The sequence below is a fragment of the Schistocerca piceifrons genome, chromosome 4, assembly GCF_021461385.2.
Source record: "Schistocerca piceifrons isolate TAMUIC-IGC-003096 chromosome 4, iqSchPice1.1, whole genome shotgun sequence".
NCBI classification, from domain to species: domain Eukaryota; kingdom Metazoa; phylum Arthropoda; class Insecta; order Orthoptera; family Acrididae; genus Schistocerca; species Schistocerca piceifrons.
This window is the reverse complement of record NC_060141.1, coordinates 758,335,616-758,479,794: the sequence shown is the minus strand read 5'-3', so window position 1 is coordinate 758,479,794 and position 144,179 is coordinate 758,335,616. Positions and strand designations below refer to the sequence as shown.

Here is a 144,179-nt window from a genome sequence, read left to right as displayed (position 1 = left end):
CGTATTACGACTCAAACTGTGAGCAATAGGCTGCATTATTCGCAACTTCACTCCCGACATCCATGGCGAGGTCCATCTTTGCAACCATGATACCTTGCAGCGCAGTACAGACTGGCCTAACAACATGCCGAATGGATCACTCAGGACTGGCATCACGTTCTCTTCACTGAGGAGTGTCGAATATGCCTTCAACCAGACAATCGTCGGAGACGTGTTTGGAGGCAACCTGGTCAGGCCGAACGCCTTAGACACACTGTCCAGCGAGGGCAGCAAAGTGGAGGGTCAATGCTGTATTGAGGTGACATTATGTGGGGCCGACGTACGTCGCTGGTGGTCATGGAAGGCTAAGTAATGGCTGTACGATACATGAAGGCCATCCTCTGACCAATAGTGTAACCATATGAGCAGCATAATGACGAGACATTTATCTTCATGAAGTGGGACAATCTGGACCAACAGTGCCTTGATGAACTTGTGGATAATATGCCACGATGAATACAGGCATGCGTCAATGCAACAGGACATGCTACAGGGTATTAAAGGTACCGGTTTGTTCGCAATCTGGACCATCACCTCAGAAGGTCTCACTGTATGGTGGTGCGACATGCAATGTATGGTTTTCATGAGCAATAAAAAGGACGGAAATGATATTTATGTTGATCTCTATTCCAATTTTCTGTACAGGTTGCGGAACTCTTGGAACCCAGGTGATGCAAAACTTTTTTTGATGTGTGTATGTAATATGAGAGATATGTTTAACTAATTTGTGTTATCTTTCTTTGATTCTATATTTCGTACAAAGGGCTCTTACCAGCATAAGTCACAGGTATGTGTGAAGGATGTCGGGTTAGTCGAATCATACTCCACATTCCTTGCAACTCTGCGTGAGTGTATGGTTAACATACTCCACATGGTGCTCCATGTGGTGACTGGACTGATGATCCCAAAGAGTACAGCAGCACACCCACGGTGCTCGATGTGGAGACTGGACTGATGACCCCAAAGAGTACAGCAGCACAATCAATAAGCCATGCTCGAAACACTTGTAGCACAGCAGTTGTATGGTTTGGCAGTGCGAACTACACCAAGGTCCGCCAGATGCCACAGCTGCGAACCGATGGGCATCACGTGTGTGGATAGCTATTGGTCGATGCCTGATTAAATACCGGAGCGCTGAGCTACGGCGGACATTTCTCTTCAGTGCGCCGAGTTGTGTACCGTATCCCAGTTACCGCCGAGTCCACAAGCTGCAGTGTTCGTCCGTGTCTCCAAGACTCAGGCTCGGTAGATATAATATGCGTGTTCTGGACTCTATGTAGGCAACACTCAGAGGCACAGTGACAGGACTGTAACATTTTAGAGAACTTGTAATAATTTCAAACGTCTAATTGTGCTGGACATTTCACAAGAAGAAGCATCATTTTAGTTGAGTATTTCTTCATATTTAATAAATATCATTTTATTGCTAATTGTTGGGAATCTTTCTGATGGAAGATAACCTTTACCGACCTCCTGCATTGCCACCACTCCATACTGGCACAGAAATATTGGCTCCCTGTTTCTTTATTAAGACGCAGCAAATAAAGTCCAAAGATAGTCGATTCACTAACAAGCAGTATTAGCGCAGTTTCAGCGTTTATGCAGCGTAAATATGAAGTAATGGTCAATGCAGACTCCTCAGGGTAAAATATTCGATAAATTTGGAATTTAAAGAAGGAGATCTAGTGAGTCTCTTCGATACACAAGTGACAGATTAAATTATTCACAATTACAACACAATCGTACAATATGTTATTGTAATTTTAGCGTTTCATGTAGATATATAACACCTCCACATGACTCCTTATGCATAACAAGTATATTTCTCAGCTCTGTTGCATATTTTAATGATGACACACCATCAGTTATAACCCAGATATTTGCAAGAACAAAGGTTTTACAACTATTGTTTAAGTTATCTATATTTTAAGGTATCAGCTATTGATCTTGAAGCACACACTCTGTATAGTTAACTTTACTTCTTGTTCAGCTTTTTGAATCTGGATTTCTAGTTGAGCTTTTAAGATTACACTGTGCAACAACGAAAATGTAAATCGAGTGAAAATAGCCAATTCCTACCAGTTCTAATGTGCTGGTCGCGAATATCACACAGACAGTTCAAAATTAGCTCTAGTTTTCATTTAAAACTGTTTTATTACAGTGAGATAATTATATACAGATTTTTATGTAAGTTTAAAATAAAATATTATAATGGTTTGTCAAAGTCATAATAACTAGTAACAATGGATTATGTTATTGTCCCTGTCTTGCTTGTGTGCAATATTTTGGATATAAACATTTTGATACCAATTTTAGTGATCTTTTTGTCTCCCTCCTTTTCAACATCAGTGACTTTATTAATGCATGTCATAATTTTTGCACATTTGTTTCCAGATTAACTACCAATTGTTCAAGTTGACTGCTACTGAAGTGAACAAAAATGCCACAAGTTTGTGTTAACAGTGCTGACACATTTTGCTATGTGTGTGGAGAAGTGACATTTGCTTCACATGGGAAAGTGCCTATGACCTGCTGTGAGCCATCTAACCATGCCAGTGACTGCTACTTTTGTATAGTTCCTCCTATCAAGAAGGGAATATCTAAAAAGAAGAAACGGACAGTGGTCTATCCTAACATTCCATCTGGCATACGTCCATTTCTACATGGGGAAGGATTGCCAATATCTGAACCACTGGCAGAGCATGAGATTACTTCTGATGGGGATTCTGAATGTCCTGAACCATGTACATCACAAGATCCAGAGTTTCTTCAAAATATATCATCAACTGATGATCCACAAAAATTGTCTCAAAACGAGTTAAGTGATCTCATTAGAAATTTGGAGCTCTCTAAAGCTAAGGCTGAGATTTTAGCATCAAGATTGCAGCTGCACAATTTTCTGAAAAGCAACGTAAATGTTTCATTCTACCGCAGGAGAGAGCAACAATTCACTCCTTTTTTTAACATGCAAGATAACCTTGTGGCATGTGTAGACATAAATGGTCTAATGAAGGCTCTCAGAATTCATTACAACTCTGATGAGTGGAGACTCTTTATCGATTCGTCGAAGTTGAGCTTAAAAGCAGTGCTTTTACATATTGGTAATGAGATTCCTTCTATTCCAGTTGGGCATACTGTGCATATGAAAGAGCCATACTAAAACATGAAAATTTTGCTATAAGCCATCAAGTATAATGACTCTCAATGGCAGATTTGTGGTTACTTGAAAGTGGTTGCATTGCTTTTAGGTATGCAGTTAGGGTATACTAAATATTGCTGCTTTCTCTGTGAATAGCTCATGCATCTCATTACAGTAAATATGAATGTCCCACCAGAAAATCTCTTCAACAAGGAATTAAAGAACATTAAGAGTGAACCTCTAGTACATCCTAAAAAGATTCTGCTCCCGCCCTTGCACATCAAGTTGGTCTCATGAAAAAATTTGTTAAGGGAATGAACAAAGATGGTGACGCATTTAAGTACTTAAGGCAAACATTCCCTTACTTAAGTGATGCCAAAGTAAAGGAGGGCATCTATGTAGGATCACAGATTCTAGAGCTTTTTGGAGACCATACTTTTGATGGAGTCATAAAAGATGATGAGAAGTATGCATGGAAATGTTTTAAGAAAGTCTGCTTACAAACGAGCAATAAATTACAAGTAGATTTTAGATAACATGTTGTCATCTTATGAAAAACTTGGTTGCAACATGTCATTAAAAACGCGTTTCTTACATAGTCATCTTGACTTCTTCCCCAAATATTGTGGTGCAGTAAGTGATGAACTTGGGGAGCGATTTCATCAAGATATTGCCACATTTAAGAAGAGGTATGCCGGAAAGTGGAGCCCTACTATTTCACCATATTACTGCTGGACTGTCATAAGGGATGTTCCCGAGTATGTGTATAAACGTCAAACCAAGCCAAAACAGTCATTTTCTAAATTTTTCTCTGAACAAAATATGCAATTTGTGTATGCTGTACATATGGACATTTAACAGTTGTAATCCTTTTGTATACATTTGTGACCAGTTAATTTGTATATTTTCTTTTGTGCTTTACATAGTTCTGATACAAAGTATTTTCATTCATGTAATATTATCTTCATTTTTTCTTAATATTTTACTTTTGTACTTCCAGAAAGTCACTGAAATTTATCAGTGCACAACACATAACATAACTCAAGTAATTCTTCATTTAAAATTTGTTATGCTGAATCTTGGAACATGAATGCATATTTAGTGAGTGAGTTATTTGTACAAGAATGTAGATTACTTTTTTAAAGAAACTAGAGCTAAATATTTATTAAGATGATGATTTTGTATCATTTTATACTGAAATAAATATAACTAACTCAAAATCCTGCAATTTACACACTTTCACTTCAAATTTATTGTTCAGTGTTATCTGATCAGAGTGGAGTTTCTCTAATTCTGACAATATCTCAATTACAGCTGGCCCCTTACGTAAATTCTGATCTTTCAAGTCTTCTGTGTGTTGGCTTAGCTATCCCTTAGTTTCTTCTATAATATTTTCCTTTCCTTTCTCCAATTTCTCAGTCTGACTCACCAATATTCCTTCAACGTTTCCTGCTGCTTTCAAAACAGCAGATTTTAACTGATTAGCCTGTCGTTGCTACTGTTCAGACATCTTTTGTTTCAAGCAAAGATTGTGTAGCGCCTAACTCATCTATAATTCCTTCATTTACTCCACGTGTCTGGGTTTCTAGATTGGATTTAAAACGTATTGTTGCGACTCAAGTTGTACTGGTTTTCTCTTATTCGATTCTACCTTATTTCGTAGTTTGTGATTATCTATCTTTAAATTCTGAATACTAAATTTCAAGTTTTGAGTCTAGTAACTTAACGTTAGACTCAAACTTGGAAGTCAATTCAACTTTAAATTTGTTAAATTTGGTATCTGTAGTAGTTATTCTAGATTCCATCCTTTGAATATTAATTTGAGTGTCTGATTTTAATCTAGACTCCATTTGTTTATTATCTCCTTTTAAGTCCTTATAAACATTTAATAGCAAACCATGTAAACCAATTTCCTCTTCATCGTCAGTATCCATTCTCCGCCTTCTACTTCCCCCTCCGGAATTTACTGACATTTTGCTACTAGGATGCTTATCGTTCTTAAGTGCCCAAAATTTTAGTTCCGGTCCTAAAACTGCCAATATTTAAATGACACCGCCAGTCGATACACTGAGTCTTGTTCCTCACTTGAAGGCACTGACACGTTATACCAAGAGTTTATGTTCTCGATATTCTCTTCGATTACATTATCAAGCTTAACACTTCCTGCCTCAGCTTCTCATGGCATCAAGTAATTGTCCTCTACACCTACCTTAGCCATGTCGTTATAGGTTATATGTTTGTAAATAGACTTATAAATATTCTAACACAAGTTAAACGCCGTGACACCGCCGATGGATCCACAGCGTGCTGACTGGAACCAGCGTCCGGCAACCAGCAACCCACATAGTCTCGGACGCCGTTGGAGCTGCTGTTGAGTGCTGCGCTCCCTGACACCTCCCCTGGTTGATGGCGTCGGCTGCTCTCACCTACGAGTTAACTTGTTAAATTTGAGGAGACGGGGCCACCGAAGATAAGTGAGTGAGCAACTTACTCAAATCCGCTTCGTCGAGGCAGCAGCCGCCCGACCGCGTCTCGTCCGTTCACTGCCGTCGTACCTTCAACTGCCTTGTGGCTCCCCGGCACCCACGTTGGTTGCACAACGCTGCAGGCGCGTCTATGCGAATTTTGCTGCAAGCTATGGATGGGAAAAACCGACCAGTTAAAACCGATACCGGTATTTTAGTTATGAATAACCGTATATTTCGGTATTTGTCTGATCAGGGTTGTAACAGATTGTTTTTTAGTTTCTTACTAATAACCGATTAAAAGCCTGATTAGTCAGATAGCCATAGCAGCAGTGCTAAAATTTTTCGACTTTAAATGCACTACTGGCCATTAAAATTGCTACACCACGAAGATGACGAGCTACCGACGCGAAATTTAACCGACAGGAAGAAGATGCTGTGATATGCAAATGATTAGCTTTTCGGAGCATTCACACAAGGTTGGCGTCGGTGGCGACACCTACAACGTGCTGACATGAGGAAAGTTTCCAACCGATTTCTCATACATAAACAGCAGTTGACCGGCGTTGCCTGGTGAAACGTTGTTGTGATGCCTCTAGTAAGGAGGAGAAATGCGTACCATCACGTTTCCGACTTTGACAAACGTCGGATCGTAGCCTATCACGATTGCAGTTAATCGTATCGCGACATTGCTGCTCGCGTTGGTCGAGATCCAATGATTGTTAGCAGAATATGGAATCGGTGGGTTCAGGAGAGTAATACGGAACGCCGTGCTGGATCCCAATGGCCTCGTATCACTAGCAGTCGAGATGACAGGCATCTTATCCACATGGCTGTAACGGATCGTGCAGCCACGTCTCGATCCCTGAGTCAACAGACGGGGACGTTTGCAAAACAACAACCATCTACACTAACAGTTCGACGACGTTTGCAGCAGCATGGACTATCAGCTCGGAGACCGTGGCTGCGGTTACCCTTGACGCTGCATCAAAGACAGGAGCGCCTGCGATGGTGTACTCAACGACGAACCTGGGTGCTCGAATGGCAAAACGTCATTTTTTTGGATGAATCCAGGTTCTGTTTACAGCATCATGTTGGTCGCATCTGTGTTTGGCGACATCGCGGTGAATGCACATTAGAAGCGTGTATTTGTCATCGCCATACTGGCGTATCACCCGGCATGATGGTATGGTGTGCCATTGGTTACACGTCTCGGTCACCTCTTGTTCGCATTGACGGCACTATGAACAGTGGACGTTAAATTTCAGATGTGTTACGACCCGTGGCTCTACCCTTCATTCGATCCCTGCGAAACCCTACATTTCAGCAGGATAATGCACGACCGCTTGTTGCAGGTCCTGTAAGGCCTTTCTGGATACAGAAAATGTTCGACTGCTGCCCTGGTCAGCACATTCTTCAGACCTCTCACCACCTGAAAACGTCTGGTCAATGGTAGCCGAGCAACTGTCTCGTCACAATACGACAGTCACTACTCTTGATGAACTGTGGTATCGTGTTGAAGCTGCATGGACAGCTGTACCTGTACACGCCATTCAAGTTCTGTTTGACTCAATGTCCAGGCGTATCAAGGCTGTTATTACGGCCAGAGGTGGTTGTTCTGGGTACTGATTTCTCAGGATCTATGCACCCAAATTGCGTGAAAATGTAATCACATGTCAGTTCTAGTATAATATATTTATCCAATGAATACCCGTTTATCATCTGCATTTCTTCTTGGTGTAGCAATTTTAATGTCAAGTAGTGTAGTTCTTTTTTTATTCATAATTTCACATTGGTTTGAATTATTGCGTTATTATAGAAAATGAGAAAATCGACCAGCACTATTTTAATAACAATGCTGACAGAAACGAGCAACAAACAAATGGGGTAAAGATTGGTACAGCATTGCTGAGACAATAATATCCCTCTTGCCGTGTGTCGTGACTTGAAGTACTCGTGTACGTGCACAGTGAAAGCCTTACCTCCACCAGCTTCGTACGGTAGTTTTTCACTTTCGTCGGACAGCTTTTGTATCGCAGAATGGCACCAACCCTAATCCGAAAATATTTGTGTGAGGTGATGCAGCAATCAAGTAAAATGCTTCATTTGCTTTAAAAAATTAAACATTTGTCTGGCATTTCTGTGAAGTAAGAGGATGGAAATTATGGTAACAGTAATAAATTAAAAACTTAACAACAGTTCAGGCATAGTATACAACAAAAGCAGAAGGAAGCTTATCTGCTGCCTTTGTCTTGATATACTGAAGCGCCAAAGAAACTGGTGTAGGCGTGCGTATTGAAATACAGAGATACGTAAACAGGCAGAATACGGCGCTGCGGTCGGCAACAAGGGTCTGGCGTAGTTGTTAGATATGTTACTGCTGCTACAATGGCAGGTTATCAAGATTTAAGTGAGTCTGAAGTGGCGTTACAGTCGGTGCACGAGCGATGGGACACAGCACCTCCGAGGTAGCGGTGAAGTGGGGTTTCCTGTACGACCATTACACGAGTGTACCGTGAATATTACGAATCCGGTAAAACATCAAATCTCCGATATCGCTACAGCAGGGAAAAGATCCTACAAGAAAGGGACCAAAGATGGCTGAAGAGAATCGTTCAGCGTCACAGAAGTGGAATCCTTCCGCAAATTGCTGCATATTTCAATGCTGGACCATCAACAAGTAAGCATCCTGTCTGATCACCTGCATCCATTCATGTCCACTGCGCACTCCGACGGACTTGGGCAATTCCAACAGGATAATGCGACACTCCACACGTTCAGAATTGCTACAGAGTAGCTCCAGGAACACTCTTCTAAGTTTAAACACTTCTGCTGGCCACCAGACTCCCCAGACCTAACAATATTGAGCACATCTGGGATGCCTTGCAACGTGCTATTCAGAAGACATCTCCATCCCTTCGTACTCTTACGGATTTATCGACAGCCCTGCAGAAATGATGGTGTCAATTCCCCGCAGCACTACTTCAAACTTTAGTCGAGTCCATACTACGTCGTATTGCGTGCTCACTGGGGCCCTACACGATAATAGGCAGGTAGACCAGATTCTTTGGCTCTTCAGAGTAATATACCTTTATCTGTTTGCAGGCCTTGAAAATAGAAGAATTATCATGAAAAATAGAGATCTTCAACGTCAGTTTTAACCATGTAGCACCGACTATTCGTAATGCCCAAATACGTGTATGATCCCCGATTACAGCATGACTTTTGAGCAGAGTTTCAAAAAACGCTGATGATTTTTTTTGAAGTATTCCACCACTCATCACTTTTCGAGAAAAGCAGCGAACAGTGGACAGACTAACTTGTCTTTTATTTGCGTAGTTAATCCAGTTTAGACAAGAAGAGAACAGAGGCTTTTGAAATGTGGTGCTACAGAAGAATGCTGAAGATTGGATGGGTATATCACGTAACTTACGAGGAGGTAATGAATAGCATTGGGGAGAAGAGAAATTTGTGGTACAACATGACTAAAAGAAGCGTTCGGTTGGTAGGACACATTCTGAGGCATCAAGGGATTGCCATTTAGTACTGGAGCGAAGCGTGAGGGCTAAAAATCGTAGAGGGAGACCATGAGATGAATACAGTAAGCAAGTTCAGAGGGGTGTAGGTTGCAATAGTTTCTCGGAGATGAAGAGGCTTGCACAGGATAGAGTAGCATGGAGACCTAAATCAAACCAGTCTTTCGACTGAAGATCACAACAACAATCAGACATTTGGATTAGGATGTGTGCTGGAAATTATTGAGTCAAAATTTTAAATCTTTGTTCGATTTCTACGTTTATTACAGCAAATGATAGGAATAAAATAAACGAAAATCAGTTATTTCAGGAACAGGTTATTTTGAGCTGTTTTAACAGACGGGTTAAATTGGTGTGTGGAATAATCGATGTAACCGAAAAATGACGTAACGTTTGCAGAAAGTCTTATTCTCCCCATATTGCCGGCTCCCTACTGCTATTGACCAGCTGGTCGGTTCACTGGTTGTTCACTAGCATCGGCGCCCCATAACTTACTGTAGCCTTTCTGCAACAATTTTCAGCTTCTATTAACAACATGAAAGCCACAATTAATAAAATATTCCTGGCTGTTATGCCGTGGTCGAAGAGATTTCACTTTGAAACGCGACGTTTCGTCCCCATCTGCGGAGAACATTTTAATCGGGGATCGTAGTTTCCTTGAATGTCCGATTCACACCCTGGCTCTTAACCGACTACAGCAAAATTCCGTTTCCGTAATCTTCTGCGCAGTGGCGTGACGTCACATGTTTTGAATACGCGAGCGCAATTGGCCGCTGTACTACATCCCATGGTGGAAGACAGGTACACTTCTTCTTCAGCACTGGAATCCAAATTTCATTCAATTCCATGCCCTCCTCCTTCCTACTGAAATTGCTGGGATGTTTCACTATTTCTATGGGCTCTCTGTATAACCTCTCGTGGTATCAGCTTGTGGCTGCAGAACTTGATTCCTATCAAAATGAAAGTGGTGGTCTCCTGGTTGTGAAGCATGCTCCGCAACAGCTGATCTGTCAATCTCCCCTCTTCTGCAATTGCCCTTGTGTTCTTCGAATCGTTTTTTGACAGTTCTTTTAGTAGTACCCACGTGCACCTCCCCACAACTACACGGAATCGTCGCGTTTTAAACGTCGGGTTTTAATGTGAAATGTCTTCGAACACGGCATAATAGTCTGGAATATTTATTAATTGTGACAATTCCGGCCGTGGAAGTTTACATTTTATAAGATGAACCCCCCCCCCCCCCTGTCTGGACAATGATTGCTCTTCTCAGCTGTCAATGTAACTTCCCATTCTGACATATCTACACCGTAGTAATTTAGACGGCCGATGTAAGTGGACCGTCAAAAGCGTGAAAGAAAATAAAATACTACAGACTGCGAGCCTGCTAAGGCGCCAGTCGCTCATAACACTTAACAAATAGTCAATAGAACTCTATCATCACTACAGTCACAGGCATTTATCTAAATCATTCACTCTGTAGAGGAAGTTCACACTCTAGTCGTGCCTGACATTCATTAATCAACTTGTTGTACGAATGTGAGATGTGGCGTATCCAGAAAGGAAACTTTAGTGACGCTCAATTTTGAAGGAAAAGTCTTAAGGAGAATCCTCGGACGAGTACCAAATAAGGACACTGAACAATGGCGAATCTGGTACAGTTGCCAGTTGGAAGAATTATGCAACATTCTAAGCATTGTAGGTCTAATGGAAAGCAAACGCTTAGCGTGGACAGATCATGTCATTCTCTCTGACGCCCGCCATGTGCCAATAAAGTTTCTTGATTTTGTTCCAAACTGAAGAAGATTATCGATCACACTGAGAAAAGGCCGGAAAGATGGAATCTGCGACGGCTGACAGGAATACTGACAGCAGACAGCAAAAGAGCGAACGCAATGGAGAAGAAGCAGTTCCTTGATCGTGAAAATGCTAAATAAAAATGTGCCCTTTTCCTTATTTCTATAAGAACAATTTAATTGAAAACAAAAGACAGCAGGTGAACTTGGAAACTTGTAACAACAACAGTAAGCTTGCTACTACATGCATTGTCATTACATGTTATATTTTTACATATGAGCGGCTCAGAGACACAGACGCTGTGCCTAGGCCAGTCAACTGCAGTGGGTGACTAACAATGGCAAAGATCTTCATTTACCTAAAAGCTGTCGATGTGTCAGCATATTATCTGAACTGTCGATGGTCTTGGAGAGGCTATATCACATGTGCTTTCCACGCTAGGTGGAAAACGGACGCCTGAAATTTACTTCATAAAATGACGCGTCACAGTTGTTCAGATACTTGTAGCGATGGGAATAATTAAACATCTTCAATACTTTGGGAGATTCTGAAGGGTTTAATGCACATTCTGCTCCGTGTTACAGGTAGGTCTGTTGTACAAACTCTTTATGCAGGTGTATCCAATGAAGTACAGGAAATTCCAAAAGACCTATCTGAAAAGCAAAGTCCTGTATGCTAGGGCCGGGATGACCTGTTCTCTGAGTGCTGCCTTCCAGCTAGAAACCTACAAGGTTCACTGCTTCGTCCTCTTCTGTACACTTCGAAGAACTGAAGACCAAATCGAAGGAGAAGTTGCGCGAGCTGCACCGCACAGCGAAACTCAGTTTCCACACCCCCGTAAGGCATGTAGATTCTCTCTACAAGAGGCTCCTGTTCTCAGTTCTGTAATATGTAGCAGTAGTTTGGCGAAAACGTATCTGTTACCCACATCGGGCAGCCATACAGGGTGTAAAATCGATGTGCAGATACCTCGGAATACTCTGGCTGCGGAATTTCAGTCTGGTATCCAGACCATGTAAACTCCGTGAGAGATCTACAAGAAACGGAGTACATCAAAGAGCTGACAATCTCAGTCTAGACACAAGGATGCTTCACCATAACGCCCTCGTGGCCACGTCTGCTGGTATCATCTCGCCTTATTCTCAAGAGTAAGCGTCGTTTATCCAGCGTGCACTGATTTCATACTGCAAGTCTACACACTTGTGCCTTCAGCATTATTACTTCCAAGCACCGTATGCAGCGATGTGCTCTCAGCGACTAAAATGCAATCTAGTTAGTTACAGCTGTTTCTTTTCCACACAAGAACTGTACACTATCTGATCAAAAATATCCATAAATCCTAGGCAATCAGAAATTGACCATTAGACGTAACGAGGGGCGAGCCCTCCACTATAAAATGAGGCGGGGAGTATTGTGTTTGTTAGTGTAGAAGCAACAACAGCAGAATGAATCCGTCAGAAGAGCCCAGTGACTTCGGACGTGGACCAGTCATTGGATGTTCCCCGAGTAACAAATCCCTCAGGGACATTTCAACCCTCTAAGCTGCCCAAGTAGACCGTTAGTGATGCGGCTGTGGAGTGGAAACGGCTAAACCAACACCGGCAGAGTTCTTGTACTGACCAACAGAGACCATCGAAAACAGCGGAGAGCGGTTGTAAGCAGTCGCATCAAATCAGTTGTGAGTTCCAGAACCCCATCAGAAGCGCAGCTAGCACAATGACAGTGCTTAGGGCGTTAAAAGTAATGTGGTACGACGGTCGAAGAGCTCCTCATAAACCACACACTGCTGTAGACAGTGATAAGCCACACTTGAAGTGGTGTAAAGGGCGACGCTGTAGTGAAACGAGTGATTTAGAGCAATGAAGCACGCTATACCCCTTAGCAATCGGATGGAAGGGTTTACGTGCGGCGAACGTCTCGTGTTGACTCAGGGATCGAGACGTGGCTGCACGATCCGTTACAGCCACGCGGATAAGATGCCTGTCATCTCGACTGCTAGTGATACGAGGCCATTGGGATCCAGCACGGCGTTCCGTATTACTCTCCTGAACCCACCGATTCCATATTCTGCTAACAATCATTGGATCTCGACCAAAGCGAGCAGCAATGTCGCGATACGATAAACCGCAATCCCGATAGGCTACAAACCGACCTTTATCAAAGTCGGAAACGTGATGGTACGCATTTCTCCTCCTTACACGAGGCATCACAACTACGTTTCACCAGGCAACGCCGGTTAACTGCTGTTTGTGAATGAGGAATCGGTTGGAAACTTTCCTCATGTCAGCACGTTGTAGGTGTCGCCACCGACGCCAACCTTGTGTGAATGCTCTGAAAAGCTAATCATTTGCATATCACATCATCTTCTTCCTGTCGGTTAAATTTCGCGTCTGTAGCACGTCACCTTCGTAGTGTAGCAATTTTAATGGCCAGTAGTGTATATATCAGCATGAAAATCCATCCTGTCATAAAGGAGCGTCTCTGAAGCAATGGCTTGTCGACAATAACATTGCTGAAATGGACTGGACTGCCCAGAGCCCCGAACTTTAGGTTGAGTTAGAATGTCGACCTCGCTCCATACCCAGTATCCAATATCATTACCTTCTCCGGTTTCGGCTCTTGAGTAGTAATGCGCTCCTCAGATATTCAGACGCCTCACTGAAAATGTCATCAGCAGAGCTCAAGCCGCCATAGAGACAAAGAGTGGACACATCCCATATTAATGTTCACTAGTAGGTGTTCGGATATTTTTGGTCAGATAGTATACGTGTATTAGGATAACTAGTTTTACCTGACTCTCTACCGATAGTACTGCGCCTTAGTTGCCACGTCGGCACGTGTGCATCCTAGGTCGAGGCGTGGTCAAGTTCACATTAAGGTGCCAAATTCATTCTCATAAATTAACGAGACTACGCAGTGTAACCAAGCAGCTGTTAAAGGCGGGCTTGTGACGCACGTGAGAAACAAAGCAGCGTAAACACACCAGACTACAAAAGAGGTAACGTCTCTACCAGGAAGGCGCCGAAGGCTTGCTGGAAGAGACTTACTTCTCTATTAACTTGATTCATAGTTCTCTATTCGATTACTGTTTCGCAGTGTCACCATCATTTCTTATCACTACACATTAGTTATTATTTGGGCTACGTTATCTTTTGATCATCCTGCAATATCATCATGCAATCCATAATGCGTTTGCTGTCGTTCGTCATCCACACCGTCTTTTACAGACAATGGTATGGAACAAGATTCTATAAAAAACAGTTACTCGTGATTATCAACTCTAAACTTGCATCTATATCTTTGAACCAACCCAGATTTCATCGGAAATACGTTTTCCTATTCGTTAACTAGCTCTTCGAAGTCATTTTGTTCCACATTCGTATTTTTATTTATTTATATTTTTATTTTATATGTCTAGTTCTGTACTACCAAATTGAGGAGAAAATCTCGAAGGTCATGAAACCTGTCAGTACAAGAAATTACAACACAAAAGTAATAACAGATAAAATAAAATTTTTATGAACCCAAAAAAAGCCATAAGTTTATGTAAACGCAATCAACAGTACAACAATAATCGGCTTAATTTTTCAAGAAACTTCTCGACAGAAGAGCAGGAGTGGCCCACGAGGAAACTTTTCAGTTTCGATTTGAAAGCGCGTGGATGACTGTTAAGTTTTTCGATTTCTTGTGGCAGTTTACTGAAAATTGGTGCAGCAGGATACTGCACACTTTTCTGCTCAAGAATCAAGGAAGGGCGATAGAAATGCACACTGGGTTTGTGCCTAGTATTAACTGAATAAAAGCTACTAATTCGTGGGAATAAGCTGATATTGCTAACAAGAAACAACAGTAAAGAATACATGTATATACTGGGAGGCTAATATCAGAAAACGCAGACTAACGAACAGGAGTCGACAAGAGGTTCGTGAACTTAACACCAGTTATTGCCCGAAACGCTCGTTTCTGAACCAAAACTGGTTCAAATGGTTCTGAGCACTATGGGACTTAACTGTTGAGGTCATCAGTCCCCTAGAACTTAGAACTACTTAAAACTAACTAACCTAAGGACATCACACACATCCATGCCCGAGGCAGGATTCGAACCTGCGACCGTAGCGGAACCAAAAATATCCTTTGAGAGTGGGAAGAGTTACCGCAAAATATAATAGCGACATAAGGGAATGAAAATAAACAAAGCAGACTACTTACTGTGTCGAACTATCACTTACTTCTGATAGCGTTCGAATAGTAAAAATGGCAGCATTAAGGCTTTCAACAAGATTCTGAACGTGGGCTTTCCATGACAGTTGACTATCTATCTGAACATCTAGAAATCTGAACTGTTCTGTTTCACTAATCATATGCCCATTAAAGCATTAGGCTTTGTTGAATTCTGCGTTAGGAAGTGTAAAAACTGAATGTTACTGTGATTTAACGTTACTTTATTTTCTACAAGTCATGAACTTATGACATGAACTGCACTATTTGAAACAGTGCCACTGTTGCACACAACGTCCTTTACTACCAAGTTAGTGTCGTCAACAAACAGATATATTTTAGAATCACCTGTAATAACTTCTTGTACCTCGTCTTTTTATTTTCTCCCAGTTTTGAATCTTTCCTCTTAGAGATCTCTCTTGCCGTTTCTAAATTTTCTGTTTTTCTAGTTTTCATTCTCAACTTCCAATTAGTTATCTCGGGAATTTGTGTTTACCTTACAGATACCGATTCTTATCAATTTGTGTGTACCCAAAGGTATACACAATTTCAGTTGGGATGCTATTAATAACATTTCTACTAATTCACTTCATTTTATAGCTAATGTTAGGACGATTTCTTCTTTCATGACCTCACCTCTATAATCGGTAATATCTACTATACTTATATCTACAAAATACAGCGAGGGAAAATACTATTTGCTACAATTCTTCTTAATTTATTCATGTGAAATGACACGACCCTCACTGTCCAAATTTAGAATCATTCTTACCTCCTCCTCGATGTCTTCTCTTATGACTTCTTGCTTTACCGAGATATGCGACATTATTACGGTATTTCTCCGAAACAGTACTTCACTCAACATAATAGCATGTAATCATATCCATTATGAAATGCCTGGGCTATAACTGTCGTAGTCCCAGGATATGTCTCGGACAACACTTTTGTGTCTCAAATGAGCCGTTTTCAACAACTTCCCTATCTTCTGGAACTAATCTAGGGTTGTTGCTCGTTTAATCAAAACTTAAATTACTGCATTGTTCCTGCATGCCTCTGTTAATGCGAGATTTTCTGCTGTATTTCCCATGTTTTATTACTATTCGTTTTTATCATGTCTGCTAATATCTTTCGAAAATTAGCATCCTAAAGAGCGCAACTCGAATTATATCTAGGGCAAATCGGAGGTATGCTAGTACGCTGCCATCGTGAACTCAAGACCATAGTACAGCTTTAATGATGTCATGATTTGAGACAACATTGAGGTTGTAGATTCGTATGCAGACGTAAATCAAATTTGACTTATCCGGCTGTATTTTCTGATACAATACCTACATCAAAAAAAGTTTTGCATCACCTCGGTTCCAAGAGTTTGGGAACCTGTACAGAAAATTGGAACAGAAATCAACAAAAACATCATTCTCGTCCTTTTTATTGCTCATGAAAACCACATGTTGCTTGTTGTACCACCATACAGCGAGCTTGCATTGATGCATGCCTGTATTCGTAATGGCATACTATCCACAAGTTCATCAAGGCACTGGTGGTCCAGACTGTCCCACTCCTCAATGGCGATTCGGCGTAGATCCCTCAGAGAGGTTGGTGGGTCACGTCGCCCATAAACAGCCCTTTTCAATCCATCACAGGCATGTTCGATAGGGTTCATGTCTTGAGAGCGTAATGGCCACTCTAGTCGAGCGATGTCGTTATCCTGAAGGAAGTCATTCACAAGATGTGCACGATGGGAGCGCGAATTGTTGTCCATGAACACGAATGCCTCGCCACTATGCTGCCGATATTGTTGCACTATCAGTCAGAGGATGGCATTCGCGTATCGTACAGCCGTTACAGCGCCTTCCATGACCACGAGCGGTGAACGTCGGCCCCAGATAGTGCCACCCCAGAACAGCAGGGAACCCCCACCTTGTTGCCCTCACTGCACAGTGTGTCTAAGGCGTTCAGCCTGACCGGGTTGCCTCCAAACACGTCTCCGATGATTGTTGGTTCAAGGCATATCCGACACTCATCGTTGAAGAGATCGTGATGCCAATCCTGAGCGGTCCATTCGGCATTTTGTTGGGCCCATTTGTACCGCGCTGCATGGCGTCGTGGTTGGAAAGATGGACCTCGTCATGAACGTCGGGAGTAAAGTTGCCAATCATGCAGCCTATTGCACACAGTTTGAGTCGTTACACGACGTCCTGTGGCTGCAAGAAAAGTATTATTCAACATGGTGGCGTTACTGTCATGGTTCCCCGGGCCCTAATCCTAAGGTAGCAGTCATCCACTGCAGTAGTAGCCCTTGGGCGGCCTGAGAGAGGCATGTTATCGACGGTTCCTGTCTCTATCTCCTCCATGTCCGAACAACATCGCTTTGGTTCACTCTGAGACACCTGGAGATTCCCTTGTCGAGAACCCTGCCTGGCACAAAGTAACAACGCTGACGTGAACGAACCGCGGAATTGACCGTCTAGGCATGGTGTACCTCCTTCCTGGTGGAATGACTGGAAGTCTGTCTAATAGGCGCTGTTCATGAATGATTGTTTACATCTTTGGGTGGGTTTAGTGACGTCTCTGTACAGTCAAAAGGACTGTGTCTGTGATACAATATCCACAGTCAAAGTCCATCTCCAGGAGTTCTGGGATCTGGGGGGACGCAAAACTTTTTTTGATGTGTGTATAAAATTAGCCAAAACTTATATGATTTTGTATTCAGAAAGTTTTAAATACTGTTAAATGATTTACATTGTAAATTGTCATTATAAACATACAGTAACAGACATTATATGACACTCTGGTCATCATACCTAGGACACATGTATATTACACTAAACTACTTTTTATTTAATTTTTGTGTTAGTAAATGATTTAATATTGCATATATACATAAATAAATATGTTACTGTCAAACTGTGAACTCTGGCATTTTATGGAATACCTAGGTAGTACGCAGAATACCAAAAATCATTAGGAAGGGTATGAGGTGCAGCTTATTTAATAAATTCCCAAGTCACTTAATAAATGTTGGTTATGTTTAAAGCGAAGTATGAAACAAAGATAATGTAAATATTTTGACAACTAAAGATCCAGAGACTTCATTGTTGTAACAGTTTCAGTCCATTTCGATCAGAGTTAAGTTGTGTTACAGTGTCTCTTTCCTTAAATTGAGGTTGCACGATATGACTGTGAAAAAGTTGTGGTCGATGATCGCGTAAATGTAATGAAACAAAGATTAATAGCTCTCAGGTCACTTGAGAAATCTACTGGCACTGGACAAAGATTTGTGAAGTGCATTCGAAAAATAAATGCAACTTCAGGCGTTTGTTTGCAAAAATAAAAGTTTTCTACAATTGAAAATGTCATTACAATTCTGTCTGTTGCAATAAATAAAGCATGAAAGAAGTACAGCTTTGAAGTATGAAGGCGTGCTGAAAACCAATACCTCTGAATTATTTTGCTGACAATTCTTAAGGCTTTTCTAAATAAAACAAACACAAGTAACATTCTACATCTCTATTCTTCATGTCTACATATTTACAGCCCTCTGCCACTTATTGTAATGTGCAACACGGTGGTGTGTCATGTAACTATCTCGATGTGTGAGAAACAGCATGGTGTAACCAGAGGCTGCTCAAAACTATCCTACAGCTACCCCTCCTGTGTCCAAAGACTCACATCCGCCCCCCCCCCACCCAACTCCACCCCCCCCCACCCGCCCCACCTGTCCCCTTATGAATTATTGGGAAAAAGGCTCAAGGAAGCTGCTGTCTTTATTTTGATGGGAAAATGTGTTCAATTGGCGAGATGTGGGTGTTGGCTCAAATGCCTCTGAGCACTATGGGACTTAATGTTGTGGACTGGCAAGACAGCCAATCCACAGTGACGGGTAACCGAAAGGCACGTGCTTAAACTCACGCAGGCTGGCGTGAGGTCTGAAACAGGATACGTAATGAATGCTATAAAGAAAAGTACGTAGCTGCTGGAATACTTAACTTTAATCCACAATTGGTGAACATTGGTCTTGTTGATACAGTGTATGCGTCATTAGATACATAGCAAAGGATAATTGGCGCCTTGCTAGGTCGTAGCAATTGACGTAGCTGAAGGCTATGCTAACTATCGTCTCGGCAATTGAGAGCGTAGTTCTCAGTGAACCATGGCTAGCAACGTCGGCTGTACAACTGGGGCGAGTGCTAGTAAGTCTCTCTAGACCTGCCGTGTGGCGGCGCTCGGTCTGCAATCACTGATAGTGGCGACACGCGGGTCCGACGTATACTAGCGGACCGCGGCCGATTTAAAAGCTACCACCTAGCAAGTGTGGTGTCTGGCGGTGACACCACATTCCTCCCCCGCAAATCGGCGGACGGTTGTGTTATAAGGCTTCCGCCCGCCGTGGAGAGGACCCCATGTTGGCGTATGCGACGAGGTGAGGAGCCTAACAACAGGCGAGGGTGTGCCACCCGCACCCGGCCATTCGGTCCGAGGGGAGCTAGGAAACGCCTGAAAACCTAGTCCAGGGTGCACGTCAACATGCGGTGTATGCGCCCGGGTAGTCAGGAGGGGCCGACGGGTCGACCTCCATCGAGTCGGAGCACCCGACGGGCGAAGATGACATCTGGTCCGGAGCGGGCAAGAGTTCCATGTCGGAGGACAGCTGGTCACGGGAAGCGATCGGCGGCGCGTGACCCAGGGAGGCGCCTGGCGGTTGCAGCGACGCGTCCACTGCGGGCGGCGCCGGCGGGAGAACAGGCGGCGGTGGCGGCGCGTCGCCATGGGGCAAAATGGAAGGCAGCGTCGTTAAGACCTGGGGATGAGGCGAGCCAGTAGATGGGTCCCCAGGGCGCTGACCGGACGGCACCGTCGCTGAAAGCAGACGGGGAGCGGCAGAGCCCGTGCGACGACAGAGGCGCAGCTGATTGAGATGCCGACGCACCTCACCAGTGGCCCCCAAAACCAGATACGTAGTGCGGCCGAGGCAGCGAAGAATGCGCCCTGCGAGCCAACGCCGTGAACCTCGATAGTTATGATAGTAGACAACGTCGCCTGGAGCAAAAGCAGGTGTCTGCCGCTGCACAGGAACCTGATACGGCGGATGCAGCAAAGACATCAAGGTCCGATGAGGGCGACCATGGAGCAACTCAGCCGGCGAGCGACCATCTCGGGGCTGAGAGCGATACGAGGACAAAAAGAGCATTAACGCGCCCTCCCGAGAATGCGACTCTTTTAACTTCAACATCTGTGACTTGAAAGTCCGGACCAATCGTTCAGCGGCACCGTTTGACTGAGGCGAAAACGGCGCGGACGTCAGATGTTGAATACCATTGGCCTTGCAGAATGACTGAAATTCTGCGGTCATGAATTGTGGGCCATTGTCGGAAACAATAGTCTGTGGAAGACCTTCAATGCAAAAGATAGCGGATAACGCTTGGATGGTAGCAGAAGACGTCGTGGAAGACATCCGGACTTTTGTGGCGGTGTTTGTAGCGACAAGCAATTCGCTGTAGAAACAGCTTACGAAGTCACCGCCACACTTTTAATAGCGGGCCGACCGGTCCGCTGGAACAGTGAACAGAAAGATGAAAACCCAAACACTCTGATTAAATAAAAGTCGGTACTTATCTTTATTAACGAAGATACAGAAGCACAGTAGTGAACTCCGTGTCTACAGAAATCTGTCTAGTTCGAGTCGGAGTGGCTAGGTCAGCGTCGGCTGACGACAAACAACAACTCTGCTGCGATGAACACACAACTGACTAGCAAGTACACAATTCGGTGGCGAGTATACAACTGAGCGGCGAATACAGAACTGTCCTAGCGCTCGCGACTCCAGCGCTTAAGAAACCAGAAGCCAGCGGTGGCGCGCGCAGACTTGCGGCGATTTCCTGTCTCGCTGGCGCTGCTTATGCGGACGGCGTCCGGACTTTGATGCTGCCAACCTTTTGGCAGCGGGCTCGGGTGGCATTACTGGCTAGGATATAACACTCCTCCCCCCCAAATCGCCGCACCGTCGTTGAATAATGACGTGGCGAGCGTCGACGGCGGGGGAGGGGTCTGGTCGCAGGCGTAGCGGACGAGACCGGGGCGGAGACTGTTGTCGGTGGCAGTACCCGGTCCGCACCCCAGCATTGGCTGCGCGGGGCCCCGGGAAACACCGACGGAAAACCAAGGTCAGGGTGCACGCCTGTGACCACGGGCGCAGCTTCTGGTACCGGACGCGACGGGGCGTCGGGACCCACGAAGAGAGGCAGCGTCTCCTGACGCTGCGTCGACGGCTGCTGAGTGGGCGCCGGACAAGGCGCTGCGGTGTCAGACTCCTTGGGGGTGCCCAAGGAAAGCGGCTGCAGGACAGGCTGCACAGCCACCGCTTGGGAAGGCGGCCCGGCTGAGGGGTCGACGTCCATCAGCTCCGAAGGCGGTGGCGACTGAAGAGGGACCGCAGGCGCCGGAGCGACCACCTGGGGCGCTCCCGGATGAAGCTGCGCGGGAGGCATCAACGGGACGGGCTGTCGGCGTGGTAGCGGCGACGGCTGCTGCTGCTGCCCTGGGGGCGGCAGCGAAGTCGGAAAGCGCGGCTGGAACCCGCCGCGGACCAAATCTGTGGATAAAGAACGAGCGGCAGAATCCGGGTGCAAGGTGCACCCCAGTAGCACCTTGAACAGTATAGAAACCGCGACCCTGGACACTTATCACGGTACCACGTTCCCAACGACGGCGACCGTGATAAACTCTGAAAAAAACGGCGTCGCTGCGCTGAAAACGCGTGCGATGCTCAGAAGCGGCGGGTCGATCCGGGGGGTGCAACAACCGTAGTAGGGTGCGATGACGACGGCCGTGGAGAAGCTCCGCAGGCGAAGGGCCGTCGCGTGGCGTGGTCCGGTACGACGACAGGAACGTGATGAGGGCCTGCTGACGAGAGTGCGTAGCACGAAGGTGGTCCATATGATCCTTGAATGTGCGTACAAAACGTTCCACTGCACCATTCGATTGAGGGTGGAACGGCGGAGTAAGAACATGGCGAATGCCATTGGCAGAGCAAAAACTTTCAAATTCAGCAGAGGTAAATTGTGGACCATTGTCAGACACTAAAACTTCTGGAAGACCCTCAATACAAAAAACTGAAGTCAACGCCTGTATAGTTTGGGCAGACGTTGTAGACTGCATGGGCACAACAAACGGAAAATTACTAAATGCATCTATCACGATGAGCCAACGAGAATTCCAATATGGACCAGCGAAATCAATATGTACTCGCTGCCAGGGACCGGCAGGGCGTGCCCACTCAAAATAGCGTTGAGGCGGAGCAGCTTGGTGTTCGGCACACGTCGAACAATCTGTAGACATCTGCGTAATCTGCTTATCAATTCCGATCCATGTACAATGACGGCGGGCAAGCTGCTTGGTGCGGACCACTCCCCAATGACCTTGATGCAACAAGTCGAGGACCTTGGATTGGAGCACTTGGGGAACCACTACACGAAGCTGGTCATTCTCGGTGCGTAACAGCAAAACTCCGTGCGAAACAGACAACAGATGACGTTGCGGATAATAGCGACGAACCACAGGATCCGATATGTCCTTTGCCTTGGATGGCCAACCACGTTGAACAAAACGTAATAGCAAACTCAGATGAGGATCCGTAGCTGTCTCACGTGCCACCTGACGATAATCAATCGGAAAATCCCGGAGGGATTGATGCTCATCGGCGTCAATCTGATGGCAAGAGTCGTCAGAGGAATCGAAGACATCATCCGCAGCAATCGGCAATCTAGAAAGCGCGTCAGCGTTTGCATGCTGAGCTGTAGGGCGATACAGTATCTCATACTGGTATTGTGATAACAAAAGAGCCCAACGTTGTAGTCTCTGAGCTGTCCGCTGAGGAACTGGTTTAGACGGATGAAACAGTGACGTCAGGGGCTTGTGATCTGTTACTAAATAGAATGGTCTACCATAGAGGTAGTGATGGAATTTTGTGACACCGAACACAATAGCCAACGCTTCCTTGTCCAATTGGCTATAATTACACTGAGCTTTGTTTAGCAATTTAGATGCGAACGCAATAGGACGTTCGGTGTTACCGACTCGGTGAGACAACACAGCACCGAGGCCGAAAGAAGAGGCATCACAAGCTAACACCAAAGGCTTGTTAGGGTCGTAATGGACCAGAAAACGATCATTCAATAAAGCCTCTTTAAGCTGCTGAAAGGCTGATTGGCAATCAGCTGACCACACAAACGGAACATTCTTACGGCGGAGACGATGCAACGGTGCAGCAATCTGTGATGCATTAGGTATAAACCTAATATGATATGTCAATTTGCCAAGAACTGCTTGCAATTCCTGCAGATTGCGAGGGGCGGGCAAATCACGAATAGCTGCTAAATGTGACTGGGAGGGATGAATGCCTTGACCATTAATAACATGTCCCAGATACTCCATCTCCGTAAGGAAAAATGAACATTTATCGATGTTGCAACGTAGGCCTGCCTGAGACAACACTGTAAACAAACACTCCAAATTACGGAAATGTTCAGCAGGCGTCCGACCGGACACAACAATATCGTCTAAATAGTTGCAACACGATGGCACATTAGCCAGAAGTTGTGACAAAAAACGCTGAAAAACAGCTGGAGCTGACGCACAACCAAAAGGCAAACGCAGAAAACGGAACAACCCCAACGACGTGTTTATGACAAAATACTGTTGTGATTGCTCGTCGAGGGGCAATTGCAAGTATGCTTCACGGAGATCAATTTTGGAAAAGAAACGAGCTTCCCCTAACTTATCCATCAGCTCGTCCGGTCTAGGCAAAGGAAAAGAATCAATGACAGTCTGAGGATTAACTGTCGACTTAAAATCAGCACACAAACGTAACTTGCCAGACGGTTTCTTTATAATAACTAAGGGAGAAGCCCACTGGCTCGCTGAAACGGGTTGAATAACACCGTTGTTTTGCCAACGACGAAGTTCGTCTGCTACAGGTGCCCGGAGGGCGTGAGGCACTGGACGAGTACGAAAAAATCGAGGCTGAGCATTATCTTTTAACGTAATATGAGCGGCAAAGTTCGCAGCACAACCTAGTTCGTCTTTAAATATGTCACTGTATCGTTTACACAAATCGGTTATGCTGTCTTGAGGAACAACAACAGAATTAATTTGCAACACATTGTCTTGGATAGACAGGCCAAAAAAGTCAAAACAGTCTAATCCGAAAATGTTTACACTGTCTGTAGCGCGGAGCACTGTGAATGAAACTGTTTTTGTATTGCCACGGAATGTGGCTGGCACGCTACATACACCTAACACAGGAATTTGTTCTCCACTATAAGTAGCCAAAGAATGTTTTGCCACTGAAAGTTTAGGGCGGCCGATAGCCGCATACGTAGCACTATTTATGAGAGTCACAGACGCACCAGTGTCTAATTGAAAATTGAAGGTCTTATCCTGGATGCGTAGCTTCACAAATAGTTTATTACACTGTCTCTGGATCGGTGCAGTGGAGGCGGAAGACACAAAATCAGCGCGTTTAGCGCGTGTTCGCTGCTTACGACAACTCGTGGGTTGGGCGGGTGGAACAACAACTCCCGCTTCACTTGCAGTCTGTACATTACTTTTTACAGCGTTTGAATTACGCTTGGGTCGCATAGCAGAGGGCTGGGTGGGTGGCTTATTGCGAACAAGTTTATTACCCATACGAACCGTGGAAGAGTCTTTAAACGCGACCTTCTGGGCGGGCTGGCTTTGAAGAACATGAATATCCATGGGCTGGGCAGCACTAGAATTGTTCTTGCGTTTACGCAAACAAACAGTCTGGATGTGTCCTTTCCTTTGACGAAAGTGACAAACCGCGTTTCTTAACGGGCAACGTTCACGAGGATGAGCAAGAACACACTTAGGGCAAGACTTAACTCTATCATTTTGCACACGCAGCTGACGAATGTGTTTAACATGACGCGGCCGGCTAGTGTTTACAGTCTGACTCTGCCCGTGGGGCCGCGGGCGTGACATAACTTGCTTAGCACAGGCAATTTGAGAAATACATGGCTGATCTAACTCACACTCAGCATAGTCAAAAGTATCTTGGGCTTCAATGATGTTCATCACAGTCTCTAATGACGGGTCAGGCAACTTTAAGATAGCAGCACGAATACGAGAATCTGCAATGTTTTGAGTAATAGCGTCTCGTAACATGACATCACTGTAGGAAGCTCCACACACACAATTAAATCGGCACTGACGGGTGAGGCCCCGTAAATCTGTTAACCACTGCTTATTAGATTGATGTGGCAGTTTCTTCAATCTGAAGAACTTGAATCTGGCTGCTGCCACATGAACTCGCGACTCGAAATACTCAGCAAGCTTGTTAACAACAACGTCATAGTCTAAAGCTTCTGGCTTGGATTCCGGGAACAACTTACAAAGTAGTCGATAGACTTCCACGCCTGCAGTGGAAATTAAATAAAGCTGCCGCTCAGTACCCGTGATTTTGTAGACTGTCATGTGCGCCTGCAACTGCGCGAAATATTCTCGCCATTCTTCTCTTGATGCATCAAAAGCACGGAAAGGTGGTGCTGCCTGTGCTTGTTCCTTTTGTGTTGGAGGATTAGCCGCTTGTTTGGCGATGGCTTCCACCAGACTTTGTATTTGCTGACTCTGTAACAAGATCAACTGTTGTAATTCGGCAGACATAGTGAACACAAATTAATCCAGCCCCCAAAATTTTATCGCTATAATTAGTATAACCAGAAACAAGTTGAACCAGCCCTGCACACGAGTTCGGAAGCCCTCGTCGCCAGTTTTGTGGCGGTGTTCGTAGCGACAAGCAATTCGCTGTAGAAACGGCTTACGAAGTCACCGCCACACTTTTAATAGCGGGCCGACCGGTCCGCTGGAACAGTGAACAGAAAGATGAAAACCCAAACACTCTGATTAAATAAAAGTCGGTACTTGTCTTTATTAACGAAGATACAGAAGCACAGTAGTGAACTCCGTGTCTACAGAAATCTGTCTAGTTCGAGTCGGAGCGGCTAGGTCAGCGTCGGCTGACGACAAACAACAACTCTGCTGCGATGAACACACAACTGACTAGCAAGTACACAATTCGGTGGCGAGTATACAACTGAGCGGCGAATACAGAACCGTCCTAGCGCTCGCGACTCCAGCGCTTAAGAAACCAGAAGCCAGCGGTGGCGCGCGCAGACTTGCGGCGATTTCCTGTCTCGCTGGCGCTGCTTATGCGGACGGCGTCCGGACTTTGATGCTGCCAACCTTTTGGCAGCGGGCTCGGGTGGCATTACTGGCTAGGATATAACACGGACAACAAAAGGAAAATTACTGAATGAATCGACCACAACCAACCATCGAGCATTCCAGAATGGACCAGCAAAATCGATGTGCAAGCGTTGCCAAGGGGAAGTGGCTTTTGGCCATGCAAAGAATGTCCGCGGTGGTGCGGATTGTTGTGCGGCACACGCCATGCAAGAAGAGCACATTTTCGTAATCGCAGCATCGATTCCGAGCCAAGTACAGCGCTGACGAGCAAGTTGTTTCATTCACACTATACCCCAATGTCCTTGGTGGAGAAGCCGTAAGACAGAGGACTGTAACAAACGTGGGACCACGACCCTGGACTGATCATTATCAGAACGCAACAGCAAAACACCACGTCGAACAAAAAGTCTCTCCTTGTGAGCAAAAAATCGGCGAACCAACGGATCCTCGATCTGTGACTTTGACAAGGGCCATTGCGTAGCAACAAAACGCAAAACGGTAGCAAGGACAGGGTCAGCAGCTGTGGCTGTAGCTACACGACGAAAATCAATCGGAAACGATGCGACCACGTCATCGGTTTCCGAATCAATGAACATGCAAGCAAGTTCGGAATAATCGAATGCTCTATCCTCAGCAACAGGCAAGCGGGACAACGCATCGGCGTTTCCGTGCTTAGCAGTGGACCGATACAAGATATCGTAGCGGTACTGCGAGAGGAAAATAGACCAGCGAATGAATTTCTGCGCTGTACGTGCAGGTACAGGCTTGTTCGGATGAAAAAGCGATGTCAAAGGTTTGTGGTCTGTGATGGTAAAGTGACGACCATACAAGAAATCGTGAAACTTTGTAACACCAAATACGAGAGCCAAAGCTTCTTTCTCGATCTGTGAATAATTTCTTTGCGCTGACGAGAGCAATTTGGACGCAAAGGCAATAGGGCGATCATGCGAGCCATCTTTGTGCGCAAGCACAGCTCCGATCCCGAAATCCGATGCATCTACCATCAACAAAAGGGGTTTCTGGGGATCGAATGGCGTAAGGCAAGTATTAGAAAGCAACGCCGATTTCAACTGGCGAAAGGCGCGTTCGCATTCCGTCGCCCAGACGAACGGAACGCCTTTACGGCGTAAGCGATGAAGCGGAGCTGAAATGGAAGAGGCATGCGGGATATATTTATGATAATAGTTAATTTTTCCAAGCACACTCTGTAGCTGCTTCAAATTCTGCGGCGAAGGCAAGTCTTGTATGGCACGGAGGTGCTCTGGACCGGGATGTATGCCTTGGGCATTGAGTACATGGCCCAGATATGGCAAGTCACGAGCAAAAAACACACATTTGTCCTTCCGCAAGCGAAGACCATTTTGTCGCAAGACCTGAAATAATGTTCGGAGATGGGCTAAATGTTCTTCTTCTGTCTTTCCAGAGATCACAATATCGTCCAGATAGTTTGCTGCAGTAGGGACCGACGCACAAACAGTTTGTAGATACTGCTGAAACAATGCAGGGGCGGATGCACACCCAAATGGCAGTCTTTTGAAGCGATACAAACCAAGATGCGTGTTAACCTCCAATACACGCTGGGATTCTTCGTCCACCGGTAGTTGCAAGTACGCATCTGCTAGGTCCAACGTCGAAAAATATTTACCCGGGCACAGTTTGTCAAAAAGATCTTCCGGGCGGGGTAAAGGATAAGTTGCAATCACTAGTTGTGGATTCACTGTTGCCTTGAAGTCCACACAAAGTCTCAATTTTCCAGAAGGTTTTGGCAAAATTACTAAGGGTGAGACCCAGAGAGAAGCCTGCACACGTTCAATTACACCTTGTGATTCTAAATTGTGTAATGTTCTTGCGACCTCATCACGCAATGCGTGGGGAACATTGGGCGCTCTGAAAAATTTCGGTTGCGCGTTGACTTTCAGTTCCAAATGTGCTGTATAGTTCTTAGTGCAACCAAGGCCCGGTGCAAAAATGTCTGCAAACTCTTCACATAGACGAGAAACACTGGCTGAAGGCACAGTCTGGTTCACTGATAGGACCTAATTGACTATAGACAAGTTAAACAACTGAAATAAATCGAAACCAAACAAGTTCACTGCAGAAGAAAAACGAAGTACGTAAAATGACACAATTTCTGTTTGTCCTTTGTATGTTGCAAGAAGGCTGCACTGTCGTAACACAGGGATTGCTTGTCCTGAATAACTATTTAACGTAACATTTGCGGCACGCAACGAAGGTGTGCCCAGTTGTTGGTACGTGTCTTCATTGATCAATGAAACTGCAGCTCCGGTATCGAGCTGGAATGGGATCACGTTGCCATTAATGTCCAAGCCTACAAAAAGTTTATTGTCCTGCTGACGACAACAGCGACTGTTTTGTGCAACGTGAACAGACACTGGTACAGAATCACGTGCGACTTGACGTGATTTCCGTCGATGTCGACACACACAATTTGTGGGACGAACACGGTCACTGTTAGAAAGAGCGGCACTGGGCGGAGTGGAATGAATTACATGAATTTCCATGGGGGAAGGTTCACGAGCCTGAGTATTCTTGGTTCGATTCCGGCGTGAAGCAAAGGGCCTGGAATGGTTTTTAGTGTCCGATCTGAGCTTTTTCTGGCAAACACTCTGAACATGTCCTTTTTTATTACAGAAAAAGCAAATAGCTTGGCGTGACGGGCAATTCTCACGCGGATGTCTAGTAGCACACCGCAGGCATGATTTCACTGCATTTGCGTGCTTGCGCGGGACACGTAGCTGCGCGGACGTGCGCGAGGGCTGTTTACAGTTCTGTGCAGCTCGCCCGGCGGGCCGGTTAATGTGACACACAGCTGGCGAAGTTGCAAATGATTCCTGAGCAAAGTCAAGTGTGTCTTGCCTATCCAATACGTCAATCACTTGTTGAAGGGAGGGATTGACGAGTTTCAAAATTTGCTCCCGGTTACGAACATCAGAAACGTTCTGTGCAATTGCGTCACGTACCATTGTATCTGAATAAGGGAGTCCACATTCACACTCAAAAGCACAATACCTTGTAAGGCCTTGCAAAGTTGCAACCCACTCCCGATTAGTTTGACCGGCCGTACGTTTTGTATGAAAGAACGTATACCGTTTTGCAACTACATTGACTGATTCCTTGAAATATGCATCTAAAGCAGACAAAATTTCGACGTAGGACAGAGTTGCTACGTCGCGTCGGGGAAATAATTTCACTATCACACGGTACGTTTGCACCCCTACACACGCCAATAAATGAGGCTGCCGCTCGTTACCTTGAATTCTGTAGGTGGCGAGATGAAATCCAAATTGGCGTGACCACTCCGTCCAGCTTTCCAGTGCCGGATCGAACTGACGAAAAGGTGGTGCAACTGCATGTTGTGGCTGCTGTAGCGGTGGAGCGGCGGCTGCCGCATCGTTTTGCATCGCACGTTGACCCTGGACTAGCTGTCCAAGGGCATCCAATAAGGCCTGTGTCTGCTGATTCTGCAAGCGATAAAATTCGGACAGTACATCTGGCGAAGCCATGACACAAGTAAATTAGAGCAATACGACCGTTAAATCGTCGTCGCCAAAAATGTTGTGGACTGGCAAGACAGCCAATCCACAGTGACGGGTGACCGAAAGGCACGCGCTTAAACTCACGCAGGCTGGCGTGAGGTCTGAAACAGGATACGTAATGAATGCTATAAAGAAAAGTATGTAGCTGCTGGAATACTTAACTTTAATCCACAATTGGCGAACATTGGTCTTGTTGATACAGTATATGCGTCATTAGATACATAGCAAAGGATAATTGGCGCCTTGCTAGGTCGTAGCAAGGCTAGCTGAAGGCTATGCTAACTATCGTCTCGGCAATTGAGAGCGTAGTTCTCAGTGAACCATGGCTAGCAAACGTCGGCTGTACAACTGGGGAGAGTGCTAGTAAGTCTCTCTAGACCTGCCGTGTGGCGGCGCTCGGTCTGCAATCACTGATAGTGGCGACACGCGGGTCTGACGTATACTAGCGGACCGCGGCCGATTTAAAAGCTACCACCTAGCAAGTGTGGTGTCTGGCGGTGACACCACACTTAACATCTGAGGTCGTCAGTACCCTAGAACTTAGAACTATTTAAACCTAAATAACCTAAGGACATCACACACATCCATGCTCGATGCAGGATTCGAACCTGCGACCGTAACGGTCGCGCGGTTCCAGACTGAAGCGCCTAGAACCGCTTGGCCACACCGACTGGCTGTTGGTGTTGGAGAGAGAGGACTTTAATAAGTGTGTTACCTCTAGGTGTATAGTTGAGGACTGCATCCGTAGCCTCCTATATGAGGAATGGACCCGAAATTGATTATGCTAGCCGGCCGAAGTGGCCGTGCGGTTAAAGGCGCTGCAGTCTGGAACCGCAAGACCGCTACGGTTGCAGGTTCGAATCCTGCCTTGGGCACGGATGTTTGTGATGTCCTTAGGTTAGTTCGGTTTAACTAGTTCTAAGTTCTAGGGGACTAATGACCTCAGCAGTTGAGTCCCATAGTGCTCAGAGCCATTTGAACCATTTGATTATGCTAGAGGTGCTCGCCTTGGTGTATACGGCTCAACTGAGAATTCTTGAAACGGGTTTTGTTCCCCATTCCGATCGCGTGTATGTATATGTTCACCTTCCTGTGTACTTTAGTACATAATACCACTCGAAATTGGCGGGGAAATGTCCTACAGCCACTCCTAGAAGAATTACCTCCTACCAGTCCAGAAGTGAAATATTTGCTAAGGAAACGGCACACACATATACACTGAACAGCCAAAGAAACTGGAACATCTATCTAACATCATGTAGGGCCCCCACGAGCATGCGGAAGTACCGCAACACGACGAGGCATGGTTTCGACTAAAGTCTGATTTAGTGCTGAAGGGAACTGACACCATGAATTCTTCAGGGCTGTCCCTAAGAGTACGAGGGGGTGGAGATCTCTTCTGAACAGCATGTTGCAAGCCATTCCAGATATGCTCAATAATGTTCATGTCTGGGGAGTTTGGAGGCCAGCAAAAATGTTTAAACTCAGAGTCTCCACCAGCTTGAACAGTCCCCTGCTGACATACAAGGTCCATGAATTCATGAGGTTGTCTCCAACCTGTACACGTCCATCTAAAAATGGGTCAAATGGCTCTGAGCACTATGGGACTTAACAACTATGGTCATCAGTCCCCTAGAACTTAGAACTACTTAAACCTAACTAACCTAAGGACGTCACACAACACCCATACACGTCCATCTGATCGATGCAATTTGAAACGAGACTCATCTGACCAAGCAACATGTTTCCAGTCATCAGCCGTGCGGGATTAGCTCAGCGGTCTGAGGCGCTGCAGTCATGGACTGTGCGGCTGCTCCCAGTGGAGGTTCGAATCCTCCCTCAGGCATGGGTGTGTGTGTTTGTCCTTAGGATAATTTAGATTAAGTAGTGTGTAAGATTAGGGACTGATGATCTTAGCAGTTAAGTACCATAAGACTTCACACACATTTGAACTTTTTTTTCCAGTCATCAACAGTCCAACGTCGGTGTTGATGGGCCCAGGCGAGGCGTAAAGCTTTGTTTTGTGCAGTCATCAAGGGTACACGAGTGGACCTTCGGCTCCAAAAGCCCATATCAATGATGTTTCATTGAATGTTTCACACACTTACACTTGTTTATGGCCCAGCATTGAAATCTGCATCAATTTGCTGAAAGGTAGCACTTCTGTCACGCTGAACGATTCTCTTAAGTCGTCGTTGGTTCCGTTCTTGCAGGATCTTTTTCTAGCCGCAGCGATGTCAGAGATTTGATGTTTCACTGGGTTCCTGACATTCACGGTACACTCGTGGAATGGCCGTACAAGAGAATCCCACTTCATCGCTACCTCGGAGATGCTGTATTCCATCGCTAATGTGCTGACTATAACACTACGTTCAAACTGACTTAAATCATGATAACTTGCCATTGTAGCAGCGGTAATTAATCTAACAACTGCTGCAGACACTTGTTGTCTTATTTAGGCGTTGCCGACCGCAGCGTCGTATTCTGCCTGTTTAGATATGTCTGTATTTGAACACGTATGCCTACACCAATTTCTTTGGCGCTTCAGTGTACATACAAGGCAAGAGGGGACATGTCAGCGAACTATCACTGAGGTGTGAGTTGTCTCCTACCGATCTCCAAATGAAATAACTGCTGAGGAACTTGTACACAGATACATGATAAGAAGGGACAGGAGAGCAAACTGTCACTGAAGTGTAAGAAGAGTTGCCTCCAACTGATCTACAAGTGTTTAGCTGCTGAGGAAATTGTACAAACACACATACATACATGGTAAGAAGGGATAGGGCAGCAACTATCACTGAAGTGTAAGAAGGTCAATATACAGTACCACAACTCAAGGAAAATGCTTCACTGCTCTAATTACACATCGAAATTGTCGTGAAAAACCACGACTCGTAAACAATGGGTCATAATGCAACACACGCATTGGGAATTTAGAAAAATCAGAGAAATAACACATCTAGCGCGAAAACCGACCCCAAAAGATCTTGCCAGGCGAGAGTGGCTGTAGCTGCGTGTATGTTGAACTCAGTGTGTGGATACAGACAAGCCGGCCGGAGTGGCCGAGCGGTTCTAGACGCTACAGTCTGGAACCGGGCGACCGCTACGGTCGCAGGTTCGAATCCTGCCTCGGGCATGGATGTGTGTGTTGTCCTTAGGTTAGTTAGGTTTAAGTAGTTCAAAGTTCTATGGGACTGATGACCTGAGCAGTTAAGTCGCATAGTGCTCAGAGCCATTTGAACCATTTTGATACAGACAAAACAGCTTAGAGCAAGTCTTACCTCCCCTTCTACCTACTCTCCTCCCTCCGTCTCCTTCCCCCATCGATAGGGTTACCAGCTTTCCAGGTCTGTTCTACCATGTTGCTGATGGTACGCAAAGAGATCCATCTGCCGACAGTGATGTAATGTTTCCAGTTTGCAGAAATCAGTCACAGAGGGAAAAAAGATTCAAGAACAGGATGCAAGCTTTTAATCATATTTCTCGGAAAGACTATGGCCCTGGAACAATTTCTCGTTGGAACAAGAGCGATATACCAGACTATTGGTCACGGATGAAGAACTGAATGGTCAACATCTATGTACTTTCAAACGTTCCAGATGTGGTGTTCTGTCTGAAAGTGATCCTCAGCTAAGTAAGATCAGTCTCATGTAGGAAAAACATTGAAATAATACATCCCACGATAAATGTGATACACATCGATCTCTCACTGTGTACCGATCTACCACCTCTGCTCCCGACAGGTGGGGTACAGAGCCCCAAACTTGTTAGCCTCCGCCGCTGCATGTCGCTATAACTCATCATCATTCTCATTTATTCTAATTCATCAGGTAAACTGTCCCAAAGCTGTCTAGTAGAGGTTTCAGATGCTCCACTGTACTGAATAACAGCCATGTCAGTGTGTGTGTGTATGTGTGAGTGTGTGTGTTTGTTCAGGGTCTACAGGCAATAGCAGAATGTTCTGAGCATATAGGTATTGCGCACTGATAACATGTAATTTGACTTTTTCTTTCTTCTCTACACATTATGTACATCTTCTCCTTTTAATAAATAGCTGGTGGTTTCACTGCCCATTCCTGGATCTGGTGCTACTGATCAATTCATTGACTTCTTTACCTCTGCTACTTGCCTGCACAAACTGGTGATGAAAGTCTGACGTATCATTTTTTTACTATTATCCGAATTACGCGTGCATTCATTACACTTATATTGATAATGTTGAAGAAAACCACCAATGGCCGGCACACTGGTTTTCTCTTCACACTGTAGCATCACATCTTCTAGTCCATGGTGTCAACACCGCCATTTGTGGCATTGTATTTCATTATAACTTCAGGCTTCTTTACTTGTAATGATGACACCATTGGTTGGTTACGAAGAGAGCTAAGGACGGTAACAGCTTTGCTTTTCTCACGAACATAAGAAGCTGTCATCACATCTGGTTGGAAACCAAATAATACACAGTTTCATCACGTCCTTTGCGTGTAATGAAATCGTCAGGCCGTTCACCTTTGTTTTTTCGGATAGTACCGACTAGGGTCAGATCTTTTGACAGTAAATAATGAGCTTAATCGAGAGATGTAAAAAAATTACCATAGGTGATATTATGTCCAGACTTTTCATGTTGAATCACCAGGGTTTTCACATTCTCTCCAGGTTTCACAGCTCTGGTTTCTTGCTCATTCCACAAATAAACTTTCATATTCCAGCAGTAGCTTGTTGCACTGTCTCAAATTGTCCAGAACTTTCTTCTGTATCTACCAGGATTTGATGGATGTATTGTTGGATTGGACAGAGACCTTGAAATGTGAACAACTGTTCATCCATAGTCATGCGCCATCCTGGAACGTAGGCGTCCCTAAGGGTAATTTCCCGCATATCAATAATTTCTGTGATTGGTTCCAGTTTGTCGCTTGGCCCATGTTCACGTCGGACTGCCACACTGTCAAAGCGCAACACCCTAGCGTGGCAGCGGTTGCAAAACATAATTTCACTGAACAGTGGTCAGCCATTCTCAGCACTCCAAAGTCGACTGATATCTTCATTTCTTGACTAACAAACTCCAGTCAGGATCAGAATAAAAGAAGCTTTTTCATTTCATGTATATCTATGTCCACCCAGTCCTTGTAAACGATTCGACCTTTCTTGTTGGTCAATTAGGGGCACAGGAAGAACAACATAAAGCAAGATTCTTCATTATCACAGTTCTTAATCGAATAACTTTCAAGTCCTTGGTTTTCTTCAAATACATCATTTCCGCTCCACCTACTAGAAATACCACCTTGAGGAGTTGTAGGCCATATTTGTTTCCCATTACGAGAAAGAATAAGTCAGACTCAACAGAATTTGCACTAAATTGTCCTTCTCCATCTTTGTAAAGGGATTCTTCATGATCATCATCTTCGTGTAGTTCTAGTTTTCAGCGCCATGTACCTCATTAACTTCATAACTAGAATATTCACATTCACTAGGTGGGTTTTCAGAATCAGAGGACTGCTCCAGCAATTCCCTTATCTCCTCATCTGATAGTCCTCTTCTCCGTAAAATTTACAGTTTGTAGAACAGACAACCGTTACGAAATACTGTACCAAAATAACAAGTGCTAATCGCAAGGAGGACTGTTGAACACTGAAAGAATAACAGTTCGAGTCAACAATGGCGAATGACGTAACAGACGCTGAGCAGATATAACGTTTGCCGAAAAATTGCTTCTAACAGCACGGGAGGAAACGTGCACCAACACTTTAACACAAAGGTAAATTTTTATACTTTTTTCAAAATTATAACTAACTTGACAAATTATGGAAAGTCATAAAATTTCATTAAAATAAAATGTATAGTAACGAATAGAGAAGATATTAAAGATCACGCACAGGGCTCTGGGGCCCGATGGTAGGTAAGTGGTTAAAAAACGAATATGTGACAGTGCAAATAGTGGATATGGTGCTAAAATCAATGAAATTTCCAGCTAAAAAAGTGTACATTCACTCTCCAGGTGTATTTTTATGCCTGCCACAACGCATAGTGTGCTGACAGACCTCACCTCACATCATGTAAACGTGGTCTTATGCTTTTAAAACGAACACAGCGACAGTGCAAACAATGAATATAGTAAAGAACCAATGAAATCTCCAGCTAAATAAGTGTAAACTCACACTTGTGGTATGCACTTATTCTTGCTACGATGAACACTGAACACTGAATACTGCGTTGAATATACTACGAGATAACTGTTTAACACCCTCCAACTGTCCTTAAACATACATTCACCTAGCAAGTTCCTCACACTATGATGATCAGAAGACTTCACCAATAACGTAATGCTGATAGGACCAAACAACAACACGATAACCAATATTGAGTGAACATTGAGGGCTTGATAGACATGTTTTCCTAGCGAGTGGTACGATTGTGTCTCAGGGGCAGAGAGACGAAAGCCTCTTATAAGCGAGTAACTACTAAAAAAAAGAGCACAATAGCAACGACTACGTTACGCTGCAAGTGCATCCCAGCCTTGTTTTTACAGGGAGACAAAACCTTGTAATAACACCACATAACTATTGCAGAAGAAACCGTCCACCAGAACAGTGCATGTGTTTTCACCTCGATGTGTGATACACATCTTATCTCCCCTATTCCCTCATTCTCCTCCCCAACTGCATGGAGATACTGGTTTTCCAGGCTCTTTTCTATCCTGTCGCTGATGGTACACAAAGAGATCCATCTGCTTTGGTCGGTGTCAGTCTGACGGTGATGTACTGTTTCAGGTCTGTGTGAATCAAATGTATTTCTAGGAAACGCCGACCCCTGGAACAACAGCGAAATAATTGCCTATTTTCCATGGAATGGCCAACAGCATGCTCTAGCCCGCATCTAATTTCATGGTGGGAAGAGCCAGCACTAATCAGAGGTAAGGACGCAGTGACCAGGCGGACGTAGTGACTGGCGGCCGTTGAGCTCGCTTGCAAGCGATTGGTATTCAGTACACTGGCGCCAGGCCAGCCACAGCGCTGTCGCCGGCCGCTTCCAGCAGCCATCCATGGTCTGAGCACTCAGAATTAGTGTCTGTGGAAGTCTTGTAAATAAACTGACATGCACGTGGGTATTACATATAATTCAGATACACAAATGTCAATACAGCTGCCTCCATGCAAGCTGTTCACACATTGGGGGAAAAAAATTGTCTTTTTACACCCAACAGCAAGGTACAGTTCGCATCCCTCCAACTTCAGTTTTTCGTAACATCCACCTGAATGAAACTACGAACTCGATCTATGAAACTGTTGTCGATGAAAGATAAGGTGACATATTATCCTCAGTTTTATGTATTTTGCATCAGTTTTCGCTATTTTACCACGTTTTTCCATATTTCAACACATTTGTCCCAGTTAGTCGAATTCCAGACTACCGGCATCTGAAAATTTCCGCTTCTGGAGAATTTCCTCACAATAATGTCCCATACTGCAGATGATATTGCTAGTACTAGTAACAATAGACAAGTTATGCCATCTAATGGTTTTCGTGGACCCTGTCAAGAGTTTCAGCAAAATTTTCATATCAGGTGCCACACCAACGGTAATAATCACAATCACAACACATTTATGGCAACTACGACAGGCAGAGAAGGAAAGACAGGAGATATAATTCAGATTATGTGCCTCAAAATAGCAGTACTAATCATACAGGTATTTTGCAGAACTATAACCAACAGTATGCAGAGAAGAACCAAGACTGGAGGAAATGGACACCCATAATTGAGGAATTAGCTGAAGACAATAATCGATAGTCAACTAATAGGCTGGAAAACTAATTACAGCCACATCTAACCCTGAAGCATTGGTTGTGGTGCAGAATAGGGTTTGTGATAATGATGCAAAGCTATTAAGATTTAATGATGGAGTTGATTCAGACACATGCTTTTCAACAAAACTAACAATAACAAACAAGGCTCAACTGTTGTACAATCAGCAATTAGTGCACAGACAGCTGAGATACCAGTGACTGGTACTATCAACACAGCTTCATCTTTGAATGTTGTGTCATCTGATCTCTTTCAAAGAAAATGTGGCTGAGTCGGAGTTTCAGCTTTACCAGTCGAGAACCTTAAAATTTTGGGAGCAGTTGGCACCGATTCAAGAAATATTAGCATACAGATTAGACTCGATGTAATAGTAGAAAATGGAGCGAGTAGTTGCTCGTTTCTTTCATTTAATGGATTGGTCGTAAAATGCATGATAGGCTTTGATTCACCGTGGGCAATGGATGCAAAAATTGAATTTCCTTAGGAAAATGTTATTTTTCTTTAAACAGGGTGATTACTTTGGTCAATCAGTTGAGGACTGAAATTATCAGAAGCAAACTCTCACGTGAATTGAAAGAAGAGCAGATAGATCTGATGACAGTTGAATCTGGTGTGCATCAGTCTGAATACAAAATATTCATGTGCACTAAAGAGTGCAAAGAAGCGGAAGTTGCACAATCAAGGTGTTTAACTATTTTCTGAGCTTGTTCACCTATTAAATAACCATCGTAAACTGTTCAAGCAGAAATCAGGTGTAATCTGTGCATGTCAATGTCACATAAATGTACAAGCACATAAAATCTTTTGACACAGTTCCTATCTCTGCCATGGTCAAAAGACTTGCAGAGATTAGAAGGACGTTAAGGTTGGTGCTCTCAGAATTGTCTGACAGTCCTCATAGCAGTCAGCAAGGCTGATGAAAGTATTCGTTTAGTGCTAGACACCAAAGAAATTAATAGAATTATTATACTTTTCAGGACTGGAAAATAATGATCAGTTAATTCAAAATTTTCATGACATGAAGTACTTAACAACTATTAATTTAAGGACTTCTATGCAGCAGGTTTCTCTTCACGAAGAGTTGCCAAAATACACAGCCTTTATTCATGCAGGAAGAAGATACCAACTTAGAATTCCGCCTTTTGGTCTAAACGTCAGCTTGGGAGTTTTCATCACCACAGCGGCCATAACGTGGGCTGATCATCTAGAATTAATTCATATAATCTTACACAAGTAATCACAGGCTAGTGTCACTGCTCGAAAAATCTAAATTTTTTCATGAGCAGATCAAGTTCCTGGTTCTTTTCATTACAATTCAGGGAATACTTCTAACCAGGCTAGGTTATCTGCGTTGATTAATGTCCCTGCTCCTTATACAAATAAACGATTGAAAGAGTTTAAAGATCTCACATTCCTTTATCGAAGATTTGTGCCAGATCAGTTGCTTAGTTCTGAAACTCCAGTGCATTTATTGACGAATAATGTTCAGTGTCATTGGTCTAAAGATTGCCAAAGGGAATTCGATCGTATGAAACAGGCATTGCTAAATTAAAAATTGCTTTGACATCCTGACAAGAGGACTCGCTTTTGTTTTTTGACAGTTGCATCATGCATTGGACTGGGCTCTTGCTTACTTAAAATAAGAGAAATAGATGAAAAACCCACATTCTGTACCACTGAATTCGCAAATAGGGTCTTGTCTCACGCGAAAGATCATATTTGACCGTTGGTTTCGAAGCTCTTGCTGTTGGTTGCTTGGTTTGAGCGATAAAGGGACCGAACTACAGGGTCATCACTCCCTTGCTCTTGCTGTGGTATGGGCATTCTGTAAATTTCATCACTATTTAGCCGGGACTCATAGGACAGTATATTGTGTTCATCATGCCTTGAGTTTCTTAATGACTTGCAAACTTTATCATGCATGATGAGCTAGCCCTTCAAAAGTATGACTTCGAGATAATCCATTATATGGGACAGATAACATAATAGGAGACCCTTCAAGATTGCAGTAAATGATCAGCTGATTGATCTAAAAGTGTTATTGACGAAGGATTTACCCCACCATACATACTACTTAGACCTATGTAATAACATGACCAGTTTACAGAGTGCTGATCGGCGGTGAAGTGTAGTAAGAAAACAGACATTGTAAGAAACGAATCAAAATTTATTTGAGCATTATACCATCGTCAATGACATTCTGTTATACTATAACAATCAACAACTGCGTCATTGGCGTGTTGCCGTTATGACAGATTGTGAAGATAATTTAATATGGTACATCTACTATGCATGGGGATCTATGGTGTCATGAAACGTGCACATAAAATAGTCACATACTGCTACTTTCCTAATACATGCAGGAAGGTACAGACTTTGCTAAAATCTTGTGCCACTTATCAGAAGTCTAAGCTTCTGAACTGTTGTTGCAAGTGTGAATTGCACCTAATGTTACCCACAAAACCATTAGAACTCATCACAGCCAATACGTGTGGAGCCCTGCCGAAGGTATGGTTAGAGTTTGAATATGTAGCAGCATTTTATGTTTTATTTTCAATATACCTAATAGTGTATGCCATCAAATGTGCTATCAGTTCCACCATAATTCAAAAGCTAATGAACAGTTATGTTCCAACAGTGAGGAAACCATTTGCCATACTGTACAGACAACGCCCCAGACTTTACCTGCTATTGTTGGCGAAACTGCTTAGCAAACCATCAGATGAGGCAAATTCTGGTTTCAAAATACCATCCAGAGGTGATCCCCATAAGCCATATGTTTAGAGAATTCAACAGATTTGTTGGTCTTATTGTCAGAACAAGTAGACTACTTGGGTTGATTATTTAAAACCATTTGAAGAAACTGTGAATCAGTAACCTCATTCTTCCACAGACTGTATCCCAATGGAACCAGAGTTGCACAAACCAGAGAGAAACGAGTGGTTAACTCCACTGCCTCAAGTTCCAAGGGCAATGTAAATGGTTGCGACGAAATCGTTTGAGTCTCGGTCCGGCACACAGTTTTAAATCTGCCAGAAGTTTCATATCAGCGCATGCTCCGCTGCAGAATGAAAATCTCATTCTGGAAACATCTCTCAGGCTGTGGCTAAGCCATGTCTCAACAATATCCTTTTTTCCACAAGCACTAGTTCTGCAAGGTTTGCAGAAGAGCTTCTGTAAAGTTTGGACGGTAGGAGACGAGGTACCGGCAGAACTGAATCTGTGGGGATGGATCTGAGTCTTGCGTAGGTAGCTCAGATCGATAGAGCACTTGCCCGCAAAAGGCAAAGGTGGTGAGTTTGAGTCTCCGTCCAGCACACTGTTTTAATCTGCCAGGAAGTTTCAGGTAACGAGTCTGTTTGTCCGAAAATCGTGGAGAAATTACCACTCGTCCCAGCCAGACATCCGAGAGTTCTACAGATTAAATACCCATGTATTTACGATCATAGCTGTGCTGAATAAAGCAAAAGGAGCGGTCGAGATAGGGGAATGCAGAAGGATTGCAAGTAGAATATCGGAAATGTATCTATGAAATTAATTTAACGAATTTGTGGAAAAGATATAAATGTAGAACTCAACAGAAATATATACTGTTGTTTTCTGTAAAACACGTCTGTAAGTATTTTTACTGATTGGCCCAATGAAATTTAGGTCCTTTTGTACGTGGCTACTTGCATATTTTCTTCTGCCAAAACAGTACCCCAGTCGGGTTAAGGAAAAAACTACAGAGCCAGTTTCTCAACTCGATAGCATCGTTTGTATGTCTGCCGCTTTCCATGGTATTAGTGTGAGAAATCAATAGGGTGGTTTCGATCATTATGGAAACGTGGTAGTGCCTACACTAGGGTGACAAAACGTCCCGTATTTTGCAGGACCGTCCCTTGTGTAGATTAAGTGTCCCGTTGTCTCGACGAAATACGCACGGGACATGTATTATCCCGTTTTGCATTTACCGTCTCAAATATTATGAAATAGCCTACTTCTAAGCAGCTTGTAGCATACTGAAATGGGGAATAAATGTAATCATACGCAAAAATAAACATGATACACTCTTTGATTACACTTAACTGAACGTGGCACGATTTTTGAAGTCCATGGATTGGTCCTATGTAATGATTTCCCATGGCGAGAAGTTTTTCACTTCCGCTTTCTTTGTGCATTGCCTACTGCTTCAGGTCGCTGCGTTTGGAAGTGTGGTTTTAGACCGTTAGAATCACAGATTACGTTACTTGACCTCATGTACTGCAAACTTTTCACAGAAATGCCAAAAGAAAGTGTGTATTTGCTGACTAAAATAGATCTGAGTTTCTATTTCTGAAGTTACAACAGCAAAGCGATAAACTATTTTGCACGTATGTAAACATACTTTTTCAATCGACCATGGAGGTCGATCTGACGTGCATCACATGAATGTGAAGAAACACAAGGTAGCTATTTCAAACAAACCTTCTTCGCATATTATGATGAGAATAGTGCCATTATAAATCGTGAAAAAAAGTCTTACTGATGACAAAAGTCAGCTAGCTTTCCATGAAATCGGCATAACAATCCCTTGAGATCGATGGACTGCGCTATTGCGGTCAGCAGGAATAGATTTAGTGTGGAAACAACTAAGGAAATAATTATAACTAAGATTCTATTTCAGGGCACTTCACATGTTGATTCTTATGAAATTCTGTTCGAAAATATAAGACCGAAATCACAAACATTCTTCTGCAAAATCTAACAAAAAAAGGTTTTTTTTCGGAGACTACCCACAGCGGAACTTCCAGCCTCGTCGTGAGTGAGAAATACGTAATCTATGTAAGTAGTAGTCATCGTCTATGCTTCTTAAAGACCTTGTTATATTAAAGTGATGTACTGTGTTTACATTGACAACAAGAAAACAATAAAATATTTACTCAGTTAGTAATGCAAGTAATTCTGATGTTTTTTTAGTACGAGTTTCAACAATGATCTATGTAGTTGTAGCACAAACCAAGTATTTTAACACAAATCAAGCATGTAGATCGGCTGTCACCCATCCCTGTTTTAGCCAAGTCAGTTGTTGGCCTTGCTTGACCTCAGTTGTTGTTTTGTTAATCAGTCCAGTTCTTAGTTGCAGTTCAATTTAATGCAAGTGCTACCATTTAATGTTTTTGTGCTGTGTGCTGTTGTGACAATTTCTAATTACAGGTAAGTTTGTAACAATAAAGAAGAGAAAACTGATTTTGTTTCACCTGCTAGCGTTATGGTAAGTTAAAAATACGTACACACTATTTCAAGATCTTAATTACCTTCATATTCTATCTGTCTCCTTATAGAAGAGCTGGAGTCGTTATTTGGCGCTGTAAGACATTTGGGGACTGCAATATTTCGGTATATCATTACAAGTGCCATTAAATTAAAATCAGGGTATAAAAATACACTTGGATTTGTCTATGTGGCCTACAAATCACGCTGATCACCAAAAATATAGCCCAAATAGCGATGGTTTCAATTCTTTAAAACATTTGCTGTCATTAGCAGCGCAAATGACAAAATATCGCCCAATCTGGTCATCATCCGGGCAGTACTCAATTATGAAATCATTTCCGATACAGAAAATGTGAACAGGCTTGTGTGCACGGGGATGATATGCATGTAAATAGCTGATAATGTATTTTCTGCACGCAAATAAATAGCTGAATAAGTGTTTAAGAGGTAGATTTAAATGATTTTTAACTGATGGGCAACGTTACACATTTCCAGTAAACCGAAAAGCAAACAGTCGCTAAAATTTGGCGAGATTCCTTTTTTCCTCCAAGGGAACTTTTACGCTCAATTTTGTTTCCCAACGACACATCATCATAGTTACTTATATATTAGTTGCATCTGGAACAACATAAACCAGAGTAATACATTGCTTAACTGTCAAAGATGAAAAGACAAAATTAGTCTATTTAGTGCATAATTAAATGAATATGTATTCTAGTTATTTTAACTTTGGCGTACTCCCTGACATGTCTTCACATAGTACCAGATGGGGGGGGGGGGGGGGGGGCTCTACACATCTGCCTTAATTCAACTCATAAGAGTACACATTAAAGACACGAAATTTGTATACGAGCGCGCGATCGTGGTGGACACTTTATTTATAAATTTCCGTCTAGATCATATATGTCATCAAACTCCCGTTACTGGTTTTGGCTTACTGCCGTCATCGGATCCTTAAACCAGACACAAATATCATCTTGGAATAATCTGCACTCATCTGTAATGAAAGTAGTAAAGACTGGTTTCACTCAGAAGAATGAATGCTCAGTCAAATAAAACAGTTTCAGCTGAAAGAAGGAAAACGTGTTCCAGATGAGAGAAAGGTTTCACTTGAAGAAGGAATGAATAATTCAGTCAATATGCAAAACTGCAACGGGCTGTGTCGATGGTTTCATTGAGTTGCTGTGACAGACTAGTTTCAGTCGAAAGAATAAATGATTGATTCAACCTATTTGTAAAACTACAACCGAATGAGTCCATTGGGTTCTAACAACCGACTGAATCGATTTTCGTTCGGTTATTGCAGGCCCACGGCTCGTACGGGCCAGGCGCCAAAACGGGCCGGGCGGGCTCGAAAAACCAGCACCGGGCGTAACTCTAACCGACACGCATTGCCTTTGGTGAAAAAAAAAAAACAAAAAAAAAACGAACTTACCGAATATCGGACCAGATTTGCCACTGTATTCAAGACACCTTGCAGACAGAACTCAACACGTTGCTCTTAACGGAACCAAATGGACAGATGGAAGTGTAATTTCCTGGGGAACCGGAAGGAAGTGTGATAAAACCGTAGAAAGCGTCGGATGCTCTCTAAGGATGTTCTCAAATGATACGGTTGTCTACAACAAAGTAGCAATGCCAGAGGATAGTAACGACTTGCAGAATGACCTCCAGAGAATTGATGAATGTTGCAGGCTCTGGCAGTTGCCCCTGTAATTAAATATAACATACTGCACATACACGGGAAAAGAAATCCACTACTGAACAACTACACTGCTGATGACAAATTGCGTGAATGGTATCTACAGTAAAATATCTAAGAGTAACTATCCCACGAGATCTTAGGTGGGATGACCACATAAAACAAACATGCCGTCATGCTAAGATTCATAGGAAGAATCTTAAGAAAATGTAGCTCATCTGGGAAGCAACTGGCTTACGAGGCGCTTGTACATCCGATTCTTGACTATTGTTCATCAGTCTCGGAGGACTGATAGAAGAGATAGGGAAGATCCAACGAAGAGCTGCTCGTTTTTTCACCGGTTCGTTTAGTCAGCGCGAGAGGGTTACAGAGATGCATCTAAAAACTCCAGCGGCAGACACTGCAAGAGTGGAAATGTGCATCACAGAGAGGCTTACTACTGAAATTTCGAGAGAGCATTTTCCGGGAAGAGACGAACAACATGTTACTTCCTCCCACATACATCCCGCGAAAAGACCACGACGAGAAAACCAGAGAGCTTAGAGCTAATACAGAGGCTTATCGACGAGCACTCTTCCCACACGCCATTAGCGAATGGAACAGGTGGGGGGAATCAGTGGTGTTGTGTTGGAAATACCCTCTGCTACACACTGTTAGATGGCTTGCGTTGCATGAAGTAGATGTTGATAAATGCTGTTTATCAGTATCTCAGTTGCTTGCATCTGACATGATAAATGACCTGCCATGGTATCAATTGTGAAGTGAGAGCTGAAGCCATAAATAAGAGAATGTATACAGTGTGAAGAAAAAAAGGCTGTCAATCAATACAGAAGAGTATCTAGCAGAAACTAGTTCCACCAACAGGTTTAATAGAAATGCAATAAAAAAAAGAACAAGGCTCTGGCAATGCTGTAACCAATTGCAGAATGGCTAAAACAGGTAGCATGCTGTGCATTCTGTTAAAGCTGTCCCATTAGGTCAGTGAAAGAAGGCAGGTGATGGCGAGGGTGGCTTGTGGGGGGGGGGGGGGGGGGGGGGGAGAAACGCATATGCAGCCTTGCTGATGTTGTTCGAGTTGCGTTCGTACCAAACTTTTTTTTTCAGTTAATGCATCTAATGTACACCTCGGCAATCCAGTGTCTTCTGTATTTCTTTCTATTGCTGTAACTTTCATTTAAATGTTAAGACATAACATGAAATTCTTACTAACATAAACGACCACTTTGTTTCGTCCAAGTCACAAATAAAGCCAATGGAAAATAATATTGGATACAGTAACATCGTCTGTATAACGTCCATTGTTATTTTCACAGAGGAGATACCTTCATACACAAACAACATTCACTTTCGAGAAGATGTTCAAAGCGACCACCTTGCAATTGGAAACACTTCTCCAGTCGATGGATCGTACTATGCTGGACGCTGCGCAACACACCTGCACCCACCATTGCTGAAGCAGCGTGCACGCATGCTGTTAGATCGTGTTCATCCATGGGCAGAGTACTACAAACTTCTTGTTCCTTTAAGTGTCCTCACAAATAAAAATCTAGTGGATTAAGGACCGGAGAACACTGGACCTCCACGACCAATCCATTTCCCCAGGAACGTTTTAATTAAATATCTACGGATATTCATTTCAAAGCATGACGTTGCACGATCTTGCTGAAACCACAGCTGTCGCCAAACACCAAGTGGAACGTCTTCCAACGCGTCAGGCAAAGTACTGCGAAGGAAAAGGGCAGATTCAACTTGTCTGGCAATAGGTAAGGGCATAACAGCACTCCTCCCACGGTTCCAGACCACAGGTTCATGCCGAAGTATGCCTGAAAGCCACATTCACAGGTGACATGTGGGTTGTGTTCCTACCAATAACGGTTGTTGTGGGGGTTGAAAATAACTTCATGAGTGAAACTGGATTCATCGGTCGATATCACGTTATTTATGAAATGTTCGTTATATTCCACTTGGCGCAAAAGCCATTCACAACACTGTACTCATTGAATGCGGTCTTCCCGCCGCTGGTGTTGAGATAACATTTAATGATATGGGTGTAGTTCTTCATCATGCAGCACTTCAATAACCGTTCTTTGAGATACCTGGGACTGCCTTGGAATATCACTGGTACTTCACTAAATGGATTGGTGAACGGTTTCAAGAATCGCGTCCTCTCTTTGTGGAGTACATCCAGGCGTTGGACGATCTGTCCATTACCTATGGACAAAGATTACCGGTTTCCCATAGGCGTTGCTCTAGGCGAGAATAATATTGTTATCAAAAAATGTTCAAATGTGTGTGAAATCTTATGGGACTTAACTGCTAAGGTCATCAGTCCCTAAGCTTACACACTACTTAACCTAAATTAACCTAAGGACAAACACAAACACCCATGTCCGAGGGAGGACTCGAACCTCCGCCGGGACCAGCTGCAACATTGTTATCGGGTATGTATACTCTATTGGGAAGCTGCCCTGCATGAACTTGACAGGACCAGTTATAGTTGTGTACTGTGCAGTTATTATAAACATGGATGCAGTTTTATGGACCCACTATCACATGACACAATTACGTCCTGCTTATAAGCGACGAGAACTAGGGAATGACAGTGTAAAAAATTAAAAAAAGACCGTTCCTAGGATTCGAACCATAGGTCCATGGTGGATGTTGGTTTAACGTCCGAGCGGTCTATTCAGGGAGTTGCAACAGCTGGTGATGCACGTTCCTCTGAACATTCTGATGCATTGTATAACGTGGCTGTGTTGCCAGTTTCTAGTATTCATACAACTCTTTTCAAAATGCACCCTATCTGATTTTGCTAGATAAACTTTTGTCTTGACTCTGGATGAGGAATCACATGCCGACCTCCGACTGTGGAATGTTTTCTTCACCTTTTGTAAGCCTCGTGAAGGATGCAAAACAAAGGCTGATTATCAAAATAAGCTGAATGTGGTGGAATGAAGAGGAAGCGAGAGGCTTATCATTCCTATGAAATACATGTACTAGATTGCAAGAAGTTCGTGGTAAGTTATCATTTACAGGTAAATTACGATGGCAGTCGAACAGTCTTTAAAGAGAGAGAGACTACGGTGTTGCAGAAGGATGCTTAAGATGTGTTTCTGCAAGCAATGTAAATTTGCTCATGGATCCTCCTCCATCGCCTTCAGAGGCTAATAAATCTGTCCATGTATACAATCAGAATTGCTACTGGCTCAGTTTTCAGAATGATGTCAGTTGAAATAAATTATATTGGCATAAATGTAGCTGTGCAGTTTGACTCAACAGCTTAAGGAAATGTAACTGATAAGAAAATAGTCCCATCAATATAGAGTAATAAAACAATTATTCATAGAAATTATTTGGCAGCATCGGATTATTGTCAGGGACGAAGTGTCGATCGAAAATCATTTTCGAGTGAGTGGAACACTCAGTGAAATACTTTTGAACTGTATTTCTCCCTTTCATGCACAGTATAAATAATACAAATGCAGGAGTTATGTAATTCCTTGGGATGAACTAGCTTTAACATTTACAGATTTATACAGACTTCTCGAAATGGAAACTCTTACAACTGGATACCAAACTAAAGTGTTCCACTCATAACCGCTCTTTTAATCAAGAACAATATTATCAGGTTTATTTTCATATACAGGAGAGGTGACTGATGATGTCCATAATAATTAATAGCATTGAAAAAGTTTTAATTAAAATTATCGATATATATAATCTCTCAACAGAATAACGCCTGCAGTAAAGTAGCGCCTCAGGGAAATCAAAGAGGGTTTAATGCAGCTATTTTTGTTTCTAAATTATACTATACAAATCATGCACGGGTATTGTTAGTTCTATTGTCTTGTTTTCTGCGCTCTCAATAAGTCTACTTAACAGCAGTGTGCGGTACAGCGGGTATTTCCTTGTGATATGCTACAGAAGAGATCAGGGCATTTTTTGTTAAACTGCAAGAAAACTGATTATAGTTAATTTATATGGGACATACTTTTGCCAGAGTGTCGCAGACTAAGAACATCTGACGAATTGTGGGCACGAGAAAAGTAGTGCTTAGTATTAAATTCTACTACATGTCGAATAAGTGATAATAGGATCTGTGGACTATATGAAGGGATGTTAAATTGAATATAAGAATGGAGCTGGGCACGTAGCTTTGTGAAAATGAAAGTGTACGAAGATTGAATGGCTGTGTCAGAGTATAGTAATGGACCATAGTCCTTGCTATAATATCACTGAGTGACGAATTATAAAAGTCACAGAGATTTTAGTGTTGTAATTGCTGAGAGCAAGTATAGGATCCACCCTCCTTTTCCCTCTATACAAAACGCAATCATTCATGATCATTTAATTATTATTGAATGTTGTGAATAAAAAATTAAAGTCATACCATAATTGTGTGTGTAACAGTAAATAATACCTAACATCCAAAGACGGTAGTAACTGCCTTGTCTTCGGTAATGCAGCAAAAAATAACTGATGATCGACTGAGCAAAAAGTTAACATCAGTAACTGTTATGAAAACCCGAAATTTAGTCGCCATTACAGTGAAGGTGCTTGAGGTTGCTCTATCTGATGTATAGATATAACGAACAGTTGGGCATATAAAGTAGATAACAACATAAACATCTTACGTCAGAGAAGTCGACGACAGCAGATCGATAGAGGGTGGCTGCGCATTCTATGGAAACTTGTAGCCTATTCGTACAGCAGAAATTTCAGCCATAGAGAAGACAGTTGCTTATGGAAAACTCAGGATGCTGAAATATTAATTCTGGCAGATTCAAAATGTACTTTACAAAATCTAGAACATCAAATACGGAGTCTACGAATCTACATCTACATCTACATGGATACTCAGCAAATCACATTTAAGTGCTTGGCAGAGGGTTAGTCGAACCACCTTCACGATTCTCTATTATTTCAATCTCGTATAGCGTGTGGAAAGAATGAACACCTATATCTCTCCGTACGAGCTCTGATTTCCCATATTTTATCGTGGTGATCATTCCTCCCTATGTAGGTCGGTGTCAACAAAATATATTTGCATTAGGAGGAGAAAGTTTGTGATTAGAAGATTCCGTCGCAACGAAAATCGCCTTTCTTTTAATTATGTCCAGAGCAAATCCTGTATCATTTCTGTGACACTCTCTCCCATATTTCGCGATAATATAAAACGTGCTGCCTTTCTATGAAGTTTTTCAATGTACTCCAAAAGTCCTATCTGGTAAGGATCCCACACCATGCAGCAGTATTCTGAAAGAGGACAAACAATTATAGTGTGGGCAGTCACCTTAGAAGGTCTGTGCATTTTCTAAGTGTCCTGACAATAAAACGCAGTCTTTGGTTAGCCTTCCCCACAACATTTACTATGTGCTCCTTACAAATTTAAGTTGTTAGTAATTGTAATACGTAGGTATTTAGTTGAATTTATGGCTTTTAGATTAGAGTGATTTATCGTGTTTAACGAGTTCCTTTTAGCACTCATGTAGATGACCACACAATTTTCGTTATTTAGGGTAAACTGCCACTTTTTGCACCATTCTAACATCTTTTCTAAATCGTTTTGCAGTTTGTTTTGATCTTCTGATGACTTTATTAGTCGATAAACGACAGTGTCATCTGCAAACAACCGAAAACGGCTGCTCAGATTGTCTCTCAAATCGCTTATATAGATAAGAAACAGCAAAGAGCCTATAACATTACCTTGGGGAACGCTTGAAATCACTTCTGTTTTACTCGATGACTTTCCGTCAGTTACTACGAACTGTGACCTCTCTGACAAGAAATCACAATTACAGTCACATAACTGAGACGATATTCCATAAGCACGCAATTTCACTACGAGCCGCTTGTATGGTAAAGTGTCAAAAGCCTTCTGGAAATTCAGAAATACGCAATCGATCTGAAATCACTTGTCAATAGCACTCAACACTTCATGTGAATAAAGAGCTAATTGTGTTTCATGGGAACGATGTTTTCTAAGCCCATGTTGACTGTGTGTCCATAGACCGATTTTTTTTCGAGGTAATTCATAATGTTTGAACACAGTATATGTCCCAAAACCCTGCTGCGTATCAACGTTAACGACATGGGCTTGTAATTTAGTGGATTACTCCTGCTACCTTGTTTGAATATTGGTGTGCAACTTCGTCGAGCGAGCGGTTATATATGATTGTTAAGTATGGAGCTAATACATCAGAATACTCCGAAAGGAGCCTAATTGGTATACAGTCTGGACCAGAAGGCTTGCTTTTATTAAGTGATTTAAAATGCTTCGCGACTCCAAGGATATTTACTTCTATGTTACTCATGTTGGCAGCTGTTCTCGATTCGAATTCTGGAATATTTACTTCGTTTTCTTTTGTGAAGGCATTTCGGAAGGCTGTGTTTAGTACCTCTGCTTTGGCAGCACTATCTTCGATAGTATATCCATTGTTATCGCGCAGAGAAGGCTTGGACTGTTTTTTGCCGATAACATACTTCACATACGACCAGAATCTCTTTTGATTTTCTGCCAGGTTTCGAGACAAAGTTTAATTTCGGAAACTGTTATAAGCATCTCGCATTGAAGTCCGCGCTAAATTTCGACCTTCTGTAAAAGATCGCCAATCTTGGGGATCTTGCGTCTGTTTAAATTTGACATGTTTTTTCGTTGTTTCTGTAACAGTTTTCTAGCCCAGTTTGTGTACCAAGGAGGATCAGCTCTGTCGATTGTTAATTTATTTGGTATAAATCTCTCAATTGCTGCCAATACTACTTATTTGAATCGAAGCCACATCTGGTCTACACTTATATTATTAATTTGAAATGAGTGGAGATTGTTTCTCAGGAAAGCGTCAAGTGAATTTTTATCTGCTTTTTTCAATAGGTATATTTTTCGCTTATTTTTCGAGGATTCGGCGATTACAACATTGAATCTCGCTACGACAACCCTGTGTTCACTAATCCCTGAATCGGTTTCGATGCTCGTTATTAATTCAGGATTGTTTGTTGCTAAGAGGTCAAGTGTGTTTTCACAACCGTTTACTATTTGCGTGGGCTCATGAACTAACTGCTCGAAATAATTTTCAGAGAATGCGTTTAGCACAATTTCGGATGATATTTTATGCGTACCTCCAAAATTAAACATGTATTTCGCAAATATATCGAGGGTAAATTAAAGTCACTACCAACTATTATCATATGACTTGGTTACATGTTTGAAATCAAACTCAAGTTTTCTTTGAACCTTTCAGCAACTGTATCATCTGAATTGGGACGTCGGTAAAAGGATCCAGTTATTATTTTATTCCAGTCGCGAACAATGACCTCTGCCCATACTAACTCACAGTATCTACTTCAATTTCGCGACAAGTTAAACTACTTCTAACAACAAAAAACACGCCACCGCCAACCGTGTTTACCCTATCCTTTCGGACACCATTAAGTCCTTCGCAAAAATTTGGGCTGAGCTTATATCCGGCTTTAGCCAGCTTTCAGTGCCTATAATGATTTGAGCATCTGTGCTTTCTATTAGCACTTGGAACTCTGGTACTTTCCAAACACAGCTACGACAGTTTACAACTGTTATATCAATGGTTCGTGTATCTACGTTCTTCTTGTGTTCAGCCTGCACCCTTTGTGACTGAAGTCCTTCTTGTGTTTTCCTGAGACCCTCTAACGTAAAAAACCGCCCAGTCCACGCCACACAGCCCCTGCTACCCATGTAGGCGCCTCCTGCAAATAGTGGACACCTGACCTATTCAGTGGAACCCAAAACCCAATCACCCTTTGGTGCAAGTCGAGGAATCTGCAGCCTACACGGTCACAGAACCGTCTGAGCCTCTGATTCAAACCCTTCACTCGGCTCCATACCAGAGGTCTGCAATCGGTCCTGTCGACTTTGCTGCAAATGGTCAGCTGTGCTTTCATCTTGCAGGCAAGACTGGCAGCCTTTACCATATCTGTTAGCCGCTCGAAATCAGAAAGAATCTCTTCTGATCCAAGGTGACACACATCATTGGTACCGGCATCAGCAACCACCTGCAGTTGGCTGCACCCTGTCCTCTTCATGGCACACAGAGTGCACATTGATTTTCTTACCCTTCTTGTCAGCCAAGTCCTTAAGGGCCCCATACCGCGCCTAACGTTGGAGCTCCCAACTACCAATAATCCCATCCTCTGTGATTGCCCAGATCTTGCAGGCTGAGTGGTTTTCTCTGAAGGAGGACAGGCGACAGCATCTGGCTCAGTGACAGTGTCAGCCACAGACAGCACCTGGAACCTATTTGTCAGACAAACCATTGAGGCCTTATGTGCAGCCACCTGGGAAGCCTCTCACCGCCTGCTTCGCCCTGAGGCGACCTCCCACTCGACCGCAGGTGAGGGGTCAGCCTCAGTGCGAGCAGTAACTGGGCTGGCCACCGGTGAGGACCGATAGGAGGACTCTGACGTTCTTGAACGTCCATTGGATCCTCACGGCTGGCACGCAGCAGTGGTGCCCATCCACTGCAGCCTCAAGCTATGTACCCGAAGCCATCACAGTCTGAAGCTGGGAGCGAAGTGTCACCAACTTGGCTCGCATCCGCACACAACAATCGCAGTCCCTGTCCATACTCAAGACCATGGAAAAATAAACTATGCAGATAAACGGACTATCGACTCACGCTACAGAAATCCGCTGTAGACCCTGACGAAAACTGTGTCTAGTAATATGCAGATATTCAAAAACCTAACTACCGAAGCACTCAGGTGAAACTAAATAATTCGCCCCTGATTAGGAACTTGTAATATGTCACAAAATCTGTTTGCTTCCCGACGTAAACGAAAATGCGAGAACAGTGGCTATTAAATATTAAATTTACATGCAGAAATTCAAGAAACTAAACTATTAAAGCACACAGATGATATAATCAAATTCGCTCCTGGTTAGGAACTTGTAAATGTCAGGAAAGCGGTTACTTCCCCGTTGCTGCGTCTGTCTCGGTTGGCTACTACTGCCTGAATAGTTATTTCTATGACCTTTTGAGCTAGCTGAGAAAGCTAAATGAGGCTGCAAAACCATTCTCCTAGTGGGGTTTAAGGCTCATCCAGGCTTAGCCTGTGCTATAATGAAATTGTAGAACTTTGGAATGGCAGTGCATTGAGAATGTGAATCCTCTCATACAGCTGTGTTACACAGACCTTATGCACAGTAAGAACAGTTGTTTCTATCAAGAATTTCTTTATCACTGACTCCTATCATAAATAGATAATGGTACACATTAGTCTAATATCCAACATTCAGACCAACATATAACTAGTTCATATGCAAGGACCAGAATATCCATAGAGTGAGCATAGCCTAATGCACATGTTCTCCACATATAACCAGGCAAGTAACGTGATTTTGGGATGACACTGCTTGTCTACAATTTGCGGCATTAGCAAAACTTGGATATTACATGTATTCACCTTGTTTTATACACGTTTCGCATGTTTGAGTTTTAGTAACAGCTATGGTGCAGTACTGTTGTTGCTATTGATGTGGGGAAGAAGGGCCAGTTACTTTTCATGGGTATGTGCAAGAAATGTATAATCGTAAATGTCATATTTATAAGAGGCACTTAATGTGTTGGAAAAAATCAAGACATGGTATTATAAATCTTGTACTGTAGAGACAATTTCTGCGATCTTATGGCTATGTGTTTACGAGACAAGTGCTGGATAAATTTGCAAGTGTGTTTGAGTAAACTGCCAGTCAGTGCACACATATTGGTGCTATGTTCATACACCAATAAAATTTGTATATGATAGTCTGCATAATTTCTTCCTCAGGGGACACCGCCTTAATGTAGCACTGTCGATGCGGGCGAGGAGGTTTGCACCCTCTGGATCCAGAGGGCTATGCCGGCGGTAGCGTAGCTACCAGCAGGGCCACCCATGCCAGACAGACCAATGGGGAGGAGCCAGACTAAGTGTGTCCCACAACGACCTATCTCCTGTCTCCTGTCCGATCCTATCCTAAGCCTATCCCACTCCCTTATCATTCTTAACATCCTACACCATACGGCAGGGAGAGCTCTAGAGGCGTGGTGAAGCCAGTCTCCCTAAGGGAGTAAACCCAATACAAATCACCTGCTGCCTTGCAGTTGGTAGAGGGACCTACAAAGGCTAAGGATGCTCCCCAGAAGGTGGGGCCAGCTACCCTGCGAGCTGTAAGGGGCAACCCCCCAAATGGTTGGGCGGAAGATTAACAATCTCCCCCTGTAAAACATCAATTGTTGCGAATGCTAGCAAAGGAATAAGCCGGACAGTTATTTCGATGACGACTCCAGCAAGCCAAAAAAGAATAAGAGATTTGTTCACAGGAACATGGAATGTGCGGAGCCTATGCCAAGCTGGAGCCCTACGTCAGCTGCTAACACAAGTAAACAACTACAGTATAAAAATATTGGCTCTCCAAAAAATTAGGTGGAAGGGGAGTGACATAATGGATGCAGGAAATTTCACTATCTTCTATAGTAGTGGGAGGATGAATACCTTTGGAACAGGTTTTGTGGTCGCTAAAGAACTGAAACATGCGGTGATGTATTTCCAACCAATCAATGAACAGATGTCCATATTAAGATTAAGGGGAAAAATTTTCAACTTTACAATCATAAATGTACATGCACCCACAGAGGAGGCAGATAAACAACAAAAGGACGAGTTTTACAGAAAGGTAGAACAACTGTATGATCAGGCTCTCAAACGTGATGTCAAGATATTAATAGGAGAACTGAATGCAAAAATAGGAAAAGAAGCGGCCTTTCAGCCAACCATAGGAAGACATAGCTTCCATGAAATATCAAACGACAATGGACTTAGGGCTGTAGATTTTGCTATAAGCAAAAACATGACTGTCGGCAGTACATGTTTCCCACATAAAAATACACAAAGAAACATGGATTTCACCAGATGGACAAACCAGAAATCAGATAGACCATATATTGATTGATCAGAGACATGGGTCAGACATAATGGATGTTAGGAGCCAACATGGAGCTGACTGCAATTCAGACCACCATCTAGTGAGAATTAAATACAGACAGAGGATCTCACTATTGAGTAAACAAAAAGGCCACAAACAAAAGAAGTTTGACATTAAGAAACTCAAGTTAGAAGAAATATGGAGAGCATATCAGATGAAAATAGAAGAGAGGATTAAGAATGAGACCGACACATCAAATGAACATACAGAAGTAATGTGGAAACGATGTAAGACTGCAATCCTCAAGGCAGCTGGAGAGGTTTTAGGACATGAACGGGCTCAAACAAAGGAAGATTGGTTTGACGAAGAATGTATGAGAAGAATTGAGGAACGTAATATAGCACGAATGAAATTATTGAAGAGAACAACTCGAGCAAATCTGAATGAATATAATGAAAAGCGCCGTATAGCAAAGAGGGTCTGCAGTCAGAAGAAAAGAGCACTAGAAAAGAAAAAACTGAAAGAAATTGAACAGCTAGGAGAAGAGAAGCAAAGTTGTGAAATGTACCAAAAGATTAAAGAAGGAAAGACCCGGTTCCAAGCCAGAACAAATATGTGTAGGAACAAAGAAGGGGATTTGATAGGGGAAAGTAATAAAATACTTGGCAGGTGGGCAGAATACTTCCAAGAGTTACTGAACCCAGAAGTGGAAGGGTTAGAACAAGAAGAACAGGTGGAACTAACTTACTATGGAGCAGAAAAAAAAGTTTTCTCCAAGATTCTAACCAGCAGGCTTACTTCATATGTGGAAGAGAGAGTTGGAGACTATCAGAGTGGCTTTAGAAGAAATAGGTCAACAACTGACCAGATATTCACATTGTGCATACTACTTGGAAAATGTTATGAACATAAAATTAACATACACCAGCTCTATATCGACTTTAAACAAGTCTATGATAGCATCTCAAGAGTGGCATTGAAGAATGTAATGGAAGAGACTGGAATACCTAAGAAGCTCATTAAACTTTCTATGATGACCCTCAGCGAAACCAACTGTAAAGTAAAAATACAGGGCGAAATCTCCAGAGAAGTGGAAGAAGGGACTTAGACAGGGTGACAATATCTCCTCTTTGCTATTCAACCTTTGCCTAGAAAAAGTCATAAGTCAGATAGAGTTAAATAAAGGAGGAACCTTCTTAAATCGTTCACTGCAGTACCTAGCCAAGCTGATGATGTGGCATTACTCGCACAAAACACTGCTGTGCTAGGCGACGCCTATCAACAACTGGAGAAAGGTGCAAGGAAACTTGGCCTCTCAGTAAACATCGAAAAGACCAAGTATATAACAATGACCAACCAACAAAACCTACCAAATCTTAGGATAGCCGACAGGGAGTTTGAAAGGGTGAGAAACTTCAAGTACCTTGGGTCGACTATCACTGAGACAAGTGACATTGGCAGTGAGGTGAAAGCCAGAATAGCAGCAGGTAACAGATGCTACTTTGCCGCATTACCCAAGCTTACGAGTTCGCTTCTGTCATGTAAATCCAAAATCCTCATTTAAAAAACAGTTATAAGACCAGTTGTTATGTATGGTGCCAAAACGTGGGCCATGACTGCAAATAAGGAAAGGATCCTTAGCATATGGGAGGTGCTATGTAAAATATATGGCCCAGTATACGAGCAACAACGTTGGCGCATCCGTACAAATGCAGAACTACTACACCTTTTTGAAGAACCTGACATTGTTACTACCATTAAAATAAGAAGACTGCGGTGGGCAGGGCACGTGGTCAGAATGGAAGAAGACAGAGCATGTAAGAGGATTTTTGATGGCAAGGCTGGAGGCAGACGAAGGAGAGGACGCCCCAGAAAGAGATGTGTGGATGGAGTTGAAGAAGACATGAAAAAGCTGGGTGTCAGAGGATGGAGACGGAAAGCCATGGATCGGATAGAATGGCAGGATATTGTGATGCCGGCCAAGGCCCTCCAAGGGCTGTAGAGCCGAGTAGTAGTAGTAGTAGTTGCGTAATTTCCTCCAATTTATGCAGGTTCTCAAACCGTTGTTTGCATCTAAGTATTTAGGCATAAGAGAGTTTCCTATACAGTGTCATTGTAACGTAAGTAATTAAAACAGATTCGGCTATATGACTCAGTGCAATAGACAATTTTTGAAAAATGTTTGTGTCACTTCTTCTATTACCCCAAAACTCGAGCACTAATCCTGTATTTTTAACTTGTTTGTTTCTTTTCTGATGTGACGGCGAAAAAACTGAAAATAATAATGGACAAGCTGGTGGTGCAAATCTCTTGCCTTAATTATTGTAACAATTTCACATTGTCATAAACGCTGTTTTATCATGACACCTCACCGCCCTCTACAGTGTCACTGTGGCATAAATTAATTAGAAGAGAGAGTCAATAATAAGGGAAATAGGAAACGTAAAAAAATATTGTTGGCTGTCACTTCTTATCAAGTTACCGAAAAGACGTCAATAAAGTGGAGTCTGAGCTATAGTACTATGGCAAAAATGTACAATACCACACATCTTTGAGCCAACTTCAGTTCCTGACATGAAATTGTAAGATGTCGGTAAAACCCGTATACAAAGTTTCACGGTACTTCTGAAGGCGATCTATTTGTATCAGCGAAGTAATAACATTCGAAATACGCTAAGCACTATACGGGCTAAAATGCGCTGTCTCAAAATCACGTGACCTGAGATGCAGAAGATGTTACGGTCAGAATACCGTTTCCGCTCATTCGAATGCTCACTGCATAGATATTTATACTCTATGGTGCGGAATGTGAAATCAAATCTAGTATCGGAGTTCCAACGATAGTCGAACATCCTTGTCGATTCTGTCCTCAGTGCGTGCTATGTTGCTATCGAAGATGGGGAGGAGGTATTCAAACAAATGCGTATTCGTGATATTGTTGATGGACGGAAATAAATAGTGACAGTCAGAAATACAACAATATTTTGCTGTTTTGAGATTATTTGATTTTTAATTTCTTTGATCTGAATACCGAAGATGATTTATTCAAGTTATATTGGCAGGAGTTTAATAACAAGTTGCAGCATAACTCGACATTGTATTCGTAGGTACGATTAATTCATATAGTAAGCATGATCAGCTAATGATATTGCGTAAATAAACGAGAGAAAACATCACATAGCATTGTGCCAGATGTAGGTGAGCATGTGTCACATTAATTTCTAACAATCAATGTTTTCGCAGATGCAGTCAGAAAACTACGACGTCACAGAAAGAAATTAATAAAATACGACGATATGCACTTTCGCGCTACATGCAATTTGTTCAAGGCTATGAGACGCTTTTGGAGAAGAAGTTCCCCGCGGCTCTACGTACGTACAGGATATTTACTGCCGGAATTAAGGATTTCTACAGAGACTTGAAGTCATTCTTTCAGATCTCAATGCAGATACATACCGCTCTGAGAGATCGCGCACTTTTAAGTCGAGGTGAACTTGAATTGTATCACAAGATGAAGAAAGACATAGTGAAAGTTGCTCCAATGCTCTTTCTATCCGTTTTGCCTTTTACAAATTATATAGTTTTGCCAATGGTGTAAGTATATCATGTCTCTTGCACTTGGTTGTCTGTCAGCATATTTTGTGTGAAGTCTTAACTCTGAACGGAAGTCCACATTAATTACTAGCTCTGAGTTATAATGAAGACTTTTGGAGTATTAATTTTGCTACAAATGAAATTTGAAGCCTCCATGTGAATCAATCATTGTGTGTGAAATTTTGATAGTGGACGTATGAATGTGGGTACTGTAGTTTGCTTGTTGCCATTAGTATAGGCCTAATATATCACATTTAGATACTTCCCTATGCACTTGATAGATACATTGTACATGCACAATCTGCAAATCACTAGAATTTTTGACAGGACATTTTCAAAGCTTATCTTGCGGGAAGTGTATTTATGTTTCACACATATATCAGAATCATCCAATACATGAAGATAGGGGAATGAAGTGTTCAGCTGGGTGGTAGTGCCATCTGGCTCAATATTTTAATACCAACATACCTTGCAATTCTTCTAAGCTGCATGTGATGTTTTTAGCTGTTCGTCCTTTTATATCTACCCTCTACTCCATTCCTTGGTCATCCAATTGCTCTGTTGGCTATGTTACATTAACCATCCACTCCATGTATCTGCTCCTGATAGTAAAGAGCAGTTCCCATAATACCTCAGTATATGAGGAGTACTTACTGAGTGCAGTGCAGTAAATTGCCAAAATATTCAGGCACTAACATGCCAGAGGGGACTCGAAATCAGTGCTGAAATAACATAGTAAGTTAACAGAGTGTAGATCTTTTTAATGGTATGCATTGTTTGGACATTTCTGCATACTTTGCAAACTGGATTTCTGTGACTTGCTTTTCAGTCCGGAAAGAATTTAGAGGTCTGCCGCAGGAGATTAAAATTAATGATGAATATTTTTCATTAATCAAAGCCACTTACCACCATCATTTCGTCTTTCACTTCAGATGTGCGGTACAGATTGACATGGTTACATAAGTACCTTCATGTTCATTTGTAACATCATTGTGTCCACTCTTTAGCTATCGGGTCACTGTGGTGGGCTTTAATTGGAGCCTCTGATAGCCCCAAAAAAATGTGCCCCCCCCCAAAAAAAGGGGGGGTCATGAATGAGATGGTAAGTGTTACCAAAATTACCACTGGACCAGAAGCCATAAATTAGAAAAGGCGACTGATGTCCCACTTATGCTGTCAGATGAATATGAAGAGGAGTTACCTGCAACCAAATGGCATCTCCCCAAAGTTTGTTGGTTGGTTGATTTGGGAGAGGGGTCCAAATAGCGAGGTCATTGGTCCCATCAGATTAGGGAAGGAGATTAGCTGTGCCCTTTCAGGCATTTGCCTGAAGCAATTTATGAAAATCACCGGAAAACCTCTCCGTTAAGTCCTCAAGTATTTCACACATATATAATGTTGGCAGCAAGTTAAGGTGACAAGTAGAAAAAACTTGCTGCTAGATGATTTTCATATTCCAGCAGAATGTAATTTTGTTCAGGATTCATGTGGAGGACGTAGGTGAGGCCAGTGTGTTAGCATCCAGCAGAGTTTAGATCAGAGATGATTATTTTCATGGTGTCAGCACTTCTCAAAGCGTAACAGAAAAGGGGGGGGGGGGGGTGCCAACAGCTGGTTGTAAATACGCAATAAGAATGCAGCAGTCAGACAGTATGTTTTGTGGCAGTAAGTTGTTTCAGTTGTGCCAGATATTGACTTGAACATATTTGGAAAAGCAGCAGTCGTAAGCCTAAAATTAATTGGAATGTTCTCCACAACTGTAAAAATTATTTTATGACATGTGATATACAGCTGAAATAAGTACTTTTTGAAGTATTCAGTAACTGTCATTGTTTTTCCTCATATGACAACACATGTTGATTTTGTCAGCTCACACAGTCTGTCACCTTCCCAACCTAACATAAACCATGAGTTGGACAGTTGATGTGTTTGTCACCAAAGCCTTCATTCCAAAAAGGCAGAGAAAATACCAAAGACGTAGTGATGGCAATTTTAAATCCACCCATTAAGAATATAAAGTAGTTCCATTTTTGGTGCTCAAAATATGTTGCCCCTTTTCTTATTGGTTATTTTAATCTGTATGAAAAGAATGCATTATTAATCTATGTATCTTATTGGAGGTGGAGTGCCCTGGCTAACATTGGTCCCGGTCCTGTAGCCATTAATATCTAAAGATGCTGGAATTCTTATACTCACTTCTAAGCACATTTAAAATTACTCTCCAATACTTATTGTTAGTAATAAAAGTAAGCTTCTGCTGAAATTTGATTTGTACTTTCACAGCGCAACACACTAATGTTTTTCATATTGACTTTTTTTTCCCAAAAATAAAGTTCAGAGTTGAATCATGCACTCTGGACCAATGTCATTCATCTAGCTCCTACCTTATGTAAAGCAATAAATTGGGAATTATTAAAAGGAAATTAAATGCGTGTCCCATTATGTAGCCTACTCCTCCTACAAATTGTATGAATATCTTGATTCAAGAATTGAAAATTCATGTTATCCAGAAGGCAATGAACAGTAAAGCTGCATGCCAAGTGTTAGTCTCAGGTGAAGACATAAGGCCTCTGCTGTCAGAAATGTGGTAGCTATTTCCTCTGAATAATACTAGTGGCCAAGTAAACTTTTAAATACAATATGGGAAATTCTGGCAAAATGTAAAAATTTACACCAAATAGCAGAATTGCTGAGTTGCAACAGGCACACAAAGACGAATGAAGGCTTCACTAGCTTTTGGAAGAATCTTTTTCATGCCAAACTTCGTGGGTTGAGATGGTATTTGATATTATTTTATTATTTCAGTGGTTACAAAACTGAATCAGATTTACAAAGAACTTGAGCCCACTTATCAATGTGACGTTGCAACCCCTCTGGCCCGAATGCGTGCATCGGTTTGGTTGGCAAAGCTGTCATAAAGCCGTTGTATCCTATCTTAAAGTAAGCTGCCACACAGCTGCTCTAACTGGCCCTTGGTAATCTGGATACTGGCACTGGGACCAAATTGACATCTATGCTGGTCATACACATTCTGTCAGGGACGGATCTGGGGATTTTACAAGCCATGGGAATACCTCAGTATTGTGCAGACATCTCATACACACATTTGCTATGTGTGGATCAGAATTGTCACGTCATGTTGAAAACAATACTGTTGCATGAGAAGTAACTCGTGATGATTTATTATCTGATGGTGATTTGGATTCCCTGTCTAGCCTTAGTATTCACAGGGAAAACATACACTGTTTTACGGATGCAGAATAGGATAGAAAAGATGATGCAGGTTGTCTCTTATGTACCGTGTGCTGTCAGAGTTCCCTCAGTCATTACCAGCTATGATCTGAAGCCATACCCAATGGCTCCCCACATCATGATGCCAGAGTATCACTGCTGTGTCTCTCCAGTACGCTGGAAGAGTAGAACTTCTCCCAAGGCCATTGCCATACTCGTTGAGAATGGTCATCAGGGGTAATGCAGAACCACGATTCATCACTGAACAGAACGCGATGCCACTCATCAGCAGTACCACTCCAAACAGCCATTTGTGTTGTGGTGTTAATGGCAGCCTACACATGGGAACATAATTTACTAGTCCGTCTGCTGCTAGTGTCTGAGCTACGGTCCAGCACCCAGTGTTGTAGGAATCTATTACTTTTTCTCAGATGACAGGAACAAGTGTGAAGGGATTACAATGTGCTCAGTGTACAATATGGTGGTCCTCTTGTGATAGTCAGACAAGGTCGACCAGAACTGTGACAATGAATATGCCTGCCCATATGTTCCCATCTGGTCAGACATCAGGCCAATGATCCGAATGCCCCATAAATCTGGATATTGTACGATTCAACCAGCTGGCCAAGTAGAGATCCACAATGAGGTCTCTTCCAAACTTCATCAGGTGTTGATAACATCTACAAGCACGCAGTGTCTCCGTGTTCTTCACAGTGATCGCTCAACATATGACCCTGTTCATGCGCCTTGTATACCGTACTGGGCCTGGTAACAATACTAATGCTCTGTGGTAGCCATTGTACCTGTTAAAGAGAAGTGCAACTCTCATTTTCGTATCCACCCGTGACGTGTACATGTACAAAGTTATATTGCCATCTGACCATATCTTGTGGGTGCTTCAATTTTTTTGTCAGGCTTTTCATATCAAAACAAAAATTCACATGAGAAAACTGCAAAATTACGAGAGACAGAATGACTGGATAAACTAGATGGTTTGATGTTCCCTATTGGCTTTGACCAATGATGTCATATTATGCCCTAAGATGCTACACAAACATCAGTTCCATATGTCGAGCAATAATATAGCATGTAGCCATGGCATGAAAATATAAACATGAAATGCAGAATTGTACAAATTCATAAAATAAACATTGAAAATTAGGGAGAACAGCAGGAAATTGGGAGACTACAATCAAATATCAACTGCAAAAGTATTAATCCACAGTGGTTTTTTGGTATGAGTGCAAAATAGTGGATTTATTTGCATAATTGTGTGAGAGACAAGTGCAGTTGGCTTGTGGCTCATTGTCAATAACCTAGTGTCTGAATCTATTGTGGTTATTATTATTATTTTGTGTAATATAAGGATTCCAACATCCTCCATTTTCCTGTAACAATTGTACATTTTTCCTTCGCTTGGTCCAAGTAGTGAAGAATCTACTTCAAATTTCTGAAAGTCTGAAGTTTTTTTTCCGTTTGATCTCCTGTAGTTGTGCTCATCAACAGTTGGCAAACACGTGCCCTCCTATCCTACTTCTTAAAATTTATTAGTTTGATACGTGCTTTTTTAGTGTAAGTTATGTAATCTCAGATGTTAAATGAAACAACAATTTCACTGTTACCAGTCGCCGTCACGGTGACTGGTAACAGTGAAATTGTTGTTTCATTTAATGTCAGTAACAGTCACGGTAAAGCCTAACCTAAAAATGTTCGCATTTAAAGTTAATCTCAGATGTTTAGAATATCTAAGTGAAATATAAATTATTTCTGTCCACTTTTTAACACTTGGCTGATGGTAACTAGTGATATAAAATTCATTAAGCATTTTGATGACATTGTCATCAGCATTGTACATCCTGGGCTTTACGTACAATTTATTTCCAGTGTTAAAATGTTTACTGAATGTCTAGATACCTCTTCCCTCGACAACTGCTGTGCTCTCATTTCTGGACCATTCAGCAGCGTGTGGAATTTGATGTTCATAATCTTCGGTCACGTTTATACCACTGTCGACCAGTGTTCCGAGCTTTGCAGGCACAGTTGGACAATATAGAAGATGAATCCTTACACAAACCGTGGGCAAGGATTTTAAGTTTAATTGGAAGCGGTGTGCATCCAAAAACCGAGGATATTGTGAAGTGCATTGACTTATTTAAAGGACACCCATACCACGTCCTGTATCTCTATACTGGTCATGTTGTAAGTATGACAATTCATGGATTGTATCCTTATGTGGAATTAGGATAAGTTATGAAAGAAGTTGGTTAAAATTAGTAGCAGAACTACTGTTGGTATTGTTATTTGAGTTTATAAATTACACAATTTTACATTTAATGTAAACGGATAGATAAAAATTCTGCTCACTAAGCGGCAGCAGGGGAACACACCCACACAAAAGGATTTAGCTATTAAAAGCTTTTGGAGCCACTGGCTCATTCTTCTGGCAGAAGAGTTGAAGGGGAAGGAAGAGGGGTGAAGGAAAAGGACTGGAGGAGGGCTGTAGGAGAAGGGATACGGTTCAGAAAAGTCACCCAGAACCCCAGGTCAGGGGAGACTTACCAGATGGGATGAGAAGGAAAGACCGATTGTTGGAGACTGCACCGTATGAGGTTTGAAACCTGAGAGCTTAAAGGTGGGAAACAGGGTAATGTGCAAGACAGAGATTACTTCTAAAACATTGTGCAAGAGTTGATAAGACTGTAAAGCTAAGTACATTGTATATAAGAGAGGTGGGAGGGGGGACGGCAAAGAATAGACGAGTCAGAAAATGAAAGATGTAGGAAACTAAAATGGAGTGAAGAAAGGCGTAGTTACTATGAATAAATGCTGAGACTGAAGGAATTAACATAAATTAATGGCAGACGGGTGGCGAGAACCAAGGACATGTGCTGGTTCTCACATGCAGAGTTCTGAGAAACTGGTGCCTGGGGGAAGAATCCAGATGGCGCGTGCAGTGAGACAGGCACCATTGTAATGGCTGTCATGTACAGCATGCTCTGCAACATGATATTGTGTGTTGCCTTTATATACCCTCTGCTTATGTCCATTCATCCTGACTGATAACTGGGTGGTAGTCCTGCCAATGTAAATGGCCAAACAGTGCTTACTTAACAGCTGTTATGTAATGTGTCATTTCAAAGGTGGCTCTATGGGAGGGAACATGTTGATTTCATCCTCACTGTAGCCAGCTACACACTTTCATCCACATCAAGCCCTGAAATGAGATGCATTCTGTCTGAGATTTTGCCCACCACGTCTGGAATAGCTTTTCGTTGCTCTCCCAATCTCTGCAACATTCTTGTCAGACCCTATGTTTCTTCTGCACCCATCTCCCTACCCTATGGCTTTGTACCCCTCTGACCATCCCCACTGCAAGATTTGCCCTGTGCACCCCCCCCCCCTACCACCATCTATTCCAGCCCTGTAACTGCCATAACATATACTATGAAAGGGAGAGCCACCTGTGGAACAACACGTTACATACCAGCTGTTACGTAAACACTGTTCGGGCTTTTACATTGGCATGACTATCACCCAGTTGTCAGTCAGGATGAATGGGCGTATGCAGAAGGGGTATACAGCCAACACACAATATCTTGTTGCGGAGCATGCTGTACACAACAGCCATGACCACAGTGCTTGTTTCACCACACACGCCATCCGGATTCTTCCCCCAGACACCAGTTTCTCAGAACTCCGCATGTGGGAACTAGCACTACATGTCCTTGGTTCTCGCCACCTGCCTGGCCTTATTTTGCGTTAACTCCTTGCGTTTCAGCATTTATTCACAGTAACTACTTCTTTCTTCACTCCATTTTAGTTTCCTACATCTTTCATTTTCTGACTCGTCTATTTTCTGCCATACCCACTCTTATTAACTCATGCACGAAGTTTTAGTAGTATTCTGTTTGGCGTATTACCCTGTCTTCCACCTTTAAGCTCTCAGGTTTCAAATCCTATCCAGTGCAGTCCCCAACAATTGGTCTTTCCTTCTCATCCCGTCCAGTAAGTCTTCCCTGGTCTGAAGTTCAGACTTTTCTGAACTGTACCTCTGTCTATACAGCTCTCCAGTCCCTTTCCTTGATCCCTCTTCCTTCCCCTTTAACTCTTCTGCCAGAAGGAGGGCCCACTGGCAATGAAAGCTTGTAATAGTTAAATCCTGTTGTGTGTGTGTGTGTGTTCCCCTAACGCCACTTGGTGCGTAGATTTTTTATCTATATGTTTAAATTATATTATCAACAATTTTACATTTGTAAGATTAATTATGTTAAATTTCATGTTTGTGGGTACCGGTTAAGGATGCATTAGTAAAGCTTAAATGCAAGAAATTTTATGAGGGCCGCCCCCCCCCCCCCCCCCCCCCCCCCGCCTCCCAGCCTCCGATAGGCTATAAATAAAAGACAAGTTCATAGAAAACAATTATTTTTTTACCAAAAGTTTTGTACACTTACTGTTACTTTTCAAGCATAATCACCGAAAAGATTGTGACATTTATCATACCTGTGGACAAGCTTTGCAATACCCTCTTCAAAAATGGTGCCAGCAATGACTGCAAATGAGTATTGACGGTGTTTTGAAGATCTTCATTGGTTTGAAAGTGCTGCCTGCCCTCCCAGCCATGTCTTTAGTTCAGGGAAAAGGTGAAAGTCGCTGGGAGCCAGGTCAGGACTGTACGGCGGATGATCAATAATGTCCCATTGAAAGTGTTCAAGGAACCACTGGGTTGTGCCAGCAGTGTGTGGTCGAGCATTGTCATGGATCAACACAATTCCTGAAGTCAGCATTCCTCTTCATTTGTTTTGAATGGTTCTCCACAAACGTCGTAAAATTAAACAATAAGCAGCTGCATTGATAGTGGTTCCGGGCTGCATAAACTCTACAAGCAACACATCTTTTTGGTCCCGAAACATGTTAGCCGTAACCTTTCTGTTGTTGAATGTTTGTTTGAATTTTTTTGGTTTGTTTGGTGAATTTGGATGCATCCATTGTTGTGATTGTCGTTTTGTTTCCGGTGTGTCGTATTGGATCCAAGTTTCATCTCTCCAGTAACAGTTGATTTCAAAAAGTTCCCTCCTTCATCATGATAACAATCAAGGAAATTTAAAGCTGACACCACTCATTGACTTTTGTGGGCATCAGTCAGCATTTTTGGAACCCAATGGGCACAAAGTTTTTTGTACGCTAAATGTTCAGTAACAATAGTGTGTACAACAGGTCTTGAAACTTCCGGAATTTCCATAGACAAAGCAGTTATGGTGAACATAAAATTTTCTCTAACCATTCTGTCAACTCATTCAACAAGGTCAGCTGTAGCGACAGACTTGCGTCCTTGGCCCCCGTTCTCATGCACGTCATTTCGGCCATCTTTAAACTTTTGGCACCATTCACGCACACAACCATCAGTCATGAAGTTATCACTGTACACTTGGCTCATTCTCCGATGAATTTCTGCTGCACTGTTCCCTTCTGCATGCAGAAACTGAATTACACTTCGTAATTCACACTTGGCGGGAGCAAAAATGACGGCAGCCATGTTTATGTGGCTGTAGTGCAATGCAGACTGATGCCTTGATGTTGGCAATGGCGGAGAATGTAGTGCGAGAGTTGCGCAGTAGCCTACAGCACATGTCCACTTTCTGCCACTCATGTAGCTTCTATACTAAGCAGTTGGAGGTTGAAGGGGGGGGGGGGGACCTGCCCTAGTGTAATGCCATTTTTATATTTCACAGCTACTTTCTGATGTTTCAAATTGATTGCCATGTAGTCTGTTCGATTTGCTGTAATAGTTTCTAATCATCATCATTTAAAGATTTTGCGCGTACCAAAAAGTAAATTTGACTGGAGAACATTTCCAGGCTGTATTTTTTATGATGTTAAATTGTCACTAACTGTGAAGATTGGCTTAAAAATGTATTGACAAAAAACCTCATCTAATGCAACAATTTATAATTGGTAGTGTAATTCAAGTTGAACAACAGACATCCTAAGCCTTTTTTCAGGCAAGACTGGGCTTTGGCACAACATGAGTATAAAACATTTTATATCAACAGGTGTGAAAAAACTTTGTTGCCAATGGATTCCACACAATCTGACTCCTGAACAAAAACAACACATTGATTGGTACAGAAAAACTCTTGGTGTTTTGAGCAGAACCTAAGCCTACGAGAGTCTGATGAATTCACAGTGCGGATAAGAAGATTGTTGTTAGGTTTTTTTCTAAAATGGACCATATTGGTGTTGTAGCATTAGAGTATAAATTTCCATTACTGTCAAGTGGCACACAAACGTATATTTACTACAAATTTTTGATAAAGTTCACCCACAAGGCAAAAATTTCATGCCATGATGACAAATCGCTGCATGCAGCAAAACTAGAGACTTATTATCTGTATGCCCTAAAGGTCACCATACAAGCCGGACCTAGCAGCTTGTAGAAAAAATAATTTAAAATATTTGAAAAACTAATCTTGTTTGTTTTTGTAAAAAAACTCACCCTTGTAAACGAGTGTTTTTTTTTTATTATTTTAACTGCAATACACTATTTCAAGCAGACCTTTCCAGCAAAATGGTGAAATACTTTGCTGTGTAAAGAATGAAGCAATGGCATATTGAAATGCCAGTTTGCAGCTTAACATTTTCATTTACACAGACTATAAGAACAAGACGCAAGGTTATAATTCGGGGGCCACGGCTAAATCCATATCTGCCGTTGTGATTTGAAATTTTATAGTGGTCTGATACATCAAGCATTGAAACACAACAGAAAATAGTATTCACACTAGCTTTTGAGCTCTTGCACTTTTTCTAATAAAAGTGTACACACAGGCCCAAACATACACTCCCATGCCATCAGTGATACTGATTATAGATTACTGAAGGACAAGGAAATGTATGTTCGGGTGTGTGAAAGTGCGGACTTTAGCTAATGTGAACACGTTTTCTGTTGTGTGTTTCGATACTTCACACATCAGTCCACTAGAGGTGAGTTGTTGCCTTTCCCTTATTTTACATCTTGTTCCATCCAGGAATTTCCATTATTGTTATCATTTGAAGTTTTCTTTTGCTCTCTGTCACCCAAGACAAGTGTCACTCTGGTCATAACTTAGTCAGTGCCCAGAACCTTTAAAGTGAGTCTGAGTATATATAATGTTTTACATTCTTCTCAATCACTTATGATGGAATGAAGAAGAGAGTCCATACGGTATACTAATTTGTCTTCTGTCTTACAGGTTTTGCTGATTTTTTTATTTGTCGCTGGGCTTTTGGAGAACTGAAATGGGACTTTTTAAAAACCTTGAAATTATCAAATTAGAATTCATGTTATAATGGTAGTAGAGGATGAGATAAGTTAAGTAAAAAATATAAACCAATGCAGTAAAAAATTACTAAATATAGTTGATATAAGTTTCTCTTGACCTTTACAGTCAGGCAGCTTAGATATGTTTGAAATTAGTATGGTAACTCCAGTGGTATACACAGAGAAGCCTACTGCCGAACTTAAAGAGTATTATGAACGAAATGTTATTTTCTGTTGTGAAATGACGATGACAATAAAATCGGAGAAATTTAGCCCTAGACAGAGATTGTATGTTGAAGATATAAAGATGTTTTGTGTGTAACTTGGCGATGGAATCAGAGATTGATTGAATCATCTTATAGTAACAAGTCACTAAATACTTGACATTCTTTGGACATGGAGCAGCAGATTAATTTATTTGAGATTGGTTGGAAGCAACATCATCATTTCAGCACATTTTCATGACCGCGATGCAGTCATATCAGGATCGACATTAACGGACAAAAAGATTTATTGACTTTAAAAGAAATCAACACTACAAATTTGAAAATGATTGTTTCAGAAATGATAGGAAAAATTATGTTCCTCCTGCATCAATGCTGTGTTTGGTCCATCAGCGTGATCATAATTTCTAGAGATAAAATGATTAACATTCAAATAATGAGGAGATGGAGATACTTAAGGATTATTTGTGTAAATAAGCACACTTCATATATAACACATTTTTTAATGCTACATACCTTTTTATATTACAGTTACAATAGCTGGTGCATATTAACAAAAGCTTTGCACATCACAGGCAATACTTGAGATTAATGTCCTGTTGATGGTGCCTGCTTGTAATTAATTATATAAAAATATATGTTTTCTGATAGAGAAGACAATTGGCACATTTACAAACTATTTTGCACAAATTATCAAATACAGATTGTGGAATGCAGCAAGTCCGCGTCCCTTTCATGGAATAGATACAGTAACAGGTGAAGTGCTCAAGGCCTCGTTTGTCTTGAAATTCTTTTTATATCATTAATCGATATGTGTACATAGAGATTTACAGCCGCCATGCAGGAGTGGCAAAGGTAAAGAATGATAGATTCTGTTGCTGCTATGCAATGGTTCATTCCTTTTACATTACAATTGTTGATAACTTCAGGCCATCAGGCATTTACTATTGAGCATGTACTAATGTTTGTGAGGCGAAAATTACCTGTATTAAAAGATCTGCCAACAGTTGCTCATCTTGTGTACTATTTGCAAATGGAACTTGAGGAGGATGAAACAATAAGATACATAAAATATTCTGTCACTGTGTTGGGAGGTTTCAAGGAATTCTTTTCAATGGCAAGTATGGTGAGGGGAGAGATCAAAAGGAACGAAATGGTTGATGCTGTTTAATTGACCAGAAATCAGTACATTTTATTAACTATCTTTACGAATCTTCCACATAATGCACCTGTGTTTAAATATTAACAATGCCTTTGACTCATAAGACAATGCATCTAAGGCTTAAAATCAGCTTACAGTAAAAATACAGAGTACATGCTGTGTGACTGAACTCAGCAGCATTATTAGTAGTTATTTTTGTTTCTGTCGTATGCCATCTACTTGTCGGTCATGCTAGGTCCATCCATTGTTTTCCCTTGTGTAACGAGCCACCCTCACAATGTGGTTTTGGATCCAGACTGATGATCTCCCAAATATTGGTGGAATGTCCCCATCTTTTGATACTAGTATAGCCTTCCCAATTCCTTGTCTTAATATTAGCAGATGATTCGCGGATGGTTGAAACTGGTCCTCAGTTTCTTTCGCGAAAGTGGTTTTTATTTTCAGTTATAATATTTTGCATTCCTCCTGGAGCAGGGTCACGGTGGGTGTGGTTGGGGCCTCTCTCCGCGTTTTCAGTGTCTGTAACCCATGGCCACTTCCCCGGGCAAAGACCGCTCTTTTATCCCTTTGTTTTTCCAGTTTTTAGCACCTTCTGGTGCCAAAATTTGAGTAGCCATCCTATCCTCTGACAGTTTGCTCTTTTAAGAGTGTAATTGGTTATCACCACACCTAAAAAAATCTCAAAAATCAATTATCTTCACCGTGCCCAATGATGATCTGGTCTTTGCCTTTTTTGCAGTGATTAATTCGTGTCTTAAGTTTTTGTTTCGCTTCTTCATCTTGGAGTCATTGTGATACATCTAGCTCGCGTGCTTGGTGATTAGATAGCTAAAGAAGATTGGCCTGAGACAACTGAATTTCCACTGCTGCTTTGATTCAGTTGTCTGTTTTGAATCTGTGTGAACAGATTCTGGCAGGCTGTATTTAGAATGTTGTGCAAGATTTTGAAAACCAGTCCATGACAGTTTTTCCACTATCACTTCGATTGTGATACACCAGTCTTTGAGCACTGGGGTGTCCGCATCGTAACAATTCCCGGTTCTTCACAGAAATGTGGCCTGCTAGTTTGGTCTTTATCATTCAGAATTGTTCAATCTCACTGGATGCATCTGTGCCACCTGTCCACTGTGTCATAATGATGCATTGTTGTTGTACACTTCCACTAATTCACCATGGATTATTTTAGCTTTGTTGCTCTTCAAATGAAGAAAACATTATCATGCGATACTGTACTTGATCGATGGGCTCTGCCATTATGTTTTGACTCGTCTAATGGTGTGCTGTGTTACTGTGGCCTGTGGATTTCACTGTGTACCCGGACTATGTACACACCTCTGAACAAACAAAGAAAATTATTTCATAGCTTTATTTTTTTGGTGTGATAATTAAAACTTTTGACTACCTGCCTTAATGGTCAGTATGTGCGGTGTTACCTCGCTCGATCAGGAACGTAGGATAGAGAATGGAATTAATGGAAGTTGCATACACAGGGAATTAGTGAAGCTTGGTGGCAGGAGCAGCAGGTGAGGCCAGGATTATCTATACTGAAGCAAATAGGAATAATACAGAAGTAAGTCTTAACAGTGAGTAAGAAAATAGGAATGCAAGTAAGTTACTATGAACAGCATAGTGAATGCATTCTCATAGCCAGGGTAGCTTTTTGTCTAATATCTGCCCAAGCAGTACAAGTTGATATTTCTATTTGCTCCACAAGTGATGGAACAAAATAAAAGAATGTATGATGAGATAAATTAGGCAGATGGACTGTTTACAGAAGCCCGCGCACATTCAGTTTCTAGGCACCAAGGCTATGATATGAAAGTATAGCAGTCATGTTAGGAGAAGTTTGTTTCTGTTGTTTTGGAACTATATATCTGAATCATACAATGAAGGCTTTCACGACCGGATGGTGCTGTTGTTGATAATTCTTCCGGCTTACATAGCCGTGGTCCATGGAATTCTTCTATTCCTAACGTTTTGTCCAATACTACGTTGGACATCTTCAGAGGTATGGCTGGTCCTGCTGACAGTCGGCAGGACTCAGCAGGACCAGCCATACCTCTGAAGATGTCCAACGTAGTATTGGACAAAACGTTAGGAATAGAAGAATTCCATGGACCATGGCCATATAACCCAGAAGTATATATCTGAATGATGCTTCATTGGTGTGTGTTTCAAACATAACAGTAATTACCTGCAATAACTCTATCAAATTTGTATGTTTTTTGTAGGAACAGGCTGTCTGTATGTTCCTAATTAAATGGAAAACCTGTATGTAAAAGCAGGCCTTGACCCTTTGTGATTTGTTGTGTAGTCATGGAGATATGGGCAAACAATCTCCGTGCATATTAAAGCATCATGGTGCTCAAACCAACTATCCAGTAATTCTGTATGGGGCTACTTGAAGAGCAGCAACATGCAAGACGATTCCTGCAAACATTTGGGAGTACCAGGATTTTTCAGACTGGGAATATGCATCTTTATGTAGTCTTAGCTGATGGGTAGCAGCATCTATAAACATATACTTTGGAGTGCTGCCAGAGATCTGTTGAAATTGTGTGGTAGTATTTTAGAGATACATACCGGATTTAGAACATACTACAGTGAGTCCTCTTGTACCTTTAAATTAGTGTACTGGTTATTAATAACAAATCCTTTGATTACACATGCATGTGTACAGAACCCTCCATATTGAGTTCATATTCGTGAATGCATCATGCAGTTGACTGCCTGGCTGTTTCCTTATCTTCCTCCTTGCCGCTGAGATTATTCAGTTATCAATAGCAAAATGTGGTATAATTGCTACAGTTGAAGACCAATGGGTAGCTTCAAGAAATGAAATTAGTGAAGGTAGTGGAGGATAGGTTAAAAGACAAGGCCTTGTAGAAACCGTTGGATATCACAGGACATATTGAATTTAATCGATGACAGGAGGAAGAAGGTGAAAATAAATACAAACATTAAAAAAATGGCTAAGCATGAATGGCCATATGACATATGTAAGGAATTAGAAGCATGTATGACTTGAGAAAAGACCTATACTAGCTAGAGGAAAACTAAAGAAGAAAAGAGAAGCAGCTGCAAGAGCTCAGATGGAAAACTAGTACTAAACAATGAAGGGAGAGCTTAAAGATGGGAGTATTCAGAGCTTCTATACAAGGAGATGAACATGAGGCAGCACTATAGAAAAGCAAGAGGACATAGATGAGATGGTAGATACGATATGCAAGGACAATTTGATAGAGCAGTGAAAGACTTAAGTTAAGAAGCCTTATGGAGTAGATGACATTCTGATTACCTCGGGAGAGCCATCCATGGCAAAACTATTCCATCTGGTTTGCACGATGTATGAGCCAGGCAAAATATCCTCAGACTCCAAGAAGAATGTAAAAGAAAGCAGGTGTAGACAGGTGTGAATATTACCAGTCCATCAGTTTCATAAGCCATGGTTGCAAAATACTAACACAAATTCTCTACAGAAAAATAGAAAAACTGGTAGAAGCTGGCCTCTGGGAAGATTGGTTTGGGTTCTGGGATAATGTCGGACCACACGAGGCAATACTGACCCTGTGATCTCTATAGAAGATAGGCTAAGGAAAGGCAAACCTTACACTTATAACATTTGTAGAATTAAGAGGAAGCTTTTGACGGTGTTGAGTGGAATACTCTTTCTGAAATTTTGAAGGCAGTAGGAGTAAAATGCAGGGAGTGAAAGGCTATTTACAACTTGCACAAAAACCAGATGGTAGTTAAAAGAGTCGAGGGACATGAAAAGGAAGCAGTGGTTGACAAGGGAGTGAGACAGGGTTGTAGCCAATCCCTCATGTTATTCAGTCTGCATTGAGCAAGCAGTAAAGGAAACCAAAGAAAAATTTGGAGTAGGAATTAAAGTTTAGGTAGAGCAAATAAAAACTTTGAGGTTTTGTGAGGACATTGTAATTTTGTCAGGAACAGCAAAAGACTTGGAGAGTGTCTTGAAAGGAGGATATAAGATGAATATCAACAAAAGTAAAACAAAGATAATGGAATGTAGTAGAATTAAACCAGGTGATGCTGAGGGAATTAGATTAGGAAATGAAGCTCTTAAAGTAGCAGATGAGTTTTGTGACTTGGGCAACAAAGTAACACGACGGCTAAAGTAGAGAGGATATAAAATGTAGACTGGCAATGGCAAGAAAAGTATTTCTGAAGCAGAAAATTTTCTTAACGTCAAATATAGATTTGAGTGTTAGGAAGCCTTTCCTGAAGGAGTATAGCCTTATATGGAGGTGAAAAGTGGACAATAAACTGTTCAGACAAGAAGAGGATAGAAGCTTTTGAGATGTGGTGCTACAGAGGAATCCTGTAGATAGCTAGCCTGTAATTAATGAGAAAGTTCAATAAAATTGGAGAAAATTTTTTGGCACAACTTGACTAAAAGAAGGGATTTGTTGATAGGACACATTCTGAGATGTCAAGGGATCACTAATTTATTATTAGAGGAAAGTGTGGAGTGGGAAGGGGGAGGGTGGTAAAAAATCTTTCAAGGGATACCAAGAGATGAAAACACAGTAAGCAGATTCAGAATAATGTAGGTTGCAATAGTTATTTGAAGATGAAGAGCCGTGTGCAGGATAGAACAGCATGGAGAGCTGCATCAAAATTATGTTCAGCCTGCAGACTAAAACAACAGTGTAACATTTAATATATTACAAATTTGCAATAATGTACTACCTCTACATGCTGGTCAGAAGATCTTTATTTATGGATTCATTCTCTAACAGTCTCCAATCCAACTACTACTCCACATCAGCTACACCTGTTTCTGAGTGGACTGAACCAGTGGGCAAACTAATTGCCTGTTGTTGGGTAACCTATAGTTAAATGTCAGACTCGTGGTAAAAAGTTCTAAAAGTTGCCAAAAGTGAAAGTAGTAATTGTTAGGACTCACCAGGGACCCACTATAGCCTGACATTTTTTACCACACATTCCTTGAAAAGAGCAGCCAGTGCTGTTTTACAATTTTTTTTATTACACTCACTGAATCAAGCAGAAAATTAAGAAGAGGGTAGCTTCTAAACAGATTTCCATAATGTTCGAGACAAACTGATTCTTTACCACACACATCCGCTCGCGTTTTTGGGGGGAGGGTGCTTATCATAATTATTAGAATTGTTTCATTTGTTGAGTGTCTTTAAGAAAAAGGCAGAAGATAGATACAGTTCACTGTTTTGTTCCAGAGACATCTTCTTAAAATGCATGGCATGCATGTTGGATGGCGACGCAGGTACCGGTTATCTGATCGAGCTCGAATCATACACGAAATGGATATGGCAATTTTGAGGGAAGGTGGAGTGAAAGCAATGAGCCATGACCAGCTGAGATGGGTATGATACTTGTATTTAAAGGTGTAACATACTGTGTTTTGTATCAAGAATCTTACTGAGTTGACTTTCAACAGGCTTGTTTCCTCCGTGGATTAAATCCTGTTAATGTGAAAGAAGATGATCTGATAGAATGGATAAATAACTGGATTGTAGTCTCAAAGCACGTGGATGAAAACAGTTTGTCACTTTTGCTACATTGCCCTATTCTGCTGGCATACAATCAGCCCGGTAACTGGGCACTTATATATTGAGTCTCCATTTGAAATTTGGCTCTGTACCCTCTCTTAAATTTGGTATGTAAATTGACAGGCATTTCTTCAAATTTCCACCTTCTGATAAGTGAATGCTGAGACAGAGCCCAGGCAAGGTAGCTGATGCCATGTGGGATTTATTACGATCATTCTAACATTAATAATATTATGGAAAAGCTTGAACAATCTATGTTTATTTTTTCATCATACTGTATTATCGAAACTAATAAAGAATTTTGAAATTTCTACTCACTGAAATTTATTTTACTCTTCCAAAGTGGTACAAATTGCCACGATAAAATGAAAATGACATTATGAAAACAGTTAAAAAAAACTTGTTGGTATGAGATTTGAAATATATGTATACACAAACAGTGTGTATTCCATAGTCGTGGAAACCACAGCTTTAACCTTGTGAGCAGCATGTTATGTGACTTTCAAGCTTTGGTTTTGACAATATGCTGCACATAATAGTAACACATTTTTCATATTTTAATTAGGCATGTGTGTCGCTCAGTTCTATAATTTAAGTTTTTTGATGCACAGATACAGCCAGCTCTTCAAAACAGAATTACATTCAAAGAGGCAGTGTTCTTTTCTTAAAAAAGTTCTTAAGAGAAAAAAAAATGTACCCCTCTCCAAATAAAACTGTCTGAATTGCTGTATACTGATACAGTTTAATGAAAATGAAGTTTTTATTTTCCTTGTTCCTGCACTTGGCACCAAACAAAGTGATAATGTATAAAGTTATAACTACTTATAGAGTGAGTTTGTCTGTATTGGAAGTATCATTAGAAGGTTGCATAGACTGGAGCTTCAAGTGACATTGTGGTCAATGAAGACTTATCACTGTCTCATGTTGAGTGCAGACAAAAAATTGACTGCAGCCTGGTTGAATGTACCATTCTGACTTTAACACTTTCGCTGCGGCATCGGTGCAGGTGCGCAAATAACACTCTGAAAAGGCAGGTACTGCCATGAAACAGATTTGAAAGCTTTGCTTCCACGCTATGATCACTCTGCAGTTCTTCTGCAACCTCTAAATGATAATCTCCGTGGTATGCCTCGTCCTCACTACACAGAAAATCACTGTCTAGTACACTAAGTAACTGTTCCTCTGTCAATTTAGCACTTTTCCTGCTTCTTTTCACATTGGAAGGTCCAGGTGTCTGTTCATTAGTCTCCATTACAAACAATATAAGTTCAATAACTGACCACACAAAGGTGTACACGGTTTTATGCTAGCTTAGACGCTGCAACTAGACTGCGTAATCTGACAGTGAGCGCGGGTGCTTATAAGTGTCAGCCGCACTGGCTCGTGGCTTCTTGTGTGCTTATAAGCGTTAGCCACAGCGAAAGTGTTAATCTGAAGTGATTTAGCACACCCTACCGCCTGCTTTCTAGTATAAGTGTAGTGCCTTAACAATCCACCAGCTTTGAAAACACACACAGTTGGGACTCAGTTGTTGCTATTGACAAGCTAATTGATTGCTGGTTTTAAAAAAAGATTTTCCGTTAAATGTAACAAAAGAAATACTGCCACATTAAATTTTGATTTCTGCTAAATAAAATGGTTATTTCTGTGACACTGTCAAACTGCAGAAAGTATTTCTTCTGATACCACAGAGTGATATTAGAAAAGATTTTCTACGGCTCCTGTTGTTGGGCAGATGTGCTGATCATCACTGCCTCCTGTCTGGTGCATATGAGACAATTTTCATTATTTTCAACCAGGTTGCTGTCATCCGGTCCCATTCAAATGTATGAATCACATTTGAATTGCTGGTACTAGATGTGCAAATATATATAATTCAGGTTAAAGATGAGAAAATAGCTAATATGGAATGTGGTGTCATTTTGAAATGGTGTTCCAGTATGGATTTAGTCTGCACATTTTGAAAATAAGGTTCAGAATTCCATAGTGTGGGTATTTCCATAAATTACAAAAGTTTACTTTACAACTTGACATTTCTTTAAGGCAGTTTCAATAACATGAAAATTTTCTCTGGAGGGGTCAGGTGCATTAAGCAGTTTTGTACTAGTTTTAAAATCAAGCTTGCCTAATATGCCCTGCTGTGTTCCTCTCGCCCTGCTATGTTCCTCTCGAGACTTCCTCTTCTCCAAATATCTTTCACATTTGTGAGTACAGCGTCTTCTCAACATCCAACAATAGTCAATTGTATACTTTCCTTGGTATATCTTTCCTGTTACTTATATCGTGATGGAAGTGCTCATTTCCTCCCATAAAATAACTGATTGTTAGAAAAATAATTTAGGTGAAGAAAGTAAACTTCTACATACATGTTGCATGAGGCAGTTTCAATAATTTCATTGAATTTTCACTCTGCAGCAGAGTGTGCACCTATTTTAAATTTCCTGGCATAATAAAACTGTGTGCCAGATCAGGAATAGACTAAGATCTTTACCTCTTGCAATCAAATGCTCCGTATGAGCCATCCAAGCATGACTTGGTAGATACCTGCCCAGGTAAGGCAAAGTCCAAAGTTCAAGCCCCATTTCAGAACCCAGTTTTGATATGCCAGGAAGTCTCATATCAGCATATATTGTTCCAGAGTGAGAACTCATTCTGGGAACAATCCTTTAGGCTGTGGCTAAGCCATTTCTCTATTATCCTTTCTTCTAGGAGTGCTAGTAAATTTGGAAGGTTGGGGAGATAAAAAGTGTGTAATTTGCAGCTAGTACATACCTAATTATTTTTTGTACCAAATTTCCTAGTTATCTTATTGTAATGCGGATTTACAGCCAAAAGCAGAAAATGACATTTAAAACATTTCATAGTTGACTCCATGCTCATAATTTCACCAGCTCGCAGTCTCTTTAAAATTATGTCCCTATTAATTATTCTATTTCTATAAAAATACCATCATTAATTCTTTTTCCAGATACATGGTCTATCCCTGCTGTATAGCTGTCACAAATTTCTTCATGAAGCCCAGTTTTATACATAGAAGTGGAACTTCTTTTGTCACTGCTTCCAAAAACACTTATCACTGTTCTAGTTTATATATGCAAGAAAGAAAATTTGATGCTACTTGCTTATTGGCTGAGTAATATTCCAGTCACCTTCATACTATACACAGGGTAAATGAGGCTTATACAATACACACAACAGAACATTGTTTTCATGTCTTATTGAAAGTCACAAAATGGATGGTTGTTACCTACAACAATTTAAACTGTATTTGGTACCTTTTCTGAAAAACCTCCACTGTCCTGAATTGGATTAATATATGTCACAACTGTCAGAATGTCCCAGTATACAGATATACCTCCAACAAAAGAAACTGATCTGTGCAGTTTCTATCTTTTGACACTTTGACATCCACTGTGCTTTCACAACTCTCTTTGTAAATTTGAACAGATTCATCAGACTGGACACGAAACGCTTCCTCAAAGTATGTGATACTATATTCTTATATTTTCTACTTTGTGTATGCACCAGGAGAAATTTGTATAAGACTACAGTACAGTCTTCTCATGAAATTTAAAGTATTCACTAGGCCTGCTATTTTTAGGCAAGTCAAAACCCCACATTTCTCTGAACAAAATTTAAACTTACAAAATATTTCTTTGGAGGTGTAATTCTCCAACCACCTGTTATCTGGAGTAGTTTTTAATTTTTCCAAATGAATGACTAGAGGTGTTTCACTTTCAGAATTCAAAGACTCCTCATTTCCTGTGATTAATTATGATTTATAAATCTATTTTCCGAAATATTGCTACCACTGACTTTTTGAATTGTTAATATTTTACCATGGTCAGTGTCAATAAAATCACTTGTATATTCAAGTAAATCATAAATCTTTGCCATTTTATTCACATAATTTTTCCCTGAAATGCCATTTTCAATGACTAATGTTTACAAAATTCGCACAAATTTATTTTAAACTTTATAGCCTAAAATACCTCTAACATCGACAAGAAACTTAACAAATTGAATAAATAAACTTCCCGGTGTATTTTAGTAACTTTAGTTATTTAATAGAAGGCACATTGATATTATAAACTCTGTTTTTCTAAAGGTTGATCATTTTGATGTTGGCAGTTGTAGGTAACTTAAAGAGTCATAAATGTAGATGCTTGGCAATTCTAGGGCTAATTCTTTGATATGTAAAACATTGAAAATCAAAAAATGTGTGTATTTCCAACAAGGAGGTTAAGTCCAGATCCATATTAAATTGATTTAACCATATAATTACTGCTTTTACCTATTTTTACCTGTTAACAGCTTTTTGAGCTATTTTGCTAATTAATCAAATTCCTACGAATTTATGGACTTTGGGAATATTACCGGCAATATTCCCTGGGAATATTTCTTCACTTTTAAATTACCGGGAATTTTACAACACTAGCATACTAAAAATTATCACTAAAAGTCCAATTATACATTGTTGAAGTCAAATTATCTGTTACAATTCAGAGTTTTAACAAGAATGCATTGGACCTAGTGTATCTCATAAAAGACATAATAAAGATCTTAATATCTCTTAGTAATTATCACTCTAGGCTCCTTAGGAAACTATTTTTAACCAGCTATGATAATATAGTTCAACAGGGGGATATCAGATACCACAATTTTCAAACCATACAGGAATAGTGCAACATTTGTTGTAGCTGCAATAATAAAACTACAGTTTCTGACAATAGGTCCTATTTGGTATAGCAATCATCTGATTTCAGGTGTAGTGGATATTGCATTTTAGAAAAATCACTATTCCTATATTTTGTAGCAATATCTTCAATTCTGTAGTCTCATGACTGAACAGATTTCAAACTACCAAATTTACATGAAATTATCAAAAAAATATTTTTCTACATTTACATATGACCACTTACTAATCCTAGACCCATTCTCTATTTAAGCTAAGAAAAATATTCAGTGCTATCATTCATTTCCTCAACTATAAACTGAAATACATCATTTGTATTTAACAGCCTATAGAAAGCTAGGAGGATGATGACAAAAGTCCTAGGACAGCGATATGCACATATACAGTGTTGTGGATTGGCAAGACAGCCAACCCACTTGAGAGGAAGCCGAAAGGCACGCGTTTTAGCTCACGCAGGCTGGCGAGAGGTCTGGAACAGATCAAGGAAATGAGACTAACAAAAAAACGTACGTAGCTGCTGGAATACTTAACTTTAATCCATAATTGGTGAACATCGCTCTTGACGGTACATGTTTTACAGCATCAATAGTAACTGGTAATGGCGCCTTGCTAGGTCGTAGCAAATGACGTAGCTGAAGGCTATGCTAACTATCGTCTCGGCAAATGAGAGCGTAATTTGTCAGTGAACCATCGCTAGCAACGTCGGCCGTACAACTGGGGCGAGTGCTAGGAAGACTCTCTAGACCTGCTGTGTGGCGGCGCTCGGTCTGCAATCACTGATAGTGGCGACACGCGGGTCCGACGTATACTAACGGACCGCGGCCGATTTAAAGGCTACCACCTAGCAAGTGTGGTGTCTGGCGGTGACACCACATACAGATGATGGTAGTATCGCGTACACAAATTATAAAAGGATTGTGCATTGGCGGAGCTGTCTTTGGTACTCAGGTGATTCATGTGGAAAGGTTTCAGACGTGATTATGGAATTAACAGGCTTCTAACATGGAACGGTAGTTAGAGCTAGACACATAACATATTCCATTTTGGAAATTGTTTACTGCTCACCAAGCACAATACAGTGGCTGAGAGCCTTCACTTGACAATCAAGGGCAGCAGCATTTGCGTGGAGTTTGCTAAGAGATAAGCGACACTGCATGAAATCAATATGGGGCATACGACAAATGTATCTGTTAGGATAATTTGGCGTTAATGGGCTATGGCAGCAGGCGACCAATACAAGTGACTTCGCTAACAAGCACGACATCGCCTGCAGTGCCTCTCGTGGCCTTGTGACCATATCGGTTGCATCCTAGGCAACTGGAAAACTGGCCTGGTCAGACAAGTCCCAATTTCAGTTGGGAAGAGTTGATGGCAGGTTTCAAGTGTGGTGCAGACCCCATGAAACCATGGACCCAAGTTGTCAAAAAGGCACTATGCAAGCTGATGGTAGCTCCATAGTGGTGTGGGCTGTGTTTACCTGGAATGGACTGGGTCCTCTGGTCCAACTGAACTGATCAGTGACTAAATGTTTCGTGTTCAGCTACTTGGAGAGAATTTGTAGTCATCCACAGGCTTCACGTTTCCAAACAACGATGGAATATTTATGGATGACAGTGTACCGTGTCAGATCATACTGGACAATTTGAGTGAATGATTACCGGTAGGTCACTCACGTCACCTGACATGAATCCCACTGGCAATTTATGGGATGTAATTGAGACGTCAATTCATGTACAAAATCAATTTTTCTGCAGGGGACTCACAACAATTTGTTGACTCCCTACTGTGTTGAGTTGGTGCACTATGTCATGTGAGAGGAGATCTCATGACTTTTGTAGGTAAATATTCTTGTTTTGTAAATATACTAGGTACTGCAAGTAACATGGTTAATGATACAAAATCTCACCTGACTATTAACTTCTGCAAGTGTAAATTCTTGTTACAATCAATTTCCTCACCAAAGCCTGTCTTCCAATCCTGCATTACAATGAAATATGTTTTACAAGTTGTGCTTTACACCACCACCACCAAAGTTTGTGCACTAGTCCTCCAATTAATGATTATGAGCGCAGAGATATAATCTTGCATGCTCAGTAATTGTCAGTAAATTATACCTGAGAAAATGCATATTTATAAGTGTATGCCACACTTGCTTGTTAGCCATTAAGCATCAGCAACAGCAAATGTGTTATTCATGATCACAAACCAAACCATTCAGTTCATGCTGTGAAAATGCACTGCAATTTCATACAACGTAGTATCAAGTTGGTACCTCTTGTTACAAAGCCCGCCAGCTGAATCTTTTGTCTGAGGGCCCGACATCTTGCAGTGATGGCACAGGAATGTGTTCATTATTTGAACATACGATGTTGCATTTAGCTGTTATCAGTAGGACCCCCAGATCTTCACCGGATATAATTGGTATCTGATGCAGTTGTGGTGGCCCACACCACACCAAGTTTACACCGAACCATTCCATATGCATGACATGCTTTGTGGGAAGCCCACTTATTGAACCTGATCTGCTGGTTTATTTTTGAAATATTGAAAATACGTATTTTCATTAACATCATTTTTTGCAATTTCTACCCCATATGTAACAATGTGTGCGTTGTGAAACCATTTGACTAATAAACTCTTCCTGCTCCATACATCACCATATGTGACCATTCATAGAAAGAAGGGGGTGGTGGGGAATGATGTCCACACCATATTGGTGCACCAAGGTAACTTTCACTTTTGTCAGCAGCTATGATGGGTGTTTATTCCTTGTGTTTATTTTGTCCCTCCAGAGAATATTTGCACAACAATATTGCCATATAGCAACAATTTGCAGCTAAAATCCACGTCAATTAAGAAACAAAACAGTTGCATATTGTTTTAATCCACTGTCAAAGTACACTTTAGTCTTTCTGGATAACCTTATGATCATATTTTTGACAACAGGCCATTAGGAAGACTATATTAGGATGGTAATTACAATCAAATTTAACAAGAAAGAAAAAATATAATATTCAGAAAATGTAATAAAATATTTATTGATTTATAGTAAAATATAGTAATAATACACACAGTTTTCACACAAATTTTTACGACAATCAACCATAATCATCACCGTCAAATCACTGATAGTTGATTCATGTCTGGAACCCAATGGTTCCGACAAGTCCATTCTTTGTAAGCGCTAATGGCTAAGAGCAATGAATGATGGCAGACGTCCTATTCTTGGCCTCTTCAATACTGGCTCGTCTTTGTCAGGTCCAGATCCTTTCAAATCACGGTGACTATCCTCTGCTTCTTTATGTGGACTTATCTCTGACTTTTTGAAATTTTCTTCTTCAGTTACAGATGAGTCTTTATTTTCAGTTTTTTCTTCTTGGTAATATCTCTTCCTGGCCGGGTCTCCAGGTGTGTGTTCAGCCTTCACCTGTTTAGCTTGGTTTGAAACAGTTTTCTTGTTTAACTTTGAACCGGTGTTGTGGGGGTAGGGGCAGTACTTACCTTTCTTACAGGTTCCATGCTTCTCATACTCGGGGCATACATAAGAATGCCTCTTCTTGCACTGCTTACGAAAATTGTGAAAGAAAAAAAACCCAATGGGTTATAAGAGAGAAATTTAAAGGAAAAACAATGCAAACATTCCATATCCATTACTTTACAAGAGGAACGAACTTTCAGCAGCACCTAAATAATATAATACTGCTGATGCTATTAGTACTATTACAATTCTGCAATTTACAAAAGAAATAATTGACCTCATTCCCGATAACACAACTATACACTTACAACAGGTATTGGCTGCAGTAAATTTGAAATGAATGTGCCTAAATATGACATTTATGTCAGCAACATTCCATCAGATTCTGTAATTTTACTTTCCTTTGGAAGAATATATTCAAATCAACGTAAATAATTTAGGAATAAATGGGATCACTCGTCAAACAGCAGACGCACTGAATCACCAACAAGCACGCGCACGCGCACACACCTGTCTGTCGGTTGGTTGGTTGGTTGTTTGGGGAAGGAGACCAGACAGCGTGGTCATCGGTCTCATCGGATTAGGGAAGAATGGGGAAGGAAGTCGGCCGTGCCCTTTCAGAGGAACCATCCCGGCATTTGCCTGGAGTGATTTAGGGAAATCACGGAAAACCTAAATCAGGATGGCCGGACCCGGGATTGAACCATCGTCCTCCCGAATGCGAGTCCAGTGTCTAACCACTGCGCCACCTCGCTCGGTCACACCTGTCTGTATGTTATGCTGTGTTGTGTTGTGCTGTGCTGGCTGGACACACACTTGTAAAAGGATTTTTTTTCTGAAAGCTACCAAGTTTTCACTCTTGTATGTGCACCTGTCAATGACTCAGCACTTCTGCTATCCAGTGAGTGGTCTCCTTTGGTCCGAAATTATTTATATTCTGCCAGAACTTTCCTTACTGTATCTGTATTCAAACCAGTTACACAATTTTGAGCTGGGTGACTCACAGTGATTTCTCCACTTTGAAATTAAGCTTTGTGAGCCTTCCTGAGATTGACACCAACTCTGTTCACAGTTCTAACTTAGAACAGATGAGATGTATCAGACTGGCCAAAATACGTTCCATGTAAAGTACCTGACATTAGGATTCCTGTTATCTGCTTTGGCCTACAGTCACACTACAGTCTGATTAAAATTAATAGTGGACACTTCACGCACGAGTTGGTTTCCATCCATTGGAGCACTCAATGTCACACCCAAACCATTCCCTGTTGCCAAATTGCGACAACAATTGTTCATTTCACTACCAATTCCTTGTTCAGCTTTCTCTCTGTGTGGTTGGATCCCAAATCCTGGGTCTGGCCCTTTCATATTTCATCACACATAAGAGACAAACACACATGTATGACGTTGCATGAAGCTGAATTTTTTTAGGGCTACGACTCAACTCATCATAGCAACTCTGACACCACACCAAAATCATAAATACGGCAATCTAATACTGGGTAGTGGCGTAGTGGAGCGGTTGGCATATAAATCTGGTGTGTTGAAGGCCGTAGATTCAAATATTGTCAAATGCTGTGTAATTTTATTATTTATAAATATGATCAAAAGCCTACTTTTTATTCAATTCATTTGTTTCACTTTATTTTTTTTATTTCTAATACTTTGTCACATCTTTTTCATCGTTGTACTGACTTTTCTACTTGCTCTTATTTTTCTTCCTATTATTCTGGTTTTGTTTGGAATCTGCCTGTGTCACATATAATCTGCAGGACTACTCATCGGTTGGTAATGCAGCAGCACGTCACTAGTGTGAGGATAGTTTCAAGCAACTAGCAATAGTGAGAAATTACAATTCACTTCTAGTACTGAAACTGATTTTTTTTTTTTTTTTTTGTCTCAAGAATGCTCTGGCAGGATAGCTTTAACCACAAAGTGATTGTGATTTTAGTTCTGCTGCTTATTGTTGACTGCCATTTTGTCAGATATATTGAACATCTCTGGATGTGTTACATTAGGACACACGTTTGAATTCAGGGCTACAAAACATGTAGTCAGAAGCACATCAATAATTAGCCTCTTAATATCAGCTGTCGATTGCATTTCTGTCATACCACACAGTGGCCACTTCCAACATTGCTCCATGTAACATGTTAACAGCATTTGTGAAGTGACTCACCACGTTATGTGTGTTGCTTATAAATTGAGCGGCAGCCAGCAGCTGATGTGGCAACACTAGCAGCAAATGACAGACGTCAGTCAATTTTAATCCGACTATAACATTGTCAAATGACTATCAACACAAATCATCAAAATCTCTTATCCCAGTACACTAAGGTAGTGTAATTACACATTAACTTCTGTAAATGATTTTGACAACTGTGTGCTATGGGACAGCCCAATGGTACTCTAATGAAACCAGTAGCCATTTGACAAAATACTAGTCTGACTGTAGACTACAACCAAGTTTTTTCCTCATTTTTTTGCTGTTCCAATTGGACCTTAAGCAATTCCATTCGTTCAGGTGGCTGTGTAGTGGTACAGGAAAACTGGTGTCCCAACATTAAAGGGGTCATGATCCAAGTCTAAACTGTATTCTGAGGCCAATATGAAAGTGCACTATCAATTTATCTATAAATTTAATATTGTGAACCTATTCAGCAGAAAAATAATTTGTTGTGAATTAAATCATTCCAGTGAACAAGGGAGTGAGAGTTATTTCCTTTGCAGTTGCAGAACAGTTACGCAAAAGATTCTCTTATAGGTTACATGAATTAATTGTTAATGAGAATCCACAATTATTTTTAACTATTTATTGAAATGCTTTATGGAAAGTTTGAAATTGCTAACAATGTCCTATGATAATTTTACAATAATTTAAATTTTAACAAAATGACACCAAAACATTTTCTGAACTGAAGATGTTGTTTCTTGTGGCTTCAGAGTTGTTAGTTTTTGAAAGCTTGTATTAACAGCTACTACCAGAATTTCATAAAGTTAACAAGAAATGTTTTTCCAATCAGCTGAAATTAAACATTTTCGTGTATCTCCATTTTATAGTAGTTGATAAATTACTTCCAACACTGAAGATTGATTTATTTATTTTAACAGAAAATATTGCCCCAGTTTACCTCCCACGTTACTGCAAATATCAGTGATATAGATGCAGCATTGAGAAACTGCTAATATCACTGTGACCCCTGTTAGACACTCTACAGAATCTGCAACGTAGTTCGCTCCCATTTTAAAGATACCATAAATCCAACTGTGCCCAGTGATTGAAACAAAGTACATGTCCCATCTTTCTATAAGGAAGATACCGGAAGTGATCCATAAAATACCATCCAATCTTAGTCACATCCATCAGTTGCAGAATCCTAGAACATACTCTGAGCTCAAACACAATGGAGTATCTTGAAGTAAATGACATTCATGGTAACCATTGTGGAGTCCAAAACACTGATCATGAGAAACCCAACTTGCACTCCGACATCCTGAAAGCCATGAATCAAAGATCAGGATAATGTAGAAGTCTTTGACTTGGCACCCCATCAACATTTATTAAAAAATGTACCATTATATAGGGTATCAAACAAGATTTGTGACTGGATTGCACATTACTTGGCACGGTGAGTGCAGCATGTTACCCTTTGGTGGAGTCCTGACTGAAGTAGATGCGACTTCAGATGTGCTATGGAGAAGTTTGCTAGGACCCTTCTGTTCATGTCGTATGCTAATTACCTGGCAGTCAATATTAATAGGAACTTCCAACTTCTCAGATATGTTTCAATATGTGAGGGACACAAGTATAAACCAGAATATCTTAACACAGTTTTACTTGCGATATATACCAATAATTACTGACTTATTTTCTCAACATAGTTTCCATAACAGAAATCCATATTCTGCCTCTGATAAGCAGCTTTCTCATCCTTTCACGTAGAAAACAAATTGGCTGTCCCAGTAGCCAATTGTGAGAGTTCCGTTTGACTGCATCATCATCATCATCATAAAAATGTTCTCTTCCTAGTGCCCTCTTCCGTGGACCAAACAGGGTGGTCACAAGGGAATGTGCGAACTATACGGTGCAATTTGATGAGGTTGCTAATGTAATTCTGTGAGTTTTTCACAAGCAACAACTGTTGCATAGGGCCATGCATTGCTGAGGAGGAGGATGATGATAATGTGAATTGGCTGCAGACTGTTGTGATAAGCAACCTTTCCATCATCCAGCAGTTTGCACTAGTGACTGCATTCATTATCCTTCACCCATGCAAATAGTCAAACAAAAATACATGTTTTCAGTCCCAAAACATGTTGCCTCAACTTTTCAGCTGACAGCATATGCCTTGATTGGTGTCCCCTCTCCATACTCTTCTTTTTGTTCTCTGGTGGTATAGTGATGGACCCATATTTTGTCACAGCATAGTCCAGAAATGCCTCTTTCTTCACAAAAGAAAAGTATTCTGACTACATAACTATCCAGTTATAGGACCAAGTACACCCCCCCCCCCCACACACACACACACACAGAGACAGAGAGAGAGAGAGAGAGAGAGAGAGAGAGAGAGAGAGAGAGAGAGAGAGAGAGACGGACGTTGTATTTTTTATTATGTTGTTTGAGGTACTTCTTGGACAATGTACAGCAGTTGAAGTTGGTCAGCAGATGACTCAATGAGGAGTTTCCAACACTGCACGAACTACAGAAGGATTCCATATGAATAGGTAACATCAAGAATCGACATGGAAGACTATATATTCAAAAACGAATAGCTCAACTATAGCAACTGTGGCTATGGCAACTTTGGGGACCTGATACACATGCTTAAGCTCGCAGTCCGTAGTATCACACAATGTGATAGTCTGGCAGCTAGCACATGAAGTCAGAACTATAGAGTATAGCATCTGAGATGTTAATGTTTATGTGATAACACCAATAGGAACCTCTCCAGGGGACACCAGCTAGACAAAGCACTGTCCCTATGGGTGGAGAGTCTTGCATCTCTGCGTGAAGGTGAGAGCTATGCCGAAGGTAGAGGACCTACTGTCAGAACGGTCACAGCTGATGGATCAGACTAAGAGTTTCCCACAACGTCCCATCTTCCCTATCCAATCCTAGAGCCTTTACCCAATTCCCATTCCCAACCCAAAGGTGTGATGCAATCCGTGCCGAGGGCTGCGTGGCACATGGGAAGATGTGTCACAAATGGAGACTCAGGGATACCTGATGACCTCCCTGAGTAAGTAGCCTTACACCACTTGGGGTATTTGTGGTGTGGACCATGTAGATCCCCAAATCTCGTGGGACCAATATGGACACGACTAAAGAAAATAAATTAAAACAAACTGAGGGACTAACTGAGACCTCAGACACACAAACATCGGGGTCATGACTGAAGGCAGGCATTCCCACTACTGAATTAGGGTCTAGACCTGAGCCAGAGGTGGGAACAGTAACCAAGAAGTTGGATCAGATCAAGATTAAAGCCTTGTCCGGGGCCCAGAGGAGGAAACTACTCGGGCAAAAGAGAAAAAAGGAAGGGAAAGAATGGCTTCCTAAAGACAAGTGGAGTGAATTAAAGGGACTTGAACCTAAGACCCCAAGAAAAAACTGTCTCAGGTTGAAGGGGATACACAGACCCCCAAAATGTCGAAGACAGGCAGCAAGAGGATAAGGGAGGAATCTAGGCTCCCTCCTCCGTGGATAAGTGAGCCCAGAAAAAACCAAGGCAAGAAATAGGGAAACAGACCAATAGTACTGCAGTCTCTGTTTTTAAGATGGCAGTTATCCAGGAAGGCTATCCACTGGTGGCGGCCATCACCTCAGTTCTATCTAGAGTGTGGTGCCCTCATGTTTGTCTGTGAAGGACAAGGTGCCCGTGACATCCCCATGTGAAGATGCAAAGCTGCTGGTCAAGACGGCAGTGGAGCTTTTTAAGACCGCAAAGATATCAATATGGGTACCAGAGATCCTTAAGGAGGTCTCTCCTAAGACTGTTCGAGAAAATAGGTGCCCAGAACCCAAAAGTGTCGACTGAGGACTGGAGGGTGATCAACCAGAAGGTTTTATCAGAAGGACGAACCCTGGTAGTGAAGATTGGAGAGAAGTCCCTGAAGGCGATGCAAGAGCAAGAATTGAAATTGTTTTTACGGTTCTTGCAGGTGAGAGACTGGAGGTACTGCAGATTAATCTGCAGCACAGTAAAGGGGCCTCTGCTGCCCTGAGCTGCTGCCTGGAGAGGCAGGAAGTTGACGTGGCCCTGATACAAGAACCCTACTTATATAAAAAGGGCGTATTAGGCCTCGGTGGCACTGGAGGTCAGCTTAATTATACTAGAAATCTAAGAAACTCCAGAACATGCATCCATGTAAGAAATGGAATTTCTTTAATGCCAATGATCGATTTCTGTTCCAGGGACCTAGTGGCCATTAATGTGAGGATAGTATCACGAGGGAAATTTTATTGCCCTCAGCATACCTTCCTTACGAAGACAGCTCTCCTCCTCCTCCTCCTCCTCCTCCTCCTCCTCCTCCGGAGGTGAGGAGACTGTTAGAGGCTTGCTGTCGGCGGGTGTGGGGACTGGAAGACATATAGGTGGGACTTTGATAAGGAATCCAGTAGTTTGAGGCAGTACCAGAGGCTGCAGGACAACTGCACAATCAAGAAGTGCACAAATAGGAGTGTGTCTTGGAATAATAACTGTTTAGCCTTGTGAGATGTAAAGGACAATGGGCAAAATATCTTGAGGCCCTTGTCAACTACAGCCTTGCAATCGGACAAGTGAAGAAGGCATCCTGGAAGGCATTCTGTGAGGAAGTGGAGAGCACGGCTGCTCAAGTCAGACTTCACAGAATCCTCACTAGAATACCAACCAATCCAGGAGGTACATTGAGGAAGGAGGATGGGGAATATACAAAGACAGCACATGAGATGGTGGAACTGCTCCTCAAAACTCACTTTCCTCAATATGCTCTGCTAGACAACACAGACCAGAATGTGATCCCAGAGAGAGAATTGTTCTCAGGCACTCAAAGAGAGGACTGTGAATTGGCCAAAGAGTGTGTGGACTTCAATAAAATCCAATGGGTGGTGGGAACATTCCAACCTTTCAAGTCACCTGGCCCCTGGCAGGAGAGAATCTCATAAGAGTCCTATGCAGGTTATCTAGGGTTAGCCTAGCAGTAGGAATCACTCCCAATGCTTGGAGGGCAGTGAAGGTTTTCTTCATTCCAAAGCCAGGGAGAATTGATCATACCAAGGCCAAAGATACAAGACCAATCAGTCTGTCTTCCTGCAGCCTCAAAACATTAAAAAAACTAGTTAATGTATATATTGGGAGAGGAGGCTAATTAGGGCTCCTCTACTTTCAAACCAACACACATATCAACCAGGTAAATCATGTGAGACAGCTCTCCAACTCATTGGGAGGGCAGAGAAAGCACTTCACTTCCAAGAAATGGCCCTCTGCATCTTCCTGGATATCGAGAGGGGCCTTCAGTAACATGACTTTTCATCCCAGGGTAAGGGCAGCAGAGGTGCATGACCTAGGAACCACTATATGTAGGTGGACCAGGGCCATACTTAGTGGAAGGAAGGTAGAGGCTACCATGAAGAATGGAAAGATGGTAATTAACACCCATAGAGGTTGCTCACAGGGAGGAATTCTGTCCCGTTTATTGTGGAATCTAGTGGTGAACGATCTCATTGAGGCATTAAATTCCAGACAATGCTGCTGTCAAGGATACGCAGATGACATTGTCATAGTCATACTTGGTAAATTCACTGACACAGTCAGGAATATATAATATATAATACTTGGAAACAGGGAGTAGTGGGAAAAAACAGTTTGACACCTTACCAAAAACAGACCAAGGCATTGGGGCAGGGGTGTACAGGGTTCAGTCAAGACTGGAGGGCATCATCTCTCCAGGAAAACTGGCCTCTGTATTCAAAGCTGAAATTACTGCAATCATGGCATGTGTGGAGAACACGTGTACATGCTACAAGGACCGTAGCATCTACATCTATTCAGACAGCCTTGAAATCACTGGCAGCTCCTGCAATGAGATCTAAGATTGTTGCAGAATGCCACAGGGCTCTGGTGGAGCTAGGGGGAAGAAATAGGGTAAACTAGTGAGTCCCTGGCCACTCAGGGATCTGTGCAATGAACAAACCGACAGATTGGCCAGGATGGGGCAGCGACTCCATTTATTGGACCGGAACGTGTCCTGACAATCACCAAGGCTATGATCAAACTAGAACTACAGAACTGGCTTGGGAAACAGCATGTATAATATTGGACCAAGGTCTATAAACAAAAACATGGGAAGGTAATGATGCCCAATGCATGTTTTAAAAAAGGTCTGTAATCCTGGGATTGAACAGGAAAGAGATCGAACAGGACTGAACTGATGACAGGCCATGGGAATTTCAAAAAACACCTACACATAATGTGTATAACAGAAGAATACCCTAAATGTAGGATCTTTGATGAGTGTGAAGAAACAGCATCACTCGTAATTTTCGAATGCATGGAATTGAGAGCAAAAGTTACAGAATCTTCACGACAACTAGACCCAAAGAAATTGTGTTAAACAAAAAACTGGTACAGGGACTCCTTGCGCTATTTAAGGGCATTGGTTGGCTTTACTAGATATACAGGGAGCAATACCACACAATAAACTGTTTCTGTGCAGGCAGTGGCGGTTAGACCTAAGCTGTTTTAGCTTCTCTGTCAAAATCAAATCAATCCAATCAACACCAATAGGAATGGCACCCCTTTTTTGGCATGCTTTTGGGTTGGTTGGTTCAAAGGGGGGGGGGGGGGGGGAGAAGGGATCCAACTGCGAGGTCATCAGTCCCTTGTTCCCAGTAAAATAATTACACAATGGAAAGAAGAAAAGAAAGGAGACGTACAGCACAACAAGAGGAAGGAAGAATGGCACCAGGACAACCAATGCTACTATGAACAAAAACAGGAAAAGAAAACCACACAGAGAAGCAAGAAACATGTAGAAGGAGTAAGAACAAGAGAGCACATGATTGTGGCTGGCCGACCACGAGAATAAAAAGGAAAAGCCAGCCACTCTGTGACACATTAAAACACCCACCCTAAAAGCATTGGAGTGGAGAACACAAAGGGACAAAGGACATGCGTTAAAACTAAATTAGCCGATGAGGTGTTGTCAGCTAAAATTAATGGCAACGAGTCTGGTAACTGAAAAGTCCGTCGCAGGGCAGCCAAAGGAGGACAGCTCACCCAGATATGGGCCACTGTCAGCCTGGCACCACACCGACACTGAGGTGGGTCATCACGGCACAGGAGGTAGCCTTGTGTCACCCAAGCATGGCCAATGTGGAGCCGGCAGAGAACCAATGAGGCCCTGAGAGAGGCCGCATGGAGGACTGCCACACATTCGTAGACTCCTTAATGGCACCCAGCTTGTTGTGCATGCTGAGGTTATGCCATTTCGTCTTCCAAAGCAGCAAAACCTTATGCTGCAGTACTGAACGCAGGTCAGTTGCAGAGAAGCCGATCTCCATTAGCGGTTTCCGCATAGCGTGTTTGGCCAGACTGTCAGCAAGTTCGTTGCCTGGGATTCCAAAGACAAACAACACTGTACGACCAGACTGTTCCAGGGCATAGATGGACTCCTGGATGGTTGCTATCAAAGGATGACAAGGGTAGCACTGATCGAGAGCCTGTAGGCTGCTCAAGGAGTCAGTACACAGAAGAAACACCTCCCCAGGGCATGAACACATGTACTCAAGGGCATGAGATGTAGCCACCAGCTCGGCAGTGAAAACACTGCAGCCATCGAGCAAGGAATGCTGTTCAATATCTCCTCCATGAACATGCACGAAGCCGACATGAGCATCAGCCATCGAGCCCTCGGTGTAAACCACTTCGTGGCCTCGGTACTTGTCAAGAATCGAGAGGAAGTGGCAGCGGAGATCTGCGGGTTAACCGAGTCTTTAGGGCCATGTGAAAGGTCCTACAGCTGCTGCTAGACCATTAAAGGCCACTAAAAATAGACACACACACATACTACAGAGCCCTGCGGGACCCCATTCTCCTGGGTATGGGGCACACAAACTTTGATCGGATGGCAGACTCTAGGGACACAAGATCATCAGTGGTAGAGCAACCCTGGTGGAAGCCGCCCTGACATGGAGCCAGTAGGCCACGTGACTTCAGGACCCGACCCGACCCAACCCAACCGCTGACAAACCATAAGTTCCAGCACCTTACAAACAATATTGGTCAGGCTGATCGGCCGATAGCTATAGTGAGTTTTTACTGAATTTGAGCACTGGAATGATGGTGCTCTCCCACCATTGCGATGGAAAGACATCGTCTTACCAGATCCGGTTGAGGACGACGAGGAGATGTGTAATCATCTGACTGTGGATCCGATCTGGTCCAGGAGCTGTGTCGGGGCAATGTGCAAGGGCACTGGGAAGCTCCCACTCTGTAAATGGGGAATTATAGAATTCACTGTGGCGTGTAGTAAATGAGAGGACTTTCCCTTCCAGATGCCGTTTGAAAGTGCGAAAGGCTGGGGGTAATTCTCCGACGTAGAGACTCTAGCATAGTGCTCAGAAAAGTGCTCGGCAATCACGTTTGCGTCAGTAGATAACACGCCATTTATGTTAACACTGGGAACACCTGTTGGGGTCTGGCACCCAAAAAACACGTATGATCTTTGCACAGACTTGGAAAGGTGACTTACGGCACCCAATGGTCGAGACATATCTCTACCAACACTCCTGCTTCCATTGTTTAATAAGTTGGTGAACGCGAGCACGGAGCCGTTTTAAGGCTATGAGGTGCCCCAGGGAAGGGTGCCGCTTATGCTGCTGTAGAGCTCACTGACACTCCTTAATTGCTTCAGCAACTTCCAGCGACTGCCAAGGGACTGTCTTTTGCCGGGGCAACCCAAAGAGCGAGGGATCGTGTTTTCTGCCACAGAAATGATTGTTATAGTCACCTGCTCAACCATGACATTGATGTTCCCGTACAAGGGAGCAGCAGAGGTGAAAGTTTCTCAGTCCACCTTGTTTAAAGCCCATCTGGGCAGGTGCCCATGAGCTTGATGCTGGGCAGTGACAGGAAGATGGGGAAGTGGTCACTACCACACAGGTTGTCATGTGCTCTCCAGTGGATAGATGGGAGAAGTCCTGGGCTGCAAATTGATAAATCAATGGCTGAGTAACTACCTCGAACCACAATGAAATGTGTGGCGGCCCCGGTATTTAAGAGGCAGAGGTCGAACTGAGACAGTAAAGTTTCGACATTTCTGCCTCTGCCAGTAAGCACAGTGCCACCCCACAAGGGGCCAGGTTTCCTGGAGGGCAATGCAGAAAGCAGGTGTAAAACTTACAGTTGTTGTAGCTCAGCCAGGCAGTGGAAAAAACCGCCGGCAATTCCACTGGAGGAGACATCATGTGACTGGGAAGGCATGGAACATTCAATGAGGCGGTTTACACCTCATGGTCACCTGCTGTCACCGACGTTTTGCCTGAGCAGCCTATACCCATTTTGTCTGAGGGTCCATCGTGATCTAGGTCCTAGCAGATGCCAGAATCTGCCACCTCATCCATAGATGCAGAGCTTGGAGGTAGCGGTGGTGTGGGTGCCATTGCAATTCCCTTGGTCTTTGAGACTTTCTTTTTGGATTTCTCTCACTTTTCCTTGGGTTTCCCTGGCTGGGAGGACTTCAGTCTCCGGGACTGATGATGAGCATGAAGCCCTGTGACCAGCTAGCAGAAACCTGGGAATGTAGTGACCCAAGGGATCCCTTCCTAGCGAGAGCAGCCAAAGAAGTTGTACGCTTTTCCGGCTTAGAAGTGGGGATAGACATCCCTGATGGTTGGGGGGGGGGGGGGAGAGGGGGGAGGTGTGTTGCTCCTGAAATAGGTGGTGCAGGAGTTACAGGGAGGGTAGTGTCCCCCACCATCAAGGGGGCAGGTGTAGTCTTCTGGCTCCGAGAGGTGAATGGGGTTGACAGAACTGATGGGGCTACAACTGTTGTAACGGCAGTGTAAGGGGCGTAACATGCTGTCATGCATACAGGATGTAGACTTTCAAATTTCATCTTAGCCTCAGTGTAGGTCAGTCTGTCCAGGGTCTTGTACTCCATGATTTTCCTTTCTTTCTGGAGAATCCTGCAGTCTGGCGAGCAAGGCGAATAGTGTTCTCCACAGTTGACACAGATGGGACGCAGGGCACATGGAGTATTGGGATGTGATGGGCATCTGCAATCTTGAAATGTGACACTGGAAGTACAGCAGGAAGACATATGACCAAACTTCCAACATTTAAAGCACCGCATCAGGGAAGGGATATAGGGTTTTACATCACAGCGGTAGACCATCACATTGACCTTCTCGGGTAATGTATCACCCTCTAAGGCCAAGATGAAGGCACTGGTGGCAAACTGATTATCCCTCGGACCCTGGTGGACACGCCAAATGAATTGTACACCTCGCCGTTCTAAATTGACGCACAGCTCATCGTCAGACTGCAAAAGAAGGTCCCTGTGAAATCTCATTTTGGACAAGCCCTCCAGCTCCCCAAACTTATGCTACACAACTCTTCCAAAAGAAACAACATTCAGTTCTTTATTACGTGTTTTGTAGCTGTGATTCATTGACATTGAACTGTGCCTCAAAAAGACTTAATACAGAAAGTTAATAATTTCAAGGACTTCAGAAATCTAGAATAGGAGTCTTCAAAGGGAACTAATTCCTCAAGAGTGAAAAATAGCATCTATTCAAACACATACTGCAATCATGAGCATCATTCTCTCAATTTTTACTTGACTGTTGACAATGAAGTCATCAGTGGGAGCATGAAGCCCAAACTGGGAAAGGATATCAACTTAGTCCTCTCAAATTAACCACCTCAGCATTCATTTCAAATGATTTGGAGCAATAACAGAAAACTGAAATCTGGATGTTTACACAAGGGATTTGAATATCTGTCCTTCCCTGTGCCACCTTACTCATTTCAATACAGTATGAGAATAATAATGTTCAAATAATACCAGCTAGTCCAAATACCATACTCCGAAAATTCTCAACAGCAATGAAACAGATAAGCAGTTATCCTCCTCAAACCCTTGCTAACCAGAGCACAAAATAAACTAGAGTATTTACTTCTTGTGACGTGTGAGTGCAACAAAATTTTACATCTAAAACTATGTGTTTATGCCATGACATATTTCATTAAACTATCCATTCAGTGGCAGTGACCTGAAAGGTTACTACAGATATGTCCTTGTGCGCAATGGTTATTATTATTATTAGTGGTTTAGGACCCTAAATGGTGAGGTAATGTGTGCCCTTGCATCGAATAGAGAGATTTGAAAACTCAACTGCATCAACACAAGAACTCAAAATACAATTGTGACATTGCAAGATCCATTAAAAAAAAAAAAAAAAAGCCATAAAAGTCAGACAAACTAGAATAATTAGATAAAATATAAGACAAAATAACTACACATACACTGTTAGGAAGCAGACAGATTACTGTGGCTGGATGACTTCGTAGAAATAATGGGTGACAAAAGCCACTGAAATCTTGTACCCAACATTTTGGAAAGCAGTCCCAAAAAACACTCAGAATCTTAAAATATGAATCACCCTTGCCTCTTTATCAGTTAAAATAGAGGGTAAGCCATACAGGAGATCCAGGTCTGTTCTTAGATCATGATAAAACACACTCAATAAAAGCATGTTGTATTGACAATTGTTCCACATCTGACATCTCGACATAACAGAAAGCCATGTGTCAATGGGCAATGTCCCACTTTTAAGCCTTGTGAAGGCTACTTCTTCAGTTTATTGTGGTTGGAAGGAGGTAAGCCATAGTTGCACTCGGGGTTTCACTGACCACAGCTTATTATTTATCTACTTTCAGCCACTAAATCTCCTACCAACAGATGGTCTTCTGAGTGACATGTATGGTAACAGCCTGCAGGAGGACCAAACAGGACAAGCAGGATGTGGAAGGGAACAAACCTCCTTGGCAGCTGCATCTTGAAGTTCATTTCCCAGGATCTCTAAGTGCCCTGAAATCCAGCATAAAATTATTTCTTTTTCCTACCTTTACAAGAGAAGGAGAGCATCCTGCACTTTTTGCAATATTCAATCTGTTGGGTACATCTGACCAAAAGCAAAGAGGACACTTTGGAAATCCGAATCAATGAATTTCTTGCCACAATGGAATCTCATCTGCTCCAGTGCCCTCAGCATAGCTAACTCTTCCACACAGTAAGCTGTAAGCTGTTCTGGAAGTCTTATCCTAATGATAATGCCCGAGAACACGATACAGCTGATATAAAATCCTCCATCCATCTGTGTAAACACTAATAAAATGTGAAAAGCAATTTAACATCTCATTAAACTTAAAATTAAGAATATATCCTGGGGGTATAATTCTTATCGTATTAGGCCTCTTTAGTACCCAAGGGTTCCCTACTCTACCTCTGACTTTGGACCTGGCTGCCTTCCCACCTATACCAACTCAAGGCTCTCCCTCAGATATCCTGAGTGGTCTTGTCACCCATGTACAGTTACGGAACATTACAGCTGAGATGGATGCTGTCCATTCTGGAACAGAGCGAGTCCTACATGCCCGCGTGAGGTGGCGGCAGTTAACTGTGGAGGCCCACCAGCCTCAGCACACAAGCTATCAACTCGACTCATGTGATAAATTCCTGTTGACAGCCTAATACCCTAATGGTGAACCACATACAGCATTTTGAGATAGAAAGGCCTTCCTGGTCCATATAGTTGTCATCCATATTCAAGCCAGGGTAACTCAAAGGCTTAATAAAGTTGGAGAAGATATGCCCTATTGGCTCCAAGACCTATGACTGATGCATTTAATGATGTTTGAAACCTTGAGGCACCTCAGTTTTAGTTTCTTACGGTGAGGCAGCAATATTAGCCTCTCATTAAAAGTCAGGCACAGATATTTCACCATTTCCTTAAAAGCAGGAATGGTATCTCCCAGTTCTAAAAAGATAAAAAGAGCAGGAGTAAATAAAAACAAGACTTTCAGTGTTCTCCAAATAGAATTTAAAACCACTGGTTTTGCTTATTCCTCCAACTGTCTAATCGCCAACTACAATTGCCAAAGAGTCATTGCAAAGCTGGAGGAGACACAGAAGATGGAGAAGTCATCCACATACAAGGAACATGGTACAGGACTCATTACTGTGGACATAATACTGTCGATGCCATTACACTTTAAACACTCCCTTGAGGGATAAGATATCTTTCTAATAGGAAGGACTGTATGAATGCTCGAAGACATCCACAGAAAGCCCATGCATAAAGCTGCAACAAAATATTATGCCTGTCTTAAAATCTAGGAATACACAAACAAGGAGTTACTTATGCAGGAAAGCTTGCTGAATGACCATTTCAAGCAGTCTGGTTATCGAGTGCGGAGTGAAGCCTCCTGAACTCTCAATGGGAGTGACAGTAGTGATGTAGTTTCAAGAACCCACACTAGGTGCTAATTTACCATATTCTCCAGTCTTTCCTACACAGATTCAGAGACTGATGCAGTGTTAATTATTGGGGTTAGTCCAATTCCTTCCATAGTTTTAAAAAAATCATAATTATAGATTCTTCCCACAAGTTGGGAAAGTCTCCTTCATCCAAATATCACTAAAGAGTTGATCAACTGTTTTGACATGCTGTACAACTGGGCGCAGTATGACGAGCTACTGACAATGCAAACTAACTCCGTGAGGGAGAAAAGCTGGTTGTCCACTGTGCTCCACCACAAGAGAAGAAATGCCTAGTTTTTTAACTGTTTCATAGAAAACAATACGAATATGTTTTAAGCAGTAAAGGAATGATTTTGATGTCTCACACTAATGCACCACTTGAGTGAACAATACTATTTCTTCCTTGTATAGGTATATTTACATATGACCAGCAAGAGCATAAATTGGTCCAACTAGCCAGTAAGAGGAAGACTTATCCATATTCAAAGACAGGTTTTGATCTGATGACACATGATTGTTCCTCAATTCCCCCTTAGTTAAAAACTGACACTGAACTGTGGATTCCAAAAAGAGCTAAAAATTTGGAAGAGAGAGTTTACTGTAGTGATAATACTCATGACTATCAACTATATTACGAAATTGTTGAAAAACAAAGCATTAATATCACTGTTCAACCATAAGTAATTTTTTTCTCACACAGGAACCACAAATTTTAACGGACCTCTGTTTTATCTTCTGTAAACTTTTCAGTCTTGTTAATATTGTAAACCCAACCACTGCTGTCATAAAACTAATTTCTTTTTAACTCACCCACAAAGGAACTTTAATTTTTTTGCTAAGTTATACTGTTAACTTTGTCCTTTCTGACTATTAATGTCAGTTTCCCCAAAAGCTATTTTGAATGGGGTTGAGGGCAGCAGTGATGAGAATAGCTGCTCACTACCTATCAATCCACGACACATTCTGAAACGTAACAGCAATACCTAAATGACTGGAATAAGCACCAGTCCACAAAAATTTAATCTACCACAGAAGCTCATGTAGCATCACTTTCTAAAAAAATTACTGTTATTCACAAATTCCTCTAAACCTGCTGTCCACATAGCAGTTAGTCTAATATTCAAAAGGATCGAAATGTAGGACAGAATGACATCATACAGCTTTTAACCGCCATCTGGTAGCTAATTCTGTGGAGATGGGTGGTAGTGCACATTTCTTTTTTAAATTAACAGAACTATTACCACTGTATAATGACATCAGTTACACCTAATTGCATCATAACAGGTCCCTGTGTTGTCATGACATACTCTAGATAAAAATCTTCACAGTACCCATCCCTGTGGTAGACATCCTGCAACTAAAAGGTCGGTATATAAAAATTACAAAGAACCCAACAGCATTAATACTGAAAGTCTACACTAATAAAAACATTGGAACATGAAAGGCAGGGAGAGAGAGATATGGGCCAAAGGAAGAGCATTCTGAAATTTAAAAGGAAACCCCAAAGAAGCTGTTAATGTTTATCACATAACACAGAAGAGCACCAACGTCCATAAATTAAGATAATCTTCCATGAAAAAACATGGCAACTTTATGTGGAACTAACTATGGCTGGGCAAGATGAGACCTGGGTGGACCGACAGTACAAGATCACTTAGTTTGAATGCAACAGCCTATGAGGGTAAAGTCTTAGGAAGTGCCAATGATTATTTGTTGTTTGTTTTTGGTGCACAATATTTTAGTCACAGTAAATATTTGGATATTATACATAGCCTGATCACTTGCATATTTGAGGTTGGTCACAATTAGTAGGAGGAGGGCCAAGTGTTTAAATGTTACACACAGAATCACTTCATGGCCACAGATACGGTACCACAACAGTACGGGCAATGTCAACACAGTGCCAGGCCTGATACCTTGCTTCTTAAGACAATGTTATGTTCGCTTTTACACAATATAAATGTCTGGTCTACACCAGTGGCAATCTTGCAATGGAATATGAATTTGTTTCATGTGTATTTGGAACTGGGTCACCAGAAGATGCATAATAATGACTGCAGCTGCAGACCTGGTTGAATACCTACAATATAATTGCATTGTGCGTCTGGATTGGACACCTGACTCCCTGACAAAATCAGTTTAACCCAACACACTATGTGACATAACACTATGAAATCATCCTAGCTTGTATTTTCTACTCCAATTAACAATTAACTTTTTCTTCTAATTTTTCTTCTAGTTTCAATTCAGTTACCTGTGTGGTATGTGACACACAAATATTTCAAATGATTAAGTGTACTATCTCACACAAATTTGTTATCCTTATAATTTGAATGCGTTTATTCAATAGGCTACATAGTTTTTATTAGAGTATCATTAATTAAAAGACGTGGCTAACTGAAGTTACAGTAATGACATTTGGTGGATAAAACATTTTCAGATAACTGAAATCTTCTCTCTCTCTGGAAACATGTTTCGATTTCTTGAAAACTAATTAACTTTTAAGATGTTTGTAACTAAACTTCGAGAATAGATACACTATTGGCTTTCATGCCATAGCTCTATTAAATTCCAAGATTTGACACTATTTTTGCTACCCATGTATTAATGAATCCAATGACACCCCTCACTAATTAAGCCACTAATTAGATTTTCATCTACATCTACATGAATACTCTGCAAATCACATTTAAGTGTCCGGCAGAGGGTTCACCAAACCAGCTTCATAATTCTCTATTATTCCAATCTTGCATAGCGTGTGGAAAGAACAGAACACCTATATCTTTCTGTACGAGCTTTGATTTCCCCTTATTTTATCGTGGTGATCATTTCTCCCTATGCAGGTCGGCATCAACAAAATAGAAAGTTGGTGACTGGAATTTCGTGAGAAGATTGCTCTGCAATGGAAAAGCCTTTGTTTTAATGGTGTCCATCCCAAATCATGCATCATTTCAGTGACACTATCTCCCCTATTTCATGATAATACAAAACATGCTGCCCTTTTCTGAACTTTTTCGATGTACTCAGTCAATCCTATCTGGTAAGGATATCACACCAGGCAGCAGTATTCCAAACGAGGACAGACAAGCATAGTGTAGGCAGTCTCCTTGTATAGTTTATTGTAATGTATTCAAAGAGAGTCACAGGCTGTGTTATCAGACCCCAATTTGTCATTGCCACATATTCAGTGGTAATGTAATGTGAAACACACAACTTAAAAGTGTAATCTCTGCTGAGCCCATCAATCAAACACTCAATGAGAATGCTACGAGGTACATTGAGACTGCTGAGAGAAAGACTGGCAAACCATGTATGAAAAAATGTTTTATCTTGAATGGTTGATGAGAGGCAGTTGCCCAGGGAGCTCCTCACAGTGGACATTTTGGCAATGTTTGATAATAGCAAGCACCACAACCTTATCAGCTTGTTTGTGGCATTCAGCCTACAAGGGTTCACTTTAATTTCAATTTTTGCTGTGTTTTGTTGAATGAAAAAGACAGCATACCTATTTTTTCAGTTTAAGAGAGATAGGATCAGCAAAATTATTTTCAGCCAATACAACAATGACATTATGTATAATTGAGATGTGTCAATTGTTGCTTGTAACATGCCCTGCTTTCAGAAATGCATTTCCGCATTTCATAATAATCGACATGCAGTCTTTCTTGTAGTATGGAAAATTACTTCCTGTACAACCCCTATGTTACATGGAAAGCGTTCTTCACAATTCACTCAAGTACGAAGAATCCTAATCAGTGGAAACAAACTATAGCAGTATTCGTACAAAAATTTACTCCTCTCCATCAAGTATGTTGAAGTTTGAATATTTATTAAATATAAAGGCCTGGCACAAACAGTCAAATTATCACAGCACAGAAATATTTTTAGATATCAGCATGCTTTAAAGAGCTTTCACGAACCCTCACAGCAAATTATAAACAAAACAAAAAAATCTGAAATTAAGTGCAAAATCCACAGAAACTAGAGATTTAACAGTATGAATAAGTTTTAAAATATAGTGGTTATTAACACTCACCTTTGATCCTTCTGCACAATAACCTTGCAGAAAACTCTCACATATAACTGCTTTGGAATTAAGTTTTACATGTAGGTATGGGCAATTTTCACGAGTGCAACACCCTTCTAAAAAATATTTGCAAGTTGGCATTTTTTCTGGCACAATCTGATGTGACAGGGGGCAGTTGTCTATGCTACATTCTCCCTGAAGAAACCTATTAAGAAAAAGCATGAAATCCTTTCTTTTGTTCTTGCTGAAGCATCATTACTTAAATTCTGCAGAAGTAAGAATGACAATTTACCTCTTGCAAACAGCAATCTGTTTTGGATCATGGACAAGTTGACACATCCCTTTGTCTTTTCTGGGACATTTACCAAATCGACGATAAAACGCACAAGGTTGATTAATTTTTCTCAGTTTGTTAGTAAGCATTGCAATGCTTTTATTTTTGGCATGGCTGAAATCAAGATAGTGTCAATAACATTTTTGTATTTAGTTTGTTAACAAAGCTATGTTTCTTTAGATAATTGCAATAATTATGAACCAAATAACAGAGACAACACTACTCGGCATTTTACTGCCCTTTTGATACAAAGGTCTGCACAATGAAGAACAATGATTACAGTTCAAAGTTGAAACCATTCTAGCAGCAAATGTGAAATTAGACCAGAGGCTACCAAACATGGGATGTGAGCAGAAAAATTATCATTATATAATTAATCCAGATTAAAATTGGTCCAAGGTATGTGAAGAAGGGAGGAACTGTCTTCATCTTGGTTCTGAGTGACCTGCCTCTACTCTGTCCCCTCCCCCCCCCCCCCCCCCAATTCCTCGAACCCTTCTTTAACTTCTCATTTGGAAGAAAGTACGTGTAGTTCTGCAAGCTAGGAGTTATGTTTACTTTATATGTTTTTCTATTGAATGTAGCCTACTGGAAGGCACGTGGTCTGAATGTAAGAAGCCCTTCTGCCTATAAATTTCTGAATGAATTTTCCCTTTTTTCCTTTATATGTTATATAAACACTTGCTATGAAAAAAAAAAAAAAAAAAAAAAATCAGAGCAAATAAAGCTTCCCATAATTTTGAAAATATCCACTCTTTGAAACAATACAGCTGCACTAAATGATGTGTGTAGATTTTTAAGATTATTCAGCAAATTCTTCCTCCTTTCTCATAGCTAGCATGCAACAAAGAACATAAAATGAACCATATCACTATAAAACTAACGCTAATATTATTAAGAACATAAGTTATAATGTACCTATGGTGCAGTATCAATGGTGCACCAAATACTACAAAGGCTATAATTAATGCAAATAAAACTTACTTCACAATACTCCTTGCTGTATGTGTATTTGTTCTCACCAAAAGGCTGGATGATTTTTGTACAAACGTTACTCCACCAATGTAAACTCTCTTCAATGGCAAAGGTTTTCCATCTTTCGGACAATTATTATTCGTATTTTGAGGAACTTGCCTCAATGTTTTTCCCTTTGCATCCATAATAAACTTGTTTCCTCTAATGTAAATTGTTCGTGATTTATCTGTCTTATGACCTGCAGACAATTTCTCTGATGAATACAGGGGTATCACGTAACATCATGAACATACACATTAACACAATGGAAATTGGTGATATAAGGCAACTATGCAGTTATTCAAAATCCGAGGTCATTCTGTAACTTGAATACACAATTTAAAGCAGCAACAATTTTACATCTATGTCTGAAACTGTTTACTTCCTACGTGCCCATTTTTATTTATTTAAAAGGATGAGAGAGAGAGAGAGAGAGAGAGAGAGAGAGAGAGAGAGAGAGGGGGGGGGGGGGGAGGGGGGAGGGGGGGGGGGGGCTGCTGGCACAGGACAGGGAGATAAGTCAGCCATTAACCTTGACTTTATCTAAGTGACCACTTCAGGATCAAAAAAATGATTAAGGAAACTTTTGAAGACCTAAATTAGGAACTTTTAACACTGTTTGAATTCTACTCTTTTTCATCCTCATATCTCAGAAGCCAAAAATAGTCTGCCCAAAGAAAAACTAAACTGATGAAGCTCAAAGGTCTTCTCAGAGTGTTGCAGTTGATCTCTCTTCACTGTTGACAGGTGTACACGCACCCAAACACTATCCCTAAGGAGGGGCTCCTCTAGCTGAAATACTTCCATGTGCACAACACACACAGTCTGCTATCCTAGTAGGCACTTTCTGTGGATAGTGCATGCCAACCTACTAAGGGAGGCCCTACAATTTTCCACACAACAGCGGATGCCAAGAAACTTCGCATCCAAAATAGATGCAGAATCATCCACAACACTGGTTGAGCTCTTCCACTCATCTTCAAACCATACAACCATCATCATTTCTAGTCTTCAACTGTTTCACCAACCATCTCTAGGAATCCATGTGGCAAGCTTCATTCATGCCGACATTACTGCTACCTGCAGCTAGTTGCACCCTGTGGGTTCACTACCAGCTTGGTCTCCTCCAAATCTTGGAGAAGACCTACCGGCAAGCATACAGGCTGCTCACTGGCATTCTTTCCCAACCGGCCTCCTATTTGCCTGAGGAGCTCCATTACCAGCCTAATGGTGCTTCCAAGACCCCAGCAAACCCATGGATCCTTCTGCCGCCATCAGTCCTGATGCAGGTGGGAACTGAGGCATAGTCTCCCTGCTGGACAGGTCCATTATCTTGATTCTTAGTTCATTACTGAGAAATGTTGTGAATGTATCCTGTGTTAAAATAAGTGAATCAATCTGATGAGACAGCTAGAGCCATAGGGCCATCAGTGCCATTAATCTTTATTCTCCTGGTTGTGATTGGCTGCCCACTTCAACTGAGGCTCTCCCATGGAAGTCACACAGCCCAAGCAATGGAAACCTGGAATGGAGAGTGTGGCATGGAGTCCCCATGTCTACGTTGACATCAAACTGAGCATCCGTTGATCAGCATCCTATGCTCACCACAGAGATAATCACAAAAAGTTCCAAGATCACAAGGTTTGGAGGGGAGGGAGGGGGGGGGGGGGCGAGGCTTGAGAAAGGGAATACAGGCACCTAAAAAAACTGACAAAGTGCAAAGTGGCAAATCACGAATGATTAGAGGAGAAAGGCAAAACTGTAGAAGAATGCACAACCTTAGGAAGAACAGAAGTCGCATACAAAAAAATTAAGGAAAACTTTGGAGAAAACAGAAGCAACTGTATGAATATCGAGAGCTCATGGGAAGGAGACAGTAGTAGAGAGACGGAAGATCTAATAATGTGAGAAGAATGACATAGCACTGAAAGGACAAAATCTAAACAAAACAACTGGAGAAGACAATATTCCCCCAGAATTAATGAGATTCTTTTGTGAGCCAACTATGAAAAGAACTATTCCTTCCAGTATGCAAAATAGGTACAGGCAAAGTATCCAGAGACTACAAGAAGAATGTCATTTGATTCAATTCCAAAAAATGCAAGTGCTGACAGCTGTGAACATTACTGAATCACCAGTCTAATACGTCAGGTTTGCAAAATATCAAGCCGAAGGCAGGGAATCAGGTTGGGTTCATATTTCATATGAAGGAACATGTCAAGCAATACTGATAACACTGTTTTATAAGACTGCAGAACGTCAAACCCACATTCATAGCATTTGTACAATTAGAGAGCTCCTGCCACTATTGACTGGAATACAGTCTGCCATTCTGAATGTAGCTGGTATAAAATACAAGAGTGGAAAAGTCATCTGTAACTTGCACAGAAATCCGAGGACAGATGTAAGAGTCTAACGTACGAAACAGAAGCAGCAGTTGTGAATGGAGCGTGACTGGGTTATAACCTGTACCCAAAGTCACTATCTGTACACGGAGCAAGCAGAAAAAAAACCAAGGAGAAACTTTGAAAAGAAATGTATGGTTAGAAAGAAGATATAAAAGCTTTCAGGTCTGCCAATGAGATTGTAATTGTTAGAGGCAGCAAATGCCTCCAAATTCAGTTGAATAAAATTTATAGTACCTTGGTGGGAAAAGAAGTGTTAAAAGACGAACAACAGAAGCAGGACAAGGGTAATGGACTTAAGTCCCGTTAAATAAGATGATACAGAGGGAATTAAACTAGAAAGTGACTCTGAATACAGTAGATTAATTCTGATATTTGGGCAGCAAAATGGCTGATAATGAGGAAAGGGGAGGGGGGGGGGGGTGGTATCTTAATACCAAATATAAATTTAAGTGTAAGGAATTATTTTTTGAAAGTATCTGCCATCTGTGCATCCTACAGAAAGAACAAGGGTTTGCAGCTTTGAGGATGTGGTGCTACAAAAGAATGCTCAAGGTTGGATAGGTGAATCTATTTTACTAATGATCAAATATTGAATCACACTGGGTAAAAAAATTTATGGCACAACTTTACTAAAGGACAGGCTTGGCTGATAGGACATCCTGAGGCAATAAGGAACCAATTTTTTTTATATATATGGGCATATCAGCAGGATAAATAAAAGCAGGCTCACAAGACAAATCCCTGAGATAGTAAACAAGACATCTACAATAATTCTAATGTAACAATTATCTTACAAAAACAAAACTTTTTAAAGCTTACGAGTGAATTAGATTTAAAAATTGTATCACAACCTTTGCAACTACTGTAGTACATATATTAATATTGTAGTACACTTTTGAATAACTCACGTTTCACAACTAGTTGTTTTGCACTTGTTATCTGGGTTCTACTTCTTGTCAGTCTGGTGCGAGAGGTTTTATACAGAACACCCCCTATTCTTATAAGCCTGGTTGAATCTGAAGATTCACCTTTCTTTCTTGCTGACTCCTTCGACTTCATGGTAGATCCTCTAATTTATGAAAAATAAATTTGACAAGGTTAAATTTAAATAATTTATTTGCACAAGTACAAACACCAGATTTCTTAAAGTATGCTGAATGCAAACCATTACCCACAAATTTCAGGAAGTAGTTTACAGAATTTATGTAATCCGAAGAGCAATGAAAAGAAAAATGTACAAAAAGAAATGTGGCAGGAAAGGGCAGGGGGGTGGCAGCAACTTTTGACTCAATAGACTGTGTGTTCACCACATACTGCTCCAAAACATCAAAGCAGTGAGGCCTGTTCCTTTGTTATTAAAAGTGTGGGCTTAGGGGCACGTCTTCTTCTTCTTCTTCTTCTTCTTCAGTCCAGAGACTGGCTTGATGCAGGGCTCCATGCTACTCTATCCTGTGCAAGCATCATCATCTCCCAGTACCTACTGCAAACTACATCCTTCTGAATCTGTCTAGTGTATTCATCTCTTTGTCTCCCTCTGCGATTTTTACCCTCCACACTGCCCTCCAATACTAAATTGGTGATCCTTGATGCTTCAGAATATGCCATACCAACTGATCCCTTCTTCTAGTTAAGTTGTGCTACAAATTTCTCTTCTCCCCAATCCTATTCAATACTTCCTCATTAGTTATGTGATCTACCCATCTAATCTTCAGCATTCTTCTGTAGCACCAAATTTCGAAAGCTTCTATTCTCTTCTTGTCCAAACTATTTATTGTCCATGTTTCACTTCCATACATGGCTACACTCCATACAAATACTTTCAGAAACGACTTCCTGGCACTTAAATCTATATTTGATGTTAACAAATTTCTCTTCTTCAGTAACACTTTCCTTGCCATTGCCAGTTTACATTTTATATCCTCTCTACTTCGACCATCATCAGTTATTTTGCTCCCCAAATGGCAAAACTCCTTTACTACTTTAAGTGTCTCATTTCCTAATCTAATTCACTCAGCATCACCCAGTTTAATTTGACTACATTCCATTATCCTCGTTTTGCTTTTGTTGATGTTCATCTTATATCCTCCTTTCAAGACCATGTCCATTCCGTTCAGCTGCTCTTCCAGGTCCTTTGCTGTCTGACAAAATTACAATGTCATGGGCGAACCTCAAAGTTTTTATTTCTTCTCCATGGATTTTAATTCCTACTCCAAATTTGTCTTTTGTTTCCTTTACTGCTTGCTCAATATACAGATTGAATAACATCAGGCAGAGGCTACAACCCTGTCTTACTCCCTTCCCAACCACTGCTTCCCTTTCGTGCCCCTCGACTCTTTATAACTGCCATCTGGTTTCTGTATAAATTGTAAATAGCCTTTTGCTCCCTGTATTTTACCCCTGCCACCTTCAGAATTTGAAAGAGAGTATTCCAGTCAACACTGCCAGAAGCTTTCTCTAGGTCTACAAATGCTAGAAATGTAGGTTTGCCTTTCCTTAATCTATTTTCTAAGATAAGTCGTAGTGTCAGTATTGCCTCATGTGTTCCAACATTTCTACAGAATCCAAACTGATCTTCCCCGAGGTCGGCTTCTACCAGTTTTTTCATTCATCTGTAAAGAATTTGTGCTAGTATTTTGCAGCAGTGGCTTATTAAACTTAGGGGCATATGTATGGAATTCTTGATTTTTGCAGAGCCTTCTAAACAATGAGGGAAGCAGTGACAGCAACTGAGGAAATAGCTGCCTCCTTTGTGCACGAAACATCACACTGTAGTTCCAGTCAGTACTACACATTCCTGAGAGGGTCTCCTACAGATCAAATAAGAATTACATTAAACATTTCAAGGATATAAATGGCGCTAATATCAGACTGACTGAAAGTAAATTCATATGTTATGAATCTACTATTGTGATGAATCACAGCCTCTAAATATCATCAGTAGTTGGATACACATGCCTAGATATAAGTTGCAGTAAGTTAGTGAACGCACACTCTATAGGAGGATGATACAATATGTTATAGATTCAGAAAGTGCTCAGCAGAGCAAGTACAATGGCTGCTCATTTTATGGTGGTTTAAAGAGCAACATGTCTGTTTAGTGTAGTACTAGCCAATGAACTTCATTAAATGTGTTCAGTGTGAATGTAACTTAATGAGTCTCTACAAATTTAACAATCCCTAAGTATTTACCAGTTATTAATATTTAAAAATTGTCCCTCATATGATAGGCTTTTATACTGGCAATGTCATGATTGCTGTTATGTTGGACATAGCATGTATGTCTAATTTTGTACCACAATGGTTTAAGTACTCAACTGAGTTTTTGAATTCGAATTAGTGATGAGACAAGGTAAAGCCTTACTCAACTTTTTTAAGGTTGGTTTGACCACCACGGAATGTATGCTAAGCATTGTGTGCCCAGGAAATTACATTGGGACCTACCATTTACTGTAGACTGTGAACACTGTAAAACATGGCTTTTTCACATACAATTCCACAGGTGAACGAAGTGAAAAGTGACAAAAAATATTAGTACTGAATGAGATTTGGACCCGTGTCAGCACCACTGAGCAACAGCATAAACAGCAGTAGTGGGGTGATTCTGACCCCCGGGTCAGTTTCACCCTTTTCTTTCCATTTCTGGATAAACTTTTAAATCATGTTGAAAATAAAAATTATCATGTACTATAATGGAATACGTTGATTTGAATTTACACACTTTAAAAATTTAAAAAATATTATAGTTCCAAGAAACTGTTTAAGCAAACTCTATATCTGCTTATAAAGTTGCAGGAATGTTAGCATCGCTGACTAGAGAAAACAACTCTGTCTTATCTCCGACCTTCTATGGTAGCACTTCAGTTTGTTCTCCGATTCTAGTGTGTTATGTCATGTATTCTTGTATGTATCGAGTTACTATAAAATAGTGTACCACGTACTCAGTACCACTGTGTCTTCAATCATTCACTATCACTAAGTGGCAGAGTTCCGCTTGGTGACCCCACAAATTGTGGCATCACACTGTATTTTCTCACTTTACTACTGAGCCAGTTACCACACAACAAAAATTCAGCCATTATCGCACTCTGACACTATATATTTCGTGCGAACGGACAATTTCCCTGCATCTTTTTTTACATGCCACACTACAAAACAAAACATTCATGCGCAATGCATCAAACTGTGTTCGAACCTGAAACATTGACGCACCTGTGTACTGTATGGACTGTCCAGTGCATCTACGGTGTTCTGCCTCTATCAGTGTGCAAGAGATGGGCCGTTTTAACTTTGAAAATACAATCACATGCCTGGTGCTCTGCAATATCGCATCCAGTAATCTCCAAGGGATTTCAATTGAGATACAAACCATCACTACAGTGCCCGACAGAGACAATACCCAACTAATTAGACAACATGCTCACGCCAACGTTACTGTTTTGACTGCACTGCGTTTAGGCAGTAAACATTTTCATGATTGTGCCTTTCAACTGGTTGAACAGCGCTCTGACATTGTTTTCCGCCCTACTATTTTGTCAATCAACAATGTTAACCCTGCAGTCTCCAATTGCCTCATGATGGCAGGAACCGGAACTCTCATGAATTCAAGCAACTATCACCAGGCACAACTCTCTTGTCTCCATGCAATCCCAGTTGACCGAGGTATCACAACTTTGCCCATCTGTTGCTGACGAAACCAGCGTCCCCTCCCTGCCGTAGCAGTCAGCCATTACATCACACCTCCATCCAAACGGCACCTAGACTATGTGACTCAGCCCAATCACTGCCTCGCGAGAGGACGACACTTCGCTACAGCAGCTATCAGGCACAAAACAACTTGTCGTGAGGTGGACACCAATCTTCCAACAAGCGCCACATGTATATGTTGGTTCCACCAGGTTTTCGGCTCTTCAACCCACAGGTGTTGCTTTGTGACTCGAGTGCCTTACGTGGTGTATTCTTGTATGTATAGAGTTACTATAACATCGAGTGTGTTGCGTACTCAATACCACTGTGTCATTTATCAATCGCTATCAGTATGTACCGGAGTTCTACAGATTCAACTGGGAAAAACTTTAATGGCCCAGAAGAAATGGTTAATCCTATCATCAGTTCTTACATGTTCAAATTCACACATTTTAATGAAGTTGTCTGACTGTTAACAGTGCAAACAATTTTAACAGTAAAAATTCACATTTCTGTAAGACAAGGTAACACTGCCCCCTAACCTTTTTCCCCCACAGGGGTCACATCGACCACCAAAATACCACTGAATTTCCACTAATCCACACATATTTGCCCCAATACAGTGTAAAACTGAAGTGTAATTTGTAATTACTGTTTACAAATTAAGAATGGGCAACAATGAATTTAAATTCTTCGTTTGACAGTCTGTATACTGTTAGACGTGTTCTGTTTATTGCAGAAGTTTTAGATTGAGATTGGTGTTTTGTTTTAACTGTAAAGAATGGACACAATATGCTGTACCTTCATTAGACAGTGAAGTTACAGAATATAAAGTGTTACTTTGAATAAAGTAAAGAAACAACTAAAAAATTGAACTGCAATGCCTAGAACTTAGCAAATGTCTCCGGGCACAAGATGTTATCTAGATGTGGATAAGGAAACATTAGAAGAAGTTATCTTGTTAATTAAAAATAATCAAGAGACAAAGTGTGCCACCAAGAGACTAATATAGGGAGAGGGAAACATTCCATGTGGGAAAAATTATATATAAAAACAAAGATCAGGTGACTTACCGAACGAAGGCGCTGGCAAGTCGATAGACACACAAACAAACACAAACATACAGACAAAATTCAAGCCTTCGCAACAAACTGTTGCCTCATCAGGAAAGAGGGAAGGAGAGGGAAAGACGAAAGGAAGTGGGTTTTAAGGGAGAGGGTAAGGAGTCATTCCAATCCCGGGAGCGGAAAGACTTACCTTAGGGGGAAAAAAGGACAGGTATGCGCGCGCGCGCGCCCACACACACACACACACACACACACACACACACACACACACACACACACACACACACACACACACAGACACAAGCAGACTATATATATATATATATATAAAAACACACTTTAAAAAACAGTGAAAAAGTACTTCAGGAAAAATGGACCAATTAAGGCATAAAAAGTTTACTACATCACAAGAAGAACCTATATTAGCAAATTCTATTGCCATTACTGCTGACTGGTGGTGTCCTCTGCATATTACAGATATTAAAGTTGTAACAAAAACATTCCTAGATGTAGTTGGACACAGTGATAGGCAATTCCAGAATAACTATCCAGGAAATGATTGGGCCTACACATTTACCAAATGAAATGAAGTTATCCTCAAATCAAGGCTTGCAAACAATCTTAGTTGCAGCAAGGCAAATATTTAATCAATTTGGGAAAAAAAGATAAAATGTAATGTATTCAATAATTATGAAAGTAATCTCTCAGATCATCCAGGAATGAAGAAACTGATATTTTGCCTGTTGCAAAAAAGGTGATGTACAGATGGAACACTCTACAACAGAACTCAACATGCTTGGTTTGACAGTGTAGTGTTTACAGATTGGTTAAAAAAAGTGCTGCTTCTTCATAGTAAAAACCTGCCTGAAACAAAGATAATGATAAGAGGCAACCTAACTTCACATTTCACAAGTGAAGTTCTTCATGTGAAAAAAATGACAGTTTGTGTGTATCCCAATCAACACAGCTCATTTGGCACTACCTTTGGCTGTGGGTTATTTCACTCCTTTAAGACTTGCTGGACAAAACTACTAACTTGAGTTCAAAGTAAGCAATCCAAAGTTCTCAAATGTACCAAAAGCAATGCCCTTCTTGATGGACTCATATAGTCTACAGGACAAGATTAAGACAAATCTCCAAAACATGTTCAAGGCATGTGGAATGTTCCCATTCAAAAAAGAGGCTGTACACTAACTTCCAAGTTAACAGTACATAGAAGAGAAAAAGGAAGCTGAATCTTTGCTTTCTTATTCAAAACCTCTACATAAAAAAAAAAAGCCCTTTCAAATACAAAAAGAAATAAAATTGATGTAAGCCCTTGTAAAGCTGTTTTAGCTGTTCATGCATTGACCACTAGTCCAAAATCATTCAAAAGACAAATGTCTGCACTATACAAAAAGTTCAAATTGTCTGCAGGTACAAATGTTACGAACAATCCTCAGCCTAGCTGTTCCAAGTCATCCACAGCTAATAACAAACTATCAAAAGCCAAGAAAAATCTCTTCAAAAAGTGTGATAATTGTTCATAAGAAGATAAGCATGGTGTAATGAAGTTACCAGATTCTGGAAAGTGATGAAAGTGGTTTTGATTCTTCAGATGAACCTGCTGTTGAAGATGTGCTGTTTACTAAGAAGGGGAAGCCACAACATTGGGATCATTGATTTACTTCAAACTTTACTATGGCAATTCTGAGAAAATCACGAGAAGTTTTAAGCGTCTATTATGTACCCATGTATCTGTGCATAAGGTGCTGGACATTAGTGTTCATGGTGGTCAAGTTGTTCATTTTTGAGCTTTTTAAGTCGAGCATGTATGAGGCAATGGTTCGACTGCCGCTCAAACCTTTATTTTTGTACAAGTATAAATTCTGTGATAGTCAAAAATTTGCATCTACACTATTAGTTCTTGTTACATTAGCAACATCTCGCCACTATGCAGGTTAACTGCCAAATGGGGCCTGCCTCTGTGTCTGCAGCTAGAGGCGTTGAGGTGCAAAGTAGTTCCGGGTACCTTACCAGATTACATATATAAGGGATTTCATAAATCACGACAAGCATACATTTTCAGGAAAACCGTGTGGTTTTTCCATTTACATGTCAATAGTTATAAATGTGTCTGTTCTAATAATTAAATTTAATTAAAAATAGTATGGAGTCAAATAACATAAAATTCACTAAAACTTCAGGCAACTACATGTTTTTTTAGTTGCCTCTCAAATGTCAAATTAAATAATATGACCAGTGATGAAAAGAAAATAGATTAAAAATTTAGAGTGTGTGGGAATCTAAGTGTCGCTTCATACACGCTCGTCTTATAAATCTCAAACATTAACCATTTTACCACCATGAGCTCTTATGCCTGGGACCTATGCATAGACACACCAGATAGGAAATAGATGTGAAATCTTCGGTTGCGATTTTCTCAGAATTGCCAGAGTAGTGCACCTCACTACTTGCACATTATGTTGTTTTTATGGCCTAAAGGTGTACAAAGTTTGAAGCAAACCCGTGATACCAACATCTTAGTCTCCACTTGTTCAAGGTATTTTTCCAAATCGCTTTGTTATGGTGAAAGTAGCTGGGGGTAAAAGGGGAAAGAAAACTTTTCACTATGTTTGTATTATTCAGAATAATTGCAACAAAGAAGAAGGCAAGTGAAATAATGGGGCCTCACTCCACTTACTCAATGAAAACTACATTTGGACCAAAACAACATGATATATTCACTGCTCCATTCTGTGACGCGCTTGGCAAGCTGCCTCCACCATAACTACAGGCTGATGAGCATAGAATTCTGTATAAATTTACAGGGAAGATTTTAGTAAGAGAAGTTTAATATTTTTTGTCAATAAAAATTTTGTAGCATATTTTAAATAAAGGGTTGATGATTATATTCATAGAAATGTGTGCAACACCAATACTAAGCTTACCAACATTTTACAAAACACCCAGTTTTCAATAGGGATCACTACGATTCCAGGACTATTCTGCACATTTTTATACAAAAGAAATTTGAGAGGTCAATCTAACCCCACATCAAGAGGTAACAGAGATTCTACAAAAACATAAAAAAAGGGGTCAGTCTAATCCTGGATGATAAATTTCATTCGCCTGTTGATAAATATTAATCCCAATTTTAAAAAATTAGCTAGAAGTGACCTACAAACAGGAGAAAATAGGAAAGCTGAACATTTATTCAGTACCCTTTCATGATGAAACAACTTCATGGCAGATTAAAACTGTGCGACAGGCCAGGACTCAAAATTGGGACCTCTGTCTTTCGTGCAAGTCGTGTTTGATATCTCAAGTCAGTAGAGTACTTGTCCATAACAAGCAACGATCCTGGATTTGTGTACAGTCCGGCACAGGAAGTCAGATATCAGTGCACACACTGCTGCAGAGTAAAAATTTCATTCTGGAACACTAGTAGTGATTACAACAAAAAATTTTGATGGAACTAAAAACTATGTCATCAGCTTTCTCTATGTACGAGGTTTTCCTCACAATTCTCAGTTTTGAACTTAAAACCAAAACAAGTGCTGTAGCAACATTCTCTGTGTAACACTTTGTTATTAATAATGTGGTTATATGAAAATAGAAAGCACACAATTCCACAGGCTTAAATAATAGAATACGAAAATTAAGGGCACTAACAATTTCAGTTATCATGATAGCTAATGATTCACCATGTTCATTGTAATGTGCACGTATCACTTACCTCAGAGGGTCACATTTAGTGTTTAAATATAAAAATTGAGAATAAATACTACACATATACATATTGCAGTACTTACATTCTTAACAGTTTTCTTGAAGATATGACAATCTTCTTTCCATCATTAAATTTTGAATTCCTTGTTGAAGAATTACGACCTCTGTATAACACTGGAAACACACAACCTTTTGGTGACATGTTCTTTCTCTGAAACTTATTTCCACCATTTTCATATCTGCATGAAACTTTCTTGTAATTTCTCAACAGTCTGGATTTGGCAAGCCGCCTGTCTATTTTGTATTTCGAAGCAGCACAGGAGGGGCTTGTAGGTAAATCTGGTTTACCTTTCCGCACAACAGTTGGTAAAAGTTTTTGACTAAGGTTGTATTTTTCTGGTCTATTCGAAGCTGGAGGAGAGTTCACTGGGAAATGCATCTGGGCATAGGAAGACTTCTTTTGCTTTTCTGACTTCTTTTTGATAGTTCTGCCATCTTTTATTTCTGGATTTTTCTCAAGTGTTTGATACTGTTTGTGGATTAAAGCCTTTTGCAGTGCTCTGTTTACACACCATGATTTAGTTTTGTCTGGTATTCGCACAAGTTTTGTATCACTCACTCTGACCAGTTTGTTGTGAGAAATCCTTTTCATTAGCAAACAGTTTTCCACTTGTTTTGAACTTTGTATCTTGTCAGCACCACACCTATTCCATTTTTTATTTTGTGCTGCTAAAGTGCAATGATTATTGCTGCTTATGGGGTAAGTACTACTGTGAGAATTAGATTTCATATTATGTGTGTTTGAAACAAGACTTTTCTCCCCAGACACAGACAAATTTGACTTCGAGATTTCAGTGACTTTGCTTTCTTGCTTAGTCCTGTCAGGCTGCGTGTTTACCAATAAATGATTTGAGCGTTCCACAACATGAGAAAACTTTTTTGGATTAATATGAACACTAGTAGAAGCAGTTCTCTGAAAATGTGGGTTCAGATACACACATTTTCTAGCAGCAGGAAATGATCCACTACCTTCAGAAGACTGAGTAACTTTTTGCTGAACACTCTGGATATCATAACATTTATTATGTTTGCTGGCATCAGAACTTGAGCAGTTTCCTGTGTATCCAAGTGGAACACTTGCAATATCCATTTTATGATGCATTAAAGCTCCTGATGTTTTCAAAATTCGTGGGTTAACATATATAGTGTTCTTCCAAAGCCTGTCTCTGTCGATTAGAATCTTTGAGGCACGGAAAGCTGAAAAATAATAGTAGTAGTTATAAAAAATGCCACAAAAATGCAATAAAATAAGACTTCTCAAAAGCTATTTCACAAAGTCAAGAGCTCTTCATATGGATAATCACACAAAGTGAAAGAATGATTACTGCAGTGGTAGGTAAACTGACAGATCTGAATAAAAGTAAACATTTTTAACTCATTGGCTTCAAATATTTTACACAAATTATCATCCTTCGCACTATCTGTATTTCTGGTGCTCTATATTTATCACCATTGCACATACAGGTAAATACTTTAAAACTTTCACACACCAGTGTATTTTTTGAAATGCAGACCTTTCTTTTAGTGTTGATTTGGCCATTTTAAGTGTCACCATCAATGGCTAAATTTAGTATGTATTACAGAATACTACAATTCCCACTGGCAAATTGACAATCTTGAGGGAAAGAAATGCAAAGTCTTCACTGAAATCTTAAATGGTTTTCTTCAAGCTGTCTCTCACTCAGGTCAACCAATACGGAGTGTTTATGATACAAAATTTCTGGGTACTTCTAGAGATAGTAAATGTAACTGGTTAAGCAACCTTATTCATCTTTTTAAAACTTATCTCAGCTAATATTTGCTCAAAGGAGTTACTGCTTCAGTGTCCAAAGTAGATACCATTGAGACTCCATACTTTGGCTGCTTTCATTTATTAATGTCATTCTGGAGAACGAACCTCCTTTAAAAAACCACTGCACAAAAGAGGCCACCATAACAAGTAGCATCCATCATAAGCACTACTGCCAGTACTTATTTCAAAACTTTGCAGAAACTTTCAACTGCCTCACAGTATATCCCCCTCCTGCCAACTTGTCTGCAATAATTTTTCTCTACAAAGAAAGTAGCAAATGTGACTACAGCACAAGAATTAAAAAGAAATCTACACACAGGTCTTGATCCAGTAAAAAAAAATGAGTTTGCTACTCCAGAACTAGGATATTTAACACACTCCCATCAGTTACCAAATGTCCTCGTAAACAACTGCGTAATTTGTCACCAACCAGCTTTCAGCTTCTTAGGCCATCTTCAGGTATAAATGGAAATGTCATGTGGCTAGGGCCTCCCGTCGGGTAGACCGTTCGCCTGGTGCAGGTCTTTCGATTTGACGCCACTTCGGCGACCTGCGTGTCGATGGGGATGAAATGATGATGATTAGGACAACACAACACCCAGTCCCTGAGCGGAGAAAATTTCCGACCCAGCCGGGAATCGAACCCGGGCCCTTTGGATTGACAGTCTGTCACGCTGACCACTCAGCTACCGGGGCGGACATCTTCAGGTGACAGTTCAGTTCAGTGTGACAACTGTGACCTGAAGATGGCCTAAGTGTCCCTGTAAACCATTTGTGAAACTTTACTCGTCTTATCAAATATTTGACAATGTGTTTTGTCTGACATGTTTGTCAAACAGAGCTTGCTTCAAGTGTTTCAGAGAAATATTGACCAGTGGAAGACGTCTGTGTTGACATTTTGTGAAAAAGACTTATAATTTACCTCCTGCATCAAAACAATACTGCCAATTATCAAAATGGTGGCAGTGCTGCATCTCTACCAGTCATGTATTATGCAGGAAGATCTCAAAAAGAAAATCAATATTTTACACAAAACTTACATGCAGGAGTACAGTAAAATAGAAAAATTCTAAGCTCTCTGGTTTTTCCACAGGTGATTTTTATGTTACCGCACTGTGGTACGTCTATGAATTTTCATTACAGAACCAAGGAGAAGAGAACACTTTCACATAACTGTCTTCTTTTACAATGTGAATGCAAAGTAACTAACAAATCATTTAAAGTCTGACTGTCCATTTGGGGAAAGTTTATGTTATCAGCAAGTTCCGAATGTAATTACCATCGCCATGTTTTCATGGGCATATTTTTTCTCTGTTCAACCATTCCCTCCCCCAGAATCTTGCTTCCATTTTCTTCTTTAACACAATGCTAGTCAATGCAAGAAATGCTTTGTTTGCACCCATTCCACTAGTGCCAATATACTTCAACACAAACAGCATCTGCTTCAAAAATAAGGTTAAATTTACAAACTTTGTTGGAAATCTGAGAGAATACACAAGTATGATTGATAACGGTGGTGCCCTTAAGGAGCTAAAAGCCAGTTTGAGACCATACAAACAATTTGCAGAACGTTAGAAAGCATTTCCTATTAATATAATGTTCTGCCAAGCACTGATGAAAAACTCAGTCTATGTTCCGCTGCAATTTAAAAGTATGTAGCCAACATCAGTTAACAAGTTTTAAGGTCACAAAGGCAGTTCACTTGCTAAAAAAAGAATGGACCCAGAAAGTCCAATTTGTTGTTTCCTTACCAAGTCCCCCCCCCCCCCCCCCCATGTGGAATACAGTCACAGGAGAACTACACACACTTCCACTAATTTGATTTTGTCCATTTCATGGCAATACTGTGTCCATTTCTTCAGAACAAACTTAATGAGTAAATCTATTGTGAGGCTGCTAGCATACTTAATTTTTTAAACATTTCCCTACATGAAATTCAAGGAAGGACACCAGATGATATCCTTACAGCATGCAATGGATATTCTGTGTTGAAAGAATTATCTTACATGATCCTCTGTTTTCTATCAGTTAAATATAGAGTGAACCATTTATTACACCACAAAAACCATTACTCTCAAGTTTTGCCACAAGCGTGTTTCAATTTGCTTAGTCAAAGGTCTTAGATCATATAACATGAGAGTAGGTGAAATTTCATCATTCAGATATTTTGATACAGTCAGAAAAATGGTAGAGGACGCACTCAGTGGCCAGGACCTTCTGGACTCAAAGTGTGGCTGACTCAGTTAATAGTAAAGTGGATTAATATTTATCTGTCCTCCTACCTTCTTACAAGGGTTCTAACAATCCATGTCTTATTAAACTGAAGCATGAAATAGGTTGTAAGACTGAACACAGTAATTATCAGAACAAGTTTATACATTAAAAGTTGGAATGTTACAAATTCAATGAAAATTTGTTTTTCAGAGAACCAATTACTCTCCAGATGACACAGGAAGAAGCTGGAATAATCTATGTACTGCTATGCTTTATGCTTTTAGCTAATTGTATGGTGTTTCTCAGATCGAGACATTTACTTTTGCTAACTACACTTTTTGCTTTTTGTTAAGTCTTTCCATTAGTGTTTCTATGTAGCCTTTTATATAATCCATTTTATACTGTCTATCCCTTTTTAGTAATTAAAGAGGGGTGGGAGTGAAAACTGAGTTCCCACATCCATATGTGCACATTCACACCAAGTATGCATATAAATAAAATCAGCACAAACAGTGATCACAGAAGCAACATGTGAAACACTAAAGTTAACTGTCAAACATGTCATATTCCACATGTTAAAGTAAACATATTAAATAAGACATGTAAACAACAAAATTAACAGATGTGTGAAAATTATAAAATATTTAAATGCATCAAAATCTGATGTGTTCAATCTCGTAAAATACAGGGTGCATCAAAAAGAATCATTTGATTTAGGATGTCTACATTTCTGAAACTAATAAACATGTACAACAAATTTTATTTTTGTTTTGATGAATGGGATACTCAAATAACATTGGTTGTAGACCACTGTAATATCGTTCTTGTTGAAGTAAAATATTACGTTACAATGCACTGTAATAACCCACAGTGAAGAAATAACAGTGATATACATATATCACTGTTTAATCATACTGACTAATGTTAATATATCTGTAAAATACGGCATAATTATGTAAATTACTTTTTGAGCATGTGGTGTAATAGTATATGTTAAAATATGTTTGAAGTTTACATGCAAAATGCAAATTTGAAACTAAATTGAAGTGTATGGTTCTAATAACACTTAGTTGCCTGTCACTAAATAAAAAATGGTGACAGCCTTATTTGGTTTTTGACATATTACATCTTAGCAACAAATCCAAATCCTTGCAGAGTAGGCACATGGTGCTGCACTTACCAGTAAAACAAAGTAATTTGACACACATTAACAACTAATGTACAAGTAACAATTTTTTCAAAATAAAACAAAATTCCAATCTTGAAAGATTCAAAATTCAAAAATTATTAACTCTGGAGATATTCAGCATTGTTATGAATATCATCAATTAGCACATACATCTGAAGCCTTTAAGAAACTTAATAAAATGGTAGAAATTTTAGGTCTGCAAGTAAAATAGTTTGAGATGTAGTGGTTTTTAAGGTTTCAAAATTTAACAAACTGCATAATTTTGGAAGTTTTAAAAATTAATAACTCAAAACTGAAAGGTTTAAAAACTTTTAATTTGGGATTATTTCTGCATCAACCATTACTACAAGTGTACAAAAAATTTTCAAAATCTGAGATGTAAAGAACCAGACTATTCATTAATCTCACATGGACTGGTCCATTACCAAAAATTAGCAGACAGAAGCAGAAGTCCAGTTGGAAAAGTTAATAAAACAAACCCATCTACACCCTGTACATCATTTTACAACAAACCACAGAAAATACTGACACAAATTCCTGCTTTTGCAAGTAACATACTATTAAGGGTATGAAGTGCTAAAATTGTAGCACAGAATATCACTTCAACTGTTTTAACGTAAATCCTAAATGGAAAGTGTGGCATTGCACTAAATGTGACAAGCAATGCCAAAACCCAAAGAAAAATACCAACAAGGACATAATTATTACAGTACTTTTAAAAGACTTACGTACCTAAAAATATAAATATTATGAGTACAAGCAACCTAACAGAAATCACAACGGCTTATCACACAGTGATAAGATAAAAAATGTGGAAAGTATTTTAGTTTCACACCTGAACAGAATCCAAGTTCACAGTGATAATTTTTGTCAGTTGACCAACTAGGAAAAACTTCAGACCAGCACTGGACAAAAACTGCAAGTAACATATAAAATATTAGTATTATCAGACAATCATGGATCTTGACTAGTTGCAACTATCAGTCAGCACAGTTCAAAGCAACCACGGCTGTGAACCAATACCTCATTATCAGAAATGGTGGTGGTGGTGGTGGTGGTGGTGGTGGTGGTGGTGGCGGCGGCGGTGGTGGTGGTGATTTTGGCTTACGGGTACTAAACATCATGGTCATCAGCACCCTGACAAAAATTCAGCATGCAAACCTCATGGATGGTGATGAAGGCTGTCCCCCACGTGCAGAGCAGTTTATGATGCCTTCCTTCCCCGACAGTTTAGGGATGAGGCCTGATAGTTCACAAAATGTCACCACTCTCGTAACACTGGAATCAGTATTGGTGAGTACGGTGGGCAGATCTCTATCGACACTGAGGGTTATTTGTGATATTAATATATAAGACATGGTCTAAATATGCTGAATTGAAAGTGACATACCACAAACCCCACCGAGTGATGGATCCTCCCACCAGAGGAGGAAGCCATGCGTTAAACGGCTATGTCGATGCACAGCCTGGTAAGCAGGACCCCCTTCCAGCAGTGTGGCTTACACAAAGTCCGCCATGCCTGTGTGGTCGATTTGAGCAACCAAAGCTTTTTTTCTGTCACCTTCAACCACACAGTCTCCTACTGATGCATCTGTCAGAATGAGATGACTGTGTGCAATGGGATGGGACATTGACAGGCAACACCATCCCGAGATGTTTGATTGGCTGCTTTGTTGGCCATGTTTCCCTGTATCCTGCTGTGGCCAGGTACAAAGCAAAAGATCACCTCTTTGCCACTGCGTTGGAGCCACTGTAAGAAATCATGAACCAACTGGTCTACTGGATACATTTGGTGAAGTGCTTGTAGCACAGTGAGTCAGAACAGACAAGGAACCTTGTATGGTGATGACTGAATGCTACCCAGTGCCATCATAATCCAATACAACTCTGCATCATAATTTGTAAATTATTATGGAAGACGCACATTGAAAACCCTATCAAGAAAATCAGCATAACAACCAAAGACATTCTCTTGGTGGGATCCATATGTATAAACAACAATGAAACTGTGGTATGTACTTAACATGGAAGAAAAAGTTGTAAAAAACGTAACCTGGAGTACTGTGTCAAGCTTAAAATTACTTTGGGGCTTCGAAGATACCTAGGCAGCAACGCGTTCTATCCATGTATTCAGAGGTCTGAGATCTATATACTAGAGACAGTCAGCAGCACGTATCCCAAATGGCTTGGTCGCATGGGGACCATCATTTTTAATGCCTGTCAAAACAAAAAAACACTGCATCAAATCCAAAGTGGTGGCCATCAGTCTCTGCATACAGACTCTGAACTGGACTAATCTGAAAAGCGCCAGTCGATATCTTAAATGCCCTCACGGTGGGCAGCATCTAACATCTTCAGGTAGAAAACACAGACTGATCCACAGACCACACTGCCTCAATCTAAATGTGATGGAACAAATGCACTATAAAACTGCAGGAGGCAGGACCCATCAGCTCTCCACACTTTTCTGCTAAGGCATTTCAAAATATTCAATGATTGGAAGCCCTTTGTTCATATGTCTTTCATGTGTGGGATCCAAGTTAATTTTGAGTCAAATAATAAACTACAAAAGCGCTGTGTTTCCTTAAAACGTAAAATATCACCCCCCCCCCCCCCCCGTGAGCACTGGTTGGTTATAACTTCCAACAAGCATGGCTACAACTGACACATGTAGTCTTCTCCGATGAGAACCGGAAACCAGTTGTCTTGGCTCAGGTTTTCAGCCTCCTGATCAGATGTAGCTACCTCTATTATTGTACAAATGGAGGAAGAATAGAAGGTTGCAAAGTCATCCACAAACAAAGAGCATTTGACAGGGCTCCTGACTGCAGAGGAATGCCATTAATGGCAATGGCAAATAATGTGACACTGAATACACTGCCTTGATTCTCTCAGTAGGTGGGATTATACTAGACATGGCCTACACCTCAACAGGAAGGGCAAGGGTAAACTAGCTGGGCTAATAGCAAGAAATGTAAGGGGGGAGGCACTGCCACGAGTGGGAATATACCAGTGGTCATAGGTGTTGGAGCAGTACCTTTTTTTAGGACAGAACCAAGTCAAGTTCTGAGAAAAGTAACGATTGAAACAAACCTTCAGTTTGATAAAGAAATCAAACAGCATAATCATGGCACATTGGATAAGTGAACACAGCTGTTGATTAAAAATTTATAGCAATCAGCAGAAATTTTATTTCCACCTGATTTCATCTCAGTAAATGTGAAATGCCAACTATCTTTAGTGCATCAAAATATTTGAGGGCTTAGAAGTAAAATTAATGAACTACTTCTGTGCACTGATGAATTAGAGTCATCAAACTCTGTTGATATAATCTGCCTCTCTGAACATGATGTGATCACTGGTATAGATACGTTAAACCTTACAGAATTCAAGTTAGCCTCCTACTTCTGTAGACAAAAGATGGAGAAAGGAGTTGCCACATTTGTTAAAAACAGTTTTAAATTTAATAATATTTACATTAATCAATTTTGCTTAGAGCAGCACTTAGAAGCATGTGCAACAGAGACAGAATTTCATAATACGTCCTTTATAATACTAGCCATATACAGAGCACCTTCAGGAAATTTCAACCTGTTTATAAGCAGCCTTGAAGATTTATTATCTCGTCTAAAATTTAAGAAAAACAAAGAACTAGTGGTTGCTGGTGATTTTAATATACACTCCTGGAAATGGAAAAAAGAACACATTGACACCGGTGTGTCAGACCCACCATACTTGCTCCGGACACTGCGAGAGGGCTGTACAAGCAATGATCACACGCACGGCACAGCGGACACACCAGGAACCGCGGTGTTGGCCGTCGAATGGCGCTAGCTGCGCAGCATTTGTGCACCGCCGCCGTCAGTGTCAGCCAGTTTGCCGTTGCATACGGAGCTCCATCGCAGTCTTTAACACTGGTAGCATGCCGCGACAGCGTGGACGTGAACCGTATGTGCAGTTGACGGACTTTGAGCGAGGGCGTATAGTGGGCATGCGGGAGGCTGGGTGGACGTACCGCCGAATTGCTCAACACGTGGAGCGTGAGGTCTCCACAGTACATCGATGTTGTCGCCAGTGGTCGGCGGAAGGTGCACGTGCCCGTCGACCTGGGACCGGACCGCAGCGACGCACGGATGCACGCCAAGACCGTAGGATCCTACGCAGTGCCGTAGGGGACCGCACCGCCACTTCCCAGCAAATTAGGGACACTGTTGCTCCTGGGGTATCGGCGAGGACCATTCGCAACCGTCTCCATGAAGCTGGGCTACGGTCCCGCACACCGTTAGGCCGTCTTCCGCTCACACCCCAACATCGTGCAGCCCGCCTCCAGTGGTGTCGCGACAGGCGTGAATGGAGGGACGAATGGAGACGTGTCGTCTTCAGCGATGAGAGTCGCTTCTGCCTTGGTGCCAATGATGGTCGTATGCGTGTTTGGCGCCGTGCAGGTGAGCGCCACAATCAGGACTGCATACGACCAAGGCACACAGGGCCAACACCCGGCATCATGGTGTGGGGAGCGATCTCCTACACTGGCCGTACACCACTGGTGATCGTCGAGGGGACACTGAATAGTGCACGGTACATCCAAACCGTCATCGAACCCATCGTTCTACCATTCCTAGACCGGCAAGGGAACTTGCTGTTCGAACAGGACAATGCACGTCCGCATGTATCCCGTGCCACCCAACGTGCTCTAGAAGGTGTAAGTCAACTACCCTGGCCAGCAAGATCTCCGGATCTGTCCCCCATTGAGCATGTTTGGGACTGGATGAAGCGTCGTCTCACGCGGTCTGCACGTCCAGCACGAACGCTGGTCCAACTGAGGCGCCAGGTGGAAATGGCATGGCAAGCCGTTCCACAGGACTACATCCAGCATCTCTACGATCGTCTCCATGGGAGAATAGCAGCCTGCATTGCTGCGAAAGGTGGATATACACTGTACTAGTGCCGACATTGTGCATGCTCTGTTGCCTGTGTCTATGTGCCTGTGGTTCTGTCAGTGTGATCATGTGATGTATCTGACCGCAGGAATGTGTCAATAAAGTTTCCCCTTCCTGGGACAATGAATTCACGGTGTTCTTATTTCAATTTCCAGGAGTGTAGATGTCCTGAAAAACACTGTCAGTAAACAGTTACTGAAATCAGTTACATTGTCATTCAATTTAATTTCTACTGTAAACTTCCCAACTAGGGTATACAAATGTTCTAAGACTGCCATCGATAACATATTTATAGACAATTCTAGGCAACTAATCCACATTACAAAAACAGTAGTAAATGGGCTATCTGACCATAACATGCAACACCTAACATTAAATTTTGAAAATTGTCAGGGTAAAAGATCTACCAGAACTGAGTACAGAAGGCCAATAAAACAGTCAAAAACTGAGAAATTTAGGAGATTGCTCAAAGAAATTAATTGGATGGATGTTTACAGCATCCAAGACACAAATGGAAAACACAAAACATTCATTAAAAAAGTTAGCACCTTATTTGAAAATTGCTTTCCCCTGAAGGTAACTCAAATTAAGCGAAAGTCTAATAAGAAACCATGGATCACACAAGGGATAAAGATATCATGTGAGACAAAAAGGAAACTATCTGGTACACAGCGACACCTTTGATACTAGCATTATAACTCATTACAAAAATTACTGCAAAATATTGAAGAGTGTCCAGAAATCTAAACACCTGCATTATGATAAGAACATAAATACATCAAGCAATAAAATAAAAATAATATGGGATATAGTTAAGTCAGAGACAGGTAGGACCAGAAATGAGGAGGAATAAATAACTCTAAAAATAAATGAAACCCTGGTAACAAACACATGTTTTGCAAACCATTTAAACAAGTATTTTGTCTCTCTTGCGGATAGCATTGGGCTGTCAAGTTCAGTAAATAATGCAATGGAATATCTGAGACCAGTGCACACAAGCAATCTCAGTAAAATGGAATTGGCACTTACTTCACCCAAAGAAATAGAATCCATCATAAAGTCCTTGAAATCAAAGCATTCTAGTGGTTATGACAACATATCAACAAAGTTAATAAAAGAGTGTTCATGTGAGCTTAGTCATATCTTAAGTTATTTCTGTAATCACTTGTCACAGGAACATTCCCGGACTGGCTTAAATATGCTGAAGTTGTACCTCTCCACAAGAAAGGGGACAAAGAAATGCCGTCAAATTACCGACCGCTCTCACTTTTGCCAGCTTTTTCAAAAATCTTTGAAAAGGTTATGTTCAAGTGTCTACTTAAGCAGCTTAATGAAAATAACATACTGTCAAAGTCACAGTTTGGGTTTCTTAAGGGTTCTGATATTGAGAAAGCTATTTACACTTACAGCGAAAATGTCTTTAATTCATTGGACAACAAATTAGAGGCAACTGGCATATTCTGTGACCTGTCAAAAGCGTTTGTGTGAATTACGGCATTCTTTTAAGAATATTAAAATATTATGGTGTCACTGGTAGTGCTGCAAAGTGGTTTCAGTCATATCTTACTAATAGAAAACAAAGGGTGTCATTACGTAACACTTCAGCAGTAAGCGAATCAGACATCATCTGACTGGGAAGAAATTACATGTGGTGTTCCCCAAGGTCCCATACTAGGCCCACTACTGTTTGTGTATATTAATGACCTGTCATCTGTTACATTACCAGATGCCAAGTTTGTCTTATTTGCAGATGATACAAACATTGCAATAAATAGTAAATCAAATATAAATTTAGAAAGGGCAGCTAATCAAATTTTTACTGACATTAATAAGTGGTTCATAGCCAATTCACTGCCATTAAACTTTGAAAAGGCCCACTATATGCAGTTCAGAACGTACAACAGATTTCCTTCTGGTGTGTGTATAAAATATGACGACATGGAAATAGGAGAAGTTGAGAGTGTAAAATTCTTGGGATTACAACTTTATGATAAATTCAGTTGGGAGAAACATACTAACAAACTGATAAAGCACCTAAACAAGTCTGTGTTTGCAATGCGAATGATGTCAAGCATAGGGGATATAAGTATAAAAAAACTGGCATATTTTGCTTATTTTCACTCCATCATGTCATATTGTATCATATTTTGGGGTAACTCCACAAACTGAGAAAAACATTTTAGAGTACAGAAGCGTATAATAAGAGTTATGAGTAGTGTAAATCCAAGACCATCATGTCGAAACCTATTCAAAGAACTGGGCATGTTAACCACAGCTTCTCAGTATATTTATATCTTAATGAAGTTTGTTGTAAATAATACATCTTTTTCCAACTAACTGCTTAGTACACAGTATCAATACTAGGAATAAGAACAATATACATTATGATTTAAAATCACTTACTCTTGCCCAGAAAGGAGTCCAGTATTCAGCAACGCATATTTTTAATAAGTTACCAGCAACCCTTAAGAGTTTAGTTTCAGACAAGGCACAATTTAACATAATTTAAAAGAATTTTGGTGGTCAACTCCTCCTATTCTATCCATCAGTTTCTCAACAAGTGCAGTAGACCATTTTAATGAAAATTTATCATACTTTAATTTTTGACAATACTTGGTTGTAACAGCCAAGTAACTACCTACTGTGTGAATGATGGATGTATGGAAAGCAGATTTAAGTCTGTAAATAGTGGAAGTTTAATTTTAAATCTTGTATATAATCTGACTGTTCTTAACTGAGGATCACTGAAATGAACAATTTACTTTAATTTTTGACAATACTTGGTTGTAGTAGCCAAGAAACTAGCAAATGTCTGAATGATGGATTTAATGAAAGCAGATGTGAGTATTAAACCTGTAAATATTAGAAGTTTAAATTTAATTCATGTACATAATTTTACTGTTTATTGACTGAGGATCATTAAAATTAATGAAACAAGTTTTTCTACTTACATTTTTGTAATGTGTTTATCTAACATGTTCCACACCCAGGAGGATTCCCTCTTTTATGGGTCTATGGAATGAATAATTAATCTTTCTCTTGAAAATAGCAATCAGACAAGGCATCACCAACATGATACTGAAAGCACCGGTCCTCAAGGATTATTCATGAAGTTGGTAAAAGATGATATGCCACCAAGTAATGTTGTATGCTTTTTCGAGATCAAAAAACACACAAACCAAATGGTTTCGGTGTAACGAGGATTCCTGTATTGCCACCACCAGTAGGATTGGAACAGCAGCACCTGAAACTCCACTGTGGGCAGCTCAGGTGACCTCGGGATCAGGCAGCCAGACAAAGTGGTGGTTGACCATGTGTTCAAGAGTCTTATCCATACAGCTCGTAAGGGGTAGGCTACATGCTGGTAACTGTTAGGGATGCTACTGTTGTGCCTGGTTTCATTAATGGAATTAATATTTCCCCCTTCCAAGTCATGGGGTACTGTCCATCACATCAGATCAACTGAAACCATAAAGGAGCTGTCCTTTCACTTCACAACACAAATGATGGAGCACGGCATAATGGATCTCATCAGGTCTTGGAGCGGTCTCTCTGGCCACAGACAGAGCTGATTCTAGTTCCCACAAGGAGAATGGAAGGTTGTAGACTACTTTATTACACAAGAAGAAATGGAGCTTCCTCATCTATGCAGTCCTATGAAACACCTGAAATGCAGGAGCTTGTCTGGATGACACAGGGACTGTAAGTGTTCAGCTAAAACATGAGCCATGCCATGTCTAGGTGAGTTCACCAAGACCACTTTTCAACAAGGCCATAAGGGGTTGTGTACTGCTCTTGCATGAAATCCACCTTACTGATTCCTGAATTTTTGCAGTGGAATTGGACCAATTAATGGATACTGTGAACTCCTTCCAGGAATCTCTCTTCTGTTCTTTTATCAGTCGGGTCCCATGTGCTCTTGCATAAAGGTTTTCTGTAGATGGATGATGTTTGAAATTCCGTAGAGCTGTTCGTCTGGCTCTGAATGCCAACCAACACTAGTGAATAAAAGATTCTTGGTTTTACAGCTGCATCAATTTGAATAAAATCCTCAAGCTTTCGATGGCCATCTCCGCTATCGTCTTCAGAAATTCACTGACTGCCAGGGCTGCTACGGCTTCTTACTTACATAGGCATGATAACATCATCATCAGCCAGGGGCAGGTGCCACCTGACATCACCAGTGCTGCCGCGGGCAATAGCTCCGCTAGCTGCCCGGGTTGACTTATGTGCGTGTGCCACATTGGGTCAATCTGATTGGTTGCTGATGCTGTCATCATGCCTATACAAGCAAGAAACTGTAGCAGCCCCAGCAGTCAGTGAATTCCCGATGACTATGGCTATCGAAAGCTCGAGGATTTTATTCAAATTGACACAGCTGGAAAACTGAGAACGTTTTATTCACGTATGCCGTCGTGACAGACTCCAAGGACATGAACCAACAGTAGTCATTACACCAAGATACAGGTTGTCATCTGAGGTGATTGCTATACTGGGGGTGATATGGGCTACTGTACCCTGTGCACACCCTTTTGTTCAAAAATAGCCTGTCGATAGTACAGCAACTAATTTGCCCTCTGAATCATCCATCTTTGTGGTCTCGTGTCTACCACCACCAGAGTCGGCAGACGGATTCACACTGGGAAATGGTCATTAGAATATAAATCTGTAGACTCTTTACACTGAACTGAGTGCTGGGGAGCAAAAACAAAGGTCAACGGCTGAAAAAGAGCCTCAGCTGTGGGAAAGTGTCATCTGACCCGAGTTCAAAAGACAGACAGTCTCAGAATGGACAAGTTGCTCGATAATTTGAATCCTGCACCAAGAGATACTGAGCCCCACAGCATATTGTGTGCACTGAAGTCCCCCCACAGGGAGGAATGGGTATGGGACAGCCCACAAGAGTTCCATCAGTGCATCTGCAAGGAATGTAGATGCACTGACTACAGATAACACAGTGTGATGTTAAATGGTGCTAGGACTTTCATGGCAACTTCTTGTATGGCCATATTAATAGGGACATCAGAGGTGTGGCATCTGTCATCAATGGGAACAGACACTCCACCTTTAGCCCTGTCTCTGGTAATATTGTCCTTCCTGTAGAGAGTAACCCCTTAATGCAGGTGTGCGTATGACTTTGAAATGGGTTTCTTGCAATCAGATGTAGTTCAGTTTCTCCTGGCCAGGAGGTGTAATTCTGCCAAATGTGATCTGTATCCATTTTAATTCCATTGCAACACAGGTGTCCCTGTGGGAGCCATTGATTAGCGATGGTTAGTCTTGCCTTTCTCCCTCAGATGCAGTATTTTATCCAGGTCAGGGGTAACGTTAGTTGGTGCCCAGCTATCCGGTTCCTCCAATTGGAAATCCATATCCTCAGGAGTAAAACTCCCATCTGAGAGGGAGAGAGCTCACCGGGCCGAAGGTTTAACTGCCAGTTTGAACTACTTCGTGACAGACTTTTTCCTTACTTATGGGGGGAGTTGTTTGCTTGGGTTGAGGAGACAGCTTGGTAGGCTTATGACGGTTGGCAGCAGTATGTGGCTTAGCCATCACCGATGGCTTTTGAATGATTTCTGGTTCAACTGTAGAGTTTTCCCATAGATACACAAAAAAAACGTGTTCGTACTTGAATCTGTGGTCAGTTTGTGTGAAGGTGTCACACTTTGTGACTGCGTACTTAACAGCCAATGCAAAAGTAGCAACAAAAACTGGAGGTTGCTTAGCTTTGAAAGCTTTTTTAGCTTTACCACACATTATGTGTATCATGACTTTCAACTGCTGCCTTTTCCTTTCTTCATTGTAAACCTCACACTTGCTGCTCCATATGGGGTGATCCCAAGAGCAGTTTTTACATTTCCGAGAAAGTGTACAAGAATTGCCCAATTCATGAGCTGAGCCTCCATAATTTCCACATGCAGTCCTCCCATTACATCCCGTAGTGGTATGGCCAAATCTTTGACATCCGAAGCGTCACACCGGATTAGGAACAAATGAACGAACCTTAAGACAGAGATAGCCTGCAAGGATGTGTTCACGTAATTCTGTACTACTAAACGTTAGAATAAATGTTCCAGATCTTTCCAATGCACCAGAGGTTCTTCTCATACATTTCTGCACCTCAATAATGCCCATACTTTTCCATTCTCCACAAAACTCTGCAAGATCCATCTCGATTACATCAGAACAGGTAACCACGCCTTTCCAAAAGTTAAGGGTGTCATTCAAAACAGCCGTGACTGGATAGTCACCTAAGGCCTTACATATCCCAGAAGCTTAGATACTTGGTTTGAAATAGCAGTTTCAACTAGAAGAGTTCCATTATGAAGTCATTTAAACACTTTTTAGGGACCCAGCAATACCTTCCAATGTCTTGTGAAGGCATTCTCAAACATTTCCCCTATTCTCTTTATTGCAATGACAGTGTTATCGCAACTAATGGCCTGTTAAAGTTGTTCTGAGACTACTACTCCAGGGGACTGACCAACCCAGCTCTCTGACGAGTGGGTGTAGGTACTACCTCACAGTACACCTGTCCCGTCAGTAGTAGTTGTTTGATGAGACCGTTCCATAGTGATACCAAGAGACACTAGGGATACCAACATCGACCCAGACCGAGCTCTGCATGCCTGAGCAAGCCTTACACGACCAGGGGTGGCAGGTACCTCAGGGGTTGCTTGCCAGACTATTTTATCTCCACAGCCATTCACTTCACCGGCACCTAACATACTTTGAGGGTTTTTTCTTAATAGGTGTGTGTGCATTCCTCGCAGTCCAGGCAGTGAAGCCAAGGCCCCCATTCTCCGAAACATACAAAATCCCATTGCCGCACCTCATGGTGGTCACTGAAGCGAGCTGGAGCTTACGGTAAAGGACCAGCGACACTTACCAGTTCCCAGCTCAGGAAACCAGGGTCTCCTAGCCTGTACCCACCAAACGAATGCTGAGCCCCTAAGGAGCCATTATTAAAAATATGGAAGCTAGTAAAATCTGCTGACCGCAACTGTTTAAACCAAAATGATTTTTGGTTTTAATAGGGATCAAATAATACGTATAAAAATGAATCTCAAATGAACACACCATACCTGGAAAGATACCTGAACAAATTCATGTACACAAATGGCACACACTGCAATATGCCCACAAGTACAACTTATCACAATGGTCCTTGCACTCATTTCAGAAATCTCCAAACTATAGACAGCTGTATTGGTCGCAGGTTTGATACTATGCATGGCTTACATCTTAACAGATTTGAGTCAGCAACTGACAGCCAAACAAATTTCCAACTTTGTTACAACAACAGTAAAAGCAGCTATAGCAATACTGACAGCATTCATTCTGGAAACATCCCCCAGGCTGTGGCTAAGCCATGTCTCCGCTATATCCTTTCTTTCAGGAGTGCTAGTTCTGCAAGGTCCGCAGGAGAGCTTCTGTAAAGTTTGGAAGGTAGGAGACGAGATACTGGCAGAAGTAAAGCTGTGAGTACCGGGCGTGAGTCGTGCTTCGGTAGCTCAGATGGTAGAGCACTTGCCCGCGAAAGGCAAAGGTCCCGAGTTCAAGTCTCGGTCGGGCACACAGTTTTAATCTGCCAGGAAGTTTCATATCAGCGCACACTCTGCTGCAGAGTGAAAATCTCATTCTGTTCTTCTTCTTCTTCTTCAGTCCAAAGACTGGTCTGGTGCAGCTCTCAATGCTACTCTTATCATGTGCAAGCCTCTATCTCCGAAGAACTATTGCAACCTACATCCTTCTGAATCTGCTTACTGCATTCATCGTTTGGTCTTCCTCTGATTTTTAGCCTCCACACTTCCCTCCTGTACTAAATTGGTGATCCCTTGATGCCTCAGAACGTGTCCTATCAACCAATCCTGTCTTCTAGTCAAGTTGTGCCACAAATTCCTCCTCTCCTCATTTCTTTTCAGTACCTCCTCATTATTTATGTGGTCTATCCATCTAATCTTCAGCATTCTTCTGTAGCATCAAATTTATTGTCCATGTTTCACATCCATACGTAGCTGCTTGTAAACAGCTGAGGATACACTAGAGATCACAATGGCTAAAGCATCACTATCACCATCAGTATCAACAACAAAACTTGCAGCATCTGCACCAACTCCAGCAAAAACGCCAACATCTCCAGCACAAACAACTGTAGCAGAAGTAGTGCCAACAACAGCAGCTGTAGCAGTACCATCACAAACTTATGCATTTCATAACAGCAGCATCAACAGTAACAACTGTACCATCAAAGGGAGGGAAGGGAGCTACAGAAGAAGAAGAAGAAGAAGAAGAAGAAGAAGCAGTGTCACATGTCATGGGTAGGTGGAAAGCAGACCCTCAAGCCTCTCTGCCTAAATGATTTTTTGGTCTAAAGCAGCAAGAGGAAGAAGCCCACAAGATTAGTAGTGTAAAAGATTCTATAGACACACTCCAAAATGTCCAATCTGAAAGGAATAAAAGTGTTTATCTTAAAATTTACTGCTAATTTGAATATGAAAGTGGTAAAAGATAAAGAATTTACTGTAAGGAAATGATAGATTGGTATTTGCCATCACAAAGTAAGAAAGATCACTGGAGTTTTAATTTTTAGAATTTATTGTAAATAAAGGATAGGTTTTATATTTTTTTGCTTAAGTGAATATTTGGCTACTGAACATTAGTCTGTGGTGGTACTGCTACAGCTGCTGCTGTTAGTACTGCTTCTGCTTCGGTTCTTTGTGGTGGAGATGACGACAGAGGTGCTGTGGCAATCTGTTAACTAGTCACTCAGTTGCTCTATTATGAGACTGGATTTAGATGTTTTTCTTTGAACAGAACTTTGAAACTGCTGATATATTTAGTGAAAATTTTAAGTCAGTAATAATATCCTTCTATAAATCAACTAACGTTATCACAAATACATTTTTAGATAAACTAGACACGACATTAGATGTATTAGAAGACTACATGGACACACTATGTTATAGTACATGGAGATCTGAATACAGATTTTGTTACAACACAAATCTACTAAGACAGTGCAATTTACCCTCTCAATCCACCCACAGAGACCACACCTGTCTGGGCAATATTTTGGATTTAAAATTACAGAAGAATTGTGATGACAGTGTTCCCATTTGCAGATCAAAATCCTATACCCTTACATTATAGTAGTAGGTCCCATCTTGATATCAAGAATATAACTACACCAGTCACAAAAGTTATCAGATGTGTCACTGAGGATAAAATTATCAGCTTTTGTCATTCTCTTACTGAAAATTGGTTTGGCTAATGCTATGGTGACATTTCACTTTATGTTATGATATGTCATTTATATAAATGATATGCCCTCTAATTCTACAATATTTCTGTTTGCTGATGACATTCGCTTGGTAGTGAAGGACATTATGGGCAACATTGGCTCTGTTTCTGATAGGCTACTGTAGTTTGTGATGTAAGTTCATGGCTTGTAGAAAATTAACTAAGGCTAAATCACAGTAAGACTAAGTTTTTACAGTTTCTAACACACAATTCAACAAAATCTGATGTTTTAATTTCACAGAATGGGCATATGATTGGTGAAACTGAACAGTTCAAATTTCCAGGTGTTCAGATAGATAGTAATCTGACATAGAATGTTCAGGATCTTGTTCAAAGACTTAATTATGCTATTTTTATTATTTGAACGGTATCTGAAGTAACTGAACAACACGAAAATTACTCTACTTTGCTTATTTTCATTCACTTATGTCATATGGTATTATATTTTGGGGTAACTCTTCCCAGTCTAAAAGGATATTTTTGGCTCAGAAACTGGCAGTTCACGCAGTATGTTGTGCAAGTTCGCAAACCTCTTGTTGACCCCTGTTCTCTAGTCTGGGCATTTTGACATTGCCCTCTCAATATATCTATTCTTTATTGTCGTTTCTTGTTAACAATATCAGCTTATTCCCAAGAATAAGCAGTTATCACTCAGTTCATACTAGGTGGAAATCCAACCTGCATTTGGACCGCACTTCCTTAACTCTTGTGCAAAAACGTGTGCAATATACTGGTGCATCCAGTTTCAATAAGCTACCACAAGAATTCAAAAACCTTAGCAGTAATCCACGCACTTTCCAATCTAAAATGAAGAATTTCCTCATGAGCCACTCCTATTCTGTTGAGGAGTTTCTAGAAAAATTAAGCTGATTCTTATGTTTGCCGATTACATTTACTTAAACATATGACTTTCTTGGGTTTATGAACATTTTATTTTATCTATTATTAGTTTTATGTTGTAATTTCATATGCTGACACGTTCCATGACCTTTGAGATTTGCTCCTCAATTTGGTCCTACAGAAATAGACGTGTAAATAAATTAATATTTGACAGGTTTTTTGAGGCATTTTTTAAAGAATTTACTGAGAGTTTTTCCATATAGATATGCAAAGTAACTGACAAAGTCTTCAAAAACCAAAGTTTCAAGCAGACAATATCCATGTTCTACCACAGAGCCAGGCAATTTTAAAAATCAAGTTATATTGTTTTGCAACGTATACAATAGCTCTACAGACTGGCCATGACAGATTAGACCATGTTAAATCTAGGAATAAGAATAAAGGCCACTGTGGAATCCAAAAAAGCACAGTTTTGCGACTGGAGTCAGCACAGGTTGTTACCATCATCTGGATGGTGCATTATCTGAAGGAGGCCTACTACTAGAGGATAGAACCAGTTATACTTTTACTCAATGACTGTGCAATCAAGACTTTCTTACTAATTTTAAATATGATCAAGATCCAATAGTAACTCAGTTTTTGGGCAAAGTGTAGTTGAATAATACCGAAAACAGCTACCAGCTTGAGAAAATTACTTTATTCAGTAACATCATCTCTAAGACCTTCTGACTACTCTATGACAATTGGTTCAAAAATTAACATAGGTGATCAAATGACCAATTCAATATTCAGCTTCATAATATATGAACTCTTATTGCACACTATTTGCATGCCACAAACAGATGCAGGTAACTAGTGTATCTGTTTGCTCATTTGTTACCTCACAAATAACACTGCCTAGCCTGCCCATTGTTAACTGTGACAGGAAATGTGTGACAAACATTCAAAACAACATACAACGCAATCCTACCAGAAAATTATCTACCCATATCATTGTGTGGTTGATGATTTTAGAACACACACAAGTAACAGAATTAGGTGAATCTATATCATCCTCATCTCTTGCCCAAAGGCACTCTTTCAGTGAGGAATATACTTTTATACAAATGGTTTCAAAACATCAGAAAACAAGTACTTAGTGCACTGTTTAGAGACTTACATGTGATGAACCCATTAGGCCTACTGAGTAATTTCTGTACAGTATCTAAATCCCAAAAACTAACACAGCAAAAAAAAAAAAATTCTTCAGACACTTGAATAAACCAAAATGTTTGTCTTATTATTACATGGTGAGAAAATGTAACTACTCTGTTTAGCAACCATCTATGTATTACAATGATTGATTGCAAAATTCACAGCTATCGAATAAAGCCCATTTCATCCACTAACAACAAAAGAAATAGAAACTTAAGTGACGGGTCAATTCGGTTACAACCAACATGAATTTTATGGGAGAGTTGGATTCAACCTAGTTCAACTACTAGCTTGACTATGCTCTAAATTGCAATATCAATGGCATGAAATGTTAGTTAATAAATTACACATTGATAATTGCTATCGGATTTACATCCCAACCCCAACTATAACTGAAAATAATAGTAACTCACTAATTCCAACGGATTTTCAAAACCATAGGCACTACCTCTCTAAATAATACACCAAATTAACTGCTGTATTTGAACAGGTGAAAATTAATGTGACATTTCTGTTTGTATGCGACCAGGAAGCTACATATCTTGAAACACCGAAGATCTACCTCAATGAAAAACGCGTAATTACTCAACTTAAATACGACAAAATGAGAAAAAATAAAATCATTGAAAAATTATCCAATAACACAAAAAATTACTCAGTAGAAACAAGCAATATAATTTACAAATACTTACAATTGCCTACACAGTGTGTGTTCTCCATTTTTAATTTCGATATACTTTGGTTCGACATTCGCTATGCAGTTCCCTCAGCTTGACACAGCAACAGTTGTATTACAAACACAGGCACTAGTGAATGAACTCAAATCTTATTTTTTGCGTCACAATACCGCAGGGTTTTCAATTAATCCCATTAATTAGCATTTGTTCAAACAGGCCATACGCTCGATGCACTCCATATTGTATACCATGAAGTTGCCCAACACACCTCCTACAAAGAACACAATCTGTCAAAGATCAAAATGACATGAGGGGAAAAAGTTATTCTTGGTTCCGACCAAAGTTATTCACCATCTAAAAAAACCCAGAGCCGATCAAATCATATTTTACAATCTGAGGAGATAGCATAAATCTTTATTATACGTGTATATCCGAGAGCTGTCAAAAGTCAAACAAAAATTAATAACTACCATATTGTGAAAGATATTTAAACTGAGAAAAATTGTCCATTTCGTTTATCATTATTACGACAGAAGTTACATATCAGAAACATAACGCTATGAACTCTTGGGATTATTTTTGATATGGTTAGCAAGACTACGTTAAGACATGAAATCATTCACACAGTGACACTTCTTCCTGACATCTCTATGACGTATGCATACCCAGTTTCGACCACCGGGGATGTTTATCGACTTTCACGGTCGAATCAACACGGAGCGCGGGGGACTAGTGCAGCAGGGGATACAACCCGTCGGCTTTGAACAATGACGTCACAAGTCGCCAGAGAGCATGTATTACAGAGATGAAAAAGCTGAGGAGAATGTTGAGAAACAAAGGAATGCGAGAGAGATAAACATTGATCTTGTCAAAAGCATAAGTGTTTTTTGACTTTTTTAAAAAAAAATTTCACGAGATAGAATAAACTGATCCTACTTTATTAAGCAATATCTTGTCAAAAGCCGAGAAGCGATTGTTCTTAATGTTCTAGCTCCCTTCAGTACGTAATAAGTGTTTTTTGACTTAAAAAAAAAAATCTCACGAGATAGAATAAACTGATCCTACTTTATAAAGCAGCTCCCTTCAGTACGTAATAAGTGTTTTTTGGCTTTAAAAAAAATCTCACGAGATAGAATAAACTGATCCTACTTTATTAAGCAGCTCCCTTCAGTACCTAAGAAGTGTTTTTTGGCTTTTTTAAAAAAAATCTCACGAGATAGAATAAACTGATCCTACTTTATTAAGCAATAGTGTTTTTTTGGCTTTTTTAAAAAAATATCTCACGAGATAGAATAAACTGATCCTACTTTATTAAGCAATATCTAGTCAAAAACCGAGAAGCGATTCTTCTTAGTGTTGTAGCTCCCTTCAGTAGCTAATAAGTGTTTTTTGGCTTTTTAAAAAAAAAAATTTCACGAGATAGAATAAACTGATCCTACTTTATTAAGCAATATCTTGTCAAAAGCCGAGAGGCGATTCTTCTAGTCTTGTAGCTGCCTTCAGTAGCTGATAAGTGTATTTTGGCTTTTAAAAAAAAATCTCACGAGATAGAATAAACTGATCCTACTTTATTAAGCAATCAGTAAAAAAAACGAAATTGAAACATAACAGCAAAAGCTTATTCGAACACAGAACTGCTTTATTATCTATGCCTCGAAGTGAAGACATTAAGATCTATGACTAAGGAATGACGTCATTGTTCAAAGCCGACGGGTTGTATCCCCTGCTGCACTAGACCCGAGCGCGGTTAGCACGAAGCTACGTGGTATACTTTCTCTCATAACTTAATAACTATTAGGAATAATACCACTGGTCGCTGTTTCCAATACTCATTAATTTCAAGTAATAAACTGCGGCTAATCAGGATATGCATTTCAGATGTGCTGTCTGCAATTTGCACAGTAAGAGTGTATGCCTCATAAGGATCAATAAATGGAAACTTATTTAAAGATCACACACCAGTGGATAAAGCACATCTTGCCTCATCTTATGCAATTTGACCTCTTTATTGACTTCTTTTTAACTGCGCTGTTCATTCTTTTGAGGACCATATGCATAACATTATGACGACTAGTCACGTACACAAAATTAAACGTACTTTGCATAACACAACAGTAAATGTAGTATTATATATATATATAATAGGCAAATGTTGTCATCAAAAATCTGAAACAGTTTTTGATCGATTTGGTTGACTTTTTGCACAATACTCTAACAAATATTCAGAAACACAGACAGGGCCCATACATTTTTTAAACCATAATGTACTAGTTTTTAGTTAAATTCCTCTATGAAAAGGAAAATGCTGTGCTGTGAAGATATGTGGTTTAGTTTTCTTCCTCACAGCATGTTTTAACTGTGATGTCAGGACATTTAAATTATCATAACAACTGTTTCTCTTATTTATGATCTTTTCCTTACATATAATTTTAAATAAAATGTATATACACAACATTGCACTGCTTTGTTTTATTCCATGCAGTCAGTTTTAACAGCAGAGTTGTATTTATGACTTATCAGATTGTGATTTGTTTATTATTTAGCCTATATGGGTCAGATTGTGATTAGAATACTACTATGGAACTTGAAACATCTGAAACTTTGCAATACCAACCATTAGCGGATTAAAACAATATGAAATACTGTCATTGGAGACACTATTCTCACAGATCCAGCAGTTGGAGATGTCTCTCTCTGTGCAATAACTAATCAACTAGCTCCCAGAATCAAATATTTTTTATTTTTCCTTTTCTCTAATTATTAATTATATGAATTTTTTCTTTTCCTTGTTAGTAATAATAAATTTGTACATTGCCACAGATGATGGCAAAGATAGGCTTTTAAATTTACGTTTATAACACAAGAGCAACAGCCAGAGAATACTCAATTTTTTAACAACTTTGTTTCAGTTTTGCTTGAGAGTTATGTTTTACATCCCACACAAAAAGGACATGTAATTTTTACTTGTGCACCAACAATGTGTGTAGGAAATTCTGTGTGTGTATAAAAGAAAATATACATGTTACAAGTTATCAAAGCCACAAAATATTCTTATTTATTACACTAATATTCGTTCACAAGCATGACCTTCGCCTGCAATCATAAGAACAGGCAGTAATTTCTTCCATCCTGGAAGACATCTTGAAATATATATGTGCCAATAAACAGGATTTAGTGGATGGACTGTATGATCGGAAACCACAGAAAATTAGAAGAGGTAAATTAATGATATCATAGTAACGTAATTGTGATTTCTTTTACATATATATATATATGTATATATATATATATATATATATATATATATATATATATATATATATGTGTGTGTGTGTGTGTGTGTGTGTGTGTGTGTGTAACAATTGAACAATTGCCTTTTTGTTAAGCCCCAAGTTTGCTGCAACTTTCAGTCATTCTAAAAATCTATATCGATAGAGTAAGAGAAATTATTATGATACATTATTCATTTTTGTGGCTTTAGTATTTGTGCATTGCATTATATTTTTCTTACACTCTGAGGAAGACTGTTCATGGAACCAATATAGTTTCAACAAGAATCCGTGCTTTAATCCCAGTACTGCAAGTAGTAATCGTCACTCATTATGTAAATGTCATGCCAATTCATATTCTTTGTGTTAGGTGTTGGGCTGCCTCATAGTATGTTTATTCCAAATCGATCAGCACAATTAGCGACCAATTTCCCAGGACGAAGTCAGAGCTAAACATGAAAAGACTTTTTCTAACGAATGTTACATGAACATAACCAAAAATTTTGTCATTATTGTGTAAAAGAAAAATTAATTTTTGTCTATTTTCTTATTGTTTGAATATGAGTGCAACAGAAGCCATATTATATTAACATGAGGAGCAGAGAATTAAAAAGACCACTTTATCTACCAATGGGAGATGTAAGTGAGCTGCTTAACTACGCAGAGAAGGTAAGAAATTTGCACAATAGCTTGCATGATGACGCTAAGTAACGCCTCTCTTATCGTAACTTGCTTTCTTTCCTTTTTTCTCACGATTTCGCTTGTAGTAAATTTATTAATCGAAAACACTCTAAAATCATAACAAACTTTTACTAAATAGTGCAGCATAAATTATTATGAAAATTTAAATCATTTGTGTCGTAATATTTTTCAACAAATTAACAAGTATTTATCGAAACGTGATTTCATAGGAAATTGCAGGTTTCAGGTGCAAGACATATTTACATAAAAATATTTCTACTGATTTCATTAAGTTTTTGATAACTGCTAGTACAATCAAATTGGCTG

At 40.9% G+C, this 144,179-nt stretch overlaps 2 protein-coding genes across 2 annotated transcripts; one reads left to right on the top strand and one right to left on the bottom strand.

Moving 5' to 3' along the window:
• The first annotated feature begins 58,550 nt into the window (after nucleotides 1-58,550).
• Nucleotides 58,551-77,064, top strand: LOC124794711 (LETM1 domain-containing protein 1). Its single transcript, XM_047258292.1, has 5 exons — nucleotides 58,551-58,794; nucleotides 58,931-59,281; nucleotides 64,423-64,711; nucleotides 76,415-76,561; nucleotides 76,636-77,064. Exons 1-5 carry the CDS (start codon nucleotides 58,724-58,726, stop codon nucleotides 76,810-76,812), a joined length of 1,035 nt encoding a protein of 344 aa, XP_047114248.1. The 5' UTR covers nucleotides 58,551-58,723; the 3' UTR covers nucleotides 76,813-77,064.
• Nucleotides 77,065-84,456: 7,392 nt separating this feature from the next.
• On the bottom strand, nucleotides 84,457-140,178 carry LOC124794893. Its single transcript, XM_047258592.1, has 7 exons — nucleotides 139,918-140,178; nucleotides 117,777-118,950; nucleotides 109,141-109,301; nucleotides 105,795-106,023; nucleotides 104,769-104,924; nucleotides 104,486-104,681; nucleotides 84,457-85,005 (listed from the first exon to the last, which is right to left on the bottom strand). Exons 1-7 carry the CDS (start codon nucleotides 139,973-139,975, stop codon nucleotides 84,628-84,630), a joined length of 2,352 nt encoding a protein of 783 aa, XP_047114548.1. The 5' UTR covers nucleotides 139,976-140,178; the 3' UTR covers nucleotides 84,457-84,627.
• Nucleotides 140,179-144,179: the final 4,001 nt, after the last annotated feature.

What these genes read in the sequence shown, in the direction of transcription:
- LOC124794711 (XM_047258292.1), top strand. Translation starts at nt 58,724, where the DNA reads ATGATTTATTCAAGTTATATTGGCAGGAGTTTAATAACAAGTTGCAGC. An exon ending in ACTCGACATTGTATTCGTAG is followed by an intron (nt 58,795 to 58,930) that starts GTACGATTAATT and finishes ATGTTTTCGCAG; the next exon opens with ATGCAGTCAGAAAACTACGA. An exon ending in TATATAGTTTTGCCAATGGT is followed by an intron (nt 59,282 to 64,422) that starts GTAAGTATATCA and finishes CTGAATGTCTAG; the next exon opens with ATACCTCTTCCCTCGACAAC.
- LOC124794893 (XM_047258592.1), bottom strand. Translation starts at nt 139,975, where the DNA reads ATGTCGAACCAAAGTATATCGAAATTAAAAATGGAGAACACACACTGT. An exon ending in CAGATTGCTGTTTGCAAGAG is followed by an intron (nt 104,682 to 104,768) that starts GTAAATTGTCAT and finishes TTTTCTTAATAG; the next exon opens with GTTTCTTCAGGGAGAATGTA. An exon ending in ATTGTGCAGAAGGATCAAAG is followed by an intron (nt 85,006 to 104,485) that starts GTGAGTGTTAAT and finishes TTTCGTAAGCAG; the next exon opens with TGCAAGAAGAGGCATTCTTA.